The 144,179-nt window shown below is 38.8% G+C and overlaps 3 protein-coding genes and 1 long non-coding RNA gene across 7 annotated transcripts in view; 3 read left to right on the top strand and 1 right to left on the bottom strand.

Annotated features, from left to right (window-relative positions):
• Positions 1-1,478, top strand: part of LOC127420048 (transcription initiation factor TFIID subunit 11-like) — a 4,420-nt gene extending 2,942 nt beyond the window's left edge. The window contains exons 5-6 of the mRNA XM_051661993.1: positions 472-568; positions 658-1,478. Coding sequence (XP_051517953.1) covers positions 472-568; positions 658-788 — 228 coding nt within the window. The 3' untranslated portion in view covers positions 789-1,478. The remainder of the gene's footprint in view (positions 1-471; positions 569-657) is intronic.
• A 38,023-nt stretch (positions 1,479-39,501) lies between these two features.
• LOC127420020 (UHRF1-binding protein 1-like) lies at positions 39,502-86,829 on the bottom strand. Its single transcript, XM_051661929.1, has 21 exons — positions 86,733-86,829; positions 83,156-83,318; positions 82,683-82,721; positions 81,710-81,801; positions 78,045-78,234; positions 74,555-74,695; positions 68,633-68,803; positions 67,765-67,945; positions 66,616-66,702; positions 66,154-66,324; positions 64,123-64,268; positions 59,902-60,043; positions 59,527-59,720; positions 57,847-59,132; positions 52,372-52,547; positions 50,846-50,988; positions 50,617-50,773; positions 49,640-49,905; positions 44,618-44,726; positions 44,410-44,492; positions 39,502-43,571 (listed from the first exon to the last, which is right to left on the bottom strand). The coding sequence occupies exons 1-21, from the start codon at positions 86,774-86,776 to the stop codon at positions 43,461-43,463; spliced, it is 4,092 nt and encodes a 1,363-aa protein (XP_051517889.1). The 5' UTR covers positions 86,777-86,829; the 3' UTR covers positions 39,502-43,460.
• Positions 86,830-87,888: 1,059 nt separating this feature from the next.
• LOC127420051 (uncharacterized) lies at positions 87,889-108,148 on the top strand. 2 transcript variants are annotated; one of them, XR_007893768.1, is made up of 6 exons: positions 87,889-87,984; positions 88,333-89,289; positions 91,041-91,265; positions 91,862-91,974; positions 92,290-92,434; positions 96,125-108,148. It is a non-coding gene; the product is annotated as an uncharacterized LOC127420051 (long non-coding RNA). The 2 variants fall into 2 exon arrangements; XR_007893767.1 differs by lacking the exon at positions 96,125-108,148 and adding an exon at positions 92,514-93,197.
• A 13,222-nt stretch (positions 108,149-121,370) lies between these two features.
• LOC127420040 (alpha-1,3-mannosyl-glycoprotein 4-beta-N-acetylglucosaminyltransferase C-like) lies at positions 121,371-136,665 on the top strand. Of its 3 annotated transcripts, XM_051661980.1 has the most exons (5): positions 121,371-121,839; positions 125,980-126,088; positions 132,649-132,876; positions 134,130-134,229; positions 134,904-136,665. In XM_051661980.1, exons 2-5 carry the CDS (start codon positions 125,993-125,995, stop codon positions 136,049-136,051), a joined length of 1,572 nt encoding a protein of 523 aa, XP_051517940.1. In that variant the 5' UTR covers positions 121,371-121,839; positions 125,980-125,992; the 3' UTR covers positions 136,052-136,665. The 3 variants fall into 3 exon arrangements, with proteins under 3 accessions (XP_051517940.1, XP_051517942.1, XP_051517941.1); XM_051661982.1 differs by lacking the exon at positions 132,649-132,876; XM_051661981.1 differs by lacking the exons at positions 121,371-121,839; positions 125,980-126,088 and adding an exon at positions 131,835-131,961.
• The last annotated feature ends 7,514 nt before the right edge of the window (positions 136,666-144,179 follow it).

The raw sequence follows: 144,179 nt of genomic DNA, 5'->3' as shown, positions 1-144,179 counted from the left end.
TAAACATCCAAACATAACAATGTAACAGTCAGTCATAATTTTGTATCATAAATAAGGCTGTTTTGATCATTTTTATGATTCTCTTCTCATTTTTTGAGCCGCAACTTCTACATTCTGTAAACTCCTTTTGTGTTGCACGGCACACAAAATACCAATTTAACGATAAATCATTGATGAGTAACAGATTACAGGATTTTTACATTTAATTTTAAAATTCAGCCTGGACAAAGCAATGGAATGCTCCGAAATGAGTTGAATATGGCATCAGATTGACATTTTATATACCAACCAACAGCTGCGTTTTGTTGGTACAGGCAAAAATTCCCCTCACTGATGTTTCATCAAGAAAGTGTATTTGCAAATCACAAATTCCTAAAGGAATGTGTACAATATTGCAGTTGGAATTTCTATCATGTGAAATTTGAAAAGGTTGAGAGATGAAAGTTCCTCCCCCCCCCCCCTGTTTTCCAGCTAATTCAGTCCATCACGGGATCATCCGTCTCTCAAAATGTGGTCATCGCCATGTCAGGAATCTCAAAGGTGTTTGCTGGGGAGATTGTTGAGGAAGGTCAGTAAAACACAGTGGAATATCATTAAACTTGTATGGGTAGTTGTTTGTGTCTATTGATTTACTCTCCGATGTTTTTTGTGTTGCAGCTCTTGATGTGTGTGAGAAGTGGGGAGACACGCCACCTCTGCAGCCCAAACACATGAGAGAAGCCGTGAGGAGACTGAAGAGCCGAGAGCAAACCCCCAACACTAAACACAAACACATTCTCTTCCACTGAAAGTGACCCCTCTTAGATCTTTCTTCCCTTTGGAAAACACACTGTTGATCAGCAAAGTTGTGGGAAAAACTCAGACAACCCATCTGGCCCATTTGGACCTCTCATTATGCCTACAGTCTCTACTCTGGAGCAAGCAACAGACTTAAAATATTTGGACTGACTACATCTCCATTTGTTTTTATTGAAATGTTTTGTAATATTTGATTTACCTTGAAAACTGTGCAGAGCCATGTTGTGTGTGTGAAAATTATGAAAATGAAATCTTTTGACTAAACTTGAAGTTCTTTTTATTAGTGATGAGTCTTGCAGAAACATGTCCTGAAGTATATGGGTCATTTGCACAATGCAGTGCTTTTTCAGTTTTGAAAAGGTTTGTTTCATCATTAAAGGGACAATCGTTTATAAGTCGTACAGGCCAAGCTAAAGGAATGAAAAATCCATCCTGTTAGGTATATTTCCACCCCTTAGGATCATTAAGGTGACTGGGTGGACATTCATTGGTTAAAAGTAGCCAATACATGGCCTGCGTATGAAAGCTAACATATTTGTACATGTATACTGATGATTTTATTTGTTAAATGTACTGAAATTTTAAAATTCTATTAATTTTTTCTCTATAACTTTCCATGACATGTTGTGCTCGACAACATGACTGACATAATAAAATAAAGGAAAACTTAAAGTTACACACTTCAAATAACTCCAACATAATTTTGCTGAATGGCTGATGTCACCTCCAGTGTCATTTCATAACATAGATTTTAAATTAAAGGTCACATGTCATGACATAACAGGGTAGACAGACAAAAAACCTCCACTATCAATGTTAAAATTGCACTTTTACCACAACTTAACCATTAATCGCATACATCGGGTCTTTAGAGTCCCGGGACCTCATTCCACCCTCTGTACCTCATCCATTTTTGGAGTTGTGTATAAGTAATGTGGCACACAAAAAATGCCAAATTGCAACTTTTATATATATAGAGAGAGAGAGAGAGAGAGAGAGAGTTTAAGTCAGAAATGTACATACACTTGAAGTCAATAAAACTCATTTTTTAACCACTCCACAGATTTAATATTAGCAAACTAGTTTTGGCAAGTCGTTTAGGACATCTTCTTTGTGCATGACACGAGTAATTTTTCCAACAATAGTTTACATACAGATTGTTTCACTTTTAGTTGACTATATCACAATTCCAGTGGGTCAGAAGTTTACATACACTAAGTTAACTACCTTTAAGCAGTTTGGAAAATTCCATAAAATGAAGTCAAGCCTTAGGGGTGTCAAACTCTGTTCCTGGAGGGCCACAGTCCAGCAGAGTTTAGCTCCAGCCCTAATTAAACACACCTGAAGCAGCTAATCATGGTCTTCAGGAGTGCTTGAAGATAACAAGGAAGCATTTTGGAGCAGGGCTGGAACTAAACTCTGCAGGGCTGTGGCCCTCCAGGTATTGAGTTTGACACCCCAATTAGCTTCTGATCGGGGGTGTGCTGAATTGGAGGTGTACATGTGGATGTATTTTAAGGCATATTTTCAAACTCAGTTCCATGGGAAATCAAAAGAAATCAGCCAAGACCTCAGTAAAAAATGTGTGGACCTCCACAAGTCTGGTTCATCCTTGGGAGCAATTTCCAAACACCTGAAGGTACCACATTCATCTGTACAAACAATAGTACACAAGTATAAACACCATGGGACCACGCAGCCATCATACCTCTCAGGGAGGAGACGCATTCTTTCTCCTAGAGATGAACATAGTTTGGTGCGAAAAGTGCAAATCAATCCCAGAACAACAGCAAAGGACCTTGTGAAGATGCTGGAGGAAACAGGTAGACCAGTATGCATATCCACAGTAAAACAAGTCTTATATCGACATAACCTGAAAGGCTGCTCAGCAAGGAAGAAGCCACTGCTCCAAAACCGCCATAAAAAAGCCAGACAAAGATCTTACTTTTTGGAGAAATCCCCTCTGGTCTGATGAAACAAAAATTGAACTGTTTGGCCATAATGACCATCGTTATGTTTGGAGTTAAAAGGGTGAGGCTTGCAAGCCGAAGAACACCATCCCAACCGTGAAGCATGGGGGTGGCAGCATCATGTTGTGGGGGTGCTTTGCTGCAGGAGGGACTGGTGCACTTCACAAAACAGGTAGAATCCTGAGGAAGGAAAATTATGTGGATATATTGAAGCAATATCTCAAGACATCAGCCAGGAAGTTAAAGCTTGGTCTCAAATGGGTCTTCCAAATGGACAATGACCCAAAGAATACCTCCAAATTTGTGGCAAAATGGCTTAAGGATAACAAAGTCAAGGTACTGGAGTGGCCATCACAAAGCCCTGACCTCAATCCAGAAGTAAATTTGTGGGCAGAACTGAAAAAGCGTGTGTGAGCAAGGAGGCCTACAAACCTGACTCAGTTACAGCAGTTCTGTCTGGATGAATGGGCCAAAATTCCAGCAACTTATTGTGAGGAGCTTGTGGAAGGCTACCCAAAATGTTTGACCCAAGTTAAACAATTTAAAGGCAATGCTACCAAATACTAACAAGGTGTATGTAAACTTTTGACCCACTGGGAATGTGATGGAAAAAAATAAAAACTGAAATAATTATCTCTACTATTATTCTTACATTTAACATTCTTAAAATAAATTAGTGATCCTAACGGACCGAAGACAGCGTTTTAGATGACAGGAATTATGCAAATCTGACTTTAAATGTATTTGGCTAAGGTGTATGTAAACTTCTGACTTCAACTGTGTATATATATATATATATATAATGGTTTAAATACCAAAAGTGTAAAGGGTAAGAGTGACGTTTTTTTTTTTTTTTTTTTTTTGCACTTCCACACATTATTTCGTATCTATTTAAGTTTACCATCACAGGATATTTATTACTTTGTGTATTAAGAGAAATTAGTACTATATTCATACAAATAAACACCATGTCACATTGACTTCGGGCAACAATGAACCATCAACAATGGTGAATTATCAGCATTTTATATTCATATACACAAATGTTACAGTATGTGCTTACTCAAGGTGGCACTGATGTTTCAATGATTGACTTGATTTACATTTGACGTAGAAACATTGAAGTAAACTTATAGCAAGTACAACACATGAACAGTACAATATGACTATTGTCATTTTGGTGTACTACTGAAATAATGCAAGTTGTTCATCTATTTAGACTCAATTTCCATAAAAATAAACATAAGATACACACATTACATACGTGTAGATTATTTGTTATGTGTAGCTTAATGTGTTTGACAGCCAGTTGCATCTCTGTCACGCTAATAGGAAGGATGAGATGAGAGTGTGTGGATCCAAATGCAGAAGTATTTTATGCTACTCCGATGACAAAACAATGATGAAAATAAGAGCACTTAGCAAAAAGGAAACACAACAGCAGTTTGCTGGCTAACCTAGTGTGTAACATTCATACACTAACGTGCTAACGAACCAAAGACCAAGGGAAACATGAGTGCTATATATGCACACATGGGTAATGACAAAACATAGAACACCTGGGAACAGAGGAGTCTGATGAGGGCAGTGCATCATGGGAAATGTAGTCCATGAACAAGGGGAAAACTTAGTCACTGAAACTTAACCAAGCAGACCAGGAAGGACCCAGAGAATTATGAGGCCAAGGAGGAACAGGGAATTGAGTTCCAGGAGGGGGATCCGGAGGCAGAGCAAGTGGAGCCACTGGAGGATCAGGGATTTGAGACTCGAGAGGAGCTGTTGGAGCAGGGATTTGGGTCTCAAAATGGAGTGGGAGGAGTCTCAAGTGAAGTGGCCAGAGCCGCTGGAAGAGGAATCATAGGAGGAGCACACGGAACCACTGGAGGAATAGTCTCCGGGGGAGCAGGCGGAGTCACCATGGTCAGGAGCGCTGGCAGTGACTGGGAAACGGCCTCCATGGTCATGGGGACTAGCATTGACAGGGGAACAGCCCTTGTGGCTGTGAGTACTGGCAGCGCCAGGGGAACGACCTCCGTGGTCGTGGGCAGCGCCAGGGGAGTAGGAGCCCTTCTTCTCATCTTCCACTTCCGGACGGCCGTGAGCACAGCTGTGGGAAGCTCGAGGAAGTAAGTCTCCAGGGGCACCAAGGCTGGGGAGAAAGTGGTCTCTTTCATTGACCACTGGAGCCATAGTTGCCCCCCCCAAAAAAAAAATCCCTCTAGGGCTGGAGCTGGCTCTGGGATGGATGAGGCTTCAAGAACTAGCTCATTGGCCGTGTAAGGCCTGGAGGGAGGAGCCGAGAGCAGAAGGTCTGTCCTTACAATTGGAGATAAAAATCCTGAAGAGACAGACAAGTCCAAAGGGACAAGTCTCCTCACCTGGTCATTGAGTCCCAACCAGAACATAGTTCTGAGGGATCTCTCACACCAGTTCAAATGTGTGGCCAGACTCCAGAATCTAAGGCAGTACTCAGCTGCAGAAGTGGACCCTTCTCTTAATCAGTTCTGCTGGATCCATAATTTGATTGGTTCTTTCTATCATGCTAATGGGAAGGATAAGATGATAGAGTGTGGATTCAAATGCAGAAGTATTTATTATGCTACTCAAAAGAAGATGAAGAAACAATGATGAAAATAAAGCACTAAGCAAAAAGGAAACAAAATGCAACCGCAGTTTGCTAGCTAACCTAGTGTGTAACATTCAAACACTGACGGGATAACAAACAAACAAGAACTGACAAAGATTAAGAGAAACATGAGGGCTATATGTACACAAATGGGTAATGACAAAACATAGAACACCTGGGAACAAAGATGGGGAACAGATGAGTGTGATGAGGGCAGTGCATCATGGGAAATGCAGTCCATGAACAAGGGGAAAACTAAACAGTCAGGAAAAAAACACAAGGCAGTTCGTGACATCTCATGAAATTTCAGTTTTAAAATAATGAATCCTGTTCTTGATTTGTCCTGATTTGTTGCATCATTTATTTAATTTATGAAAAATAAATAATCAAAATATATTTTATTTTATTGTTCTCTAATTGTCTTGAAAACATTTTTAAAATGTTACACTATCTGGGCATTTTATACATCCATTTTTGATAGGTATAAGATACAGTACAACTCTGTGAGCCTAACCTGTTTGGAGTAGGTTATTTTCCAGAGTTAGTTCATTTTAGTAAAATGTTAGTTAAATGTTAGTAAGTTTCTGAGGTTGTCAGCTCATGATGTTGGAAAAGGACACTCTTATCAAATGATTTAAGTTAAGGATCAACATTTTGTGTTAGACTGGGATATTTTGTTGTTTGAACACTGGGAGGTGCTCTATATTTGTTTTTCTTCTTTGGTAACTTATTAGAGGGGTCATGACATACTCTTTATATATATATATATATATATATATATATATATATATATATATATATATATATATATATATATATATAAAGAGTATATATACATACATACATCTTTCCTGTATGTAGGTATAGCTTTTTGCACCAAAACAGTCATTATTTAGTCATATATAATAATTTTCCACCCTGTCTGTAGCCCTCTGTCTGAAGCGCTCAGTTTTAAGCTGTCTGGCCCTTTAAGACTTCAATACAAATGCCCACTTTTATGATTGGCTAATATCATAAACACCTTCCAGTACAATATTTGAAATGCAGTCCGAAGAAAATGAACAAACTCCACAAGACCACAGCATTTATAAAACTAAATTTCATGATTCACATATAACCCACATCCAATACATTTAATCTGAATGGATCAAACTGTTCACTTAAGCACAGCATAAACTATCAAACAGCCATGACATGAAATATGAATGAATTAAATATGAATGAAACTGTTTACTTAAGGATTTGCGGTCCAGTAATGTTTTAACTGCCCCATCCTTCAATAACAGTTCCTTTGCAAAGCATGAATCATATTGTGACTGGTTCACAAGCAATCCACACTGATATGAGCCGAAAACACATACAATCCACAATTAAATGTTCAGAATATGCAAACATAATATAATCCACAGTGATGTTTTGATTTTACTGCATGCTTCGGGTTTTTCCACTTTTCTTCTGTTTCAATTGCGTGTATTTTGCCACGCGCCCCCATTTTCTCTCTTTTTTCTTTTCCTGCTTGTCTACATCTCGCGTCTCGACTGCGTGCAATCGTTTTCTCCACTGTGTTTTACATGGATTATTGCATCAATCTCAAACATCTGCTGATCAGGAACCACATCGAACCACATCGATCTCAAACCCTCGCCGCTCAAGAACAACCATAACAACAGCAACAACAACAAACAATTGCGGTAAGTCATGCCATCCGCTCATGTTATTTCTTCCTGCATTGCATGCCACATGTTTACTATAGCTTCTTCTGTCAGCAGTGAGGGATTCACATGTGATAAATGTAAGGAATTAGTCAGGCTGACGGAGAAGGTTAACTAACACTAGTGTAGGTCAGTGAGAAAGAGAAGCCAGTAGATACTGTTTTGGATATGGGTAGTACAGCGAGTAACACACACACTTTGGTTCCGGTTCTAGAGCCCCCGTAGCAGGGCATTTGGGTGATGTCTCGGCAGCATACTCACTCAGCAAAGCGACACCACTATCCCATCCCTGTTAGGGTTTCCAATCGATTCTCCCCACTCATTGATGCACCCACTGAGAATCATGTTGAAAGAGCCTTAATAATTGGTGATTCTATTGTACGGAATGTGGAAATAGAGACTCCAGCCACAATTGTTAAATGCATTTCCGGGGCTCGAGCTGTAGATTTACTAAAATTGTTATTCATGTCGGCACTAACGATGTCCAGCTTCACCAGTCGGAGATCACTAAAGGTAATGTTAAAGTGGTGTATGAACTTGCAAAAACAATGTCAGACACTGTAATATGTTCTGGCCCCCTCCATTCTTGTCGTGGTGATGAAGTTTATAGTAGATTAGAGTCACTGAACGGCTGGATGTGGTGTCCGGAGAATAGCATAGGGTTTATAGACAACTGGAAGAGTGTTTGGGGTAGACCTGACCTGCTAAAGAGAGACGGACTCCATCCCTCCAGGGAAGATGCCACTTTCCTCTCTAGTAATTTGGCTCATAGTCTTAATAGTGATAGTATTTTACTAATTGGGGCCCCGGTCAGGAGGCAGACAAACTGGTTAATCCGAACATCTGCTAGCTGCCTTGAGACATCACACAGGTCACATAAACTACAACACATAGAGACTGTATCACCTAGATATCATATAGAGACTGTGTCTGTTCCCCCGAACTACCAAACACAAACCCCTCACTAAATTAATTAGAAAAAATGTGATTAAGGTCAAACTTGGAAAACAAACAAAAAAAAACAATAGAAGATAAACATCATATAAAGCTAGGGCTACTAAACATTAGATCTTTTTATACCAAAACACTAATTGTAAATGAAATGATTACAGATCATAGTTTGGATGGGCTCTGTTTGACTGAAACCTGGCTTAAACCGGATGAATAAATTAGTTTAAATGAATCTACTCCCTCAGGTTATCGTTATAAACATGAGCCTCGTCTGAAGGGTCGAGGAGGACGTGTTGCTACAATTTACAGTGAAGTTTTTGGTGTTACTCAGAGGACAGGATATAAGTTTAAGTCTTTTGACCTAATAATGCTTAATGTGACACTGTCAGATAAAAAATCTCTGTCACCTTTTGCCCTTGCTACAGTATATAGATCATCAGGCCATACGATTTCCTTGGTGAATTTGCAAATTTTCTATCAGATCTAGTAGTTAAAGTAGATAGTGGCTTGTTGTGCATGACACCACAGAGACTCACAGCATGTGGAGGCTCATGCTACTCCCGCGATCCATGCACAACTTACCACGTGCCCCATTGAGAGCAAGAACCACTAATCGCGAGCACAAGGAGGTTACCCCATGTGACTCTACCCTCCCTAGAAACCGGGCCAATTTGGTTGCTTAGGAGACCTGGCTGGAGTACCTCAGCACACCCTGGATCCGAACTCGTGACTCCAGGGGTGGTTTTCAGCCACAATACTCGCTGAGCTACCCAGGCCCCCTCAGAACCTCTTCTTAATATTATTAACTCCTCGCTATGTCGACATGTCCCAAGAAACTTTAAAATAGCAGTTATCAAACCGCTTATTAAGAGGCCACAGCTTGATCCTGGAGAATTGGCTAATTACAGACTGATTTCAAATCTACAAGTTATGTCGAAAATACTAGAAAAGGTAGTGTCCTCCCAGCTATGTTCGTTTCTAAAGAGAAATGGTATATGAAAAATTTCAGTAAGGATTATGGCCCCATCACAGTACAGAGACTGCACTCATCAGAGTTACAAATGACTTGCTCTTATCATCTGATCATGGCTGCATTTTTCTTCTAGTGATTTTAAATCGTAGTGCTGCCTTCAACACGACAGATCACAACATTGTCTTGAATAGGCTAGAGAATTATTTTGGCATTAGTGGACTTGCATTAGCATGGTTTAGGTCCTATTTATCAGACTGCTAACACTTTGTATGTTTAAATGAGGAATTGTCAAATCAAACAAAATTTAAGGATGTAGTGCCACAAGGATCAGTTTTAGGGCCTCTGCTTTTCTCCTTATAAATGCTTCCCCTGTGAGATATTATCAGGAATCATGGAATAAGTTTCCACTGTTATGCCGAAGATACTCAACTTTATATTTCTTCTGAACCCAACGAAAATTAAAAATTCTCCAAATTAGCAGAGTTTATCAATGAAATCAAAGATTGGATGGCCAGAAATTTCCTTCTACTCAATTTCGACAAAACAGAGGTACAAATTTTTGGACCAAAAACCTCAAAAAGTAAGCCGCTAAAATATAATTTGACTCTCGATGGATGTACTGTTACGTCATCTTCTATAGCAAAGAACTTGGGTGTTATATTTGATACCAATATGTCCTTTGGAAATCAAATTACCAATGTTTGTAGAACAGCATTCTTCCACCTCAGAAATATTACTAAGTTACGAAACATGCTCTCTGTTGCTGATGCCAAAAAACTAATTCATTCGTTCATGACATTAAGACTAGGTTATTGTAATGCATTTCTGGGAGCAGGGGCATACTGGCCATACGGAGAACAGGGACTTTTCCCGGTGGGCTGGCCACGAAAGTTCCAAACGGGTGGTGATAAGCTGAAACGGGCTGCCACGTTATGCTGAACAAGACGTGACTAGCTGAAGAGGGCCGTAAAACGGCGCCACAATATGCCGAAGGGGGCTGCGATATGCAGAAAAGGACAGCGACAATGACATACCCCAACACTCAACAACTTTTGGGCCGGTTTCTATGTAAAATCCAGAGCCAATTTCTCTTCGCCCATGACTGGGAGGATGTCTAGAAAGTTCAATAAATAAACAATTATAAATAAACAATTGATTAAAAATGCAGCTGATAGCGTGCTGACTAGAACCAAGAAATATGATAATATTAGCCCAATTTCATCATCGCTACATTGGCTACCTGTTAAATTTCATATTAATTCATATCCCAAGGTTACCAGATCTGGCCAGATCCAGCTCCGTTCCTGCTTGGTGTCAGACTCCACTGCTATGTGTCTCTGAGTGATGACTAAATGCAGCCGGTGCTTGCCAGACATCACTTCATTCTTTTACGATGGACTTCAGAGGATGAACTGATGCCAACTCCAACTGTAAGACATTGGATACTTCATATGCCACTGCCTGAACCTTGGACTTAGGATGGACCCCACTGAACCTCACCGAAATGACCTGCCCGTTGAACTGCGATGCAACTCACTGATCTCTGCCTGCATCACCTTTGTCTACTGATGGACTACACTCTTGAAGTGGAATACATAGGCTATCAATTAATTGTCAACAAAAGTCAACATCAGCCAACTAGCAAAGGACAATGATAATCTATGTGAACTTCTGCAGTTAATCCAAGATGGACTTCAAAGACATTAGTCATTAATCTTACAGTTCATAAAAAATCTTTTTTTTTAAACACTGGACCTTAACACTTACTTAGTTTACTAATCTTAAACCATGACCTGCACTGCACATAAATAACTAATATTGGCATTTTATTCATGCTGGTTAGCCAGAGGGGAACTGGCCCCCACAGTAAGCCTTGTTTTCCCATGGTTATTTTCTCCATTAACCAACATCTTATGGAGTTTTGTGTTCCTTGCCACAGTCGCCTTCAGCTTGCTCCAAGGGGTTCTACACCGATCAGCCTTAGCATTCTGAGATTATATTCTTCTCACCGCAATTGTACAGAGCATTATCTATTACCGTAGACTTTGTCAGCTCGAACCAGTCTGTCCATTCTCTGTTGACCTCTCTCAACAACAAGGCATTTCCATCCGAAGAACTGCCCCTCACTGGGTGTTTTTTTGTTTTTGGCACCATTCTGAGTAAATTCTAGAGACTGCTGTGCATAATTATCCCAGGAGATCAGTAGTTACAAAAATACTCAAAAAAGCCCATCTGGCACCAACAATCATGCCACTGTCCAAATCACTGAGATCACATTTTTGTCCCCATTCTGATGGTTGATGTGAACATTAACTGAAGCTCCTGACCAATATCTGCATGATTTTATGCACTGCACTGCCACCTCACGATACGTTGATTAGATAATCACATGGATATTGCTGCCAGATGGGCTGGTTTGAGTATTCCTGTAACTGCTGATCTCCTGGGATTTTCACACACAACAGTCTCTAGAATTTACTCAGAATGGTACCAAAAACAAAAAACATCCAGTGAGTGGCAGTTCTGCGGATGGAAACGCCTCGTTGATGAGAAAGGTAGTTCGAGCTGACAAAGTCTACGGTAACTCAGGTTGTGGCTGATCGGTGTAAATACAATTATTATTTAATAATTAATCATTTTCTGTTAATGCATGATTTCCTGTAAAGCTGCTTTGAAACGATGTGTGTTGTGAAAAGCGCTATACAAATAAAAATGACTTGACTTGATGTTGGGTGCTTCAACAGGCCAAAGCAGAAACGCTGGTCTTCACATCTCACATCTTCCATGTTTGTTTAACACAGAACGGCATGTGTTTCTCCCAGTCAGTGGCAGCAGCAGAATGAGATGTATTTTAAATAGTGGTGCTTGCGGCGCACATTGCCAGAAACGCATCAAAACGATCAAAGATGTCAAACTAATTCATGTTTACAAAATACTAACAATTAAAAATAGCACAGATAGGTGCAAAAACGGTTCAGGAAAATTTTAGAGTTGACTTGCGTTTTTTGTGTTTTAAACTTGATATTATGTCTTTTAAAAGTGGTGCGAGATGTATGATAATGGTCAAAGCTGTTCACAGATAGGCACATGAAGGTGTCCTGTGTAAGTTGCTTAAGATGAATCTCCCGTGACAGGCCCATATTTCTCCTCTTCACCTGTGTGACTGACTGAGCACCAGTGGGCGGGGCCAAGGATGCAATGATGAAAAATAGGCGCTGATGTCTTGCTGAAGAGGCAGTCATATGCAGATGAATTTGATCCTTGTGATGTCACAAGTTCCACAAATTCCAAACGAGCTGTTTAATGATGCTGAAATAGAAAGTAAAGTGACACAAGTTTTCCAGTAAATGGGAGTTCATATTCTTTATTAATCTTTATTTATCTGCATTGCAATTCAGACTTGTGCCAAGCACTGACGATGTCTTGGTGGAGGTCTTTGGCCGATGCTTCTTATTCTCTTTTCAGCGTCATGCATAAATCGAGATCCCCGTGTAATGTATGGGCATGCACACTGTCTATCATCCTGTTTACACAGCCCTCTTTTGCAGCACTAGGCTCAAATACAGGCCTTTACTGCAGTGACTCTACTACTAATGCCGCTTTACAAACAAATGCAACCGAATACCACTAATATTTGGGAATATTACTTACAACTGTACATACAACCATAATTAATGAACAACACTTTGGTGCAGTAGGTATGTTGATGCTTGATGCTACTTTTTTGCTTATGATTTGAGAATAGGAACTGGCTAAATCTTTTACATTTAGAATTTTATGATAATAAACATAAAATGTTCAAAATGTTCAAAATGGGGGAAAATAGTGTCCGTGGGGAAATGGAATCCTCGTGGTGAAAGGGGACATAGTGTAGGATGGGGAGTGTTATTATTATTATATTGCAAAAACAAGTACAATTGCCAACAGGGACTAAAAACGAAATGTTTTTGTTATTTTGGTTCATTCTGAGCAAAAACTGTATTTTTTAGTTACGGTTCAGAAGTTCTGCAGCCTCCTTTCCAAAAGGTTACCGATTAGAACAAAATAAAAAAACGGTTAATAATGTTCTTTTTTTAAATGACAATACTCTGCCCTTAGGGGTGGGTGAAATACCAGTTGTAGTGTTGCCAGATCTCGCAAGAGAAACAAGCAACCTGGTCTGGAAAAACAAGCCCAAAATAAGTCACTTGATTCACCAAAATAAGTGAAAATAAGCAGTTAATTTTTTCCTTGTGTGGTGGATTTATTGGCATGCAAATCATAACAAGCAGTGGTAACACTTTCCAATAAGGTTCCATTTGTTAACATGAACTAACAATGAACAATACTTATTAAGCATTTATTAATGTTTGTTAATGTTAATTTTAACATATACTAGAACATTTTTAAAATCAAAAGTTGTATAAGTTAACATTAGTTAATACACTATGAACTAACAATGAACAATTGTATTTTTATTAACTAACATTAACAAAGGATAATAAATGCTGTAACAAATATATTGTTAATTGTTTATTCATGATAACTAATGCATTTAATAATGTTAACAAATGGAACTTTATTGTAAAGTGATACCAAAACTAAATGTACTGACTGTGTTACCAAAACTAAATTGGAGAGAATAATGAAAATGAAATAGAAATAAAAACTAAATAAAAAAAAATGAAAACTATTACAAACTTGATCATATTACTGATCTTACATCAAACAATTCAAACAGTCTTATCTCTGAATAATTTCCATGTAAAATATCACATTTAAACACCAGTTAAATGGAGTTCAATTGATAAGTTCTGTCTTTGTGTGCCTGACAGTGATGTAATTTTCAGCTGTGCTGCAGGTCATGGATCATTAACACAGCTCACAAGCATTTAAAAAGGAGTGGGTAAGAGACAGAAAGAGTGTTACACTGAGGAACTGGCGTGTCTCCTTGTTTATGGATGCCAGTATTCGTACACAAGTGTATGTGTTTTCAAATCTAACATGTGTCTCTCATGTTGAGCTGTGCTGGGTCAGTTCTGAGATTTGGTCTTGGGCCTCGGACAGGCCGCAAGCGCTGCAGTTTTGTTAACCTGGGGACACACCTGCCCATGGCCCAAGTGGAACCCCAGATACCGAACTTCCACCCACCCAATTGTGCACTTCTTCAGAATGGCCGTGAGCCCCGCCCGTCGCAGCGACCTCAGGACAGCTCTAAGATGTTGCATGTGCCGCCGGCAGTCATTACTATAGATAATTATATAATCTAAATATGTGGCGGCATATGCTTTATTGGGTCTGAGAATTTTGTCCATGAGATGCTGAAATGTGGCCGGGGCCCTGAACAAACTGAACGGAAGTGTCACAAATTGGTGTAAGCCTAACAGTGTGCAAAAAGCCGTTTTTTCTCTCAGGAGATTAGAGTTAAAGGGATCTGCCAATAACCCTTTATTAAGTCCAGTGTCAAATAAAATTGAGCCGCGCCCAACCATTCGAGCAATTCGGTATGCATAAAATTAGGACACCGCATTCATTTTGCGACAGTCTACACAGAACTGACCGTCCCATCGCTCTTAGTTACCAGAACCACTGGGCTGGTCCAATCTCTGTGCGACACTTCTATAACACCCATATTAAGCATCGCCTTTAATTCTTCCTTAATTACCTTTTTTTGTGTTCAGGAAGGCGATAGGGGTGGCTACGAACCACCAATCCTGTGGGGGTCTCGATGTGGTGTTCTATGAGGTTCGTGTGACCAGGGAGAGGCGAAAACATGTCCACAAATTCTGATTGCAACTTGGCCACGTCTGTGAGCTGTGATAGTGAGAGGTGGTCTGCACACGGGACCGGGGTGAATTAATTTGGTTTGAGAGTCACCTCTGGCCCGAGCTCCACCCTCTCGGGGACTACCATCGCTAAGGCCACAGGGACTGCCTCCCTCCATGATTTTAGGAGGTTAAGATGGTAAAACCGCCCCATCCGTTCGCTTAACCTCATAATCGAGATCTTCAACTCGCCGTGTGACCTCAAAGGGCCCTTGCCACTTGGTGAGTAATTTAGAGCTTGAGGTCGGCAGTAATACAAGCACTTTATCTCCCGGTGTGAATTCCTGTAGACGAGTGCCCCTGCCATACAGCCGGCTTTGACGTTCCTGAGCTTGGAACAAATTCTCCTGTGTTAATCGACCCAAAGTGTGGAGTTTTGCTCTAAGATCAAGAATGTACTAATTTTCATTTTTTCTGTTTGAAGGTCCCTCCTCCCAAGCTTCCCGTATGACGTAGAGCACACCGCGTGGCCGACACCCATACAGTAGCTCGAATGGGGAAAAGCCTGTGGAGGCTTGCGGGACCTCTAGCACTGCAAATAACAGGGGTTCGAGCCACTTCTCCCAATTCCTAGCGTCCTCGTGTATGAAGTTACAAATCATATTTTTTAAGGTTTTATTAAATAGTTCCACCACCCCATCTGTTTGTGGGTGATAAACACTGGTGCTAATCAATTTAATACCTAACAATTTGTATAGTTTGCGTAGTGTTCGTGACATAAAGGTAGTGCCTTGATCAGTGAGGATTTCTTTTGGAATCCCCACTCGGGAGATTATTCTGAAGAGTGTCTCCGCAACACTACGTGCTGAGATGTTGCACAGGTGTACTGCTTCTGGATATCGCATTGCATATTCCACCAGAACTAATACAAAGCGATGCCCTAGTGCGGTCTGTTCTAATGGCCCGACGAGGTCCATGCCAGTTCTCTCGAAGGGGACCTCGATCAGCAGCAATTCACCAACTGGCATTCATGGCACGCCGCACACCACTTGCGTATGTCCCCGTGAATGCCCGGCCAAAAAAACGGGCCATTATTCGGTTCAGCGTTTTCTCGTGACCTAAATGGCCAGCCATTGGATTATAGTGAGCCACCTGGAAGAGGGTTTCCCGACAGCTCTTCTGTACTAATAACTGGGTTGTATTTTCTTTTGTTTGAGTGTCCTGCATCACTAATACAACCGATCTTTAATAATCGTAAAATATGGGTTTGTGAGTGCGACACCAGGCTGGAGCTGTTGACCATTGATGACTCTCACTTGGTCAAACATATGTTTGAGGGACTCATCATGTGACTGCTTCAGAGTGAAATCCCCCCCCAGGGAACCCCCCTGAGGATGGGAATTCTCTCTCTTGGTTCATCTTGATGCAGAGCAGACATAGACAGCCCTGGCACCACCTCTCCAGCCATAGCATCGCACATCACACACCGAGATAACATTTTACAGGACCCATCCACAAATATTTCCCTTAGTAAATTCTTAAAATTGGGCCAATTTGTTCCCAAAATCAGTGGATAGGTGAGGCGGGAATTAACCACGGCCTCTAGTATCTTAATGGTAACCATCGGATACATGTGAATATCCCCATGCACACACCGCACCCTCACCCATTTATTTGTGCCCAGTGTCCTGTCTTGCACCAAGCATTGGTAAATAGAGGTTTGAGAACAGCCTGAATCCACCAAAGCTTGGTATGTATCCCCTTTTAAACTCACCAGTATACGATATGTCCCTGCCCGATCGGGGGCAGCCCACGGGTGTCAGGGATCCGATCGAGCAATTCGTCAATCCGAGGCATAGGGTACACATCAAATTTGGACACCGCGTTCACTTTGCGATAGTCTACACAGAACTGGACCATCCCATCACTCTTAGTTACCAGAACCACCGGGCTGGTTCAATCGCTGTGCGACTCTTCTATTATGCCCATATCAAGCATCGCCTCTAATTCTTCCTTAATTACCTTTTTTTGTGTTCAGGAAGGCGATAGGGGTGGCTATGAACCACCACTCCCTTGGTGGTCTCAATGTGGTGCTCTATGAGGTTCGTGCGACCATCGAGAGGCAAGAACACGTCCGCAAATTACGATTACAACTTGGCCATGTCTGTGAGCTGTGATGGTGAGAGGTGGTCTCCACATGGGACCGGGGTGAATGAATTTGGTTTGAGAGTCACCTCCGGCCTAAGCTCCGCCCTCTCGTGGACTACCGTTGCTAAGGCCACAGGGACTTCCTCCCTCCATGATTTTAGGAGGTTAAGATGGTAAACTTGACGTGCTCCACCCCATCCGTTCGCTTAACCTCAAAATCGAGCTCTCTGACTCGCTGTGTGACCTCAAAGGGCCCTTGCCACTTGGTGAGTAATTTAGAGCTTGAGGTGGGCAGTAATACTAGTACTTTATCTCCCGGTGTGAATCCCTGTCATACAGTCAGCACACTCCGCACCCTCACCTGTTTATCTGTGCCCAATGTCCTCTCTTGCACCAAGCGTTGGTGAATAGAGGTTTGAGAACAGCCTGAATCCACCAAAGCTTGGTATGTATCCCCTTTTAAACTCACCGGTATACGATATGTCCCTGCCCGATTGGGGGTGGCCCGCAGAGTGTCAGGTATCCGGACCAGTGTCGCCACCTCCATCGCTAAGCACTGATCCTGGAAGTGTCCAGCTTCCCTGCAGCCCTGCAGCCCCAACACTCATGGGGGTGGTCCCATCAACCTGGGGAGGATAGCGGGGAGAGATAGGAGAAGTGGGAGACAGACATACGGAAGGACCCCTTAGATTGGGAAAGGGGTTTGGGTGGGGCTCCTCCCCACCTCCAGGGAGTCAGAACAGGACGGAAAGGGGAGGGGTGGGGGGGGGGGATTGAGAAGCAGGGGAGAGAGAGAGAGAGAGAGAAGGAAGAGCTTCTGGGAGGCAGCAAACCAGAAGCTGCCATGTAGTCCTCGGCCCACTGGTCGGGAGGCCACTTCCACACTTCAGCGATCTTTTCAAAGAGGTCGAGGAAGGCATCAGGATCATCACCTGGCCCCATTCTGATGAGAGTCACCAGCGATGTGGGATCCGGGGTCGCAGCTGCAGCCCCCTCTCAGTCCGTCAGGCTCCTGAACACCTGTCGGTCCTCCACTTGAGCCTGAAGCAGGAGTTGGAAATGCTGCTCCTCCTCCTGGCGTAACTCCATGAGGGCCTGATGTTGTGTTTGTTGGATGCTGGCGAGGGACTTTATGACTTCGCCCAGTGGTGAAGACTCCATGACGACGTTGTCCTCCAAGAATTCCCGGGTTTCGGCACCACTGTAGAAGGTTTGATGTCTGGGCAATGAAGGAGTCAGGAGGCAGTGAACTGTCAATGTGAGTATTTTTTATTACTCTTCAGTGTTGCTCATAAAACATAAACAAAAAGGGACTCAGTGGCCAAGTAGTCACACACACAACTGAGTAAAGGATTCTATCGAGCACACACAGCTACAGTCTCTCTCTCTGGTCTCTCTCCTACTCTGACGCCTTGTGCGCCTTTTTATGTCTCCCTCCGCCATCACTACAAAAAGAAACAGGTGTTAGAGATAATGACAACCCAGGTGACAAGTCTTACCATGCTCTCTCTCCCGCAGACAGACACACGACCACGCCCCCATCACCACAGGAGGTGATTTTAATTGTGTATGTAATAATGGTTGTTCTTGGAGGAGGGAAAGGAGGAAGGTGACGGATCCAACTCAAAAAGGTATTTTATTTTCACAATTTACAGAAAATGTCACAATCGACTCTGTGGGATGCACGGACACACACACACTCATGCAGGCTCGGCTCTCTCCCTCTCTCTGGGGTTTTGGGCAGCCTTTTATCTCCCCACCTCTAACTGTGAACATAGAAATCACAATTAGCAGCAATTCATCTCAGGTGAAAACCCTTACCGCTTCCTCTCTCCCCAGATGAACGCTCAGCCACGCCCTCGCCTCCACAGTGTACTTGATGGAAACTTAAAGATAAATCCTCACCCCAGGTCAAAACAAACTGTAAATCTTCACATACTGTTGGGAGTGCCTGTAAGGATATAGGTTTGGTGGATATCTGGAGGGAGTTGCACCCTAGAAGTAGGGATTATAAATTTTACAGTCATCCCCATAATTCGTACTCAAGGCTGGATTATTTTTTATACCTTCTAAGTGTCTACATTGTGTAAATACCTGGCGGATTGGTCCTATCGTGCTGTCTGATCATGGCCCAGTATACTTATATATTGCTATCCGTATCAGGTTTTACCTGATGATAACTTCATAAACTCATAAGTTTTATACACAGCAATTAGTGTAAACATTATTTCCATGAGCGAGATAGTGCCTGTCGAAGCATGCATGATGACACAGAGGCAGAAGTATATTTAGTGCACTGGTAATACACTGCGGTCTTGTCTAAGACCATATGCCAAGACCTAGATCCAGACCAAGACCGCCTTTTCAAGACCACAAGATCAAGACTCCAAATCTGGCTTACAGCAGGTGTCGGCAATCTCAGGCACACAGAAGGGTAAACTTTAGCATGTGAGCAACAAGACAGAGGATATTATATGTTGGTATTTTTATTTAGTTATTTCAGAAGCATTGTTTAGACTAATATGTTTAAAAGTAATTGTTAGGCAGAATGACAACATTTTGAATGTACTGATAAAAGATGCAATCAAAGTGACGGAGGCTGTCGTTCTGCCTAAAATCTCATTTTCAGTTCTACGGAAGAAAGAAATTTACAATGTTTTGGAAAACATGAGGGTGAGCGTATGATGACAGAATCTTCATATTTGGGTGAACGTTTCCTTTGATGTTTCAACATTCACAGTAGGCTTACAAAGTCTTACAGCAGAAAGAGGAAGTTGGACTCTATTTTTCAGTTAGGAGTGTTTTTGTTTATCTCTAACTAAATACGACAGCGAACTGATACTAAGTGAGACATTCACAAAAGTGTTTCCATAACCACACAAATAATTAATAATAATAAATACACAATTAATAATTATCACTGCTTGAAGTGGGTGGGTATTCACCGGTACACAGTAGCCTACCTGCACTTCTCTAATTTAGTCTACAGAGTATCAGTGTTGTGTCGAACTCTTGTTTCCCCATCGGGATCTGTTTCCCCCCAGCAGATCTGTATGGGGAGAACAGTATCTGATGATAACATTCTCTGCTGTCAGAATGTGTTCCCCCATGCACAAACCTAAGCCTAACCCTTCCTTACACTACCCTACTGTACCCTACATACCCCACATACCCTAACCTACACAACACTTCCCTACCTACCCTAACCATAACCCCATACCCTATCGGGGCTAGGGGGGAACAGATTCCGACAGGGAACACAATTTGATACAACACCGGAGGTTTATCTTGCATACCACCACTTCTCAGTGTCTCCTGGTACAAATTAATTTATTTACTTAATGTAAGTCAGTGATTCAGTTTGGCTTGCCAATCACATTTATCTGACCCTCTGTCTGATTTTGATCAAATCACATCACAGAAACATCCAAGGTGAGCACATTTTATTGCATCTGATTCAAAATGTTTTGATGCAAATTGCTTAGCTGCTTGGTGCATTAAAATCTACAGACTTACAAAAATACGTCACAGCTTTTACAGAAGTGGTATCAGTTCATATGCACAACCTTTTTCAACAAAAGGTAAATTGATGATGAAAACCGAACCTTAAAAGAATACACAGAAAAGTTTGCTTTCATTCTCCATCCAAGTGTTTTATGAGCATGTCTCATCTATTCAGTGTCTGTAGTGCTTGTTAAAAGTGATAAAGTAAACCACATTGAACCTGCATACATGTATATATTCTGATCATGTTTGGTTCTATATACAGATGTATGTCACCGTTCTCAATCCCGAACATCATCAAATCAGCTTGATTATTACTAATTACTAATTTGATTAAAACTCAGTTACTAATGATTATCTGCACAAGTATCTGGCTCCTGCACAAATTCACCAAATGTGCAGGACAAGTAACGGCTAATTTGTTTTCAGTTTTACATTTATTTTATGTAAAAAGGCAGTTCTGCATTAGATTTTCATTGTTTTCTTATGTGGGTTGATATTGTCAAAGATACAGACTTAGCAGATCTAAATGTTCTTTCTCAGTTTTCATAAACAATAACTCTACATTGTATAGAATATACAGATATTCTAAACACTACCTACCCAACCAATAACACATTATAACACACATGGGCACATTATGGCACATTTACACACCCCTAGAAACATATGCACACACATTTGTGGATCAAACCATTATATACATTTCTGTATAATTTTTCTTAAACTTCTGTGTATTTTCTGTATGTTTTGTGTATAGATCTCAAATGATTTATTGTCCTGCAGTTGTACATTAGTTGTATTGTTCACATTTTCTGTTACTGAATGGATGAGCATTGTTTGAATATTCATTTATTTCAGGGTCTTGAGCATAAAATGATCTCTCTGATGAAAAAAGAGCTAAAGAGGTTCAAGAGACTACTGAGTCCAGATTCCCCAGCATGTACTGAGAGAGAGGAGGATGATGAAGGTCAGAGCAAAGTCAGAGAGGGGCTTCTGGAGATCACACTGCAAGTCCTGAGGAAGATGGACCAGACACACCTTGCTAACACACTGCAGACCAGTAAGAGCTCTGAATCATGCCCAAGACTCTCACTCAAATGTTCACACACTTCCTGATTGTTCAGACCAAACTGAAGAAACAGAAATGTTATGGGAAATGTGAAGTAGATCCTGAGAGGGCTAAAAAGAGTATTCTGTCACTGGGAAAGCTGGCTTTTAAACAACTGGAAAAGGGGAACCTGATCATCTATGAGGAGGACCTGAGAGAGTGTGGCATTGATGTCACAGAAGCATCAGTGTACTCAGGAGTTTTTACCCAAATCTTCAGAGAGGAGTTTGGACTGTACCTGGGGAAGGTCTACAGCTTTGTTCATCTGAGTGTTCAGGAGTTTCTCGCTGCTTTATATCTGTTTCTTTCCTTTGTTCAACAAACAACAGTACTTGGTATGTTTAGATCAACTATGATTGATTCACTGAAAAGTGAAGTGGACAGAGCCTTACAGAGTGCGAACGGACACCTGGACCTTTTCCTCAGATTCCTTCTTGGTCTCTCACTGTAGTCCAATCAGGCAATCTTACGAGTTCTCTTGAAACAGACAAGAAGCAGCTCTGACAGCTAACAGGAAATAGTTGAGTACATTAAGATGAAGATCAAGGAGAATACCTCTCCAGAGAAATCCATCAATCTGTTCCACTGTCTAAATGAACTGAATCATTTTCTAGTGCAGGAAGCCCAAACATACCTGAGCAGAACAGGTGGCACTCTGTTCTGCTCTGGCCTCAGCTCTCAGCTCAATCTCCTCAAGTCTGAGAGGACTAAATCTGAGTGAAAATAACCTGCAGGATTCAGGGATGAAGCTGCTCTCTGCTGGACTTAAGAATCCTCACTGTAAACTGTAGACATTACAGTAAGACATTGCTGAAAGCAATTTTTTTATTCAATATATATATATTTTTTGTAATAAGGTAGGGTAGAAAAGGAAAGGAAAGTAATATCTAGACCATATTGAGCACTGAAGTGAACTGAATGAATGAATGAATGAAGGTCAACGGTCAGTTTGCACGCTCCAGCTTGTGGACCTTAGTCAGAGCCATACTTTATTTTTGAAATGAATAAAAGGGAGGCTGTGAGAGATAGTAGTCTGTTCAATGGGTTGTACTGTTGTTTAAATTGGTGTTGATTGTTCAGCTGACAAAATGATGAAAAAACAGCTTACCAATACATTTTTGTCAACAAAACTCCAGAAAACATGAGTTGTAAAAATTAGATGTGATCTAAAACCTTTACAGTGCAGGTCATTGTACAGACTGCAAGTCTAGTCCTCAAGGCATTGTTTTCATCCATGAAATGCAATGTGGAACCTACCCTGACTAAGGGCTGATTTATACTTCTGCTTCGAATTTACACTGTAGGCCAGCTACGGTGTTAATGGTGTAGTTTAACAACTCAACCCGAATTAAGTTGGTTTCTCTTGAAATATAACGTAGAAGTGTATGTTAAGTACATCCATTTGACTTTGCACTGAAATATATTTTCCCCCTCTTTTATTGTGACAACCATGGTTGGAAAGATTATATTTAAAATGTATTGCACTGCAGATTATAAAATACATACTGTAAAATGTAATTTGTAACATATTGTCGTTCGATTACTCAAGGCCATGATTACTCATTCTAAAATATAACATATTCAGCATTGGCAGATTTTTTTTTTACTTGTTTTGACTATTCCTTTTTTAAACTTTTACTAAAAGCAAATAACAATGGACATATCAGTCAAGACACTAGTAACTCATCACATGATTTTGCCCACTGAGTTTATGAGTGTGTTAATGTGTGTGAGGCTTATTTCTTTAGGAATTATTGACAAGTTCAGAATTACCTAGAGCCCGAACGGAATTCAGCGCTCGAGCCCTCCACATACAACACAGCCCGCCAAATCTGTTTACCATTTTTCCAAGGAATATATGAGCAAGTGAACTCATCAAACACACATATTTTGTTGAACACGGGTTATTTAACAATGTCTAGACTGCTTTTTTTTTGGTGGTTCCAGCTATATGCAAACAAATACATTTTGTCATGTGTTGTAAACACACTTGTAGAGCTAGAGCGGAAAGCAAGATTTTCAGTGAATGGCTACTGAAATTAAAATCCTTACAAAGCTATTATATGGTTTCCTGGTCTTATGGACTACTTTTATGGTACTTTTTGTCCTTTTTAGAGCTTGACAGCTGCAGATAATACAGACTGATCTCAGAGTGAAACTGGAAACAGTAGGTTGACATTTCTTTAGCTAAAATCGGTCTACACTTACCGAAATTCAAAACACTGCCCCCAGTGGCCAAATCAGTCATTGTTGTTGGGAATATGGGCACATGTGAGCTCCATTTTCCTGGGTAAAATATCCATGGAGGGGAACCAAAAGCTTCAGGTAGTTTTTTTTTTATTTTTTACATACAGTACAGTGGCAAGAAAAAGTGTGTGAATCCTTTGGAATTACCTTCATTTATGTATAAATTTGTATTAAAATCTGGTTATCTAAGCTGCAATAATGAACAAACACAATCTGTTTTAACTGCTGTAATAACACTAATTGTATTGTTTTTGTACATATTGAATACATCATTCAAACATTCACAGTTTAAGCAAACCTGGCACCCAATTAATGAAATGAGATTGGAGGTGTGGGTTAGAGCTACTTTGACTTATAAAAAGCACTCAAACATTTTGAGTTGGCTATTCACAAGAAGCATCTGATGACATGGACTATGCCTCGCAAAAGAGATCTCAGAAGACCTACGATCAAGAATTGTTGCTTTGCATAAAGATGGAAAGGGTTACAAAGTTATCACAAAGAGCTTAGAATGCTCAGTGAGATAAAAAAAAAGAACCCAAGAGTGACAGCTAAAGACTTGAAGGAATCATTGGAACTGATTAACATCTCGGTTCATGAGTCAACTATACGTAAAACATTAAACAGGCATGGTGTCCATGGCAGCACACCAAGAAGGAAGCCACTGCTTTCTAACAAAAACACTTCTGCATGCCTGAAGTTTGTCAAAGACCACCTTGACACTCCACAATGCTACTGAGAAAATGTTTTGTAGACTGATGAAACTAAGGAAACTTGAATTGTTTTGGAAGAACAAATAGCACTACATATGGCATAAAAAGGGCATGCATACCAACATGAAAACATCATCCCAATGGTGAAGTACGGTGGAGGGATCATGATTTGTGGCTGCTTTGCTGCATCGGGCCTCGACCGCTTGCAGTCATTGAGGGAAAAATAAATTCTCAAGTTTATCAAGATATCCTACAGGATAATGTCAGGGTGGCTGTGCACCAGCTGAAGCTCAGTAGAAGTTGGGTGATGCAGCAGGACAATGACCCTAAACATCGAAGTAAATTCACAACAGAATGGTTTAAAAAAAGAAAACCCACCTTTTGAGTGGCCCAGTCAGAGCCTAGACCTTAACCCAATAGAGATGCTGTGGAATGACCTCAAGAGAGTCAATCACACCAGACATCCTTGGAATTTGGCTGAGCTGAAGCAGTTCTGTAAGAAAGAATGGCCCAAAATTCCTTCTGAAGTACATTGTGCAGGTCTAATCTGCAGCTACCGGAAACGCTTGTTTGAGGTTATTGCTGCCAAAGGAGGATTGACCAGTTATTAAATCCAAGGGTTCACTTACATTTTCCATAGCACTGTGAATGATTAATGGGATGTGTTCAATAAAGACATGAAAGATTATAATTGTTTGGTGTTGTTAGCTTAATCACATTGTGTTTATCTATACTTGTGACCAGGGATGGGAAGGTTACTTTTGAAATGTATTCCACTACAGATTACAGAATACATGCTGTAAAATGTAATTTGTAACGTAAATCAAATGCACAATTCAACTGTTGCAGGGTGGTATCAAATTCTTTGTTTAATACAATAATTTTTTTACTTTTTATTATTCAATATTAACCTTTTCGTATGTGAGTATCTCCTGTACTGACGTATCCCCCAACTTGAGTTCTTTAATGCGTGCTGTAATAAAAAAGAAAAAAAATCACATCACAAAAATTCACAGCAGATGCACTGAAGAACAGATTATATTACAGCAGGTGCATGAAGGTCAGAGTATATATTATCAAACATATAATGCGGTTTTTAGATTTTTATAATGAACGATTATGATGCGATCGCGAATGCGCTTGTTGGCTATGCGCACTGCCATATGGTTTACATGCAATGCAGCATGGGATTCTGAGTTTGTGATAAAAACAAAGAAGGTTCTAAAATCCTAGCCCTTCCACTTTCCCTGCACCGGAAGTGGTTTGAATAAGTGGAAGACATAATGGAAGAAGTCTTGAATGGACTGACTAGTTTGTATATTCTTTGTTTGACGTCAGAAAACATGACCGCATCGCTGCATCAAAACAGTGTGCTCCGACAGTAACGGCTTTAAACTTTTATTTAGTGATTGTTTGTATGTTTGTAATAGTGCCCGACCGATTTATCGGTCGATATTAGCCTTTCACAGATATATTGGTGTCGCCGTATATGTTTTCCGATATGCTCAGATATGAAAACCTTTTTTTTTCAGAACATATAATGCAGAAAACAATGCTTGGGATGATTTAGAATTGGTGTCATAACATAGTTTGTCTAGCAGAGTGTGCTCCGACTCCATTGTTTACAGAGCTGAGCTGGTTCTGTAGACGGTGCGGAGTTAAGCGGTGTCTTCACGGTAAGTTGCTAACTAGAAAAGGTCTGTTTTCATTCCAACTCAAAAATGAACTATATCGGCCACCATATAGGTAATCTATGAATTGTCCCCCTCTAAAATCGGTATCGGTCTTAAAAATCCCATATCGGTCGGGCTCTAGTTTGTAACATATAAAATTAAAGATATTGTGATGTTGAAAAGACTATTTGAGCAGCTGGTTGATTATGACAACCACTTCAATCCCTCATTTGTTGGTAAACAGCAGCACGAATGCAGATCACACCGGTTTGATTGTACGTGTGTGAGCCCAGCCTGGTGTTATCACACCGGGTTGGTTGCATGTGTGAAAGGGTTAATAATATTGCAATATTGCAAACACCTTGATAACATGATATTTTGATGGGTCTCTCTTTCACTTTCAATCTGTGTTGTCCTTGAGAGGCAATTCTGTAGATAGACAGCAACCAATAACACAACAAAATAACATGAAACAATACAAAAAGTATGAGCTATTTGTAAAAGTGCACAAACAGTTGCCGGAACTACTTTTCCAGGATCTCTGTTTGAAAGGGGCTTAAGTCTGAGCCAATCCGCATCTGTCTATTCTCAACTGTCTTTCGAACAATAGGATGATTCTGATGACCACTCTGACCAGAGTTTAACCCCCCCCCCCCCCCCCCCCCAGTTGTTGATTCAAAAATAATTATCATGACCCAGTGGACAAGGTGACAGTTGTCTGACCATTTCTCACATAATGTATTACAAAAGAGGTGACTTGCAAGCATCCTTCCAAGGCAGAAAAACAAGACAGACTTTCTTTGGAATGAGACCTTTGAACTCTCCCTTTAAACGACGGACCCAGAATAACTCGCTTCATTTCACTTTCAAATACACAGACTTTACTTTACTTTCTTTTACTTACAGTATTTCACACACAAAATACAAAAAGAATCTATGTCTCCCATGCCAAAGTGTATAAAACATCTCACACCAGGTTTAACCTGATTATAACCCAGAAAATTCTTATAATGACTCATAGTTACGCCTGTTGCAATTATTAAATAATTGTCTAACCGCAATTATTGTGCACTTTAAATTGTCCAGTTCCTGAAAAGCGCTTGAAGATTAACTGCTTCTGTACCTGACTTAAAGCACTATGACGTACGCACCGTCTGCGGAGGTTCATGCCAAATTCCCACGAAAATATAAAGGAGGTGCTGGGCGGATTACTTGTGAATTATAATCAGGTACTGATTACAAATTACATGACAAAAAATGCAATCAGTAATGTAATATCATAGATTACATTTTAGTGGTAATTTTATCTGATTACTTTTGGATTACTTACAACCTAATTCTATTTTATTTTATGTCACATGCATTTAAGTAGGATCATCATTTTAACATAAAAGTACAAAGATTAAGAAAATGTATTCCATTCTTTATTACTAACAAAAAGAGCTCCTTATGACATTTTTAAAAAGTGCATTAAAAATTACATAAATGAAATCAACATTTAATCTTAATAGCAATGACAGTGCATGGCCAAAGTTTATAATTCAAAATACTGAGACATCAAGTTAATTTAATTGCATAAAACAATAGCAGCATTATGAACATTAATGACCATAAATCAACATAAATGATTATAAAATGAACGAAAATTAATGACCATAAAATCAACACCAACGACGTTGCCTAGGTCAAAGCTTTCATCTAAAAACACTAAAACACTTTTAACCCTTAATGCTTACTGATAGTCCATCACCTATTGCAAAATTGAGGTGCAAGATATTATCTTTTGAACAGCAAGAATATTCTAAAAGAGCAGAATATTTTAAAATAGCAGAGTTCCACCGAGTCACACAATGAACAATTGTGTCAAGTTTTATGTCAAGTTTCATGCAGTGGACTCCACTGCATCATCAGCAACAGTAGAGCGATGGGCTTTGTTCCATATTGTTGCATATTTTAAAGCTGAACTACTGTGTACCCTGCAAGCAGGACCCTTAGAGATGGCATCCACTAGATCCTTTGAAGCAATTAAGTTCAATGTGGAATACATTGAACTTATGTATGTGGAACTTATGTGGAATACATTGAACATTTATATATATAAATGTTGCAGTTAATGAACCCTGGTCTCTTTTGAAAGAAGACCACTAAGGAGATGCTGTCCAAACGTCAGAATTAATTAGACATAAAGAAATGAGTAGAAAAGCTCAAACTGACTAAATTATTTACAAATAATATTTGCATTAAAATATATATGACACAGTTCTTGTCAAAACTTGTCACAAGTCTTCCCATGTTCTTGTTCTAATCTGAGGGTGATAACAACTACTTTGTGTTATATGGATCATTTTCCAAGACAATGTCAAGTGAATTTTCAAAAAGGCTACTTCAAAAGCTAGCCAGAGAACCACATTCATTCAACTCATTCATAATATACACACATTCATTGTCTGTCTTATGCCTGATAATATGCTGAAAACTGCTCCGTTGATGTTTTTCCATTCACAGTTACGAATGACATTATGAATCACGTACTGTACATGACATATTTTCCATTCAAAATGACGAACTTCATCCAAAAGGTTATTAGTTTGCATTTTGGAAATTACTGTCGGTTGGTACGACATTTCAATCATACAATCGTGGGAAAATATTGCATGTTTAGTTAGACACTTACATCTTACATGGCAGCAATGGCCATTTCACATTGCAAGCCTAAGCAAGGCGTGAGCGGAGCATATTTTTTTCGCCGTCCATGTTAACAGGTGAGGACATTCACACTGGACGCATCAGCTACGCGTCAGAGCGTCGTGTGAGTTGCATTTTATTTGTAAAGTGTTTTTAACAACACACATCATTTCAAAGAAGCTTTACAGAAAATGATGCTTTAACAGAAAAAGAAGCAATGTCTTCGAGTCATAATAGTACGGTTTAATAAAAAACATGGTTGTAAATTGTGCCTCAAAATAAATTATAAAATAAATAAGTAAGTAAATTATATTTATATTTAGACCCCCAGTGAACAAGCTAAAGGCGACTGTGGCAAGGAAGGAACACAAAACTCTATAAGATGTTGGTTAATAGAGAAAAATAACCCTGGGGGAATCCAGGCACACTGTGGGGACCAGTTACCCTCTGGAACAGCACATAATGCCAATATAAGTCATTTATGTGTAGTACAAGTCATAATTTAAAATGAGTAAACTAAGTAAGTGTTAGGGACCAATGTTTAAACAAAAATATTTTGTATGAACTGTAAGATTAATGACTAAAGTCTTTGAAGTCCAATTAACTGATTCTGTCCTTTGTTATTTAGCTGATGAAGGTTTTAATTGGTAATTAATTTATTATCTATGTATTCCATTTTAAGAGTGTAGTCCATCCTTTGACCAAGGTGATGCAGGCAGAGGTCAGTGAGGTGCACTGAAGTTCGACTCTAGGCTTGTGGCAGATTAATTTCCGGTGAAGTCCATCTTAAATCCAAGTTTCAGGCAGTGTCCAGTGAAGTATCCCATATCTGATGGTTGGTGCTGACATCAGTTCATCCTCTGTGAAGTCCATTATAGTAGACTTAAGTGATATCTGGCTGGCACTGGCTGCAGTTAGTCGTACTCACTCAGCAACACGTTGTAGTGGGAGTTGGACCATCAGGCAGGACTGAAGCTGGATCAGGCAGGCTCTGGTAACCTCAGGATATTTATCCCGAGGTTAAGACAGGGAAACAAAAAGAATAATATTAGAGTAGATGCCATTCACTTTACAACAGGATTATAGAATATGAGAAGTGTTTTTGAGTTCCGGCAGACCTAACTAATGCAGCATAATTATGAGTGATGGATAAATTAGGTGTATGCCTGGCTGAAAAGATGAGTCTTTAGTCTAGACTTAAACTGAGAGAGTGTGTCTGAGTCCCACATCATGTTAGGAAGACTATTCCATAGTTTAGGAGCCAAATAGGAAAAGGATCTACCTCCTTTTGTGGAGTTTGATATCCTATATATAATTAACAGGCCAGAATTTTGCGATCATAGTGAATGTGATGGAATATAGCATGGTAGAAGGTCACTTAAGCACTGAGGCGCTAAACCATTCAAAGCTTTGAAGTAGTTAACAGAATTTTAAAATTAATTCGTAATTTGGATTGTTCTAGTCAGCACTCTAGCTGCTGCATTTTGAACCAATTGAAGTTTATTTATGAAACCTGCAAGTCATCCTCCTAGTAATGCATTATAAAAATCTAGTCTTGAGGTCATGAACGCATTAATGAGTTTTTCAGCATTAGAAACAGAGAGCATGTGTCGTAACTTCGTAATATTTCTGAGATAGAAGAATTCTGTTCTACAAACATTGGAAATGTGACAGCACATGTTGATTGCTATCAACTATAACACTCAAGTTCTTTGCTGTAGAAGACAATGTGACAGTACATCCATCGAGAGTCAAATGGTTTTTGGTCCAATAATTAGTACCTCTGTTTTGTCGAATTGAGTAGAAGGAAATATCTAGCCATCCAATCTTTGATATCATCGACGATATCATTGGGTATCTTATATTTAGATACATACTTAATTTAGCACTCCATACTTAATTTTAAAGTGACAGCACACTGTTGATGGACAACATAATTGTAATTTGACACAAAATGTACAGATTGCACAGAATAAGCATATACAGTATTTGTAGTCTAGTGTGTGTTTTATATGAAACACTTGTCAGATGTAAAATGACACAAAAACAAAATGAAATTATTTTAATTATATAGCTTAGGCAGAAGTATGCTTTTATCATTTAAAACTACAGTTTACTACAAGCTATAGGCTTAAACAAACAAAATAAAACTGCCTTTTATATACTTCTATACAGAGATCAGGTCTAAATGTTTAACAGCAATGCCCATATACACAACTGTGTGTGCTGCCAAATGTAAACAATGCATACAACTGCACTTGAGGTCGGTAAATTCAGACCTTACCTCAGTCTGTTATTGACCATGGATGACACAAGATTGATTTTGGACAAACGAAAGGCTCATGCCCCTCAATTTACATTTTATACGGATTACTTAACAAAGGAAAAGGCATACAGTGGGATGTAGTTGCTTTAGCTGTTGGTGATGGTCAGTTCACTTGTTTCCTTTGGAATTGTGTCCTTATTCTTATGAAGAAAGTATTCAACAGTTTTGGTTGATGTTTGAACCAAGATATAATGCTATTCAATGGTTGCAGACATATTTCTGACTGTAAAGCGAGTGATCGATCCAAATGAGTGATTGTGTCCTGTGTTGTACAAACATTTGGCTCGTCCCCTCCCCTTCAGGAACAAAACTAGTTTCTCTACTGAATTATGTTTGTAAGGATCAGAGCTTATTGTGTTCGCTGCCACTAAATGAAATAATTATCCAAGACTACATTAGGTTATTATGTAAATAAGATTTAATGACTATCAAGTTTGTAATACTTATCAATCTCCCACTCCTGATAACCATTTTATAATTATGATCATTAATAAAAGGAAAATACTCAACGTAATTACATAGAAATCACTTTTTTTTCTTCTGTATAGAGTATCTGATAGAGTATAGATCATTGATGCTGTAAAAGCTTCCAGTGTGAAAGCCTCGCGAGTCTGCAGCTGTAGCTACGATATAGTTGCGATGACGCTCTGCTCACATCTTGCAATGTGAAACGGCGTAACATTCTTAATCTGAACTGCTGACCATTCTTTCAAACCATTGTGTAATTGCTGCAACAACTTAATGACAATAAGACAGCAGTGCATAATAGACTGCAGCAGAACAGCAACAAGGATATCTTTTACCTCAATGTATATTGTGGTTACAGCCCTGCAATTAATAATAATCGTGAAAGCCCTAAAACGGACAATTAATCGTTACAATCATGAGAGCCCTAAAACAGACAATGAACATCGCAAGCGTCATAATCACAATTATTTGTTTGACAATTAATCGTCAGCCAAATTTTATAATCGTGACAACCCTACTCGTAGTCATGTATTGCCGATATTGTAAAACCAATGAATCAACCATTATCCAAGTAACATTACAAATCGTGATTTATTAAATTAAGTTCTGATGGTTTTCTCTGTTGCAGATCATTTCCATTCATTTTGTGTTGAAGCTCATTCACTAACCCGTTTTTATGTATCGTTTTTTCTCATTTCTAAAGGTTGTTACATTGCACAAACATACCGTACACACAGATACACCCAGACCCAAATACAGAACTGTAAACAGTACCATAAATGTCAGTTTAATAGAATGTTGATTTGTCTTTTGTTCTCTGGCTGTGGTCTCACAGCAAATAAAAAAGATATTAATCAATGGTCATTGTACTCTGTATGTTTGTTTAATTAATTAATCATTGTAACATTGATACACAAACACAGATACAGAAAGACTCAAACTCACATTAATAATTAGCAGAAACAATATAAGAAAATTCAATTGAATAGATTATTGTTTCAAATTTTCTTCACAGAGGAAAAAAAAACTGTTCGGTAGTGGTTTTATACTCTGTTTGTTTGAGTGAATAAATAAATGTTGAATGTATATAGTGCTTCTCTGATACTACACTCAAAGCACTTTACACAGTGAACAGGGGACTCTCCTCAACCACCACCAGTGTGCAGCATCCACCAGCTGTTGGTGGAGAGGAGAGAGTAGAATGATGTAGCCAATTAATGGATGGGGATTATTAGGAGGTCATGATGGATAAGGGCCAATGGGGGGAATTTGGCCAGGACACCAGGGTTACACCCCTACTCTTTAGAAGAAGTGGCCTGGGATTTTTAATGACCACTGAGAGTCAGGACCTCAGTTTAACATCTCATCTGAAAGACAGTATAGTGTCCCATCACACTACTGCAGCATTAGGACATAAAGCACAGGGTGAGCACCCTCTGCTGGCCTCACAAACACCTCTTCCAACAGCAACCATGGTTTTCCCCAACAGGTCTCCCATCCAGGTACTGACCAGGCTCAACCCTGCTTAGCTTCAGTGGGTAACCAGTCTAGAGCTACAGGATGATAGGGCTGCTGAATTGCTCTTACTGTATTTTCTCTTCAGGCTGTATAACTGCAGTATTGGAGAGGAAGGTTGTGCATCCAACATCCAAAGTTGCTTATAATAAACGGATATGGCAACACTGTGTAAGTGTGAGGTGTTTTTCTCCTTCTCTCTGCAAAGTGTCTGACTGCAGTATTGGAGAGGAAGGTTGTGCAGCTCTGGCTTCAGCTCTGAGAACAAACCCCTCACACCTGAAAGAACTCAGTCTGAACTCAAACCAGGAGACTCAGGAGTGAAGCTGCTCTCTGATTTACTGAAGCATGCATGCTGTAAAACTGGAGAAACTACTGTGAGTTATTGATTTATGTATTTAAGTATAATTTTTATTTTAAATTTGCATAATTATAGTGTTATTTATATGGTAAAAGTAATTAGAAAATGACATAGAAAGGTTTTGACCTTGGTCTATAAATATCATTGTGACACGATCTCTGTTTATGATGCCTGTGGCAAGTGTATTAATATCTCTGTCCAATTGTTTACAGCATACAATATGACCTTGACTACAGCAATCATCTACAAAAGCCACAACTAACCAGCCTGACAAAAAACAACTGACCTCACAACATTATTTTATTTTCTCCAATCACTCCATCTCATCAAATTAGGCAGCGCAGAACAGTCAGCTATGAATGCAGAAATAACAACAGAAGAAATACTTGATGCCACTACAACTTTCTCTAGTGGTACGTACAGCTCATGGCCGACTCATTCCTCTAAAGCTGTAGATGTTTCATCACTCATCAATAATCATTAACTCCCACAATCAATGTATGCTACAACTATCTCTTTAACTGTTTTAAATACACTGCCTGGCCAAAAAAAAAAAAAATAAAATAAAATACATTACAGTTTGGATTTAAATAAGCAGATACTTAAGAGCCTATGATTGGATAATTATTGCAGTGATTAATATGTTTCAGCTGGCAACAATTCTTTTAACCCAAACTGATGCAGTGTGTTGCTTCTCATTTCTTAAACAACCATGTCGGAAGACGTATCCTGTGATTGGGGAAAAGATGTTACTGTGTTTCAGAAGGGGCAAATTATTGGCCTGCATCAAGCAAAGAAAACAACTAAGGAGATTGCTGAAATCACTGGAATTGGGCTAAGAACTGTCCAACGCATTATTAAAACCTGGAATGATAGTGGTGAACCGTCAGCTTCGTGGAAGGAATGTGGTCAGAAAGAAATCTTGAATGATCGTGATCGGAGATCACTAAAACGCTTGAAGTCACATTATAAAAAATCGACAGTAGAACTCACGGCTGTGTTTAATAGTGAAAGTAAGATTAAGAGACGAGAACTTACAGGATTGGGACTAAACAGCTGTGTGGCCACAAGAAAGCCATTTGTTAGTAAGGCAAATTGGAAAAAGCAACTTCAATTTGCTAGGGAGCATAAAGATTGGACTGTGGAGCAATGGAAAAAGGTCATGTGGTCTGATAAATCCAGATTTACCCTATTCCAAAGCGATGGGCACATCAGGGTAAGGTAGGGAAGCGCATGAAGTGATTCACCCGTCATGCACAGTGCCCACTGTACAAGTCTCTGGAGGCAGTGTCATGATCTGGGGTTGCTTCAGTTGGTCAGGTCTAGGCTCAGCAACGTTATGCAGAAATAAAATAAAGTCAGCTGACTACCTGAATGTACTGAATGACCAGGTGGGCATATTCCAGGACAACAATGACAAGTTTCATCAGGCTCAAATTGTGAAAGAGTGGTTCAGGGAGCATGAGGAATCATTTTCACCCATGAATTGGCCACCACAGAGTCCTGACCTTAACCCCATTGAAAGTTTTTGGGATGTGCTGGAGAAGACTTTACGGAGTGGTTCGACTCTCCCGTCATCAATACAAGGTCTCGGCCAAAAATTAATGCAACTCTGGACAGAAATAAATGTAGTGACGTTGCGTAAGGTTGTCAAAATAATGCCACAACTAATGTGAGCCGTAATCAAAGCTAAAGGCAGTCCAACTAAATATTAGAGTATGCAACTTTTTTTTTGGCCAGACAGTGTACAAAAGCGTAGCCTGGAAACAAGACCCATAATCTTACTGTCCCATAGTAGGGATGTCACGTTGGTTGACTTGTCGATTAGTGAAGTTGACTAGTTTATAATATTGTTTTTCTTATATATATTTATAGTGGTGGTGCTGTAATTAGCATGCTGATAGTCTGCTGTGCTTTAGTTTGTTAGTTTGCACACTCTGGGAAAAGTTGCATCTTAAATGCATCCCATTCAGTGCACCATTGCTACAAACATACCATTTCAGACAGACGTTTTTGGCTGTTGCATCGCACCTTGCACTGTTTTTTAAGCATTTCACCATGAGAGTTGCATTTTTAAGACTACGTATCAAGTTAAGAATAGGTCCAGAGTAGGTACATTTTTTGCACTCGGTCTAGCTGTTTTTGAACACAAGAATGAGTCTTATGTAAACACCTCCTAAGAAATGTGTCTGACTGGGATCATGTGAACCTCAAACCAACCTTATACAGGACTTTCTTAAGACTGATTAGTCAACGTATTATTCAGGGAGCCCGCCGACTTGTGGACTTAGAAACATGTTGATTTGCACATCACTATCTCAAAGCCCTTCTGAACTCAGATCTTAAAGTTCTTACAAATGCATAAAAACAATCATACACCCCTAACTGTTTTTTATATACAGTTGTGCTCAAAAGTTTGCATACCCTGGCAGAAGTTGTGAAATTTTGGCATTGATTTTGAAAATATGACTGATCATGCAAAAAAACTGTCTTTTAAGGATAGTGATCATATGAAGCCATTTATTATCACATAGTTGTTTGGCTCCTTTTTAAATCATAATGATAACAGAAATCACCCAAATGGCCCTGATCAAAAGTTTACATACCTCTTGAATGTCTGGCCTTGTTACAGACACACAAGGTGACACACACAGGTTTAAATGGCCATTAAAGGTTAATTTCCCACACCTGTGGCTTTTTAAATTGCAATTAGTGTCTGTGTATAAATAGTCAATGAGTTTGTTAGCTCTCACGTGGATGCACTGAGCAGGCTAGATACTGAGCCATGGGGAGCAGAAAAGAACTGTCAAAAGACCTGTGTAACAAGGTAATGGAACTTCATAAAGATGGAAAAGGATATAAAAATATATCCAAAGCCTTGAAAATACCAGTCAGTACTGTTAAATCACTTATTAAGAAGTGGAAAATTCGGGGATCTCTTGATACCAAGCCAAGGTCAGGTAGACCAAGAAAGATTTCAGCCACAACTGCCAGAAGAATTGTTGGGGATACAAAGAAAAACCCACAGGTAACCTCAGGAGAAATACAGGCTGTTCTAGAAAAAGACGGTGTGGTTGTTTCAAGGAGCACAATACGACAATACTTGAACAAAAATGAGCTCCATGGTCGAGTTGCCAGAAAGAGGCCAATGCCACAAAAAAGCCTGAATACAATATGCCCGACAACACCTTGACATGCCTCACAGCTTCTGGCACACTGTAATTTGGAGTGACGAGACCAAAATAGAGCTTTATGGTCACAACCATAAGCGCTATGTTTGGAGAGGGGTCAGCAAGTATTGTGCTCCTTGAAACAACCACACGTCTTTTTCCAGAGCAGCCTGTATTTCTCCTGAGGTTACCTGTTATCGTTCTCAAACTATAACTCCAGAAATTGTAGATAGATTTTCAGCCATTTTATCTGCTTCATCTGATAACTGGGCTCATGATGCCAGGACAAACGATCAGTTAAAAGATTTCAATTATTTGTGTGAGTCAATATTAGACTTGGTTGCCCCTGTCAAAACAAGAACTAGGTCAGAAGTAAATAAATCCCCTTGGATAAATGATGATATTAGCATTTTAAGGAGAAAGTCTTGGAGGCCAGAACGTGCAGTGAAGGATCTCTTGGTGCTGTACAATATGACAGGTAAAGCTGCTAGAACTGTGCACTTTTTTACAATAATAACTACTAACTGCCATAAGACTAGGATTTTATTTAAGACAATGAATAATTTGATCAACTCTGTGTCTAGTGCTGCTTGTTGTCCAATAGTTTATAGTGTGTTTTTATCTTTCTTTCTTTTTTTTTTTTTTGTTTTGTTAATAAGGTCTCTAACATAAGGGCATCAGTTATTCCTCCATTACCACATGTGGAAAACTTGATTTGTAGGGAGAGTCTTTTGGATTCTTTCTTATTGATTTCAAAGCAGGATCTTTATAAAATTGTACATCAGTTAAAAACATCAAGTTGGCATAAAGATGTTGTTCCTTTAAGACTTTTCAAGGAAGTTTTTGGGACTTTAAGCCCTTCTTTGTTGTCTATAGTAAATAGCTTGCTTGTGTTAGGATGTATCCCAGAGGAGTTAAAGACTGCGATAGTTCAACGGCTTCTGAAGATACCCTCATTAGACCCTTCAGTTACAAATATAAATAGACCAATTTCAAAATTACCTTTCATCTCTAAAATAATAGAGAAAGCAGTAGCTAAGCAACTGTTGAAGGTAGTGATGGATAATATTTTTGAGAAATTTCAATCAGGTTTTAAAGAAAATCACAGTACAGAAACTGCCCTTCTTAGGGTTACCAATGACTTATTGATAGTGGAGTATGCTGGAGAGTGCTCCATTTAAGTGTTAACTGCAGTGTTTGATACAACTGATCATTCAGTTTTAATTGATACATTGAAGAGATGGGTGGGAATATCTGGGGTGGCTTTAGACTGGTTTGTTTCCTACTTGATGAATAGGAAATTGGTAGTTTCTATTGGAGATGAGATGTCCTCAACTTCAAAAATGAATTGTGGTGTTCCATAAGGATCCCTGTTAGGGCCAATATTGTTTTCACTATATATGCTACTGCTTGGTTGTGTGAAATTGGATGACATGTAATTTCCTTCAGTTAAATACTGATAAAACAGAGGTTGTTATAATCAGCCATGATTCTAAAAAAGTTAGATTGAGTCAGCACTTAATCAGATTGTCTCAAATAATCAGCAAGTGGTGAGAAATTTGGGAGTTCATTTTGATACTAATTTAAATTTTTAATACCATGTCAGGAAGTTAGTTCAATCTTGTTTTTATCAGTTAAGGAACATTTCCAAGGTGAGACATGTCTTCAAGGATACAGAGAAGCTCATACATACTTTTACATTGTCTCGTCTTGATTATTGTAATGCCCTTTTTTCAGGGTTAAATCAATGCCTTTTAGCACGGCCCACAGCTACAATCAGTGCAAAATGCTGCAGCTAGACTTTTGACACGAACAAGGTCTTTTAATCATATTACTCCAGATTTAGCTTCTTTGCATTGGGTACCAATTCATCTTAGGGTTGATTATAAGATTTTATTAATTACATATAAGGCATTACATTGGTTGGCGCCTGAATATTTAGCAGAACTTTTAAGACCTTATTAAACAGTTAGACCTCTTAGATCTTCTTGTCATGAACTGCTGGCTGTTCCAAGATCCAGATGCAAAACAAAAGTTGATAGAACGTTTGTAGTGAAGGCCCCACAATTATGGAACAGCCTGCTCTGGGATATTAGATCTGCTGAATCTGTGTCTGTTTTAAAGTCTCATTTAAAAACTCAATTTATAGACTTGCTTTTATTACTATGTGAACGTGTTGCGTTGTACTGCATGTGTTACTTTTACTATGTGAATATGTTGGATTTTACTGTGTTTATGTTTTGTGAAGCACCTTGTGCTTACTCGCTAAAAGGTACTACATAAATACAATTCTTATTAAGTAGACAGTTGGATTTACTACAATTTGAATTTGTAACCAGAAAGACAAATTTCTTCAGTCATCATAAATGTTGTTCTTTACAAACACCATTTACGGTTTTTCCCAATTGGCAAGACATTTCTTGAAACAGAGGCTCCATGTTCAGAACATGTTATTTTAAGATGACAAATAAAAGCCATCAAATACACAAATCCTCTGAACATCCATCACTCACTAATAAGATTTTTTTAAAACAACACTCTAATGCAGTTTTCTCAGTTAAATAAAAAGTGCATTGAAAATTCTTCATTTATACAGTGCCAATGAAGTGTTGCATTCATTGTAGGCTGTAATGTACATGTTGTGTTTGAAATCAAGCTCCTCACTCTTGGATCTGCATGTCTCTGTGGAATTTGCTTTCGTTTCATCAGAGCGAGCAACTGACAGAAGATATACAGTTTATACAGAAGATATACAAATTTAAGAAACATTTAATTAATCATCATTGGTAATGAAATATCTGCACATTGTTATGGTTCACAGAACCAACAAAATATCAGTTTTATTATTTTATTTTTTTTGTTCCATAACATTAATCGTGGTGATATAAAATGTGAAATCTTATTACTTTAATGAAGAGGTCAGGGGACAAACTAAATCCTTGAATTTCAACCACATGAGGTCAAAGGTCAAAATACAGTGACAGTTATAGGGACAACATTCACCCGAGGCCAAGGGACAAATGCACAGGCCATTCTTTCTGTGCTTGAGAACATTTGCATACAACATCATCTGAAACCTTTATGTGTAACAAACAAGTGACCTAAACATTCATCATACAGATTATTTGCTTTAACTGTACACAAAGAAATAAAAGTAAACTTAGTACCAACTACACAGCTACAAACCATCATAACAATTAGTAAAAAAATTATTACAGTAAAAGTAGTAATAACCCTAAAAATGTCAAAGTTATTTATATTTAAAAGTGGAAGGCTTGAATGAGAAAAGTGTAACATGCTTTTCCACGAAATCAAATAAATGCAGAGTTACTAAACACAGTCTGTGACCTTGATGATGCTGCACTTGTGAAAGATTTCAAGTAAAGCATGCATTAAACACCTACAATTTTATTTATTTTTTTCCATGCACTGAAGTTGTTCTACAGACTACATCTACAGAAAACGTATCTACACTTTAGTCAATTGCAACCATCAGTTTTCCAAGTTTTCTGGAAGACATCTCAATACACTAATACAGAGAATATTTAGTGTACAAAAATGCTACACATTTAACAGGAGGCAAACTCATGAGTGGTGAAAAAGGTGAAAAAGTCATAGCAGATGTCCCAGATGTATAATTTATGTTGATTTTTTTGTTGTATTCAAAGCTTTGTATAAAGTGTTTAAGCTTAAAGTAACCCTTTCAAGTGATTTTAATAAAGAACATTTTAGAAATTTTACACATCAATTTGGGAAAATTAGCTTCAGAAAAGGTGACTTTAGCTGAAAGGCGAGTAGTTTGCATCACTGATTTAATTTTCACTCCAGTAGAATGCAGTCTCATGTTGTTAAACTTCTCACAGTAACCAATAAATCAATAATTATGGGTTACATTTAGACACCTTGGCTCTTAACTAATTCAACACAAATATCTGAAAACAGAAAGGGGTTGTTGATATCAAACAGGCCTAGAGAACATACATTCTTCCAGCTGTTGACTTTAATTTAAAATGGCTGTTTAAATGAATATTTACCATACTAATAACTTGTAACTTAAGTCAAGTAAATCGCCTCTATACTTATTAGTAATAAGTATAGAGGCAATTATTTAGACTCATAATACTGCTTTTACCACAAAAATTCAGTGAGACTTGCGATACACAAGTACATGCCTGAAATGTGTTGAAATGCTGTACACTTTAGCACCTGTACCATACAATTTCTTTAGTACAAGTTAAAACATTTTTCATATTACCCTGTCATCTCAACTCCTTAAAATCTTTAATATGGGAGAAATACATCATCACCTCTTTGTACATGTTCAAAAAGGTTCAAGTAAACATGTATTTAAATTACTATGGTTGTCCAATCATACAGATTATTTAAGCATCTTTAAGTGATTTAATTGTAACAGACTGTAACCAAAAAAAATCTAAATGTTTTAAAAAATGTTTTTCTATTCTGTATAGCAACACTGTACAGTATGACAAATGTGTTCCTACTTTAGTGGAAAAGGTGGTAATCTCAATACCATGACTGACACGATGACTTTGTTAACAAAAGTACTGTCTGCTGTACAAGGAACCTCATATAAAGCTCGATTTGTGATACAGTGCATTTAAGTGAAAATGCTTAAAGTGCTTAGCTTGTCCCTTGAATGACTCAAACATCAGCAATCCTCTAGACCAGAGGTTGGCAACCTTTTTGACATTGAGTGACATTTTTAACGGGAAGTATTTTATTTTTTATGTCATAATTTTTTCAAAATCATGACACTTTATTTCCAGGTTTTAATGTGTAATTTATAATTTGTTAATGTTTTGTGTTTTTGCTCTTTTCCCTTAAAAATGTAGTTTTGAGAGTCACCTTCATTGTGGTTTAAGGAGGGTGCATAAGCACTGATAGCAGTGTCTTCTTATTTACATCAAGTTTTACTCTGACAGGAAAAAGCAACAAATAAGAGATGTAGGTTTTCATCCGCTGAACCGAACCGCGCGACCGAAGCAAAGTGGATGCATTTACTCGCGCAATTCACCGAAAGTGATGCGCAAACAGCTTCCATGCACTGCACTCAGTTGTTGACTATGCAGTCTCATCACACTATAATAGTGTTTAGCTTCCCATTATAATTACATAAAACACACTGCGTGATCAAGAGGAAAGATTACATCAAGAGGTAGATTGGCATGCAGGTGCGAGTGACTTCATAGAAATAAAGGTTGCCGACCCCTGCTCTATGCTTTACATTGATGCAGCTAAATAGCAGCCTATAAAAAACTCACTGTAAAGTACACTATTCAAATGAACTACCTGAATACATTTGACAAAACTCTACAGCTCTGTTCTGAAACCTAGTACACTGCCTTGCTGTCTACTAGGGATGTTGATGATTAAACAATGATCAATAAGTTGTTGGTAATAATTTAATCGACTAAGCTAATCAATTGTTAATTAATTTCAGTACAAATGCATTCAACAATCATACAAGCACATGGCAAAAACACATGTTGCTAAGCTAAGAACACGTTACTCTAACTTGATTTGCACTTACAGTTTGGTGTTAGCTAATTGAGCTAATTACATGATACTCTAGCTTGAATAACGCTAACAGTTGATTTCAATATTTTGATGGTAGCATGTTGCTAAGCTAACTACATGATACTCTAACTTGATTTGTGCTTACAGTTTGATGTTAACATGTTGCTGAGCTAACTACATGATATCCTAGCTTGACTAACCCTTATAGTTGATTTCAATAGTTTGACGGTAGCATGTTGCTAAGCTAACAACACGTTACTCAAACTTGATTTGTGCTTACAGTTTGATGTTAGCATGTTGCTGAGCTAATGACCAGATAATGTAGCACTATTAGCTCTTAAATTTATTTCAATTGTTTATATATACAGTATATATATTGCTTATTAGAGTACTGTGCTGTTAGCATGTTGCTAAGCTAACATCACTATATTCTTATAAGAACAAAAAAGATACATAGCACACAAAAATATTGTGTAAATTAGTCCATTTGAATTAGATTTTTCTCAATATTTTTCAGTTTTAAATTAAATATAATTATATTGATAATCAGCATTTCTCTCTACTCCGCCCACCAACATGGAGGAATATTTTCAATGAGCTTATTACAATGCATTTTTGTCCATGAAAGGTACATACAATGTTGCCTTATAATTTGGCCTGAACAAGGTACCTTAGAAGGCTGCATAATTTGGCTGCCTAACTTTTGGACCAGACCAAACAACAGCAATGTACGACGCCTTAAAATGCTTTCTAGGGAGGCAGCTTACTAGGTTTTGGAACAGAGCTTACATCTACCAGCGCTTCACATGTGTGATACCAAAGGGAGAGTCACTAGGACACACGTATAAAATCTCAAAGATTTACACAGTCCTGTGGTAAAACTAACAATTACTGATCATGTGTGAGAAGCACGCCGACCAAAAGTGAGGAAACTGTGCTGGAGAGAGGGGTCTCTGGCAGTGAAAGAGTTTATCAGTCTTTGTTTACATCAGTCATCCTCCAGTTGTGAAGTTAATGCATTGGTGTGGTTCAGTCACAAACAGAAAAATGTCACTATGCAGGAAGACTCAATAGAGGGCACTCAGACAGAAGAGAGATTAAAGGAAGAGAAAAGAACTTTGTCAGAGAAGGCAAATTTATTTTCTCTTCTAGTTTATCTAGAAGGTGAAAACATGTTATTCTTGTAACTAGACCTTGTTTGAAGTCTAGTTACTTTTCCTTTCAAGCTCATAAGGTGAAGGAAGGGTTGTGTTTCCTGACTTCCTGTAGGAGGCGCTCTCGGTCAGACAGAGCTTTCTCAAGAGCTAATTGGACATCAGTGAGCCTGGACTCCAGAGACTGCACAAACAGAGAAACAGGTACACATAACATTGTCAGATATTTGTTCAATTAAAAAAATATGAAACATACTAATGTGGTTAAAAGGTGAAGTTGCAATAATACGACTCGATCCATGAAAACTAAAAAATGTTTAGACTTAAGACGTGTAATTAATATATCAAATGCTACAGTGGACATTTGAGTGTGTTCTGCTGTCCTTGAAAGAAATAGTAGCTGAGCTCTGGAAAATTGCACTTAACACAGCCCTAACAACAAAAAAAGTAATTTTTGTTTTAGAGTTTCAAACCCTATTTTAGAACTCCTAATATTAAAAACCATCAACCTCTGCTGGTTATCAGCATACAATGCAAAAAAATAATTTTCTTACTGAGAATTTGTCTTGTTGTCCATTAAAAATATCTAAACATCCTTAAAACAAGATAGATTTACTTCAGAAGCAAAATAACATGAGATAGTTTGTCTGTTTTTAGAGAAATCTACCAAAATTATTGCCAGTGGGGTAGAAAAAAAAAAACTTGATTTAAAGGGAAAATAACTATTTTTCTTACTCCATTGGAAATAATTTTTTTTCTGGTTTTAAGCATTAACCCCACTAAATTGTGTTAAATTTATCTGAAAACAAGACTTAATATCTTATGTCATTCTGCTTCTCAAGGATTTTTTTTTTCTTGTTTAAAGGCTGTTTAGATATTTTTACTGAAAAAGAATACGAAAGTACTCAGTAAGACAATGATTATTTGCAGTGTACCAGCGTCCAAAATGCTACCTGCACAAAAGCATTTCATGTGAAGTTAAGCCAGTCATATTTGTGTCTACTAATTTTCTAATGTATTACCTTCTTCCCTTGAGTTCCAGAGCAGGATTGGCCAGTTGTCTTTCTGTCCACTTCTTTCTCAATCCCTGATTGGCTTTGAGCAGCTGCATGTGTAATAGTGAGGCAAGAGTGAGACAGAGGAAGCAAACAGTTAACAGTTCATAGATATCTTGTAATCGGAATTGTTATCGACACTTAAAGAATCTCTGAAGGATCAGGAAGGACTCACGTCTCAAGCCGAGGATTCCATCATCTAAACGCTCCAGCACAATGCCATCTAGAGAGAAGAGCACAGGAACTGGCCGAGGAGCAGTCGGGTAGACATGAGGACCATCATCCTGACAAGAGAGAGAGAGAGCGTGTTTCTAACATCTAAATATTACACCAAAACTTACACTGGCGGGAATTCACCAAGAATGACTTGTGCCCGGTAAAAGCGGCAGTTATTTGCACGTGCTGTCTGTGCTGGTTTAGCACTCGATTCACTAAAGAAATTATGCAGATCACGCGACAGCACAAATGTGGCAACAAAATATTGCTGAACGCAGTTTGCATGTGCAATTTGGATCTTGCGGACTGAGCACTATATAGTGGAGGACGCAGGAGACCACTGTTATCTGACACAATTTGGCATCACCGACTACTGTGATCCAGAGACCTGAATCATCTACATGCCGAAAGCACACTTGTCTACACTGCGCATCTGGATATATGGCAGATTATAATGCTCTTCTCCATCATTTGCTCATTATTTGATGAATTACTGCTGATATGATTGATAAATGTACACAAACATCTCTTTTAAATAACATTCATTTTACCACCTGCTTTCATCTGGTGGTAATAGCGTGATGTACACTCACTGAGCACTTTATTAAGAACACTATGGTCCTAATAAAGTGCCAAACATTGTATTCTGCTGTTATAGCCCATCCGCCTCAAGGTTCGACGAGTTGTGCATTCTGAGATGCAATTCTGCTTTTGTACAGAGTGGTTATCCTAGTTACCGTAGCCTTTCTGACAGCTCGAACCAGTCTGGCCATTCTCCGTTGACCTCTCTCATCAACAAGGCGTTTCCGCCCACAGAACTGCCACTCACCTGATGTGTTTTGTTTTTGGCACCATTCTGAGTAAACTCTAGAGCAGCAGTCGGCAACCTATGGCACACATTGGCATCCAGCATTGGCACATGGAGGGGTAATCACTGGCACGCCAGCAACAGTGAGAGGAGTAGACTATTTTATTTTGATGAAATTATGCACCTGCATTCCAATCTACATCTTGATGCAATTCTTCCTCATGATCACACAGCATGTTTTCATGGGCTGAATGGGAGACTAAACAAAGAGTTAAAATGTGACGAGACTGCATTATACCCAACGGACTCGTACAGCGCACGCAAGCCATTCACACATCACAAGCAGCGCTTCACGTTCAGTTAATCACGCAAGTAAACGCGCCCGCTCTGCTTCGGTCAGGCTGCGCGGCTGACAGCCTACATTACGCGTTTCATTTGTTTCTTTCTGCTTTCAGAACAACACGTGATGTAATAAGGAAAACACCACTATTAATCCTTGAGATTTCCAACCCAGCATCAGGTACACCCTCCTTAAATCATGGTCACACTCAAAATTATATTAAAATGATTAAAAGAGAAAACATAAAAATCTGAGTCTAATCAAAATATAGATTAAACCTAGAAATAAAGTTTTAGGATTTTGCAAGTGTGATTCACCGAAAATGGCTAAATAGTTGATCAGCTTGTGATGTGCGAATGGTGCAACATCAGCACAGCCATTAACTAGGAAAATAAAAAATGGTACTCCATGTCAAAACGGTTGCCGACCCCTGCTCTAGAGACTGTTGTGAATGAAAATCCCAGGACATCAATAGTTACAGAAATACTCAAACCAGCCCATCTGGCACCAACAATCATGCCACGGTCCAAATCACTGAGATCACATTTTTTCCCCATTCTGATGGTTGATGTGAACATTAACTGAAGCTCCTGACCTGTATCTGAATGATTTTATGCATTGCACTGCTGCCACATCATTGGTTGATTAGATGATTGCATGAATAAGTAGGTGTATCTAATAAAGTTCTCAGTGAGTATAAATCGTGCCAGGCAATTTTTGTTAACGAAGCGCAATCTACTGTATAATAAGCCTAATTTACATAGAAAGGAGGCATGTATGGGCGGAAAGGAATGACAATGACTAAATTCAAATACTCAAGACGCAGCGGAATTTCAGCCCTGATTGCACCTACAGTACATAAACTAGATTGTGGGTGGTTATTGAATAAGACAGGTTTTTGTGCTGTAATACCACATACAAAAGTGGTGCAACTGTGTTTAGTGAATTCGCCCCAGTTGGCTGAGGCTGTCTTCAAGAACTTTAACACTATGCTTGGCTTGCAGGTGTTTTTTTTTTTATTAACAATTCTTAATTCTTTTAAATCAGTTTGTATGCAATGACTGTATTCCTGTAGACATCTCAATACTAGCAATGTAGAAAGCTTTGTTGATTATAATGGGAGTGATCTAATTCGTTACATCAGGCCACACAATTACAGTGTGGACACACTGTCATCCACACAATGTAGGCCTAGTTGCATTACAAACAATTTATTCATTTGGCAGATGCTTTTATCCAGAGCAAATTACAGTGCATTAAAGGAATAGTTTACCCAAAAATGAAAATTCTCTCATCATTTACTCAGCCTCATGCCATCCCAGATGTGCATGACTTTCTTTATTAGCTGAACACAAAGATTTTTAGAAGAATATTTCTGCTCTGTTGGTACTTACAGTGCAAGTGGATGGTGACCAGACCCTTTGAAGCTCCAAAAATCACAAAGGCAGCATAAAAGTAATCCATATGACTCCACTGGTTACTTATTACCAGTGGTAACTTATTTTCCACCCTGGATGTACACACTGCCACAGACACACTAGGCTCTACTTTAACAACCTGTCTAGACAGCATCTGTCATCTCTCCTCTAGGCCAGCACGTATGACACCGCCCAGACCCTGGCTCTCTGACGTTCTTCGTGAACATCAGACTGACCTCAGGGCAGCTGAGAGGAGACGGCGGAAATCTAAAGATCCAGCAGATCTGGTTAAGTATCAGTCTCTGCTTGCATCTTTTTCAGATAACGCTAAATCTGCAAAAACTTCCTATTACCAGGAAAGATCAATAGCAGCACAGACACTCGCAGCTTATTTAGAAAATTCAACACACTCCTGTCCTCCCCTCCACCACCTGACACCTCACTGACAGCAGATGTCTTCACCACATTTTTTACTAAAAAGGTTACAGCCATCAGCAATACATTCTCAGCACCACACCCTCTCAAACACCTGCCTCCTGTATGCAGCTCTTCTATCTCCATGTTCTCTCCTCTGACTGACACTGAGGTCTCTAAACTCCTCCTCTCCAACCACCCCACCACCTGTCCCCTTGACCCCATTCCTTCCCACCTTCTCCAAGCCATCTCTCCGTCCATCCTACCTGCACTCACACACATAATTAACACATCTCTACTTACAGGCATTTTTCCCACTACATTTAATCAGGCTCGAGTAACCCCGCTGCTTAAAAAAACCTGCACTTAACCGCACACAAGAGAAAACTACAGACCAGTCTCTCTCATCCCATTCATGGCAAAAACACTTGAAAGGGCAGTTTTCAATCAAATCTCTGCCTGTCTCTCACAGAACAAGTTGCTGGATGACAATCAGTCAGGCTTCAAAAGTGGACATTCCACCAAGACTGCCCTGCTGTCTGTTGCTGAGTCGCTGAGACAGGCGAGAGCTGGATCCAGATCATTACTGGGGTACCTCAGGGCTCAGTGCTTGGGCCACTTCTCTTCTCTATATACACATCATCACTGGGACCCATCATTCAGGGACATGGGTTCTTTTACCACTGCTATGCCGATGACACACAGCTCTACTTGTCTTTCCAGCCCAATGAAACCATGGTGACTGCTCGAATCTCTGCCTGTTTAGCAGAAATCTTGGCCTGGATGAAGGAACATCGCCCGCAACTTAACCCAGTGAAGACTGAGCTCCTCGTCTTTCCAGCCAACCCTTCTGTTGAACACAACATTCCCGCTCAGCCGGGTTCAACTACAGTAACGCCTTCCAAAACGGTCAGAAATCTAGGGGTAACCATCGATAACCAACTCAATTTCACAGACCACATCTCAAAGACAGCACGATCATGTAGATTTTCACTCTACAATATCAGGAAAATAAGACCCTTCTCTGAACATGCCACACAACTTCTTTTTCAGTCACTTGTCATAACTAGACTCACTGTAACGCTCTCATTGCAGGCCTCCCTTCATGCACAATTAGGCCCCCGCAAACGATCCAGAATGCAGCAGCACGTCTGGTTTTTAATGAAAAAAAGAGAGCGCCTGTTACACCACTCCTTGTCTATCTTCACTGGCTGCCGGTTGATGCACGTATCAAATTCAAGGCTCTGACGCTGGCATACAGAACAGTCACTGGGTCTGCTCCAGCAAACCTAAAATCATTTCTGCAGAGCTACATTCCCACCAAAAGCCTGCGGTCGGCTAATGAGCAGCACCTTGTTGTACCAACACAAAGAGGAACCAAAACACTTTCCTGGACATTTGTAAGTCGCTTTGGATAAAAACATCTGCCAAATGAATAAATGTAAATGTAAATCCATATCTTCTTAAGTGATCTAATCACTTTGGGTGAGAAACAGATCAGTATTTAAGTCATTATTTTTTTTTTTTACTATAAATCTCCACTTTCACTTTGAATTCCAGAATTTGAAAGAATGTGAAAGTGGAGATTTAGAGTAAAAAAGGACTTAAATACTGATCTGTTTCTCACCCACTTTCTTACCCAATATATCCCCTCTGAAGACATGTATATAACCACTAGAGTTTTATGGATTAATTTTATGCTGCCTTTATGTGATTTTTGGAGCTTGAAAGTTCTGGTCACCATTGACTTGCATTGTATGGACTTACAGAGCTGAAATATTCTTCTAAAAATCTTTGATTGTGTTCTGCAGAAGAGAGAAAGTCATACACGTCTGGGATTGTATGAGGGTGAGTAAATGATGAGACATTTATTCCTCCCTGCGAGTTAAACCCATATCCTTGGTGTTCCTAGCGCCATACTCTACCAGTTGGGCTACAGGATCCGATTAGGCTACCATTAGCTCTGAACTGGATGAGAGTGTCCCTGTCCCTCACTCTCACCTTTAGTATAATGGTAGTGTCCCGCACCCAAAGTCTCATTGGCTGTGTGTCTGCACCAAGTTCATCCTCCAGGAAGGGGCCTAGAGTACTTAAGGTAGAAGCCAGGAGCTCAGCTCTGCACCCTGTCAAACACATCTCTATGAACCCCACACTTTCAGACAGAGGGGAGTGTCTGCCTGCACGTGGCCCCATCTCCAATCTGACTGCTGCTGTCGGGGGGCCGGAGAGAGATTCAGGTGATAAAGCACTGGGAGAGGTACAGCCAACTGTGGGGAGGGAGGAAATATTTCAATTTAAGAAATTCTGAGAGAATGTTTTGTTAAAGCTGTGTTTTGGAAGAAGTAACATACAGTCTGTTTGTGCTTAAAAACATGATAACAGCAGATTTACAATCTGAGAAAATGAGTGATGAGTATGTGGGATGGTTGCAAAGACAGATGACCATATGTTTAAAGTAGCAGATTGTATGCTGTGTGTCACATATTAATAATTAAATTAGGTGGTTGTAAAGACACATAACCAGTTTATATACTGTTAAAGAAAAAGCTGACATCCATTTTAATAAGTAATGCTTTGCGACTGGTCCTCATCATCTCATCAGGGTTTATTTTGAGATAATGACCATCTGACTGTCCATCATCCTGCTTAATACATGGCTACTGACCAAACAATAAATAAAAAGGCATGAAATATTGACTTGGGTTGAAATTATTTGAATATGAGAACAAAGAGTGCAGAGTACTACAAAAGACAGGAAAACAATACAGTGTAGGAAATCGGTTGTCTGAGACTTTAGCGCTAACAGGAAGATGATTTCTGTTTGTCTGATTATCTTTATACCATGAATATCATGGGTGTGTATCACCTTTCCCCAAACAGATAAATCTTTCACATTAGCATTGATACACTGATATTTACTGTGTAGTTGAAATGGACAGCTGCTGACTGTAGTTTACTTTCAAGTTAAGCGTCCTAACCTTGCGTTAGTGTCAGTCCTACCAGCAGGTCTGTGACTTTATGGTTTCCAAGTTGTTTAGGCACAAGCTCCTGGGCTTCCAGCGCTACAACGATATCTTCGCCGCGCATCTCCGTCAGGCACCCCATCTGGCTCAGGCACAAAACTAACACAGACACCTGAAAACAACAACAGAACATCAATCAAAGGTCAGACATATACCCAGCTAACCTAGGCTAGATAAAACTCACCATGTCTTGAGCAGTGTCTTCAGTGCTATGGGACAGAGAGCTGCCGAGATCTGCTGATGACCCTCCTTCTGTGCCCGGTGCAGGACTAACGCTGCATGAGTGAACACCTGTACCATTAAGACGCAAAGACTCCACACCAGACTCTGAAACATAGATGGATGGGTAAGGATTTTGATAATAATTGTGCAGCATGTAATATATTTTAACCATTTTAGACCATTTATAACACAATAAAATCTCCTCATTTTAAAAACCCAACACCAAACAGAAAGCTTCCAGTAAAGACAGCTTTGTTGATTATAACGAGAGCAAACTATTTCTGTCCGGCTCATCCAATCATATATTACAATTTTGAGTCGGGATGTCTTTTTACCATTTCTTTGAGAACGAGAATGAATGGGAGTACTGTTACTCACTGACACCAATACCTGTTTTTTTTGTTGTTTTTTTCTGTATTCTATATCAACTGTTTATTTAAATTTTAGCATCAAAATGATGTCTAAATAAATAAATTCATAAAAAAATTTAATGAAATGAAAATAGAACAATTAAACCGCAAAAGACTGCTATTTCTTTAATCAATATGTAGTCTGTAAGTGCTGCGCACTACAAAGTGAATTAGCGCTCTGCTCACCGTCATATGCTACAAACAGAGTGCACAATGCTCATGATGGTGTTTTCCATTTATGAGACAAGGAGTTCTAAATGGTATGAACAGCTGGTGTTGACACATTCAAGCGCTAACATTTGAAGCACGCAGTACATGCAAACTATATATTTATCTTAATCGCAGCTTTTGCGGACTTAATAATCACACTAGGAAATAATTTGATTTTAATTTCTGCACAGAATGTTTAGGGAATGACATTCGTATGTCAGATGGTATAAATTTTTGGTATCTAAGCATTTTTACGAGCACAAGAACATGAGCGTGGCATTGAACCTGATTCTGATACCAGTATTGGTATAGGGATACCGTAGTTTTAAGTGTTACATAATGTGAAGCAGCTGTATTTAATTCACTGGGTTATAAAGAAAGATCTATTATTACATTGTTTTACAAAGCTCTTTGGAGTACTCCATTCTTATTGGTCAATGGCACCATCAAGCGGTCTGATATTTCTGAATAACAATCACACATCTGGGAATTAAGTCATATTAGACTGGTCATCTGGGTCATCTTTCCTGCTTCTCGTCTTACTCAGGGATCTTTAGAAGTTAGCTAATAAAATAATTTAGACTCAAATAAACATTTCATGTACATTTATTTGGTGAGTACTCTTGTAATAAGCAGGATAATGAGCAGTCAGACACCAACAGAACCCCGATGCACAATGGAGGTAGAATTCAGCTATTTCTAGAGACTTTGCAATTTCTTTCTTTTTACATAATAACATAATTTCACTCCGATTACCTTGTCAGGGTTTATTTTTGCGACAATGACCGGGTGACTGTACATTAACACATACTTATGCAATATATTGATTTTTGGGGTGGAATTTTATAGCAAGTCCATGAAGATGTACCAGACTCCATAAGGATGACAAAGTTTTCACTGATGTCGCTGTCAACGGATAAGCCATCGTCTGCCAAGCTCCCCTCTAGAATGGCACTGTCACAGGAATTTTGGGAAGACGACTGTTTCATGGACTGAAGCCGCAGATTCCCCATGATGGAGGGACTGGACTCTTCTGGCCGTGAGCTTTGCAGAGGATAACAGAGGATCATGATTAATTAACAGGGGAGAAAAAAAAAAAAAAGATGAATTTAAACAACTCAGGTGTAAAGAGCTTTGACCATTATTTGTTATGCAACGTATTAAAGGGTTAGGTCACCCAAAAAAATCTGTAAATCTTTATTCACATCACCATGTCAATATGACTTACTTTCTTCCGCAGGAAAAAAAGTTTAGCAGAATGTCTGTGGTGCTAAATAAAAAGTTCATGAGGAATGATGTTGTCAAGCTGCAAAACTGACAAAAAGCACCATAAATGTATCATAAAACTAGTCCATATGACCAGATCATGATAGTACTCACTATGCATTTTTGGAGCTTGACAGTGTCTGTGCCCATTCCCTTTTGTTGTATTGAAAAGGCCCACTTGGGACATACAGATAAACTTCTTACACTTTTTTTGTGTTTCACAGAATTTTTTTTTTTTTTTTTAATTAAACAGGTTTGGAACAACATGAAGGTGGGAAACTTGGTGTGTAGTTTCAAATAAAGCCAGATGTGCTCCCCTTTTGCAAATAAAGCCATTCACTAGAATAGCCACAAGCAGTCTCAGCTCTTCTCAATTATGTACTGTGTGCACTGCATGTGAGCTCATTCAAAAGATGGCCAGTTTTTTCCAAAAACAAATAAGACATTGTTGTAAGCACAACCACAAGATAACGGTCTCTGATCAACTGGTAATTTCTCCCGCTTAGACTGCTTCAGACCATGGTCAGGTGATAAGAGGTATTTTTTCCATCCTACTATGAACTATGACATTGTCCTACTATCTCTTTCCTAAATCATTTACAACTTGCTATAGATAGAATTACAAACACACCTAAAGCTAAACTAAGTTTAAGCTATAGCTAAAACAGATCGTCTACTGTTCTATTAATTTGTATTCACTCAAACCACTAACTGCTTATTACATGGCTCACTGGTTGTGATTGGTAAGTAACCGCAGGCGCTTTGCTGCATAGTTGTGCTAGATGTCTCTCATATCACTGCTCATATCTCTTTCTTCTCACATACAGTGAGAAGTAATTTTAATTATTTTAATTTCATACAAATATTTTAATTGACTAATTAAAATATTCTAACTCAAATACATATTTTATGTCAATTTATTTATTTGATGTTGTTATCCTGATGTTACAAGACCTGATCACACAGTTAGGGTTTATTTTGTCAATTACTGCCTGAATATTGGGGTTGATAATCAAGAAACAGTTCTTATTCTGAAAAAAATTAAATAAAATAAAAATAACAGAACCAAATTCTTTTCATGACTTTTAGTTTCATAAATGGTTCTCAAACATTCATTCTTCCTCCAATGTGGACAAAACATTATTCTAAAATACTCTGACAGTGTTTCTTAAGCTATCAATCTGCAACACTACTTATTCTACAGCGCAAAACATACAGCGACACCTCTCAAATGAATGACTCTCATCAGCCGGTTCTTTTTAGTGAATAAAAAACTAATTAATAAGTAGGGCTGAAAAGATTAGTCGACTTTATTGTCAACGTCGACAATAAAAAATTGTCAACAAAAATTTTCGTTGCCGAACAGTCGTTTGATCTCATTTAACGGAACATCAAATCACATTAACACTAATGATGACACGCAAGAGCAGCACTGCAGTTCATGCCTGACTGAGGAGAGGAAGAATTATACAGCTCACAGTCCAGATGCACTCTAAACTTTCCAAACAGCTTCAGGTGATGTAGATCACAAAGTATGAGGGAATTATAATGCAAAAAAATAAAATGAGTAAATACAGAAGCACACTTGTTATGGAATAAGTGGAGCTGGAGTTCCGCTGAAGCAAAACTTGCATGTCGAACGTCTTTAAAGGAAACACCCCGGCATTACATCTTAAATGCAGTTATATTCCATGCGTTATAGTTTTATTAAAGTTCAAATAATATGGAAGCAGGTCATGTAAATAACTACAATCTCCAAAACTGACATTTCTCTGTGCGGTCAGTGCCTCTTCTATGAGTTGCGCGAATGTCCCAATCTAAGGGGGAGAGATTGAAACTGCACCCGGTTGATGCACACTCTGTCACGGGGACACTCATCCCTCGAGTATGCACGCTTAATGCAGTTAGATTATAACATGATGGCTCACGCCTTATTGAATCATAATATATGTGTCACTGTGTGTTTCTTATCGTGAAGAAAATTGGCAATACGCAGCTTTATTAAGAAGAGAGAGTTTTTTTTTTTTTTTGTGAGTTACATTTACATTTATGCATTTGGCAGACGCTTTTATCCAAAGCGACTTACAGTGCCCTGATTACAGGGACAATCCCCCTGGAGCAACCTGGAGTTAAGTGCCTTGCTCAAGGACACAATGGTGGTGGCTGTGGGGATTGAACCAACAACCTTCTGCTTACCAGTTCAGTGCTTTAGTCCACTACACCACCACCACTCCTAAAAGATGTTAAAGATGGATTGAAGTGAACAGAAAGGTGAGAGAGGGTAGTCTTCACCCCATTATACACTGCAACAAAATACGTTTTTGATTTGTTTTGGCTATATATAATATAAATATTAGATATAAATATCTATAACTCCTTTAAAACAACATACATTTTCTTTAGCAGCTATACTGCAGTTATCTGAGAATGTTGAATAAAATATAAAAAATAAAAATATTTTAAAATATCTAAAAATCCTTTAAAACAAGATGCATTCATTTGAGAAGCAGCATATAAGATATTTAAACTTGCTTTTAGAAAATAGATTTTGTATATAAGTATATTTTGTCTTTACTGCACTCGCATAAGTATAACCAAGTGAAGAAATACACTTGTATACAAAAAACACTTATATTTAAGATACATTCTCTTAAAGCAAGTCTAAATATGTATATGTTGCTTCTCAAGTAAATGTATCTGGTTTTAAGGATTTTTAGACCATTTTAAATGGAAAACAAGACAAAAATACTTGATAACAATAGGATTTTTTTATTCTTTACTGAATTTAACTTGAAAGTATTTTTTTCCCCATTTCATTCAGTGAATGTAATTTAGAGGTATTTTGATGATTTTGTCCTTTTTACTGTTAGTAAGCACGTTTAATACAACCTTTTAAGTCAGGGCACAAGCTGAATAATCAGTTTAATAATCATTAATTGGTGCAATAAATCGCAGAATAGTCGATTAATCGTTCTAATAATTGTTAGATTAATGGATTATCAAAATAATCGTTAGTTGCAGCCCTACTAATAAGTCATTTATGTAATCATGTTGGACTTAAAATGAACCAAGAATTGTAAGGCTTGTGAGATTAATTACTGGACTAGCCTAATTACTGGATGGTTGTTGATAAGACTATGTGTAGTTAAATATACACTTTATGTGTTTTGTTATAATAAGTGTTTTTTTTAAATAAATTAATTAATAAAAACACACCTTTGGCAAGAATCTGTTCTTTTAAAATATCACATTTTTAACAGGCTGCTGAGGGCAGTAAATCCAGCAAAATTGCATTTCCAAATATTTCTTCCTCAAAAGTGCTAAAAAATATTTTTTATGATACCGTTAAGGAACCAGAATTGATAAATTTCTTAAAGGTGGAGTATGTAACATTTATGTTAAAATAGTTCTACTATCCCAGTTTATTTTTCGTTGACAAATAAAAGTAAGCCATTCATGGGTTTACCTCCCCCAGAAGGCACTATCAAAACAATGATGTTTGTATTTTGAGCGGCCTGCTCAGCTCCACCCATCCCTTTGTAGCTCAGCCTATAGCATGAGTTTGGGGTGTGGCTACTTGTTCAGCCAGGAGAATATGAACGTCAATGGCAGACTGTAACGGGGTTCAGGAAAGGAGGAGGGGGGAACCGGATTAACAATCAACAAGACTTTAATTATAACATAAAACACTGAACTGGAACATAACAACAGACGTCGACGACACACACACAGCTCCATTTGTGTGCATCTCTCTCTCTCTCTGGCATCCCCAGCTCCTCCTCTTATCTCTCTCCCACTGATTGGGCTACTCGGCACCAGGCGTGCACCCTCACAGCCTGGCCACACCCTCCTCCTCATCACATACCCCCACCTTCCAATTCAGGCCGAGGAAAGCTCCGGATTGACTTACTCCCCCCCTCCCTTCCTGGAGGGGAGTCGTCGCCCTTTCGGCCATGTCCTCGCCGGCTGGTTTTCCCCGCCTCCTGGGTACCTGGGTAGGACGAGGGGAGGGGAGAGGAAAAGAGGGCGGGAGAGACAGAGAGAGAGAAAAGAAAAAAAATTCTGCCATTTGGTCCTCGGCCAGCTGGGCAGCGGTCCTCAGCAACGGCGGGTGATGGAACTGGACCTCGCCTCTTGGGGGACAGCAGCAAGCCCCCCCGCCTCCTGGCAGACGTCAGTGGCTGCTCCACCTCTAGCGACCGGCAGCGGCTTCACTTCCTGGCGGATGATAGCGAGCTCCCCCACCCCCTGGCGGATGGCAGTGGCTCCTTCGTCTCCTGGTGGATGGCAGTGGGCTCCTCTGCCTTTGGGTGAACCACTCCAGTGCCACTGTATCATACCTTCTCGGCATCTCTGACGGCGCGTCTTCCTCCAGTCCTGGGTTTCAGCACCAGTGTAACGGGGTTCAGGAAAGGAGGCGGCGGGAATCGGATCAACAAGACTTTAATTATAACATAAAACACTGAACTGGAACATAACAACAGACGTCGACAGCACACACACAGTGTGTCTCTCTCCCTCTGGCATCCCGGCTCCTCTTATCTCTCTCCTGCTGATTGGGCTACTCAGTGGCAGGCGTGCACCCTCACAGCCCTGCCACGCCCTCCTCCTCGTCACACAGATGTATACACAGGAAAATAAATGTAGCATTTATGACGTTAAATGTTTATCACCTTTTATTTAGTATGGCTTATTTGTAAATAGGGAATCAGAGAGTGCGAAAGGGCGTGATGAGTCTAAGGGGTGTTGGCAAAGGTTGTTTAAAAACATACTTTATTTTTGTAATTCCGTTTGGTGCCACTAGTAGCACAGAAATTACATACTTCACCTCTTAATTCCTTGTTAGATTCCCATCCCTACTGACAATACATTATACAAATGTACATTAGTAAAGGCTTTCTCTATTAGAATGCTAATTTAATTTGGTTGTTTTTGAAACAGCTGACAACTTTCAAATCTGAACTAGATATTACCTATTTTTTTTTTCAAACATAGATCAAATACAATTTTAACTAGGTTAGATCAAGACTTGAGTAGAAAAGATCACAGCAATGCAGATGTTCTCAATAGTTCTTACTTGTTTTGAGGTGAGAAGAGCTTAGTCATAGCAGATCCTCTGCTCAGGAGACTGAAGGCATCTTTCGTGATGGAAAGTGCCCCCTTGGTGAGATCAAGGGAGGCACTGAATGCATCTTTCGTGACACCTTTAGTGGCATTCAGGGCACTGGACAGCTCCCCCTCCAGGCTGAAAGTGGAGCCTTGTCGGGGCAGTCCCATAGGGATCCCTGGGGAAAGAGGAGGTGACTGGGCCAGAGCAACAGTATGACCTTCATCATCTTGCCCCATTGGTTTATCCATTACCTCAACAGCTTCACAAGCCTCCTCCACCGATCCCTCCTGCTCTACATCCTCCTCCTGATCTATCGTGGAGATTGCCACATTTTCACCCAGCTCACTTTCCTCCAGCAGGTCAGACTCACTGGGGTGGTGTGTTGGCGAGAGATCAGAGTCTGTCAGGCTGGGAGTGTCCGTGTTCTCTGGAGATCGGGCTTCCTCTTCGGGCTCGCATACTGCAGGAGGAAGCAGCAGAGCGAGCTCTATTGCCTCCACCAGGACTGAGACACACACTGAAGGAAGATCCTCTCGTTTATGTTCCGAACGCCCCAAACTCTGGAAGTCCTTGCTCAAATTTCCAGCTAGTTTGGCAAGGTAGTCCTTCATCCTCAATAGTGCAACAAACTGGTAGTGGTTGAGCCACATTTTGACTGGAGTGATAGACTGGGCCAAGATATGGATGGAGGCCATGGGAGAGTTGACTAGTCCTTTGGTCTGGTCGACTTCATCAGATATATCATTGATACTTTGCAAAGAAGCTGGAAGGGTGTGTTTGATAGAACTTGTTGGGGACTTTGAGTCTCTGTCTATACTCGAACAATGAGAGTCTTTTTTGAAGGCAGAAGGGTGGCACATCCACAAAGACATGGCAAAGGGCTCCACGAAGGGAAGGGCTTTCCCCCTGAGCCCTCGACGAGCCCCCTCAAAGCCTAGAGTCACTCGGGACAGACTGGTAGACCAGACGTCCTGAGAGCGAGAAGGGCGTAGAGAGAGTTCACTTTCCAGAGTGTGTTGAAGGAATGCGGATGGCAGGGGATGTAGGATGCTCTGGTCGCGAGGGAAAGGTTGGCACTCCATGGGCTGGAAGAAAGGACAACCAGAGAAGCTGTTGTAGGTGCTGTTAAGGTCAGTGCAGGAACCGTGAGGAGAGTGGCGAGTGTTGCTGATGACGATTTGAGGAAGACTGATGCTCAGTGACTGAGGGCGGTCTGGGTGGTCCAGAATGGAGGATTCCAGAGGAATGATGAGCTAAAGAAATACAGAAACAGGTCACCTAAAAAAACAGATCTGAATTTTTTTCACTGGGTTTTTAAGATGCAAAGTCAGGTTAAAAAGAATTTCAAATGTGTCTCAAGACACCTGCGTTCTGTTTTATTCATTGCCCTGTGTCTAGATTTTTATTAGCACAAGAGCGCATTCTGTCTGAACAGCACTTTTACTGTTTAAAACAAACTTTCTTGTGGAAGTGTAAAAATGACATTTACTGTATGTTTCCCAATGTTCTAAACCCAGCAACCAACTTTAGAAAGCTTGAAATGTTGGTATTTGTTGGGGCAGTGTGAACAAGTCTTCAGAAGATAAAAAAACCATATTGCCTATGACATTAAATCCATTTCAAAGCATGTCAGATCTTACAGTTTACCTTTAGTTGTCTAGCATCCAAGCGAATATCGATGTGTTCTTCACTCTTGCTGCTGTCCTGGAGGTGGTAAAAGGCTTTTACCTGATCCAGTGTCCTGTGTAGACCCTTTGAGAATAGAGTCATCCACAATACACTCGGAGCATCAAGACAAAATTGTAGACCATTCAGCTGGGCATAAAGATTAGAGCAGGGTACTAAAGAGAGAAAATGATAATGGGAGTCAAACAAAGACAAGAATAAATCAAACTCTTTCCCACCAAGACAGATCAGCAAATATATTTCATACTGTGATACAATGATGTGAGTCTGTTTCCATTAATGATATTGATTAAACCATAATTAAAATGCTATCCATCAAAACCACAGCTAACACACCAGGAAGTCCAGGGTTATCAGGGAAGTAGTACTCTGTGAACTGAAGGTGGATTGCTGGAGTGTTGTCTGGGAGATTTAGGGATTTGCGGTTACAAAAGAGGAGAGATTGCGTTTTCTTGCTGTGACGCCCCCCGGTGGACACCTAAGGTAAAAGATAAAATATTAGTTAAAAAAAAAAAAAAAAAAAAAAAGAGCAGATTCATAGTGATGAATTAACTTAAGCTGGTTTTTCATAGTACACCAAACTCTTATTTTGAAGGATCAAGGAAAATTCAGTGTCTCATAATATAACCCCTTTAACAGTAAACACTTTAATCATATCATAAACAAATCATAAATATGTTTGCACAATTAATCAAAATAAAATCTTTATATATCCTATTGTGCTTATGAAATCGCAAAAGGCTGTGATTTAATTAAATAAACAGTCTGCATGTGCAGTGCATTTCAAAGTGAATGTATGAAGCCGCCACTCATGCACTGACAACGCATCATGAGCAGCTCACGTGCTCTTTGTGTGTAGATTGCAGACAGCAGGGTGCTCATTAACCTTGAAGTGCACAGCACATAGAGACCATATATTTATATAATTAAATAACATCCTCTTGTGGTTTAATAAGCACATGTAGTATCGGAGTAGCCCGGCAGATGGAAATTAAGAAGAATTAAAACAGAATTTCACCAAGATGGCCTAGAGCACCAGAAATCCCTCAGAGCCATAAAACTAAGAGCTGACAAAATGGCTTCCTAAAGTCTGGCATGGCCCAGCTAAACGAGATGAAACACATCTGGCCAATAAAACGAACAAAAGAGACTTGTCCAGACAGCACATACTTGAAAACACTCATGTTAATAAATTGTTCGCATGACTGGAAGACTGATCTTCTAGAGAGTACCCCCACTGCTTCAAGGTCAGAGGTGATGGGCAATAAAAGACACAGAGTTAAACAAAGATCCTCCTGAATTACAATGAACAACACAACGCTAGTTCTATGACTCTTTATTTTGGACAAAAAACAATTTTCTAGGCTCCAAATTAGTCATGAGACATCCTCTGTGATCAGTATTCTGCAAACAGCAGCTAAAAAAAAATTCCCTTTTTTTCATTCATTTAGTAACATGAACACTTAAAAAATTTGACTTCCTTGTATCACATGACTATCGTCATTGTTCAAGACACAGAGATTGAACAGACTGGATCTGAACTGCTGAACTTTTCTTTAGGAGGACAAACTAATGCTCATAACTTCAAATGTAGAAATAACTTTTCAATACAAGCATATCTCAGGACGTCTCATCTTAGTCCAGGAACAATTCCCACAGTCACAGTACTTCGCTGAGTTAACTCTCAAAATGTACACAATACCTAGCTTTGCTAGATCATTCTGAAAATGACTTTATGACCTGTGATCACTTTTATAACTGACAAATCGATGATTATAATCTTTACTCGTGTTATTCGTGTCATTTTTACTAAGAATGGTAACTATTCAGGATAAAACACCTCATGTTTACTATTGTTGGAATTACATTCATTTCAGGAATGTTTGTGTTAATTAATTTTTGATACATTCAGTTGTATCCAAGATATAAAATGCATGGTTAAAATGTGTACTATTTAGAGCGGGAATGTTTAAGGATCCTTCACACAAACGGAAAAGGACAGACAAGTTGACCATGTGACTCTGAAAAGACGCCTCTGATTGGCTTAGAGCCTCTTTGGGGTGTGAACAAACCGAATGGGTTAAAAAGGCCAGCTTGAGCAACCCCCTCAAGAGTTTGAGTACTGAGTTTGAGTTCTGAGTTCTTCTCTTGCTCCTCTGCTCCACTTCCTCTTCAGCTCCCCGCTCTTGTCCTCGTTGCTTAAGGCTCGCTCCGGCGCCCAAGTTCCATGCCATGTAGAAGTCCAAGAAGGTTCAGAGTAAAGCTCCATGGAAGTCCTTCTCTTCTCTGTGCTACGACACACACATGATGGTCCTCCCTGCAGAAGGCCTCGCTTCAAAGCCCTCATCATCCAAATGCAACAGACAACAACTATCCACGATCTTAACAGATGTCCAAAACATCAACAGAACCACCCAAACTTTCTACAAAGAGCCAAAGAACCAAGCAATGCAAGGAAACGCAATGACACGCAAGTACATCTCCAGACTTTGCTGAAAGTGCTGGTGTCTCTCTAATATAATTCGGGTTACCCGATTGCAAATCGAGTTAGACTGAATTAAATATTAATGATTCTCAAGGCATTGTCTACAGACTCCATAAAGTTCCTTTTATCTGTATAGATCATTTACATCCCAGTCATATTTCTCTTTCACTTTACTCACCAACCTGTTTCATGTTTGCATGTGTTAGATTAGTTTCTATGTTTAGATTAGCAATAAAGTCTTGTTTGTATTCAAAGATAATTTGACTATGGTATTTTGATAAATAATCTTGTCATTTGACTTTATCAAAGTTCCAGTCCTAAAGCTATACCTAAAATATTTGTGATATTATTTTCAATAAGCCATGAGAATAATATTACTCCAATAATTGAATTAATCATAATTCCCTTATTAAAGCTAATTCCTTACAATAGAAATTGTGAGCAAATACAACAATGTATTACGATTTTATTCAGACAAATAATTTAATTATTTGTCCTTTATCTTATAATGGTCGTCGAACATGACTAATTCCATTATAAATAGACATACGGACAGTTTAATTTAATTCCTAACACACATACCGTTCCCCTACACACATTAAAGGAATAGTTCACCCAAAAATGAAAATTCTCTCATCATTTACTCATGCCATCCCAGATGTGTATGGCTTTCTTTCTTCTGCAGAACACAAATTATGATTTTTATGAGAATATCTCAGCTCTGCAGATCCTCATAATGCAAGTGAATCGGTGCCAACATTTTTACGCCCCAAAAATCACATAAAAGCAGCATACAAGTTATCCATAAGACTCTAGTAGTTAAATCCATATCTTCAGAAGTGATATGTTAGGTGTGGGTGAGAAACAGATCAATATTTAAGTTCATTTTTGCAAGAAATTCTTCTCCCTGCCCAGTAGGGGGTGTATGCAAGAAGAATGTGAATCACCAAAAACACAAGAAGAAGAATGTGAAAGTTAAAGTGGAGATTGTCTGAGCAGGGAGAATTTATAATAAACATTGCCTTAATTATTGATCTGTTTCTCACCCACATATATCGTATCGCTTCTGAAGACATTGATTTAACCACTGGAGTATATATGGATTACTTTTATGCTGATTTACGTGACTTTTTGGAGCTTCAAAATTTAGGCACCCATTCACTTGCATTGTATGGACCTACAGAGCGGAGATTTTCTTCTAAAAATTTTCATTTGTGTTCAGCAGAAGAAAAAGTCATACACATCGGGATGGCATGAGAGTGAGTAAATGATGAGAGAATTTTCATTTTTGGGTGAAATATCCCTTTAAGCCATACAGCAAACTGCTTACACAGAGGTGGGTAGTATTAATAAATAGTAATAATAATATATCAATAAAATTAACATTATATTTAAGCAATATCTTACAAGCAAAAATGCTGTTGTACTGAATAAAAGTGTTCATCAATGCTTTCATTACTACTGTGAAGCAATTAATTTGATTAAAATTCAATGGTAATTTTTTTAATTGGTTTAAAATTCTATGAAATAATTTTATTAAAGTTCTATTGATGGTAAAATTTCATTAAACTTTAAAAAATGTAATTCAGAAAAAATAAAATGGAAAACATGGAATTTGGAAAAAGATTTCATAGGGCCTTATTTTTTATTTCCCAAAATGTAGCAAATTAATAGTAAATGATTTGAATACCACAAATGGAAGTGTGGAAATTATGCAATACATTTTTTATTTTTTTTTAATTAACAAATAAAACATTTATCTTAATCTTACATTTTCTTGCGCACTTAAATCAGCTTCATGGGGTGCATCCTGAGATGTTTTGTAAACAGTATTAAAGGAGTTCCCATTTATGCTTGGCACTAAAATTATAATTTTATTTTTGTAAAAAAACAAAAAAAAACATGTAGGCACAATTTACATTTGTCTACAAAACTTTCAGTCATTGTATTTTAAGTTTTTAGTCTAAAAGGTTTTAGATCAGTATAGTGTATTTTTTACTTGCTCAAGTGTATAAAAACCCTGGTCAAGTATATACACCGTATGCCATTGTGTGTGTTGATCTTTCTCACACCTGATGAATGTCCAGGTCGTCCACACAGATCACCATACAGCTGGAGCGAAGTCTCTTCAGAGGAGTTCCTGTGGACAGAACGGCTGCTGAACTTCGCCGGGAGGTCTGACCATGTTCAGGACTGAAACTGGATAGGGGTTCCCCGTCTACTTAAAACCATAGAAGAAGGTAAGTCATACAAGTCCGAAATAACATAAGGGTGAGTAAATTATGAAAGAATTCTCATTTTTGGGTAAACTATCCATTAACAGTTTTGTGTTTAGACTGAAAAATTGTAAGAACTGGGCCACCCAAAAGAAACTACTCTGATCCAGGCTTGTTTTGTTGATCACATCTGTTTGTCTTTTGTGTGCTGACAAAACCGATGTCCATCCATGGAATCAAAGCTTATCAGAAAAGCAACCTTGTTGAAATACATTTTGAAGTCATCATGAAATAGCATTAGCAACCCATTTTATTTCTGTAAATACGTATTTCCAAGTGAAACAGTCATTGATTTTATCCATCAGGAATGGACTGGATCGTGAAAAGTGGACATATTAGATAGGCTGCATCACATACAAAAGTAGCCTAAAATAATGCTTATATAGCTGTTTGGCTAATGGCTTTTCGGCTGGTACATTGGAGTGGTGGTGGTGTAGTGGACTAAAGCACTGAACTGGTAAGCGGAAGGTTGTTGGTTCAATCCCCACAGCCACCACCATTGTGTCCTTGAGCAAGGCACTTAACTCCAGGTTGCTCCAGGTGGATTGTCCCTGTAATCAGGGCACTGTAAGTTGCTTTGGATAAAAGCGTCTGCCAAATGCATAAATGTAAATGGTGAAAAGTGGGGTCAAAAGACTATTTCCAGAAAGACAAGAAATATATAAACTTACTTGGTCAAAATAGCGCATCATTTTTAATAAGAGCCACATTTTCTATGTTGCTGTGTTTTAGTGCTGTGTCACTTCCCTAATGTTTTAGAGGTTATGTGTATATCACTTAAATAATGTGCATTCAAATAAGTTATACTTTCTGTACAACTGTAAACTAACTTATGTCGAGGTTAATTATGATGATCAAATGGTCTCCCTTCTTTACTTTAAACACCCATAATAATGTGTTACAAACGTGACAGTATGGACACTTCATATCAGATCATATGGATATCAATGGAAGAATCACAAACCTCCACCACTAGATCTTTTACCATAATGATTCAGATAGATCGCTTACCATTTCTTTGATCTGTGACATGTTTCAAGCTTCTGCATCTATAGCCAACATTTGGGAAGGGACATTTTGACAAACTTTGTGATCTGAGCTGTAATATTATAAACATTGAATCATCTCATATGTACATATACAGCCGATAGAGGGTGCCGCACGCTCACACAGCACTGACTGAAGCGGTCAATGCAGACTACGTTTTAAAACGCAGCCTTTTATGGCTTAGTAATTTTGCAAATTCATATGGCAATTTCAATCTTAATTCAATTCATCATGCAACCTTGATGGATTTAATTCCAGTGTCTCAGAGGTCAAAGTCTGCAGGTTTCAAAGTGTTTTGGATGGTTTTTCGTGCTGCTTTTACAACTGTCATGTCCATAACAGAGAGATGTCATGTCCGTTACACTGGTTTTCCCCCCATTTATGTGTACGAAAATTAATTAAATAAAAAATTCCAACCCTTCTACATCCTGTGGCTATTATTATTTCTGGAGTGTGCATTTCAATTACATAATTTTTACAAAGCGTGTGGTCTCCCAAAAACTCAATTTGTCAATTTTTCCAATCTAAGCTACAAAAAAGAAAAAGAAAGAGTTGTCTAGACTGAAAATGTTCTGATGTCTGGGCTCTATCTGCAGGGTTTATGTACATACAAATGGTTCGATATACTGGCAATGACTATATGTTAAATTTCACATTTTGACTGCAAATATCACATCCGTAATGCTGGAATTTCCCTATTAAGAATAAAGTAAATTGGGTTTTTAAATATAAACGGTCAATCTGAATTACATTTTGAAGAGGGATTTATTGTTGGTTTACCCTTGGCTCTTTTGGCTGGAGAGTCTTTGGCAGATGCAGGTGATTCTGAATGTGGTCCAGGGATGCCCAGATCCTCCACTCTCCTCTGGAACTCTTGAAGCAGTTTGGCCGCCCACTGAGCACGAGAATCCATTGCCCCACAGTGACGTTCCCAGTGCCGACAGCCATCACCTGCACAGCACAACAGTATACATCACTAAACAGCTGAAATCACCTTCACAGTTGTCTATCACCCTACAGCCAACCATTTACAGAATACAATAATTGTGCTTCTTTAAAATGAATAAACTAACTGAATAACAGGAAAGATCCGTGCTCTATAGAAGAAATTAATATGGCATGCGGCATGACCATAAAGCTTCAGCTACTAAAGCCCATGTTAAAACTTCTGACATGTAAAACTATAAACCGGAGGACATGTATTTTGAACAATGTCCTCTTTTGAACTGTGTTGTCACTCACCTGGTCTGTGGACAGGGTAGTAGTCACAGCCCAGCTTCCGTAAGGTCAGCTGCATTGCACCCTGCGTGCCTGGAGGCAGAGCCTCATCTGTGTGTGAGATCAGATCACATAGAAATGTCATTTTTATAATGGATAGTTAACCCAAAACGTACAATTCTGTCATCACTTTCTCCTCCTCAAGTCATTCAGAACATTTACGATTGTTTTGTTCCGTGGAACAAAAAAGGAGATCATTTGCAGAATGCCCAAGCTGCTCTTTTCCATAGAACAAAAGTGCATGGGGATAGAGGCTTCATGCTACAAATGGAAAAAAGCACCATAAACATTGTCACTAAGACTTGTGCACTATAGTCTAAGTCTTCTGAACCCATATGATAGTTGTGTGTGAGTTTAAAGGTTATGATTTTTTTTTTTCAACATTACAGTACTTCATCCTATCCCAGGTTAATATGCAAAAACGATATTATTCTAAATACAACTAACTATAATTATAAATACAGCTGCAAGCCACAATTATCGGGGTCCAAGCACATGTCCTTGACCAAAATGCTGCGGACACCATGGATGTTGTTTCTTGATACTATCAAACAATTGCTCTGTTTGTTTGAGTGTCCCGAATAGCATGCCCAGCAACATTGACTGAACCACTGCGTGATTTTGGGGCTGGACTATCTGTGTTCAGGAAGCCTGTTTGAAAACAATCATAATATTTGCAATTCCATTTGGTGACACCAGTTGCGCAGAAATTACCCACTTCACCTTTAAGTCTCTCCATCTGTCCATTTAAATTATGATGATGACAATGATGAATATTAAATAAAATGCTCACTTGACCTTGCAAGGAGAAGAAACAGTGCACAAATGTGCCAGGTTTGAATGTGTGCAGGGCGATTGAGATTTGAGAGCTTGAGAGGAAGGCAAGATTTTTAGTAAATAAAACTTATATTTCAGCCATTTTCTTACACAAACAGCCCCAGTCCCCATCCACATTCATTGTATGGAAAAGAGCAGGGTGAACATTCCTGAGACATTTCCTTTTGTGTTCTACAGAAGAAGAAAAGACTACCCAGTTTAGAACTCATGAGGGTGAGTACATAATGACAATTTTAATTTTTGGGTCATATAAGTGAGGTACTGTAAGTTCATTACTGGTATCTGTAGAGCTGTCATTGCAAATATGCAGGTCAAGACGAGAGATGAAGGTGTGGTAGGACGATTCTTTGAAATCATGGAGGTCAAAATACTGAGCCGGTGTGCTTGCGGTCCCGATCGCTTGAGGCGGAGGAGGTTCAGTTGACAGAAAGTGGATCCCAGGAGAAGGTGGGGCTGTCTGACACAAATACAATGAGACATACATAAACAGTAACGGCCGGCAATTGACAGAGAATGGGATTTAATGTGTTATAAAGAGGATTTAACTGCAGGGCTTGTTATTTATTTTGTTGAGTTGCTTTGTAATGACAAATGTGTTCAACGGTCACAAAGAGCTGAAAACATCAGGATGTTTGCTCAAAAGCTGAGCCACGCAGCAATAGCAGCCACAGTGTAGGGAATGCCCCAGAATCCTTTGTGAAAAAAACCCTTTCCCAATCTGACAAAGAGAGAATGATCACAGATCAGACAACAAGAGGAAACCCTTGTTGAAAGGGGGGTAAAATTGTATTCACAGTAGGAGAAAAAAAAAAAAAAAAGCCTTTTTATTGATAAAATGCAGAGATGACAGGCCAGGAAATGTTGCAAGCTGGATTTAAACTTGCATTGTCCGCCCACCAGGGCTCAAAGAGTCTTAACAGATTTTGGAGTTTGCAATTTGAACTGCCCTGCGTTTACAAAGTGTTTTTTTTTCCCGACACATAAACGCCCAATTAAATGGTTTGAGAAAAAAAAAAAAAAAAAAACTTCATTTAAATTTAAAACAAAATTGGATAAATCACACACTGTAAACAGCTAAAATCTTAAAGTCAGCTTAATTATCATAGCGTTATTTGGGACAGATTTAAAGCGGAGAATCTGGTACCTGTAATGTTTCAGCAGCCATGCTCTTCCTCTGTTGAGCGGATTTCTCCATGGCCTCACTCAAAGACTTGGCATAGTGTATGATGGCCTTGAGCTGAGAGTCTGTCAGCACCCACAGCAGATCATCCAGTATAAACAGCAGCTTAGAGGCCAACACATTACAGTCCTTCACCTGAGATGAGGAGCAGATAGAAACAGCTCAAAACACATTCCCATATTTACATTAATTCTGATGCTTTTGAGAGAGGTGATCTTTTTTGTCTATGCTTTGACTGCACTAACACATTATCTCACATATCAAAGCATCAAGATCGTTATGTCAACTGAATGAAACTGCACTACAGAATTGCCTGTCTGCACTTGAGCTCCAGTGAAGTTCATATCAAATGAACTATGAATAAAATAAAAATCAATGCCTGTCTCAAGCTTTCTTTTGACATCTAAATTAGATGTCAAAAGGTGATAGAAAAAGTTCTTTTTTTGTTATTAACAATTTTTATTGATTCCATACAACAAATTAAATAGACATAACAGAAAATGCAGAATCAAATTATACGAAAATATAACCCTTCCCCCGAACATCCCGCCCACCTGACACAAACACGCACCCCAGTGGTCAAATGCTAAATTGACAATGACACACAAATAAACAATAAATCAGCAGAAAATATTTAGAAACATAAAAAAACAAAAAACAAAGTATACTTTCAAAAAACAATAAGGCTGCACACACACATTTAAATCTACAAATCTCTCTCCACTGCCCCTCCCCGAGAGCCTTCTAAAAAGGCTAAATAGCTGCCCCATTGTTTTATTATATAAACCCAGGTTGACGTTTTTTAGAATCCTAGCCCACACTCCCTCCTCCTAGACCAAGTTTAAATCTTTCTCCCATAATCTCTTGAGAAATTGAAGCTCCATCCCCCAGACTCTGAATTAGCAGGGAGCAACACACTGATGCCTCATGACCTTTTCCAAAAGCAGTAATCACCACTCCCAGAGCTTTAGGAGGGTGTATGCTACTCCTAAAAATAGTACATAGCAGGTGGCGCAGCTGTAAATACCTAAAGAATTGAGACCTGGGAATCCCAAAATGTTGAACCATATTTTCAAAGGATCTCAACAATCCACTCTCATATAGTAGGTCACCGAGTGTAGTAACACCCCTCACAATCCACTCTGTCCAGCAGAAAGGGGATCAATACATAATTTTGGGTTCAGCCATATGCTCGAAGCAACATTTATTTAAATGTCTGAATTAAATACTCTGGACACTTTTGTCCATACCACGTGCAAATGCGAAATAACAGGGTATAACTTAACTTCTCCGGTTAGTTTGACAGAAAGGCTTTGCAATGGTGAAATAGGGGCAAGAACTTCCTGTTCGATACAAAACCAGGGAAGGGCTCTCTCAGGTGGAAGTGACCAATAAGCCAAATGTCTGAGACCGAATGCATAATAATAAAACCAAATCTTGGGTAGGCCTAGCCCACCTTTGTCAATTGGCCTATGTAACTTACTGAAATGTAATCCGGGACATTTACCTTTCCAAATGAAGGACTTCACTATGCAATCAAATTACTTGAAATAAGAGAGGGGGACATCGATAGGGAGAGATTGTAGCAGGTAGTTGAATTCTGGAATACAATTCATTTCAATAACATTAATCTTCCCAGTCATAGATAACTGTAATGAAGCCCACCTGCCCACATTGCTCGAAAACCTTTTTATTAAAGGGTCAAAATGAACTCAAATCACACAAATTTGCTGGGAATAAAATACTCAAATACTTAATGCCCCGTTTGGGCCACTGGAAGGCGCCTGGCTGAAAAGCCGTTACCGGGCAGTATGGTGTCAGAGCCAAAGCTTCGGATTTAGACCAATTCACTCTGTATCCTGGAATTTAGAAAAGGAATTAATAATTCTGTGGAGGCAAGGCATAGATCTAGTAGGGTCAGAGACAAATAATAAAATATCATCTGCTTAAAGCAAAAGCTTTTGCGCCACACCTCCCGCCACCACCCCTGGAAAATCATCCTCCCTTCTTATCGCGGCTGCTAATGGTTCCAGGGCAAGACAGAACAATATCTATACAGAATAAAATAATCTGAAATTAATCCATTTGTTTGAACCGCTGCTACAGGGTGTCTATAAAGTAACTTAATCCACCCAATAAAAGTATTCCCGAACCCGTACATTTCCAAAATGTTAAGAAGTTAATCCCATTCTACCATATCAAATGCCTTTTCGGCAGCGTCAAGTGAGACGGCAGTGACCGGAGCCTGATAGTTTGCCACTGCCCACATGACATTAATGAACTGCCTAATGTTATCAGAAGAGTTACGGCCCCGAATAAACCCCACCTGATCTATATGTACAAGAGATGTCATAACTTTACTTAATCGATTAGCCAAACTTTTTGACAATATTTTAATGTCTAGCTGGATCAGGGAAATTGGACTGTAACTCTTACACTCGCATGGATCTTTGTCCTTTTTAAGAATCAGACTGATCCGTCATGGTTGGCGGAAGCTTTCCATTTTTTAATGATTCTGTATAAACTTATAGCAAAAGTGAAGCCAGTTCTGTAGCATAAGATCTAAAAAATTTAGCAGCATAGCTGTCTGGCCCTGGAGTCTTGCCTGTAGGCAAGGCCTTAATTACCTCGCCAAGCTCCTCCAAGGTTATCTCAGAATTGAGAATTTTTTTGCTCAGTCATCAAAAAATATATTCTAGAGTAAATCTTATGGACTGATGAAAAAATTTATAGTCCCTCCCAGATGGGTTCAAAAGTCTCCAAATATCTGTAAGACCAAAATATTTACACATCCTGTGAAGCGTCAATGCTGCTCTAGGGGGCCTGCACACATTTGCTTCACTATGATCAAGGACTGAGTCCATCAAAAGATTAAAGTCTCCTCCCAATATTATATCATGAGGGGTGCCAGCAGCTTGCAACATCCCTTAAAGATCTATAAAAAAGCCCTGATCATCAACGTTAGGGGCATAAATATTGGCCAAAATAAGACTTTGTCCCTGAATATCAGCTAAAACAATAATGACTCTTCCTAATTTATCCTTAATTTGTTTGAGACCTTTGAATTGTAGATATTTACTTATCAGTGCAATGACTCCCATGGTCTTACTCAAGCCAGCACTATAGAAAACCTGCTCACCCCATATCTTCCCAAATTTTTCAGCTTCCTGCAGAGAAAGATGCATTTCTTGAAGAAACACTACATCATATTTCTTACGCTTATAAGAAATATAAGAAAAAATAAATATTGTGTCAAAAACAAATTAACACCACATTCCAACATTACTGCAACAATCAAAACCCAAACATCCCCAGAACAAAACAAACAGAAAAAATATAAAACGTGTGCATTAACCACGCACATGACAGCGCCAACTGGCGTCCGTCCCTCCAAACTCAAATAGTCCATGCAAGCCTACGAGAACCCCCGCGACAACCTTGCCGTCGGATTGCTCAAGTCCGGTGTTTCCATATACATTTTGTGAGACAGAATTAAACAGCAAAGGATAATCTATAAAACAAACTCCAGCCAATAGGCAGAATAAGCACAAAGAGCATGTAGATTCATCCATAAAACTGTCCTGAAGGTGTGATACTCTACAAAATAAACTCCAGCCAATAGGCGGAACCAGCACAAAAAGAGCGCACAGATCCCTCAAACAGTCAAGCGAATGTTCAGTGAGCCGGTCCACTCAGGCTTGCAAGAAGAGTACAACAAGATGACTTACTCCATCAACTTTATGAAGGACATCGCTTGCTATGGGCATGTGAATGTTTTACGGCCATCCCTAGCATCTATTCTCAATTTGGCCAGGAATATCAGTGCAAAAGCGACCTTCCGTTGATGTAAAAGTTTCTTGCATCCCTTGAATAAATCGCGTTTCTCTCGTCGAATTCGCAAAGTCTGGGAACAAGAAAATGCTGTGGTTCTTCCAAGAAAGCCTCCCTTTACTCCTTGCCTCGCGTAACACAAGATCTTTATCGGATGATCTCAGAAATTCGGCCAGAATTGGGGCCTGTCTCCCTCGGCAGATCGGTGAGCAGGGACCCTGTGAGCTCGCTCGATTTCCAGCTTATGGCCTGCTATGTCTAGCAGATTCGGAAAGAGTTCATCCAGGAATTTCACCATATCCTGTCCCTCTTCTCCTTCAGAGACTCCGATGATACGGACGTTATTCAGCCGGCTATGGTTTTCCATGTCCTCAAACTTCTCCCAGACATGCTCCAAATCCACCTTGGTCGCTAGCAGATTAGCAGATAATTCCCTCTTCAATGACTCCAGGTAATCCATCCATTTCTCGACATTCCCCACTCTTGTAACCACATCAGAGAATTTCGCCTCCATGGCAGTAATTGATCGACGTATCACAGGAAGATCCTCCAAGTCAGCAAAGACCTTCGTCAGCACTGCCGACATGTTCAGCATCTCCCGCCGCATTTCCCACACCTACCCGTCTAAGTCGACTCCCAGGCTTGCGGCCTGCTCGGAGGCATCAGCTTGAGCACGTAAGTGATTTTTAATGTCTCCAGAGCCAGAGGATTTTGAATTCTTTGACATATTGTCCTCCTAGGACTGTTATGGAACAGAGTTTATCGAATCTCACCAGTTTATGTCATTAAAAGTATTAAAACTAGCGAAGTGCGCAGAGCTCGACGTTCACACGTCGATCCTCGCATGGCACTACGTGACTCTCACGAGTCTCTTGACTCACTAAGGTTTTCTTAAAGGAACAGTCCACCCAAAACGTAAAAAAATATTCATAATTATTTACTCCATAAAACATAAAAAGTAGTCCATACATCTCGTATACTATATTCCAACAACTTTGTGTGAAAAACATACCAAAAGTTAGTAACTAAAAATCTTTGCTGCGGCTGTAAAATCTCATTCTCCATTCCACATATTAAAATTGGCAGACAAGAACCAATGAGGTTTGGTGTCAACAGTATTGGGTAAATTACTCCATAAAAGTTATCCACTACAATATACTAATTACTTATCTAAAATTTATATCAGATTACTATACTCACACTGAATAAGTAATCACCTTACTATGTACTTTCTGAAACATTTATCACTGAAAAGTTTTTGTTTTTCCGCTCAATGAATCCATTGTCGCATGCAAATCATGCACTCAACCAACATGTTTCTCCATTACAATGACTCGTTAGGGGGTGCGTGGCCTTCAGCTGTCAAAGAAATGCAAACAAATGGTCATATGAATATAATTCATGTTTTAAATGCAGTCTACATACATTTTAATATTTTTTAAATGTGCAACCCAAGTAATGTACTAAAAAGCAATTAATTAATTAATCGTTAATTGTAATCAGAGTACAAAAATTTTAAATGTCATAAATGACAACTTTTGACTGTAAAAGTAATTAAATTACAGTTACAAATGACTTTGTAACCAGATTACACCCAACACTGGGTATCAATGACTTCAAACGTGGTGTGACACGTTTAAAGGTGCCAATGTTTAATTTCAACAAAAGCACGAATGAGATTTGTGAGCTAAGAGTTTAAAATTTCTGCCTGTTCCTAGACAAAGCTATCAAATGACCAAAGACAACTTGAAATAGAGCACAAAAGAGGTGATGACCATTTTTATGGTGCTTCGATGATTCTCTTTTTGTCTTTTTTGGAACTTTGGACAGTCGTGGTCAATATAAATTTTCATGGTATAGAAAAGAGTTGCATGAATATTATTCAAAACATCTCCTTTTGTGTTTTAGAGAAGCAAGAAAATCATATAGGTTTGGAACAACAGGGTGAGTACGGGTGTGTCAGAGTGAAAAACACTTATTTATATAGGAAAATTCACACTTATTTTTCAGTGATGCCACTGGGCTCAAGGGATTTGTGGATAAACAAAACAGTACCCTGCGTTTGAGAGCGATGCGTATACGTCCTTGATTGGTAATGAGACGCAGTGGTGTGCTGCCCAAATCCTGCTCTTCACTCTTTATTGCATCTGCCTCTATGCGCAGGCTCTGCCAGTTGATCTCCTTGAACGTGAGGACCTGAAGGAAACCAGAGATAGTATCAGGAGGAGACAAGACTCGCTGAAAAATGAATGGTAGAAATTGCAACATACAACATGGTGGTTATAAATTGGCAAAAGGATTGTCTGTATTTTAGTTTGTTTGTTTTTTGTTGCTCTAGAATGCTCATACTGCTTAGTATTACTGCACAAACCTGAACAATCTTTTTTTTACCTAGCCTGATTTCAGCAAAAGATCGGGCAGATTCGTCTTTGTGAAGGATGCATGAATCAAGCCATGTACAAGGTTATCCGAAGAAAACTTTCTGCTCTGACAATGTTCCCCAACTCTGAGGATTGGTTTTTCCAGCAGGACAATACTCCATGCCACACAGCCAGGTCAATTAAGGTGTGGATGGAGGATCACCGGATCAAGACCCTGTCATGGCCAGCCAAATCTCCAGACCTGAACCCCATTGAAAACCTCTGGAATGTGATCAAGAGGAAGATGGATGGCCACAAGCCATCAAACAAAGCTGAGCTGCTTGAATATTTGCACCAGGAGTGGCATAAAGTCACCCAACAGCAATGTGAAAGACTGGTAGAGAGCATGCCAAGATGCATGAAAGCTGTGATTGAAAATCAGGGTTATTCCACCAAATATTGATTTATGAACTCTTCCTAAGTTAAAACATTAGTATTGTGTTGTTTAAAAATTAATATGAACTTGTTTTCTTTGCATTATTCGAAGTCTGAAAACACTGAATATTTTTTGTTGTTTTGACATTGTCATTTTCTGCAAAAAAATGCTCTAAATGACAATATTTTTATTTGGAATTTGGGAGAAATATTGTCAGTATTTTATAGAATAAAACAAAAATTTTCATTTTACTCAAACACATACCTATAAATAGTAAATCCAGAGAAACTGATAATTTTGCAATGGTCTCGTAATTTTTTCCAGAGCTGTACATTTCTTTGTTTATTACAAGACAAATGAGTACTATACTCATACAAATAAACACTGCAGTATATCACGTTGATTTTCTGTGCAACATACATTTTATACATGCTCTTTCTTAATAAAGATGATGCTGACGTTTCAGTGATTGGCTTGATTTACATTTGACATTGCTATTTGACGAAAAAGCAACGTGGAAGTAAACTATAGCAAGTGTAACACATGAACAGTATGATTTGGCTATTGTCATTTTGGTGTACCACTGAAATTATGTAAGTTGTGTGTCTATATAGACTCAAAGTGCTTGAGAAAATACATATGTGTAGCTTATGTGTTATGTGTAGCTCAATATGTGTTTGACAGTCAGTTGCGTCTCATGATATTTCAGTGTGGTAGTAATGAACCCTATTTTAGATTTGTTGCATCTTTGATATATGAAAAATAAAACATCAAAATATATCAGAATACATTCTATTTTATTATTTTCTAATTGTCTTGAAAATGTTTTGAAAATGTGACACAATCTGGGCATTTTGTAGATCCATTTGTGATAGATATAAATGCCGGTTCTCTGAAGACCCGAGTTTGTAATAATGTTTGCGAAACATTGCATTTAAAACAAATATTGTTTACGTCTTGTGGCTATACTTTTGAAATAGTAAGTATTTTAACATTTACGGATTGGAACCATTCACTTCAATTGTAAATGCCTCACTGGAACCCAGAATTGTTTTATTTTTTTAAAGAAAAGGAAGTCAAAATACATTTTTGTGGTAATCAATATTATGCCACAAATGCTGTCGATTGAGCTTAACTTGTATTGAACCCGGAATATTCCTTTAGGGTTAAAAGGAGATAAAAGCTATACTTGCCGGACTAGAAAATAGCTGCCTGGGGCGTTACCAAGATTGGACAATTATTTATTTTTTTAAATAACTTTAATAACTTCATTCAAATCTATCATTATTTGTTATAATTGCCGTAATCTTTATTGCAATAATGTTAAATGGCATTAAATTACTGTGTTAATTGTTGGTAAGACTTTAGAAAGGCTGCATTATCCCCACAACAGTAGTCTAAAACAATACCTAAATAGCTATTTGGCTGTTGGTTATTATTAACCAATAGCCTGCAAGACCTAGTCATTTTAGAGGCAGTTATTACATTAAGAGTTAACAAATACGGTCTTTTTTTTCTTCTTTTCTTTGGAATAACAAGCACTGATGAACTGTGCACATAAGAGCAGTAACATGTATTAAGAAAATAAACAGGGTCAGTTTTTATTTAACGTTGTCTTTTACACACAGAGATACAATCTGAGCATTCTTCTTTAAACATCATATCAACCTCCTCTGCTTCAGTAGGCAGCATAACCCTGATGGCCACATGTGAGCAGAGCTTTATATTAGAGAGCATGAGAGGTCATCTTTGATTGTAATGCTCATCCATCTTACATCTGAGTACATTACAGCCTGAGAGAGAATGATTTAGAAGAAGATCTCAATACCCTGTCCATATATCAAAATGACTGGGCTGATTTAAGTATCTAAAACTGGTCTGGAAAACAAATACTGTAAATAGGGGATTTCTCATGATCATGTACAAATGTGAGCAGAGAAAAGCAAGAGAAAGAGGAACAAGAAAAGGAGGTGTAAAAACACATTGATCTGTCCCCTTTTGGATTACCTAAGTCTTCTTTTTATTCATTTGTTGCATGTCAATATGATTTACTACATTTCAGGCTAGAAAAGACGAAATGGATAGTATAATACTGACAGGTGTTTTAACCTGGGTTTCACCTTGGGGATAATCCATTTAAATGCCAGCAAAACCAGATCCAGGAGTTTTACGTGTCTTTAGCTAAATGCGGCAAAAGTTCAGTGTTGTGGAACCATGGGTGCCTCCACTAACCGGAGTCAAATGTGACAAACTGAGTCTCAGCATTCTGAGCAGTCCATCATGAAGATTAGGAGTGGGAGTCTTAAGACACCTTTAGGCATGATTCAATTTGATTTCAATTCTGGGAGTCACAATCAGATTCCAAAACAACTCTTAATACATCCAAATTTTTCCGCATAAACATAGGGGTGCAAATCTTTGGTGAGTTAAGGTGGCTCATTGTCAAAATGTATGTTAAGATTTCACATCAAAACGTACTATGTCCGCTATGATCCACCAATAGAATAGAATATCTTAGGAGGCTCTGCGGCTTTCATTCAGTGTAAATGAAATGCCTCATCAGAGTGACCTTATACTTTGTCCAATCTGATCGAGTCTTGTTTTCTGTGGCTGTGTGTGAGAATGATCAACTTTTGAGTGTGTAAAACTCTTTGTGAAACTGTGATTCCTGTGTAAAGAACTGTAAAGTGTTCTTGGTCTAGAGCACTGATTAGCTGTTTTCTTTAAGATGTTGCAAAATAAAGCTTACCTCTCCTCTCTTGGGATGGGTAATACGTGTGTAGCGCAGGTCGCTCTTTTGCCATTTGGGACTGAGGCTGCAGCCCTGGAGCTGCCAGAGTTCAAAGGAGGCATGAAACGCTCGCGCTTGCACTTTAATAGTGATGGAGTTGATGATCACAGACATTCCCTCCACAACCTTCTCAGCAAAGCCATACTCACTGCAGGGAAACATACCACAAACATCTGTTGGACAGACTTCTATAACTGGATCAGATGTTCATGCTGTCAATATGGTTTGGTATTCCAGGCCAATGTTAAATCTATAAACTAGATTGGTACATTTTCTGAAGGAAATTTTCTGTTTTCTGGATGGTTGCCAATGCATTGCTAATGGGTTGCTTTTGTGCTGCTAAGACGTTGTGGGTGGTTGTTAAGTTGTTTTTAAAGCATGCAGGGTGGTAGCCGGGGCATAGCCAGTCAGTTGCTAAGGTGTCCTGAGTGGTTTTTTAGGGTGTTACTAAGCTGTATCTTAAGACCAGGCTTCTGGTAACACGGGTGACAGTGACCGATGTGGGCGAGGTGAGCGACAAATCAAAGTTGAAACAAGTTTAAATTTATGATAATGACGAGCAACATACGTTAGTGACTACCAATGGGAGTGAAGTGAGTGGAATGTTACTGGAGCTGAGTGCAGTCAAGACAGAGGAGAAGATGAAGAAGTTTTATATGATTTGTCTGTAACCACATACATTTTATAATAATAAAAGATGCATGAAAAGCATGTTAGAAATTGTCTGCATTCCGAGCGAGTTTGATTTATGCATTGACAAATCGTTCATCTTGTTAATGATATGATGCATTGAGCACTGCTGCAATTAATGTAACAACACTCTACCCTGCAGAGTGTTGAATTTTAGAGGCAAGAACTCAGAATCCTTATCAAATTAGAATGACGTGTCGGATATTGTCGGCATTCTGAGCGAGTTTGATTCATACATTGATAGATTGGTGATCTTTTTCATCATATGATGCACTGAGCACAATCTGAAGGAGAACTATATGGCCATCTATGGCCATATCTGCGCTAATATTTTTTTTAGATTGTAAATGAGTTTGAGTTGCGTTCGCTGCATTTACACCTCTCATCCACACTAGAACCACGTTATCCTCCACCCAAAACTATGACTTATAAACGATCTCCAGAACTGCATACTTTGGAAAACAATGACGTTAGGAAACTGAAAACGGAGTTTTAAAACGAAAACAAATTTGTGTGGGCTTGGCCTAAATGTAATTGCGCACAAGCAACGCAGTAATTCATAAGGTGGTCTTGCCGCCTGTTTGGGCATTTGAAAACTACTGTACATTTGAGAAACATTGAAAGAAGAGTCAGCAGCTGAAGCTATGGAAGCTCTTTGCAGGAGTGACTTCATCTGAAACCCTACAATATAACACCAATTACATTTGTAGATGGCGCTTGGCACTCTGCCCATGTTCACGTCATCGCAGGCATATAAACTGGACCACAGCACCATTTCGCTAGATTTTTCTCTTCAGGGTCGCGACTGCATTGGATTAAAACCCTCAACAGAGAGTGGATTATTTTCTTCTCTCTGTTTTTGCTCAGACGATCACCATATCCTTTGAACACTTCCGTGTTCCTTATTCATTGCACTGTGTATTTCTTTCAGTGATAAAAAGAAACTAAAAGAGCCTTTTTCTTAACATCATCGTTACAAAGATGGCGTTTCTAAAATGTTTTCCCCCATTCAAGCGGGCATGAGTGCTGCTTTTCTCTGCCTGGGGCAAGCTCATGTGGAAGTGGTGCTCGGTGTGACTGACTGCGTCCACTGCGAGTGCATTAAACTCGAGACACTTTGCTCTTGGCTCACTCCTAAGGCCGACGCCGCTGCCCTCTCCTCTCTCCTGCTCCTTCTGCGGCTCCCAAGGGACCATAGCAGGAGCGCACGAGGACGGGATATAGAACGCAGAGATAATGAGGAGGATTTGCAGCCGGCTCAGGCCTTATGTGCTTCCTCTTCTCCATATCGAGAACATTCGCCTGTTCAGTTTGCTGCTTGACAATCTATGCCCCACCACTGATGCGCATGGTGTGATCAAGTTTGGCGGTGATGACGAAGATGGACACGCTATATTGCTCGAGACCTCTGATTGTGAGACCTGTTCAAACTCAGTCAATGAGCTCACTGGTATTTCCCCCTTCGGGATGGAAAACAGTGCAAGAACTTCCTCCGAGGCGGAGTTGATGGAGCTTATCAGCCACATGGTCGAGATACTTCAGCTTGAATGGCCCACGCTTGATGTGGCCAAGCATTCTCAACTTGAAGAACGTTTTTTACCGAACCGGTGCGATTTGAGTCCCGCTGCCTGGTGCCATTCTTTCCCGAGCTGCACGACCAGCTGGATACTCAGCAAGAACGCATTACTTTTTGGACCGGGCTTATCAAAAGCCGTTGTCAAGCCGAGAGAGGGTTATGTGCTCAAAGTGCTGGACCCGCCTTCAGGGCTCAGGTTGTTACCTTGCAAACGCTCCCTCCTCCTCCTCCCTTTGAGTTGGAAGAGGCTAAGAGCCTGCACATGCTCTGCCCTGTGCAGACATTACGCATGTACGTTGACAAAATGGGTCAATTCAGGCTGTCTGAACAGCTCTTCTTCAGCTTTGGGGACCATTCAAAGGGTTTGGCCTTCTCTAAGCAAAGAATTTCTCACTGGGTTGTGGATGCCATTGCACTTGCTTACGTTTTGCAAGGCATACAGTGTCCCACTGTTGTTAAAGCTCATTCCACCAGGAGCATGGCCTCCTCATGGGCGTCGGCTAAGGGCATGTCCTTGGAGGACATCTGTATGATTGCAGGCAGGTTCTATAACTTGGACGTTTCCTCCCTCTCTTCCCTGATTTTGACTACAAAGGATGGTTGATACATCAGTGTTTCAATATCCTGTTGGTTAGTGTCATTGCTTGTATAATTGCCTGGTCTTTTGAGTCTTTTACCTCTTCCCAGTATGTTGTGAGGGGAACTATGTTTCACTACCCTGTTGGCTAGAGTCATTGTATTAAGTTGCCAAACTGTGACCTTTTCTGGCTTCTATTCCTTCCCACCGTGTGCGAAGGAGAGCTTTTGGACATTGTTTCACTACCTGGTCAAGTGTTATTGTCATATTATTCTTCCTATTTTTCCAAATGAAGGGGTGATTATGACAATGCCTTTTCACTACCCTGTTGGCTATTGGGCATTGCCCTAGTAACAATACATTATGGTATACAATTCCCATAGTGTCAGCTACTGACGCAGTGCCAAAGTGACCGACTTGAAAGGCAATGTCTCGGTTACAGCTGTAACTTGGTTCCCTGTAAGGAGGGAACGAGATGCTGCGTACACTTGCCACACTACTGATTTCTCACTGTTAAGGGAGAGAATGAGAGCTCCTCCTCCTTCCTTCAGTTAAAAAATACAGGTAAAATGGCACTGTGCTCCAGTTTATATGCCCATGATGATGGACGCATAGAGGCCAAGCGCCATCCGCCAATAAAATTGCTGTAATATTATAGGGATTCAAAGATCGTCACTTTTCTGAGGAGCTCCCATCGAGTCAGCTACTGATGCAGCATCTCGTTTAATCCTTTCAGGGAATCAAGGTTACAGATATAACTGAGACGATACCAACTCTGACCTTTGACCTGCAGTAATGGCAATTGGGGAAGGGCCATTGGGGGGCCGGGGTTCCTCACAAGTCATCATCTCAACTTCCACTTTGTCCAGGAACTTCAAACAAAGAAGAAACAGAATTCAGGCCATAGAACAAGAACTTCTGTGGTACTATAAACCACTAGTTTTGTGCTATTTCACTGCTGAAACCAGATCAATTGCGGCAAAGATTAACTAGTATTCTTCTTCTTACAGAGAAAAACAATATCAAATATCAAAATATCTGCAGCCCCAGAATACTCTGTGAGAGCAACTTTTATTTCATGTTAAATAAAAACAAAAGACAGAATTTAATTGTATCAAGGCTTCATTGGGCCCACCTTAAGTGACACTGTGAGTATGTGTTTAAAGCTGAAGTATATAACTTTGTGTTAAAATACTTTCTCCTATCCCAGCTTAATATGCAGAAATTATTAGTAAGACATTCATAGGTGAATTTTCTGAAAAACTGTACACAATGTGTTTCTGTTCTGCTATGAAAATTGCTCTGTTTGTTTTGCGCGACCAACTTAGACCCACCCCAAAGTTACTCAACCAAAAGCGGGACTTGGGGGCGGGACTATATCTTTGTTTGACTAATGGCAGACATGGCACGCATTCAGAAAGCCGTTTTAAAAATAACGTTTATTTTTGCAATTCCGTTTGATGGTGCAGAAATTACATTCTTAGGGAACCCCCACTATCTCAGTGCAATGTGACGTCTTCCTCGGATGCCACTTCATTATTTACATCAGCTTCGCAGGGAATTTACGTTATATCCTTTTTTGATGTGGAGAACACGGCTTACTAACCGAGCAGCATGGATATGGGAGTAAAGAAAGCAGATAACACAGCGCATGTAAACGCAAATGCCACTTTTATGTCTAATGCAGCTTTCTCTCAATAAATGGCTTTCTGGTGTCAATGATAATGAGCTTCTTGACAGAAGAGATTCTCACCAAACATATGGGGTTGGTCTTCAACTTTGTCCATTGTATCTGATGGGGAGAGAATAAAGCAGAAACCAAAGACACATTTAACAGCACTCTTTGAAACTTTGGACTCATGCCTGGACTGCATAAAAAAGACACTTCAGGACAATCAGATAAATCCTCAATCATTTGGGCCATTAAGAAACATGGCCCAGGGAGAGGCCCTAATCATCCAATAAAAGAAATTATCACATCAGCTACTTGTTACTTCATCTCTTTAGTTATCTAAATTATCTTGAAATGATGTTTCAGGGTTTCTTTGGAAAAAAATTTCTTTACATTACAGAACTGTATAAAAGCTATAGAGCACTCAAGGTTGAATTATTGCGAATAAGATCATGCTTCCAGCTTTTGCCAAGTCACAGAAGTAATGTAATTTGTTATAATAGACTCCCTCTGTTTGAAAAAATTATAATTCCTCCAGACTCTTTCAATCTTACCCGGATAGCAGCTTTGTTGCAGTAAACACGGGTGACGGCCAGCCAGGTGGGCAGATCCAGCATGTTCTGCAGGACCTCCTCATCCAGCTCCAGGTTGGACAGCTGACCCTCTCCCTTCAGTGTGCTCAGGTTGATCTTATCTGGGGAGAGGTTCTTAGTGAACCTACCCATAGAAAAGCAAGTACTCTTCAGTTAGTCTATATTTTCTTTTTAAATTACATTAAATAGTTTGAAATTGCATGACAAACGTATTTATTCAGACATGCCCTCCACAAATTGTAAGTGTCACCATGAGCAATTTAACCACAATGTCAATAATTTAGGTTTAAGGGAGTGCATAAAGGTCTATGTAGACAAAGCATGATTTTATCGTGCAATGAAAACATTGCATTTCTATGGAACCCTGGAGATTGGGTAAAAACATGTCTTTCTTCGCTCAGGTGAAAAAAACTCACAGATGAACAGAATAACACATAATCTTTTGGGTGGTAATGGCATTCAAAAAAGGCATTCCAGATAGACTCATTTTGATTTCATTCATAATATTCATTTTCTGTGCTGTTCTTTATCTGTCTTGGTCTCTGTCTCATTTACATCTCATTCCGCTCTCACTCACTTTAATGCAGCTATATTTTAAGGTAATGAGGTCTGAGTTTAAACTGCTATCCTAACCCTCACTACAAAGACAGTCATTGACTAAAGGCGGGTAATAAGATTACAACAGGCCTGCTGTAAGACATGCTTTCAGCTCATGGGAGCATTTCTAACCCCTGTCCTTAAAACCTGCTGTGATCACAGACACAACCACACTGAATAATACATCTAATATTAACTGCACAGCGCTGTGTTCCGTTTGCCTTTATGCTTTCTAAGATGAAAATAGAAGATTCAAATGCAGTGAACAGTGTGGCAGTCTGGCAGCTTCAAAGGACTCAAAAGTTTTTTTATGCATTTGAAAGAGTAATCTCCATCTGTTCAAAGACTTCAAAGATTAATCCAGACTTTAGAAGACCAATGAGTGAAAATTAACAAGGACCCTGCTATACAATATCACCATGACACTTGGGTCCCATTATGACATGTTGCAATTATATTTATCTGTTTATGTTTCATCTACCCATCTGTTTGTTCATCCATCTGTCTAGCTGTCTGTCCATTTATCCATCTGTCCATGTCCTATATTCATGTTCCATCATCCATCCATCCATCTTCTATTTACCTACCCATGTTCTATCCATCCATCCATCTATCGGTCTATATTCTGTTTAGCCATTCATGTTCAACCATCCAACCATCCATCCTTCTCCCTGTTTGTGTCTTTCATTCTAACCATCCATCCTCCAGTTATCCATTCATCTGTCTCTGTCTGTCCGTCTATCCATTCCTCCAATACTGCAGTCTATTATACCACACTTGAATGGGTAAGAGGGCTGAATCATCTCATCTTTACACTCCATTATCTTTTCCCCATGTCTTCCGCTCCTCTGGTTTGCACTTCCATCTCCCTAAGAGGAATGTTCCTTCATAACGTACAGTGTGAAAACTCAACATATCAGGCTGACAACCAAGGAAAAGTGTCTCTCTTGAATTCAGCATTCTGTGAAGAGACGATAGTTAGACATCACGCAAGTCTAGCTAGCTACCTCTCAAATACCTCTCTCCCTCCAACTCTGTAAGCCTGAAAATAATGGGGAAAAAAGCACCTTAAAAATAGTCCAAATGACTTGTACGCACTGGCTTTCAAAAGCCGTACAATAGCTTTGTGTGACAACTAGGCAAAAATGCAATAGTGCCATTCACTGATATGAACAAACATCACCTTTCGTGTTCCACAGAAGACAGAAAGTCATTTGTGTTTGGAACGACATGTAAAAAATTACAGGATTATTCCTTTAATCTTATTCGATAGTCTTGGCCATTCAGTCACTCTTCTCCAGCACAGATTAAACTGCAGATCAACAGTTGTGGCAACAACAACATAAAGATGACTGCAGCGGGGTCTCATGAGAACAGGTCTGGGAGTTTATGTGTAAACACTGCCAAACAAGCCCCACTGAGGCCGACGATGACATGAAGACTGGCAGACACAGTCAACAGAGGAAAGCAGAGCTGGCAGAGCTTCACCCGTGACTATGAACAGCAGGACCAAGCATGTGCTTTGACACCCACTGCCAGACTGCTGGGCAATCTAAGCCAACACACTGGAGCCAAGGGAGAGGACTAAGTAGTCATTTTAGCAGGGACATTTATCCAAAGCGACATACATATTAAAAGGTGCACTCAGAGATTCCTGAGAAACACTGTTGATATTCGAACTCAACTGCCAAAACAAACACACCTCTCCCTTCATTGCTCCTTTGGAAGCTCCAACCCCCAAATGTATGCACGCGAGACGGTTTTACGCACACCAAGTCCAGACACTCACATCTCTCCTGCTACTAAATCTAACATCACAACAACAGCATATATGCGTTCTGTGAAACATAGCAAAATTTATTTTACCCACCTATCGAGAAGAAAAAGAGCAACTTCTACATCCGTCTTCAAGCCTTTTACCTCTCGGAGGTCTCTCTCCACAGATAAAAAGCATCGCCGATGTTGACGCGGCTCCTAGCTCTCGACTTATCATAATCCTTCTTTTTTAGTTTATATTCGTCTGACCTTTTTCTCTTGGTCTGTTTCTCAGCCATTTGTCCTCCTTGGAGTTTAGAACGTTTGCATCAGCCAGATTTGCTGTCGCTCTTCTAATGAATTTCCCTCTCGCTCTGCCCCCACCCCCCATCCTGTGCACGCGCAAGAACCACCCCCTGTTGCTGACTGGCTGGTGTAGTGTTGTGTGGATCGGTCTGTTCCACTTTGTTTTTGGCCCATTTATAGAGCCAGGGCTGTGTACAAATGCTAGATTTTTTCAGCCCATCCACAGAACGGACAACTAGCAGAATGTGAGGAGATATTTGCAGAATTTGACAAAAAGTGTAATGGATTAGAATTACTGAGTGCACCTTTCCAATATTAAATAAAAAGTGCTTTGATCAAAGGCACAGTGGTGATTCCATGAATAAACCCTTGCCGGTTTCAAATCCACAACCTGTAAGCTACGAACCCAGGTTATAAACCACTACACCACACAAACCACCTATCTATTTGGGGTGAGTCCTATATTACCAACTCTAAATAATGTGTTAGGAGTCTTCAAAGCTTATTGAAATAAAAAGGCAAGTTTAACCATACTGTAACACCCTCTGTTACAGGAGCAGTGTGTGTGTGTGTGTGTGTGTGTGTGTGTGTGAGGGAGGGAGAGGGAGAGATCAGGTGAATTGTGTTATTTCAGCAAAACCCAAGCACAGCAGTGATGCTGCATGCTGCAATCCATTAGCTTGTCAGCTAACAGGACACAATTCAGCATCTATATTCGTGTACAATATATCAACTAAAGGTCCTGCCGTGACAAACTGATTAAATGTAAATAGCCTGAGGTGTGTGGTTTATTTATTAGCTGTATCATTGTGTGTCACGCGTGATAAAACCCAGTAATCTGTGGCTAACAGTGACAGAGCTGAATGAAAACATGACTTACCGGGACAAATGCTTCAGGATCTGCTTTTTAATGATTCCTGCCATCCCGTCAGACTCGTTACCTCTCCAACATCTTAGAAATCATGCACCGACACACACACACACACACACACACACACACACACACACACACACACACACACACACACACACACACACACACACACACACACTTCATGTCAAAATAAAAGACTAGGCTGCAGGTGAAATTCGGAAATCAAATCAACATTCATTTACCAAATGTACAGCATGCAGCCGTAAATAATTATTGAATAACTGAGTGATGAGTGACTAAGTATGAATGAATGAATGAATCGAGTATGCCCAAAAGGACAGTCAATCCATAAAACAGGGAGTCACCAAATAATTCATGTTATAAGAGAAACATTTCTTTCAGGTGAAAATCAGAGGAAATGGCTTGCCTTTCGACGAGACCTCAGAGATAAGAGGTTTTATTATTATTATTATTATTATTATTATTATTATTATTATTAAATAAGTGGTTTATTTAGAGTAAACTGAAGTTACCTGCCTTGCTTAAGGGCACAGTGTTGATTTTATGGATCCGCAATGAATATGTAATGTTGGTTTAATAAAATTAATTTACATTTGAAGGTTCGAGTCCTGTCTGCAACATGATCTCTTTCCTCTTCGTCACCAATAATTTTCTTCTCTCCACTGTGTCTGTATTATACAACAAAAACCACCCAAAAGAGCGAAGAAAATGAATTTTGTTTAATGTTTGATTACGCAATCGTAATCGTGACGTATAGTCTTGTATTGAAGTCTTGATTGTTTCATATATAGCTTAATATATTTAAATATTTCGCACAATCTAAGACTTTAAGAATAACTGAGACACATCCTCTTGATTAAGTTCATTATCTTGAAAAAATAAATCAAAAATAAATCAAAGAATTTTATGTTACCAAAAAAAATGCAATTCCCCAAAAAACATGGTACTATGTAAAAACAATACAAATAAAAATAAATAAAATATATATATGTTATTATTATTATTATTATTATTATTATTATTATCATCATCATTATTATTTTGTCGTTTTAAAAGTGTAAAACAACTTAAACAAGATAAAGTCATATACTTGAAAGATATTTCAGAACGTCTGATAAGCTTTTATTTTGAAATTTGAAAAGTTGTTTTGAGCAGAAGTTTCTGGCTTCAGGGATCAACTGATGATTTCTAAAAATACTTTTCAATGTTTTTTACTGTTTAGGAATTGACACAGGAGGTATGTTATCTTTTACTGTCTTGCTTGCCCCATGTTTGTGCGAAAAGCTGTTTTATTTGCCCATGTTTTGAAAAATGTTTTACAATAAAAACAAATGGACAAACTAGAATGGCAATAAATAAAATATGAAAGTTTTCAGCACATTTTATGATTGTCTTTAGATCAAATTAAATAAACAGATGTAGTTTTCTTCATCTGTGACTGACATTTATTATGACTGATTGTTATTGTAAATATAACTGGACACAAACCAGAAGACATCATGGGACGAGCAAACAATTGGATAATTTCATAACATTGGCAAGTGATTGAGTTGATTAAGACTGTGTCCTTTTTCTTTGTTGACAGATACTTGAGGAAGCCACAATGCCTTATTTTGGCTCAGAGGAGACAGTGAAGTAACTGAAGAGAACTCTGTCCAATCCCAATGTCCAAGCAGACCGCCTCTGATACAAAAATTACATCACCAAAATCATGTCTGTAGAATAGATTGATCATCTTTCTTTTTTTCACGAATGACTGATGATTTTTCAGGATGACACAAAGATAAGGCTTTTGAACAATCATCTAATCTAAAGCATTGTTATCATAACTGCATTATGTCCCATTTGTCCAGCAACTTTTAAAGACCAGCTGAACTTGACTGTCATCAAGTTAATTTAAAGTAAAATTAATTTTTGCATCATAATGAAATTTACATTTTCTGAACAAGCTTAGCAAATGTGATCCGAGGTAAAGAGGGTTAGATTTAAAATATTTGAGATGACTTTTTTTGTCTACAGAATAGGGTAAGTCTAATTTAAGTTTGTGTGAAGAAAAGGCAATTATATAGGCCTAACAATATCATTTTTTCATTTAGTAATTAATTTTTTTTAATTTAATGCTTTATTCGTTTGGTAGTTTATTTAATTTAATACAGGGAATTTTGCCTGCATTTTTTCAAAAGTAAGCAAAATAATAATTTTTATAGATTTGGGCAATGTTAGTGTTCCAAAAAAGCTCACTGATGCTTTTCTCCTAGTATTGTGCATTTATTTTTAATTTTAAACATCTTTGTGCACAGAAATGATAAGTTTTTTGCATTGTGGGCTAATTCCATGACTGCAGTCTATTATTTTGAATGGTGTGGAAAAGCAACTTTAATAAATAAACGGATGGCTACCGCGATTATATTAATCTCAAAGAGTGGCCATTCATTTGTTCTCCCTGCACTTGTAGATGACAGGTGCATGATACGAGATATTTGTGTTGGCACTCCTGGAAGTGTTATGACGCAGATGTGTTTGCAGCAGCGGATCTGTGCAGGTATGCCGTTAAGACCAATCCATAATAGTGCGAGTAATGTTTCACATGCAATAAATTGGCTTTCAAGGATGTTTACCTTGTCATCATGATTAACACAGGCTAACGATTGGGGTAAATTCTGTCATGTGACACTATATTTTTGCGCTAATGCCAATTTTCTTGACATAAAGTGTTTCCAAACCCGCTAGAGTTAAACGGAAAAATATTATGTCGACACTTGTGAAATTTTAGCGATGATTTCAGTTTTTGATGCGCTACACTTTTTGTTGCAAAAAAAAAAAAACCCTTGGATGGAAACGTAGTTATTGATGGCAAAATGGCATTGGTTTTCCTGTAAGAAGTAACTGAACATGACTTGCCATTTTAAAAAAAAATTCTGGATGCAATTATCCAACCTAGTGTCACAGAATTACTAAAGTTTTATGTATCGCTTTCACGTTTTGCTGCATTTTCCTGGTAAAATTAACACTAGAGGCGCTACAACAACTTTGCGTTTTATTCACTTTCACACAAATCATGGGTATAATGCCTGATTATGACTTTATAAACATTATTTTTCACTCTGTTACTCATTGTGGCACTTCATACATTTTAACGCTTGTATTACAGACCCACCTACATTTACACACGTATTCCAATGTGATTAGCTACCGCGGTAGCTCAACCGATAGGACCGAGGCTCTAGCCCAGCCAAACACGCATGCTGACGCGTGAGACGAACGTGTCATAGAAGCAACACGAAATGACGTGGTTGCTTCAGAAAATGTGCTTTTCATGTCATTTTTTATTTTAGAACACAATTGGTTAGGTTTAGGTGTTTGTTTAAGTTAGGATGGCATGAGATCTACTTTTTAATAATCCCATTATAGTAAGCTCTACCATGTATTGTAGATAGTGATGTCACAATACCATAATTTCAGTACTCAGTACATGTGCACCAGTGAAATTTGACAATTCTCGATATCAAGACTAATACTAACTAATTTGTAAATTAGGTAAACATTGTTTTAAGTTCTGAACTAATTATTCAGGACAAGAAAACAACAGTAATAAAATAATAATACAAAAAACAAATCAAGAGAAATGCGTTCAGAAATTAGTTTACCATAAATCTTAATTGATAACAGGTTTTCAATGCATGATTATAATACATTAATAGTTTTAAAGCTACTAAAGTTATCTAGCCTAGAGCAATAAATAGTCTTGATTTTTGGTTTGATTAATATTGAAGACATACCTAGATGGGCAGGTCTATCACGCTTGTATTTACTTTAGACATAATTGATTGTGTTTGAATTAATACCTTGCGCCAAGACAAGTAAAACTGGTATCCGTGAGCGCTCTTACCACACACACACACATTAGCACGCACAGAGAAAGAAGGCATCTGTCAGTCACACGTAGGATGGCAAGGGGATGGGTCCTTTATATTCATGAGGAAAGCGATACCTGATTGGTCGAAGAAAATATAACCCAACCCTACCCATAAACCTAATGCTATCAGGTATCGTTTTCCTCATAAATATGAATGAGCCTTCATCTGCCATTCTGCATTTAGGAAATAAAACATGATCAGTGTTCATGATTGACAGTGTTCATTTAAAACTATTCCTTTAAAACAAACATTAGACATAAATGGAAATCATTTACAATTATTATTTAAATGTTTGTGAAAAGTTTGAAAATAAATCATAAAGAGATTTTTTTTTTTTTTTTTTTTTTTAAGGTAATTTGTTTATTTGTTTTCGTAGGTATATGACACATGGTCTGGAAGTTTTGCCTTTATTTATGGACATGGAGAAAGCCAGTGCCACATTTGATCTTGTTCAGAAGAAGCTGGTGTGTTTGTACATGTGTACTTATGCCAGCTGCAAGCCTGACCTGGCACTACTGGCCATCAACGCTCTCCGTAAAGACTGTGCTGATCTAAACCCTCTGGTGCGAGGGTTGGCCCTTAGGAACATGTGCAACTTCAGGTTGCTATGTGAATTAATATGTAATTCTGGAATATACAATTAATGTGGAAAACCCTTAACATTACCTTCATTAAGAATAACATATGAACTTACTAACCACAATACAACAATATTTCGCTAACAGAAGATGCAATGTGGTCTAAAGGTGAAATCATTATTATAAATCAGTTAGGTATGAACATTCATATATTACTTGGTGAGCTCATTAAATTGATTTTGGAGCAACAGGGTGCTGACTTTCAGGCTTGTTTTTTTTTTATTGATACATATTTTTTTGGTTGTGCACCAGGATTTAAACAATGTTTGGAAGTGCGTTCTTTTTTTATTTTTGACATCATTATTATAAACAGATATTTCCAGCTGTAAAATCTAATTGGAAGAGCCGTGTTCAAAGCCTTTGCAAAATAGCCTATATTCGCACACCTGTGACTGGACATCAGTTGAATTGTATATTAATGAATGTGAAAAGTTAGTGAAAAGTTGCTGTATTCATGCGAAACAGTGCTGTTGCACAGTCTACAGTGGTAAATTGCTTTAATACATTCTAAGATGTCTTAATGTCCTGATCCGCTTCTTTGTATTTACTTGTTTTTCAGGATGCCAGGAATAACAGAGTACATAGAGCAGCCTATTGTTGCTGGTCAGCGTGATAAGACCAGTTGCGTAAGGTTGTGCCATAATGAGTCATTAAATCGAAATGGATAAACAGGTACCCATTTAATCTATCCAGTGTAGTGTTCTCTTGAACAACAAGTTCACAATGTTCTCTTGATGGCCCACATTACTGGCTAAAGCAGCAACTATTTAATCTCAAGTGAGGCAATACCAGGAAGCTTGTATTTGCTTATCACCATAGTGATGTACAGTAGTTTGGACACTGGAATTTCCCAAAATGTGCAGTTTGCACACAGTCTCAGTGGCTTTAAATAGCCTTACTGTACTAATGTAGTGTACTTCTCTTGGGATGAAAAGTGTCTGCCAAATGGATCATTTCCAATAAATGTATTTGATGTGTGCCTTGTAGATGCCAGTCTAGTGAATGAGCTGCATGCTCTTCTGAGGGACCCAGACCCTGTTGTGGTGAATTGTCTGTGTGTCCTGGAGGAAATTCTCAAAGATGAGGGCAGTGTGGTTATTAACAAACCCATCGCTCATCACCTTCTCAACAGGTGTGTCATTAAGGTTGTAACATGTGGTTGCTCTAAATTCTTATGACTGAAAATTTTCATGCTACTATTTTCCATGCAGGAAAAGCTCCAAAATGGACAAAGAAGTACCATAAAAGTAGTTCATATGACTTCCAAGTCTTCTGAAGCCAAATGAGAGCTTTATGTGAGAAACAGATCAAAATTTAAGTCATCCATCACTGATAATCTTTACTTTATCACCCATAATTTTCATTTCTGGGTGAACTATTTCTTTAAACGTGTCGTTTGACCATCTACAGTACATTAAAAGATAACAATACTTCTGTTAGCGAAAGACCTATACAGTATATTACCCAACATGATGATAATAGAATTAATTAATTATTAAAAATACTGATTTGAGAAGTGTTTAAAAAAACTTCCAACATATTGTGTGAAATCTATGTTCATTTAATTTCAACAATAATGTGTATATCTTATTTGCTGTTAATAAATTGTATTATTTAAATGGGTGTTTCTTCAACTTTTGGCACTTTGAATACTTTGGACTTCTAGAAAGTTAAGTCTGGTTAAAACATTTGACACAGTTTTTTAGACTACTAACAATGTCCAACAGTGCATGTACATGCATCATTGGAGATTTATGTCCTTTTTGTCATTTTATCTGAAAGTCATGCCAAATTCCCAGCACAGTGTCATTTCCAGCATTTTTCAAATTCTGTATTGTGTTACGTAGAATTCGTGGTGGAAATGACAGTGATAAAAATTGAAACAAAATGTCTGACTCCTTTGTCTTGTGAAAGCTGATTTCATACCTAACTTTTTATGTATCCTATATGCACACAAGTAAATAATATTTGTACACATTTTGTATAATTTGACACCATTGCAGCTTGAATGGAAATGCACACAACAGAAATATTCTGCTCACAGGTGATATTTACCATGAGTTTTCTTCAAACATAACTTGTCCCATAGTATTTCATCTCAAGCATGCTCTTCACTGACTTGGTTAACAAGTACACTAACTTTTGAAAAATACTTTTTTAGGACAAAATTGTTTGGTGTGGTGGAAATGACAGTCATGGGACAGCTTTGAAAAATGTATATAAATAATTTTCACACAACACATATTGAAATGGTTTAATTCACTCTTTGTTTAGATTATCGTAGTTTTATTAAACGTAATAATTTGTATTTTTATTATTGATTTTCATAGTTTAATGTGGAAAGGTTTGGATCTGAGAAAAGTCTAAAACAATCAAATCTGTACATAAAAGGAATTTTAAAAGTACCAAAAAATTATGAAGGCCTGATAATATGTTTCTAATCCAGTTTTAAACTGACTGTCATAAAAAAATTAAATAAAAAAAAAAAAAGTGGAAATCTGTTAGTTTTAATGAAATTGCCCAAAAATGAAGAAACGCCCATATAGTGGCCATTGGTAACCTGCTCTATAGATATCAGCATTGAAAAAACTGTATCAGTTGACCAATAACTTCAATAGTAACTAAATAATATGAAGGTAATGTGTATTGAAGATAATATTGGTAACACTTTACAATAAGGTTTCATTTGTTAGCTTTAGTTAACAGCATTAGTTAACAATGAACAATATGTTTACAGCAATTACTAATCTCGGTTATTGTTAGTTACCAATTTTTTCAAAAGTCCCAAAGTTGTATTTGTTTTTGTGTGAAAGCTGTATACCTCAAAAGTTGTATTTGTTAACATTAGTTAATGCACTATGAAGTAACATTTTAACAAATGAAACCTGATTGTAAAGTGTTACCATAATATACCATAATACGATAATGTGTGTAATAATTTCAGTGTTATATACTTTATCTCATCCCAGCTTAATATGCAGGTATAACTATAAGTAAGCCATTTGTAGGAAGCTCCCCCCCAAAGTATAAACACTGGGGGGCAGATTCACTATGAATTAATTGCACCTGGTAAAAGCACCTTTTTTTTTCACGTGCTATCTGCACTGGTTTAGTGCCCGAACCTGTGATCCAGACACCTGAATCATCTCTTAAACATACTGAAAGTGCGCTTAACACTGTGCTTACACTGTACATCTGGATAGATGCCAACTTATAATGCTCTTCTCCATTATTTGATCATTATTTGATGAATTACTGCTGATATGATCAGTTGAAAATCTTCACAAACATCTCTTTTAAATAAAATTAATTTTACTGCCTTGTTTGATTTGCATTAATAGAGCTGTTCAGGTTGTAGTCCAAAAACCCGGAAGAGAATTCGCCATTGGTTCCCTTGGGATTTCCCTATGGGTTTTTATAATGGTGTTTTTGAACTCATGAGGAAAATAAGGTCTTGACGATACGCAGATGTTTTGTTCTACAACATAAATTATAAACAGTAATACCTCAAAGCCGTATTGAATTACATACTTTTTTTTAAACCCTTCTGTTATGTTTAAAAATAATAACATCAGTGATGTTCGGGTCAAAAACGACCCGTATAGAGTTTTTATTAATAGATTTTCAGTAGATGGACTGCACACTGATTTATAAATTAAAACTGGCATAGGCTTACCTACATGTTTTCACACTGAACACTAGCTTATATAGTAGCATTTTAATTAGAAAGAGCACCACCTATTTGTAAGTTGTGGTACTACATATGTACAGAAGATAAACGGTAAATCCTTAGTTTTACTGTAAGGATTTACAGTACTTAAAATAAACTGATAATAATAATCTTTGCTGATTTCTATAAAGTAAAAATTACAATAATGTTTATATTATTACTGAGTATTTTCTGAATTGAAGCAGCGTGTGCTTGTTTAAAAACTCTTAACCCAAAAGCCTTTTAACCAAATTTAAGATTAAGTCTAGTTTTTCACTGGTTTCATTCTTAAATGGGTCAAAAATGACCCGAAAATAACAGGAAGGTTAAAAAACTCATGGCGACTTCTAAATTCACGTTTGAGGTATTACTACATTTTGTAATTTGTTTTAAAACAAAACATCCATGTATCGCCAAATCTTTACCACAGCTGTATTTTATTCATAAATTCTGTAGAAAAACCCCATTATAAAAACCCATAGGAAAATCCAGAGGGAACCCATGGCAAATTAGACTTCCGGGTTCGCCTGGAAGTCTCTATAGCATGATCTAAATTGCTGCAGGCAATTTTTGTGAATGAAGCGCAATCTAAAATGAGCCTAATTTACATAGAAAGGAGGCATGTTTGCGTGGAAAGGAATGACAATGACCAATTTAAATACTCAAGATGCAGCTCAATTTCAGTGCTTATTGCGCCTGCTAAAATAGATTGCAGGTGCTTAGTGAACAAGATGCAGGTTTTTGGAGAAGTTTAAATATAGGGAGCCCCTAACCTAACACTTTACCTAACCCTAACCATGTGTGGAAGTGACGCCCCCTTTCGGAGTTGCAGCAAAAATGGCGCAACTGTCTAGTGAATCTGCCTGTATCTCTGTGGCAGCCCGACACAGTAATATTTGTTTCAACCAGTGGCCTGAGTTTGGGGCAGGGCTATATGTTTGACATTATCTGTTTGAGTTCAAGAAACCTATCTGAAAACATTTAGTATGTTTACAAATACATTTGCTGATGTTAATGATTGGTGATTGCACATTTGAACTATTAACTATGCTAGGAAGATATTTGAATAAGCTGCACTAATCTTGTTATTTGTTTGTTTAATTTCATTATCAGAATGAAGGACCTGGACAGCTGGACTCAGAGCGGAGTTGTTTGACATCCTTAGCCTAATGGACGGTTTCTCCAAAGCGCTCATGCTCATGTCGCAGTTGCATGCTCCGCCTCTTACTTCATTTAGCAGCTGCCCACCCTGTTGTGCAGGCTGACACCCTTCTGCACTCCAACGCCCTCCTGTTGGCTACATGTGGTGCTGTGTCACACGAACTTCGATTTGCCGGACTGTGTCACGTACAGTAGGTCATGCGAAGTCAGCCAGGCCTTTTTGCGGATACTCTGAACCGAGTGACAGTTGAAGTCAGAAGTTTACATACACTTAGGTTGAAGTCATTAAAACTCATTTTTTAACCACTCCACAGATTTAATATTAGCAAACTATAGTTTTGGCAAGCATTTAGGACATCTACTTTGTGCATGACACGAGTAATTTTGACAACAATTGTTTACAGACAGATTGTTTCACTTTTAATTGACTATATCACAATTCCAGTGGGTCAGAAGTTTACATACACTAAGTTAACTGTGCCTTTAAGCAGCTTGGACAATTCCAGAAAATTATGTTAAGCCTTTAGGCAATTAGCCAATTAGCTTCTGATAGGAGGTGTACTGAATTGGAGGTGTACCTGTGGATGTATTTTCAGGCCTACCTTCAAACTCGGTGCCTCTTTGCTTGACATAATGGGAAAATCAAAAGAAATTAGCCAAGACCTCAGAAAAAAATTTGTGGACCCCCACAAGTCTGGTTCATCCTTCGGAGCAATTTCCAAATGCCTGAAGGTACCACGTTCATCTGTACAAACAAAAGTATGCAAGTATAAACACCATGGGATCACGCAACCATCATACTGCTCAGGAAGGAGACACATTCTGTCTGCTAGAGATGAATGTAGTTTGGTGCAAAAAGTGCAAATCAATCCCAGAACAACAGTAACGGATCTTGTGAAGATGCTGGAGGAAACAGGTAGACAAGTATCTATATCCACAGTAAAACGAGTCCTATATTGACATAACCTGAAAGGCTGCTCAGCAAGGAAGAAGCCACTGCTCCAAAACTGCCATAAAAAAGCCAGACTACAGTTTGTAAGTGCACATGGGGACAACGATCTTACTTTTAGGAGAAATGTCCTCTCGTCTGATGAAACAAAAATTGAACTGTTTGGCCATAATGACCATCGTTATGTTTGGAGGAAAAAGGGTGGGGCTTGCAAACCGAAGAACGCCATCCCAACTATGAAGCATGGGGGTGGCAGCATCATGTTGTGGGGGTGCTTTGCTGCAGGAGGGACTGGTACACTTCACAAAATAGATGGCATCATGAGGAAGGAAAATTATATGGATATATTGAAGCAACAACTCAAGACATCAGCCAGGAAGTTAAAGCTCGGTCGCAAATGGGTCTTCCAAATGGACAATGGCAAAATGGCTTAAGGACAATAAAGTCAAGGTATTGGAGTGGCCATCACAAAGCCCTGACCTCAATCCAATAGAACATTTTGGGCAGAACTGAAAAAGCGTGTGCAAGCAAGGAGGCCTACAAACCTGACTCAGTTACACCAGTTCTGTCTGGAGGAATGGGCCAAAATTCCAGCAACCTATTGTGAAAAGCTTGTGGAAGGCAATCCAAAACTTTTGACCAAGTTAAACAATTTAAAGGCAATGTTACCAAATACTAACAAAGTGTATGTAAACTTCTGACCCACTGGGAATGTGATGAAAGAAATAAAAACTGAAATAAATCATTCTCTCTACTATAATTCTGACATTTCACATTCTTAAAATAAATTAGTGATCCTAACTGACCTAAGACAGGGAATGTTTTCTACGATTAAATGACAGGAATTGTGAAAAATTGAGTTTAAATGTATTTGGCTAAGGTGTATGTGAACTTCTAACTTCAACTGTACATAAAATTTCACAAGATGGAAATCCTGGTGGAGCTGTTAAATTATGAAAGTGTGTCTTTGGCTTTGGAAGAATTGAGGAGTTACTGCACCGATGTGTTTCCTGAGCTGGCCCAGACAGCCATTGCTATAGGTAGCACATTTCACAAGATGCTGTTTGTTTTTATTACACAGTTTTAACAATGATTAAACACTGCGGCTTACTATATGTTACATGTTGAAGACCCCATGACTTTTGTGGCTTATAAGGTCACAGTACAATCCATAAGAAATCTCAGAATGAACGGGTGTAACGTCATTTAGAACAAAATCTAGCCAAAACTGAGGTGTTTTTGAGTTTGTATTTTCTGTGGTTCGTAACAGCTCGCCAATGCGAACTTTCAGGAAAACTTCGTACTGGATGCTAAACACCTTCTTTGTGCCATTGTTCTACTTCAGCGGTAGGTGTGATCTGGAGCTCAGTTAACATGAACACACCGATGTGCAGAGTTATTAGCAAGCTGGTGCAAACTTACCTACATCTGTATGATCGTTTGCATAGAGACATTTTCCAAGAACATGTGTCATCATAAATTACAATAGCAGAGTGTAAACAGCAAATGTTACGTCCACGTATAGCATGTTAGCACATTAGTGCCAATAATGCAAAATGTAAACATGACAAATTGCACATTATCTACTGCATATATTCCTTTTAATCATCGAGTGGTTAAACGGCTTCTCATGTGTGTTCTACTCATAGAATGAGGCATATATTCATTGATAACACATTTTAATGTCACATTTGTTAAGGTTTTACATGTAGTCTTATGTTTAAATATACCTCTAAACATCTCCCACAGCGGTGTGGCCGGTGTCTGACTGTTCGCAAACTGTATGTCATTGCTCAGCTGTTTCGAACTTCTTTTTGGCTCTGAGCGAAGAACGAAGAAAACTTCTTCGTGAAGGCGTGGTCACCCATACCTTCGCACAGCGAAATTTCACAGGCGCAATACATTAATCTCAAAGGGAATTCACGCATGATGTCGTGAATTTCGCACGATGGACTTCGGTTGATGGACTTTCTTCTGTGTTAGCATCTTTACTACTCCAGCCATTGTGAGAACTTGGCAGTCCTATACTGTAGATGTACAGTTTTTCTCCTTCAGGAAAATGGACAAAAATATTAATGACTCATCTTTTAAAAATTAGAAATAAAAAAATAGATTTTTGTCCAATCAAATGCACACTATAAGGAGAATGTCCCACCCCCTAATCACACTTGCAGGGTTCATGGCTGTGACGTAACTGAAGCATATTGGCTATTTTAAAGAAAAAGGATGAGACCTTCGATATATCCCATCCAGTTTCAATTGGGAATATGTCACATTTCACAGGCTCTTTAGGAGATATTTATGCTCAGTTTTCATAGCTAATGTCACTCTGGAGGGGAAGTGGTCGTGTGTCTGTCAGTGGGGAGAGAGGAAGCGGTAAGAGCCATTACCTGGTGATTATTGACTCTAAACACCTGTGTCTCATTTCAGTGACGGCGGATATGGGCTTTAAAAGGCCGGCAGATCACCAGACCGGGAGAGAGAGTCAGAGATGCACACACACACACACACCCAGACCGAAGCTGTATGCTGAAAAGCTATATGAATAATATAATTATTGAGTTTATGTTGACTGTTATAATTGCAGCAGTGTGTGAAAATTGAAATTCTTGCTGGAAAGCCTATGTTGAGCTAAGCCTTGAGAATAAAAGAATACCCACATGAACTGTGATGCTGGCTCCTGTTCCCTTTTTGCAACCCACTCTGAGAACTCTTACACTGGTTCCGAAACCCGGAAATTGAGAAGAAGATTGGCTGCCATGGACACCTCACCGCTGGGCGAAGTCATCTGTGCCTTGGCTAGCATCCAGGAGACTCACCACCAAGCTCTCCTCGCCCAGGAGCGGTGCTTCCAGGAACTCGTTCAAGCGCAGGCAGAGGATCGGCAGGCCTTACGGAGCTGGCTAGCTCCAGGCGGGTCCTCCACCGCAGCCCCGGAAGCAGCGATGAAGCCGCACATTGTGCTCACTAAGATGGGGACCTAGAATGATCCAGAGGCATTCATGAACAGTCGGCCACCGCCTCCGACTGGCCGCGACTACAATGGGCCCTGCACCTGCTGCCGAGTTGGGTGCTAGTCGAGGAAGGCCGTGACGTGGAGAATGTCATCGATCTGATGGTGCTGGAGCAGTTGACCACTCATCTGCCCTGAGGAACCGCAGAATGTGTCCAGTGCCATCGTCCCACGTCAATGGATGATGCCATCCAGCTGGCTGAAGCCCACATGGCAGCCTATCCGGAAGCTGGCGAGCAGGAGTCCACAATTCTCTCTCTCTCTTGCTGCCCCTCCTCTTCTTGTCCCTCCCTCTCCTCCCTCTCGCCCCATACCCACTCCTCGGAGGGCTGCTTCCGAGGGCTGCACTATTCGCCGGTCCCCCCTGCCCCTCTCTGTCACCACTCACAGGATGATGTCTCCACCACGACGAGTGCAGCCGGGAAGTCTGGGCCAGTCTGCTGGATTTGCAGGGAGCTGGGACATGCCTAAGACTGGTGTCCTGTGATGGAGATGGGGACGTAGGTCCGGGTCCCCGACACACCACAGACCGCCCCTGGTTGAGCAGGGACGTACCATACACCGGTAAGAATTAAGGGGTGTACATACCAAGCACTGGTGGATTCTGGCTGTAATCAAACCTCGATTCACCACGGCTTGGTTCATGATGGGGCTTTAGGTGCAAAACACAAGGTGGTGGTGAGGTGTGTGCATTGTGATGTTCACGAGTATCCGGTAGTGACAGCCATTACTCAATTCCGGGGGGAAAAGCATAGAGTGGAGGCTGTTATTAATTCGCGCCTCACCCATCACTGATTTTGGGTACCAATTGGCCGGGTTTAAAAATTTATTAAAAGCATTATGTGTGGATGGGTCCTGTGAACCAAAATTTCAGTGTGTGATGTGTGACGTGATGGCTGGGGAGGCGGAGCCGGGGCCATCTATGGCTGCTCAGCGTTAGAGTGACGCAGGAGGGGAATCCTCCGGCATTTGCGCCCTTAGGGAATTCCCAGAGGGGGATTTCCCTCTAGAGCAGTGAGTGATGAAAAAATTAAGCATGCCTTTGACCAAGTGAGAGTGATCGATGGCCAGCAGCTCCAGCTTAACGTTGCACTCACATATCCATATTTTTCAATCATCAGGGACCCGTTGTATCAAGTGATGCAGGACACTTAAACCCATGAAAATACAACCCAGTTATTAGTCCCGAAGAGCCATCGGGAAATACTTTTCCAGGTGGCTCACTATAATCCTATGGTGGGTCACTTAGGACAAGAAAGGACACTGCACCGGTTAATGGCCCGCTTTTATTGGCCAGCCATTCGCGGCGATGTGCACAGATGGTGTGCGGCATGCCGAAAATGTCAGGAGGTGGGCTGATGGGCTGGTCGAATGATTTAATCGAACCCTAAAAAATATGATTTGTAAATTCGTATGCAAGGATGATAGAAACTGGGACAAATGACTGGAACCCGTGGGGTGCTTGACGTCATACAGGAGGCATGGGAGGAGCGACCTTCCCAAAGCAAAAATTAAATTCAGTATGTCCTTGACCTTTGAGCAAAGCTACACACGCTGGGCCGGTTGTCACAGGGAAATTTGCTCCAAGCTCAAGAGAGACAAAGCCGGCTCTATAATAAGGGTGCCCAGCTATGCAAATTTGCACCGGGAGACAAAGTCCTTGTATTATTTCCCACTTCGAGCTCTAAATTAGTGGCAAGGACCCTTTGAGGTTGCACGGTGAGTTGGGGATCTCTATTATGAGGTCAAACGAACAGATAGAGGCGGAGCACGTCAAATTTACCAACTCAACCTCCTTTGTTTATGGAGAGAGGTGGTCCCCGTGTCCATGACGACAGTAGTTCCAGAGAGAGCAGAGCTCAGGCCAGAGGTGAAGTTCAAAGCCGATTCATTCACCCCAGTCCCTTGTGGAGACCACCTCTCACCGTCCCAGCTCGCGGAGGTGGCAAAGTTGCAAAAGGAATTTGCGAACGTGTTCTCCCCTCTTCCCGGTCGTACGGACCTCATACAACACCATATCGAGACTCCGCCAGGAGTAGTAGTACGTAGTCGGCCGTACCGTTCTGAGAGCGACGGGTCAGTCTGGTTCTGTGTAGATTATCAAAAAGTCCAATTTTATTCGACACTGGATTTAACAAAGGGGTATTGGCAGATCCCCTTAACTCCATTATCCTGAGAAAAAACTGCGTTTTCCACACTGTTTGGATTACACCAATCCGTTCGGTTTGTTTGGGGCTCCTGCCACATTCCAGTGCCTCATGTATAAGATTCTTCGGCTGCACGCCGCATATGCCGCTGCCTATTTAGATGATATTATTATATACAGTAACGATTGGCAGAGGCATATGCAGCATCTGAGAGCCGTCCTGAGGTCACTGAGGTGGGCGGGGCACATGGCAAACCCAAAAAAGTGTACAATTGGATGGTTGGAAGTATGGTATCTGGGCTTCCACTTAAGTCATGGGCAGGTACGGCCCCAAGTTGATAAGACCGTAGCGATAGCGGCCTGCCCACGACCCAAGACCAAGAAGGAGGTGAGACAGTTTATGGGGCTGGCTGGCTACTACTGAAGGTTTGTGCCTAGTTTCTCTGATATCACCAGCCCCTTCACTGATCTCACTAAAAAGGGGGTGCCAGATCCAGTCCAGTAAACGGAGTTATACCAACAGGCTTTTACGAGAGTGAAATCTGCACTCTGTGGTGGGCCGCTTTTACATGCTTCAAATTCTCTCTCCCCTTCATTTTACAGATGGATGCATCTCAGAGAGGGGGTGGGGGGCCGTGCTCTCACAGGAGGTAGAGGGGGTGGAGCAGCCCGTGCTGTACATTAGTCGTAAGCTTTCTTTGAGGGACACTAAGTACAGTACGAGTGCCTGGCCATCAAATGGGCTGTCCTAACCCTATTACCTGCTGGAGCCTTCAACCTCTGCTCGGATCACTCCCCGCTTCAGTGGCTTCACTGCATGAAGGATGCCAATGCGCAGATCACTCATTGGTACCTGGCACTTCAGCTGTTCAAATTTAAGGTGATCCACAGGCATGGTTGTGGCTGATTTCCTCTCCAGGAATTGGGGGGGGGGGGTTCTCACAGTGTTCACAGCCGTTGGACCAGACAAAATCTACTACCAATTTTTAAATAATCTACTGTACCTCGCACTACTCTAACTATGCTTCTTAAAAATCTTTAACTCCATCTGGATATCAGGAAATATTCCACCCGCTTGGAAGGAAGCAGAAATTATACCCATTCCAAAGACAGGGAAACACCATAACGATGCCAACAACTATTGACCTATATAGCCATGACCAGCTGCTTATGCAAAACAATGTGTAAATATTTGTATGAACATAAAAAGATTCAACAACTAAGACATAAACTGAACAAATTTCACAGACATTTGACTAACAGAAATGGAATAATGTGTCCCTGAACAAAGTGGGGGTCAAAATCAAAAGTAACAGTTAGTATCTGGTGTGGCCACCAGCTGCATTAAGTACTGCAGTGCATCTCCTCCTCATGGACTGCACCAGATTTGCCAGTTCTTGAGATGTTACCCCACTCTTCCACCAAGACACTTGCAAGTTCCTGGACATTTCTGGGGGGAATGGCCTTAGCCCTCACCCTCCGATCCAACAGGTCCCAGACGTGCTCAATGGGATTGAGATCTGGGCTCTTCGCTGGTCATGGCAGAACACTGACATTCCTGTCTTGCAGGAAATCATGTACAGAACAAGCAATATGGCTGGTGGCATTGTCATGCTGGAGGGTCATGTCAGGATGAGCCTGCAGGAAGGGTACCACATGAGGGAGGAGGATGTCTTCCCTGTAACACACAGCATTGAGATTGCCTGCAATGACAACAAGCTCAGTTCGATGATGCTGTGAAACACCGCCCCAGACCATGATGGACCCTCCACCTCCAAATCGATCCCGCTTCAGAGTACAGGCCTCGGTGTAACGCTCATTCCTTCAATGATAAACGCGAGTTCGACCATCACCCTTGGTGAGACAAAACCGTGACTCGTCAGTGAAGAGCACTTTTTGCCAGTCCTGTCTGGTCCAGCAAAGGTGAGTTTTTGCCCATAGGTGATGTTGTTGCCAAATATGTCTGGTAAGGACCTGCCTTACAACAGGCCTACAAGCCCTCAGTCCAGCCTCTCTCAGCCTATTGTGGACAGTCTGAGCACTGATGGAGGGATTGTGCATTCCTGGTGTAACTCGGGCAGTTGTTGTTGCCATCCTGTACCTGTCCCGTAGGTGTGATATTCGGATGTACCGATCCTGTGCAGGTGTTGTTACACATGGTCTGCCACTGTGAGGACGATCAGCTGTCCTTCCTGTCTCATTGTAGTGCTGTCTTAGGCATCTCACAGTACGGATATTGCAATTTTTTGCCCTGGCCAGATCTGCAGTCCTCATGCCTCCATGCAGCATGCCTAAGGCATGTTCATGCAGATGAGCAGGGACCCTGGGCATCTTTCTTTTGGTGTTTTTCAGAGACAGTAGAAAGGTCTTTTTAGTGTCCTAAGTTTTTATAACTGTGACATTAATTGCCTACCATCTGTAAGCTGTTGGTATCTTAATGACCGTTCCACAGGTGCATGTTCATTAATTGTTTATTGTTCATTGAACAAGCATGGAAAACATTCTTTAACCCTTTCCAGCTGGAGCGTTCAAATTTGGGAACAATTATTCCCATGGTTCCTGTCTCAATATCTTCGCCGTCCAATCACCGATTTTATTTCTGAAAACTGCCAGATACTCATGACAATATAAGCTAAAAGCACAATTGGTTAAGGGATTACTGGGCATGAATAATAAATGTATCATCATCAGCGTCATCCTCCATTTGCCTGAGCGGAGCTAGAGAGGATACGCCGGGAGATTACCTGCAGTGTTGGACTTACTGCTTCAAATTGAAAACTGAGGCGATCTTTTGAGGTAAGACAAGTTATTTAACATGTGTTGTCAATATTGTCTATTAAAAGTCAAAACATTTTAGTTACAAAGCATTTTTTTTGTAGGAGTAACGCTAGTTATGTCTGGAAAAAATGACATGACCGTCGCCGTTTATCAGACAGGCAGCTGGCCTCTATTTTTAAGCAAATTTCTGTGAAACTTGCTAAATAAACATTAGCTAGCAATACTATGTACATTTTTAGCTAAATATCAATAGATAGATAGAAATTTTGATTTTGTATGTTTTGCTGTGCAATTCGTGTGTAATTCTAATGTTCAAATTAAATAAAGTGTGTGTTTTATTGAACACATAAAATTTGTATTTAAGTTTTTGTGTTTGTGTGTGGCACAGAATGGAATTTTCAGATTTTTTTTCAGGCTTTAAAGGGTTAAACCCTTTACAATAAAGATCTGTAAAGTTATTTGGATTTTTACAAAATTATCTTTAAAATACAGTGTCCTGAAAAAGGGACGTTTCTTTTTTTGCTGAGTTCACGTGATGCTTTTATTAAGAAAGAACGTGTTGTAGCAGTCTTTTTTTATTTATTTGGAGAAAGCCTACGACACAATATGGAAGTATGGCATTTTAAAGGATTTGTATCAGTTTAGTTTTAGAGGACGTTTACCAGTTTATATTGAGAGATTTTTATCAAACAGACTTTTTAGAGTCAAGGTAGATAACACCTTGTCTGACCTACATAGACAAAAACTTGGAGTTCCTCAAAGAAGGATTTTATCAGTAACTCTTTTTAGTATTAAAATAAATAACATTACAAAAGTAAGTGGTTCAGCTATTCAATGTAGCTTATACATTCAGCCACAACATTAAAACCACCTGCCTAATATTGTGTAGGTCCCCCTCGTGCTGCCAAAACAGTGCCAACCCGCATCTCAGAATAGCATTCTGAGATGCTATTCTTCTCACCACAATTGTACAGTGCAGTAATCTGAGTTACCGTAGACTTTGTCAGTTCAAACCAGTCTGGCCATTATCTGTTGACCTCTCTCATCAACAAGGCATTACTGTCCACAGAACTGCTGCTCACTGTATGTTTTTATTTTGGCACCATTCTGAGTAAATTCTAGAGACTGTTGTGCATGAAAATCCCAGAAGATCAACATTTACAGAAATACTCAACCCAGCCCATCTGGCACCAAAAAGAGATGTTTTAAAGCCATGAACATTTTAAAGGTTTTATCTAAGACAGAATGGGGTGCAGACACCTCAATCCTCCCAAATCTATATAGAACCCTGATTCGCTCAAAGCTGGACTATGGAAGTATAGTCTATGGCTCAGCCAGAAAATCATACATTTGACTTTTGGATACTATACAACACCAAGGTATATGACTGGCTTTGGGAGCTTTCAGAATGTCATCATGTGGAGGCTAATGAGCTTTCTTTGGAAAACAGACACCTGAAGCTGGCTTTACAGTATGCAATCAAGCTTAACAAAAATAATGAAAATCCGGCCTATCTGGCTGTGTTTTCACCTCAACTTTCAATAATGTATGGAAAGTAAAAGTTACATCTGCCCACTTGGTCTACATATTAAACCTCATCTGGAGAATTTAAAAGTGGATTTAAACATTTTGAAATGAACTCACTTTTGCAAAATTCCTCCATGGGACCTCAGAAAACAAGAAACAAAGAGTCAAAAACTCATCCAAATGATTATCACCAACAACTTTTGGATATAAGACAAATGTTCCCATTACATATTCCGCTTTATACAGATGGATCTAAATCTGAAAATTATGTGTCTGCGGCTTTTGCATCAAATCAACTACATCAGGGTATACATATTGCTGACAAAAGCTCAGTTTTGAGTACAGAGGCCCTGATTCAAAATTATGTTTTGAAACACTAGAATATATTAAAAGACAAGTCAAGTCATTTTTATATGTATAGCGCCTTTCACAACACACGTCGTTTCAAAGCCTCTCAAAGGAGGTAGATCCTTTTCATATTTGGCTCCTAAACTATGGAATAGTCTCCCTAACACTGTTCGGGATGCAGACACACTCACTCAGTTTAAGTCTAGACTAAAGACTCATCTATTTAGCCAGGCATACACCTAATTTATCCCTCAACTCACAATTAGGCTGCTTTAGTTAGGTCTGCCAGAACCAGAAACCAGAAACATTAATCATGATCTATAACTCTGCAATAAATTGAATGGCATCTATACTAATATTATTTGTTTCCCTGTCTCAACCTCGGGACTCCTATCCTGAGGTCACCAGAACCGGCTGGATCCAGCTCCATTCCCACTTCGTGTTGGACTCCACTGCTAAGTGTCGCTGCGTGATGATGACTAATAGCAGCTGGTGCCAGCCAAACATTACTTCAGTCTATTACGTTGGACTTCAGAGAATGAACTGATGCCAACTCCAACCATAAGACATGGGATACTTCATATGCCATTGCCTGAACCTTGGATTTAGGATAGACCTCACCGAAATTACCGGCCAGGTTGAACTGCGATGCACCTAACTGATCTCTGCCTGCATCACCTTTGTCTATTGATGGACTACACTCTTGAAATGGAATACATAGACTATCAATTAATTGCCAACAAATCCCTTCATCAGCCAACTAACAAGGACAATTGGATCTATGTGAACGTCTGCAGTTAATACAGGATGGACTTCAAAGACATTAGTCATTAATCTTACAGTTCATACAAAGTTTTTGTTTAAACACTGGCCCTTAACACTTACTTAATCATTTTAAACCATGACTTGCACTATACATAAGTAATATTGGCATTATTTTCATGATGTTAGCCCCACAGAGAGCCTGGTTTCTCCCAAGGTTATTTTTCTCCATTAACCAACATCTTATGGAGTTTTGTGTTCCTTGCCACAGTTGCCTTCGGCTTGCTCACTGGGGTTCTAAATACAATTATTATTTCATTTTTATATACAATTTACAATCATCTTTAATCAAACTACACAATGATCACTAAGACTTTATAGATATTACAGTTTTATTTTCTGTTAATGCTTGATCTTCTGTAAAGCTGCTCTGAAACGATGTGTGTTGTGAAAAGCGCTATACAAATAAAAATGACTTGACTTCTGGTCATCCAGAAAGTTTTTTTATAAGGCAGTTAAAATAGTTATATATATATATATATATATATATATATATATATATATATATATATATATATATATATATATATATATATATTGTGGAAGTGCCCATTCATTTTCTCACTTTCCTTTGGAACGAGCTTTCGAGTGGCGTCCCGTCCCGTAGCAGTACCCTTTGAGGGAGCAAAAATGTCGCTTTTAATTCACCCTGGAGCATCGGCAAAAGACTCTATAAAAATGCTGTCCACAACACCTCTATGCATAATAACAGGAACATTGCTTAAAGCAGGCAATTTAAAGTGTGATAATAGCTAAAATTCACGTTTACTGTTGAAAGCTTTAAATAATGAGGACGATTTAAAACGCAACTTTTCAAAGTTTACTCGCTGATCGTAACTACACGCAATGCACCCACGGAGCTATAAAATACCTGGAGAGAGCTATCTGTTAGCATCCCCATTCATCTCTATGACTGTACTCAGCTAGCGCACAGTTCCCAGAAAGCTGGCGAAACGGAGGCTGCCATTTTTGCTGATGTGCGCTCAGTTCCTAGATCGGGTGTCACGTGACTAATCACTCGTCAATGGGAGTAGATAGGGAAAAATATAAATCAATTTCACGCTTTTAAGAGCCCTTCAAAAACAATCCGTCACCGGATGACTATGTGCTATAATGTAATGAAATAATTTAAATTGAAATGGTTGAAATGAAACGGCTACTTTTGAATGGCTGCCTATGGAGAAACATGCTTTTTGCTATTGGGTGGTGTAGTTCCAGCATCTACCAGCAGGTGCTAAAAGGGACCTGCTAAACAGCTCATTCCTGACCCCCCTGAATGCACCGCGCGCTGTTAGCACGCTTAAACATTACAATATTGCAACTTTTAATTCATCACTTTAAAATAACCACAGCAAAAATATATTAAACTTACTAGTTTGTTGTTGGACTACTAGGGGAGCATCCTGTCCCATTTGTAGAATGTGTGTCTTTCTAGGACTTCAGTCTGCTTGTTTGACTAGTATACAGTCAGTCTTTTAAATGCTGCCAAACAGTCGATTTAAGTCGCTTTTTTGATGGATATGAATCTGGTAGACCGAATTCCTCTGTTATGTTTTGGAATTCGTGTGTTTAAGCTTCAGTTTCACGTGAATTGAAAGTTCATGTTCAGTCAACTACACCTGGCCATTAAAACACCACATGGCCAACGTCCGTAACCATAGCAACAGCTCCAGTACCCACACAGGCACAAGAGTTTTCACATTTAGGCTTACAAAATCTTACGAAAATCTAATTTATATGATATATTCATAGATATGTTTTTATGAATGTTGAAAATGTTTGGATTTATTATTATATATATTGAATATGAATTGTGGTCTATTTGAAACACCATTCTGACACTATAAGTTGAGTGTCTGACTTTATGTAATGCACATCCCTAATTAACCTAAAAAAAATAGTAGGAATTCAGTTCCAGAGCCCAATATGATTGGTTGTTCAAGTGTACTTTCATTGGTCTTAGTTGTTTTAAATGTGCATGTCTTGTATTTTTTATCTTAACCCTGATGAAGGCCTACATGCTGAAAATATGCATTGAACAAGCACTACACGGACGCCTTTAACAGTTGCACACTGTCACCATGTCAACAACCACGCCTCCCGCTGAAAGCATTTAAAACGCTCCTCCCGTGAATATGGATGTGGAAAATGGGCCCCATGGGAGTTGTAGGCCCCTGTGCTTCAGCCCGTATAAACCGGAGCGTTAAGGCGCCTCTGCACGTGGAGGATCAATAGCATATTAGGCAGGTGGTCATAATCCCAGATAGCAGACCAACACTGAATCAATGTTAATGCACCAACCAAACTATCCTTGAATCAACACTGAAATTTAGCATTGATTTTTCATCAGGTTTGCACCCTGAAATAATGTTATTTCAACGATGAAAAATAGATCAAGATGGACATAAAATCAATATTGTTTCAACTTAAATTAAATCACTTATTTAACATCTAATCAACATTGAAACAATATCAAATCAATCTTGCTTTAAGAACAGCAGGATTCTATGCCAGTAAATCATGTCAATTTTGACTCTTTTCAATCAGAGACCATGTAGGGATGCAATTAACATGGTTTTGAACCAAAAAGTCACTAACTCAAAGTAAATACAACGTCCTTCAATTTACATACAAATGTATTTATTTATGCCTCCACACCATTTGAACAGGAAATAACATCACATTTAGGAAAAAAGAGAGGTTCTAAAAATGGCATTTCATGGTGACTTTAAAATGTATAGAGCTTAAAATAATTTATGTACAGATTAAGATAAACTGCATGACAGTGACTTAAAACAATTAGATGGAATTGTTCATTCAGAATTCATAAAGCAGTATTTAACTGCCAGGAGAAGAGCCTGGAAAACCATGACAACATAACAAATGCAACCTGCATCTGCAAAATGAAAGTAAATGCAAATGGAAACTCACCAACAAAGACAGAAACACCACAGTACTACAGACTAAAACATTAACACTGTTCAGGATTTTACAGGAGCTTTTCAAGGACTGAAGCCTTATACTCATCTTTAAATATATATTCTGATAAACTCAGGGGTTTCCACCACGAGTAATGCCCCCAAGACATTCAGGGGCATAACAGAGCCATTTTTGCACAGTCACAGCAAAGACAAATTCCGAGGCCTCCTTTTTATCAGCTTTCACCTGTTGTTGTAAGGCATCTAAAGAATAAAAAACAAACAGGAAGTTAGAACTGCACAATTGTTCTAAAACTTTTGACCGGTAGTAGTGCATAATTGACAGAAGGTGGGTCCTAAATATTTGGAAATGTGACTAATTATGTGTTACAAATGTACCACAAAATTAAGTGCAACTTGAAATTTGATAAAATGTTAATGTTGAAGTTAAAACCCGCTGAATTTAAATTTAAGACTATTTAATGACTTAATATAGACATTTTCCTTTCAAGCACCTGCAGACACAGTGGAGGACTGAATGGAAAAGCAAGGTGAAAAGATCAAAATAGTTTGAGAGTAAAAAAAAAAAAATAAATAATAATAAAAAAAAAAAGGTGGATAACTACCTAGAATTAAAATAATAAAATAAGAAATTGCCTAATAAATAGGCTAATGTATTCTCTCAAATATTTCCAATGTACTGTTATTACCACTAAATCTGTTATTACCTAATTACAACTATTTCAGGTGGTTTTACCACTATTGCTGTAATTTCCACCATTCCTGCTGGGCGCTGTATTCTACCTCTAGCTGGATGGCTGATACATAAGGTCTCAAGCCTCCCAAGCCCTCCAGGGACTTCCTTAGGTCCTATCGACTTTGAAGCACTTTAAATTGACTGAGCGTCCCTGGCAACTCAACCCCCTAATAGGACTTGGATTCACGTCCCTAGCTACTACAGTTCTTTAGATATGGCACTTGGTATGGGGCCCAAATAGTGTGTCGGTGGCACTAGAAGGAAGGTCATAGGGTCACCAAAATTGACAGGATTAACCCTGTATGCAACATTAAAGTTGACACAACTTTGCAATCCACCAAATAGATTTTGAGATATACCACTCTGGACCTAACTGCTGACAGACTGACATGGTGATATATAGGTTCCAGTTTCCCAGCAGACCAAAAATTGTTGCAAATAACCTTTATGGGATGGGAAATATTTTAAGAAATAGCCAAAACTGAAATCACACTGTAATTGCCCTTTTAACATTTTTCTCCATTTCTCTACTGACAGTAACTTACCAAACATGGCACATCTTGAGCCTTGTGTCTCTGAATGCCGTTTTTCATTTTTGCTCATCTTTCAGTTTCTTCCCTGCCCAGTTCATCCGAGAGGCCAGCTCGTTGGTTAGAGTACAGGTCAGCATCCTTCTAATACGCGCATCAACTGATGCTCCTCCCACAATAGCAAAACGGCCAACCTAGAAGGGTTTCGGGGGACATATTTGCACAGAACATGGATAGGTTACAAAAAATGCCATGTGGCTACATGGGAAAATATTTTTCCTGCTAGACAACATTGAAAAACAATATTTGCCTAGTAGATATGTGTGTGTTCAATGTAAACCTTGCTTTTCTAAAAAAACCTAAAGATTTAAATTACCATCACACGTCTGGCATCTTCACTCTGAAGAATCCGCTCAGCTTCTTCTAACTCGGTAAAGTCTTTTAGAGGGAGCAAGAGAGGTAATGGGGAGAGATTGGTAGCTGCCGTCTTATGAAACCCTGGACTTCTAGACCGAGTTCTTTCACTTCGGACACTAGTTCAGCCAGTGTTTCGGTCAGTTTAGAATAAGCAGTGTCTTGAAAGGGAAAGCAGTTTGAAAAAAGGAACACTATGTCAACAACTGCTGATACACAGCCTTAAATTTTCATAACCCTTAGTGCAGTGTTTCTTAACTCCAGTCCTCAGGCCCCCCTCCCAGAATGTTTTAGATATCTCCCTATTTAACACACTAACAAGCTGATGAGTTGAATCAGGTGTTTATATCAGTGAGACATCTAAAACATTCTGGGAGTGGGGGCCTGAGAACTGGTGTTGAGAAACACTGCCTTAGTGCATTCTACTTTTTACTGTTCCAGCTTAATTTAAAAAACAAATCAAAAACATCTTACTTCCCTTTACAAAAAAACAGACTGTATTAACTTTCAGATGTTATGATATATGTTTTGTAAATTCCTTAATTACTTGCCTTTTATTATCTGCCTTGATTCAGGAGATTCCATTCCCTGACCTTTAATTAAAAAACAAAGAAAAAATGAACTAATATTCAACACCTGTCACAGGTACCAACTGGCAGAAATTCATTCTTACCATATGTGAGCGAACCTAGGAAATGTCCCTCTGATGGGCCTACAAAAAGGGAAAAATGAAAGGGGGGGTGGGGAACATTGCCATTAGTTTTTTTTTTTTTTTTTATATCATGTTTTGAATCAAACATTGGTTGTAATTTTGGTGACGTATTGACTCAAGGTGTGTCAAAGATGTACTATAATACAAAAGAAACGAATCCATAAAATTGGTTAACATAAAAATTACATAAAATCAGACAATGCAAGGTTTTCCCTGTTTATCAAACTCAAAGTAGGGGTGGAGCTAAATCCAAATATGGTAGATAGCAAAGCACTGATAATGCCAATAACAACTATGTGTGGTTATTGACACCACACACCTCCTGTTGCCAGACAACTACATGACTATATAAAAAAATAATGAAGCGGAAATACATCAACAATGTCTGTGAAAAGAGTCTCTATGTTCTTTTTAACTTATCATTAAAGGCACTCTGGCTTTCATACAGTGGATCTAAATACAACAACAAATAATGGTTTTAGAATATGCTGCTTGTGTATGTGTATTCAACATTGTCTTTGCAATTAATTATTACCATTATATATACTGTAGTGTTCTCCCATGCTGTGTGAAGGTGCTACTGAAAAGAAGCACACAGAGCTGATGACAAGAACACAAGTACTTTGGAAAAAGTCATATATAATTGTATTTTACAAAAGGCATGAGAGCTGGTTAATTAAGCAAAATAAAAAATCTGATACCCTTCATTGACCCTTATGCCTCGTACACAATTTCAGACTCTGCAGTGGCAAGACCATTAGAAGCTGTTGTTTTTAAACAAGAAGTGGTTGTTGCCATAGCAGCTTACACAATGTATGTATAATGATCATTATGTTTCACAAATGGTAAAATACCATATAAACTTTATATATTTCATGTATGCTGCAGCTGCAATAGCTTGTAAAGCTACTCATAGCTTGATGGCTAACTTAGATTTGTCCAACGTTTTCTGCATATTGCGAACCTTGGTGGCTATTTGTTGCCATGCTGCACGTGACATTCATTTTTAGAGTTACAGATCAGTGTGTGAACCAGAAGTGTTAACCAGAATCCATGTAACACTTACCATATAAATCTTATTACACTGATATACATACTATTTCTTCCATGTTGTGGCATCTCACCGAAGGGCCTGCAATCAACTTGCTCATCTGCTAAAAGGAAAAATATTAAGTGACATGAGGTGAAGTAATAATGAAGTATTTATCTGCCTTATTGTTTATAATATTTGTTTAAACAAGTCAAATTGGTCTATAAAGCACATTTAAAAACAACAACAGTTGACCAAAGTGCTGTACAATCAAAATAGCAGAAACCATAAAACACCACATTAAAACACAAGTGTCACTTTAGCTACAAACTGCTGCCAGAAAAAAACAAAGACTTCTCATCAGATGAGTGTAACAAATATGAAATACATGTATACCATATCCTCTATGTGGTTGCATGGCAGCAGCATTTCGTTCTGTGTTATACGTTGATAAATCTGTTAACAGAAGATTGGTAATAATCACTGTAAAACGCATTTGGATGTTATCACTAACAGCCTAGAGTGCTCTTGCTGTGTCATTAAAAGTTGAATAAATACCCTCTGTCATTCCATGAAGTACCATGGTTTGCATTACTGGAGATGGCACTACCTGGCTCTTTTACTGAAACAAAAGATGTGTTTGATCATTTAAGTGAATTAGTCAAACCCCATGTTCATAAGGTCATTCACACTCAACTTCTCAGTGGCTAGCCATTGGTGGAAATTCCAGGATGCTTACATAAAATGTAGCACTCCTTGGTAAAGGAACCCAAAAGTAGCAGTGCTTGCAGTGACTGAATAGATAGTGATCTATACATTTTTACATAAAGAACATATGCACTATATTAATTTTTTTGTATTTATTTTTTTGCCATTTCCACTTAGTAGTAGTAGTAATAGCTTTAAACTTCATTATCAAGTTCATTGTTTTAGATATCGGTGTTAAGTGCCCTACCAGCAGGTAAAAGTTGATGAAGACAGGGCTCGAGGTGATGCGCATCTTTCTCCAGGCTGAGGGCAGCTTTCACATCAGGAGAATGAAGAGGGCCACATTGGGCACCAGCAGCAGAGAGTCCCAGAACTTAAAGTCATCACAGGGAAAAAACACATGTGAAAATTAAAACAACTGATTACTTTAGTCAAGGCAGTCAAGACTGTTGCTTGCCCATTTACTGGAGCTGACAACATCCTAGAAGTCAGGCAAAAGTGCAGTAGAACAGATAGCTGTGGCTTTTGACTGTGGCAAACACCAAAGTGACAAAGTGAAAATAAACATTTGTTATGCTTTAAAGAGGACCTATTATGCAAAATCCACTTTTTCAGCTTTTTTTAACATAATTATGTGTCCCAAGTGTGTATAGACAACGACAAAACTTCAGACGCATTCTGGGGACACCTGAGACTTATATTACATCGAGTCAAAATGGACATAATAGGTCCCCTTTAAAATAAACAAGCACAAATGAAAGTGTTGCTTAAACATACACAGCACTCATTAAAACGAATTTAGGATTTTAGGAACAATCTCATCCTGAAATTACAATAGTTAGCCTACCATTTCTTGAGGATTTCCCCATTCCACTGCTGAAGGTGGCTGCACCAACAATTCCTGGTCCTTCTGTTGCAAAGGAAGGAGTTGTTAATTATTGGTGCCAGTCAACTAAAGCCTGGGACAGACAATGACACTATAGCCCCTGATTACTGTCAGGTTTATTATTATATTATTATTGTCAGGATTATTGTTATTTGTGTAGAAGGAAACATATAATATTATGTTGAACATCTAATTGAGGATGTTGATAAAATGCTGAAAATGTATTTAGAGTTTTTAGACTCAGCCACTACATTACATTTAGTGGTTCCATGTGGGTTATTCTACCAATACATGAGACATCCAAAATTAATATCAAACATATCCTATGTCACACCATGGTGCAGCATTTTAAAACTACATTTGTTTCCTATATTGCAGAGTAAGTAGATCTGAATAAACAGATCACAATAACCATAAGGGAAAAATAAATTAACAAACAGGATGCCTGGTATCGCAATTCTTGGAGCCTGAGGGAATTTTTTCTTTTTAATCCGAGTGCCTTCATCCTCTGAGTCAACATCCTGACTATACACAAGTTTTGGTATGAAACAAAGAATCAGATACCATGATGAGCAGAATTCTAAGAAAAAACGCATCACCTTCTTTATTATTTGTCAATTTAAATAACATTACTTTGACTTTCGTCTTGGTTGACCATCAAACTCCTCCTCTAACTGCATATCAGTTGTGTCACAGTTGTCTTTTAAGTATCTCTGCAGGTTTCTTTGGGCTTCTTCATAAGTATCTGAAAGCACACTTACAAAGTATATCCTACTATTACTACTTCTTGAAATACTTCAACCCCTTGTACTACTACTACTACTACTTCTAGTACTACTAATACTTCTTTAAGTAATACTTTGAGTACTACAAGTACAACTACTACTACTGGCAGTACTACTTCAACTCCCTTAAGTATTTAAATGACTACTTTGAATACTACTTGGATTATTATTGCCATTGATATTTCTGGCACTAATATTACTGCAACAACTACTACAACTTCAACCAATGAGCACTGTTCTAGCAATGATCTAGTATTTTCATCCTAACAACCGCACAGAAACACCCTAGTAACAACCTAGCAATCACCTAGAAACACCCTGCCAACTGCCTTGAATTACTCTAATTAGGCACTACAACAGTTGTTTGAGCTTCTTCAAGTACTGCTTCAAATACTTGAACAAATGCTTCTACTACTTCAGGTACTGTTTCCATTATTTGAGCTTCAACTATTTAAATACTGCTTCAGCAGTTGTTTACTTACCACGACTTATTGAACATCTTACCAGCTCATAAAAAATCCATCCGTCACCTGGCTGGAGGCAATTTTTTACTGCAGCATGAATTTTTGATCTGTCTTTGTTAGTAGATGGTGGCCGTGATAATGTCACCGTGAAGCCAGTTGTGGGGGACTATTTCAGTGCCACCATTTTTAAACTGAACAATGCACCATCTTGTTTTCCATTTTGATACCTTGAGAAAAAAAGCAAAGATAGTAAATAAAAACAAAGATAGAGGATCAAATCCAAGAAAATATGGTTTATGTTAAAAGAAAAATGTCCACAATGGTAAATTTCCCACATTAATCCCACTAAGGCCAATAAGCACAAATGACAAAACTACCACTACCTTTATTTTTTATCCACTGTCTTTGCTAACAGGACAGCAACAATAAACCTCTACCTCACTTCATATGAAGCACAGGCATGGCAATGAAGCCATTTTTATCAGGGTAGAGAACATATTTATTTAGAATGTGTGCCAGTCTGCTTGCATCAAGATTGTCATGCATCTGCCAGACCTTGTAACACCCTATGAATGAAAACATGAAAGGATATGAAAAGTATGACTCCTGATGTCTGAAGTTTTGATATAGTACAAATATTTGTTCTTCCACCTTAATTATATTCTTAACAAGAGCAATTGCATCTCCTACCTGTATGCAGTTATCTCCTTCCTCTGTGGATAATGTATATTTATATGTGGTAACTTTTCTATATTGTTCAGCTGAGCTAAACTGAGAAGGTAATGGGCCTTAGTGACACCTAAACAGCAAAGGTGCATATAGTCAAATGGGAACATTGAGACCATTTTTACTATGCCACTTAAAGGAGAAAGCTTCTGTCCTAAGTGATGTTCATCATCAAGCATCGTATCAAAGTCTGCATCAGTCCGTGGTTTTACATTTGTTTCAGGGTATGTCATCTTGTTTTTCCACTCCCCTACTTGGCAGCATTTGTCGCACCCAGAATAACCATTGTGAGCCTTAGTATTCTTCACGAAGGCACGAGCAGGTGCATCACACACAAATGAAGAGACAATAACTTGAAACTTTCTACCATTGTAAATGATACCATTAGTCAGAAAGTGTGTCATATCTTTAACAAAAGTGCTTAAGTATTCAAACACGCTTTTTGGCTTGCTATTCCCAAAAAACAGACCAACAATGAATGGGGACTTTCTGTAATCACAATTGACTAAAGCTGGAATTGGCCAAAACTGAACCTTGGAGCTTCTAAAAAGAGGAAGCCCCATCAATACTGAATTGAAGCTTTAGTGTATGTTAATTTGTTGACAAGGTCAAACATTTCAGACGGGACAGCAGTCTCTTTGTCAAGCCAAAGTGGTAGTATTCCCCTCCCTCCATTTTGGTAGTAGGCACATCAAATTGACTCCTAAGGACCTCCTTGCATCTTTTGGGAGTTGGAGGTGAAAAACCCTCAGAATATTCAGAAGCGCTGTAAATACAACAAATGACACTGAGAAAGTTGTGGCCCAATATCTCAAACTCCATACAAGAAAATCATGTTTTGGAGTATCATTGCCATCACTATCGCAGTCATCTGACTCACTAGCTGCTGATATGTGAGGACTCTCAACTGGAAAAGAATATAAACCTGTGCAATTAGTGATCTGGGATCCTGGCATTTCAGAAACTGGACCAGCAAACTCTGAGTCATCAGAAATGGGACTACCAGACTCCTTGGCAACCAAACCAGAATGCTCACTCAAAATAGGATCTTCAACAACATCTCGTTTCTATCTGACAGTCTCCTGAAACTTAAGCAAGATGTCAGACTCTGTTGCTTGTACTATTTTTCTCAAGTGTCACCTCTTAGACCAACCAGCGGACATTGTTCTGCAAATGGTGCGTTGTTAGTACAAAAAAATGGGAGGCTTACTACAAACAAAACCTTGTGTCTGGAGGAGAAATCCGCTTTGGAGTTGCGGGACACTGTAGGAAAAAAAAAAAAGAAAGGGGTGGGAATCATTAAAATAAATACATATTCACCACCTGAACACAGTGTGATTTTCTTGGGAACACCCACACCAAAAAGGAAAACAATCATAATAATAATAATAATAATAAAGTAAATAATAAATAAGGACCTACGCCGTAGTCTGACGTGCACCTCTACAAAAATGTAACCAAATGTAACTAGGTGTCGCGTATCCGCGGTCCGCAACAGTTGTGATTGGTCCATTGTGTAACCACAGACCTTCTCCAGGATGATAAAATATATATATATATATATATATGCAGTAGTTTCACATTCATTAGGAATGAATGTAATAGCATTTTATGAAAGCTTTTAATGAAAGTGCTGAGGCTTATTACATACAAACGGGTTGAACAGTCAAGCTCAAAAACCATAAATGAATCTAGCGAGCTAAAAACGTTCATAATACATTTATCCATTTAACAACAATGTCAGTCAAAACGTGACAGATATATTTAATAGAGCTTCCAATAAATGTTAATTAACTCAAGTTTGAACAAAAGTTGCGATCTATGCACCGCTTCCCCAAGCACCAAGGTAAACAGACGTCTTCTTCTGTTGCTGCGCTTTGCCAACTAGCGGCGACGCAGAACTATAAATCCAAACAGATGCGGAGGCTACGGCGTAGGTCCGACGCAAAAGTGCCTTTATGCCTCCTCTCCGTCTCTGTCGTCCTTTTGTCTGTTTCGCGCGCAGAGTCTGTTATGCCACGTTCAAGAGCACTGGAAAATTGGAAAATGTCTTCCCAGCACAGAGCCTGAAAGTGGTTCCGATGAATTCCCGCTCAATTTACTTGAGTGACAAAATATCCGTTTATTGTGAAACAGCAACGAGAAACACAGTTATAAATCACAGAAATAATAAAACAAACATGGGCGTTAATTAATCACGATTAATTGATCCATCCAAATTTTTCACAAATTTTAACAAATAATTTACCTCAGAAAGCAACATTTCCTTTGCCACCCTAACTAGCTGAGGAGGCCAGCCGGCCGTTAAATCTGTTTATCGTTTGAACAGAAACAAGTAATACACTCCTATTTAAATTAATCACCAAAATGGGTGTACATTTAGGCTAATTAAGTTACCTACCATAATTTTGACGAATTTTAACTGACAAACTACCTCAGAAAATACTTCAGACAACATTTTAATTAATACTTACCTGGAGGGTGAGCCAGTTGAGTGGCTCTTCCGTTGGAGAAAGCGTAACTGTCAACTTGGATCACGTGTGCCTTGATAACCAATCACAATGTGGCCTTGACGTCACTGAATTGCAGTCAGAGGTGTACAACAGTTAATCAACCAAAAATCAACATTGATTCAATGTCACCTTGCTATCTGGGAATGTTTTGGCTCATCAGTGTAAATGGACACAAAAGTCAGCTTGAGATTTGGCATAATGCAGTTTATTAACAGTTTAAGGCAACATTTCAATACTTCTTTGTCTGATAGAATGTATAATATCATAAACCATTAAAACCAAATCGAAGCTAAAAAGACATGTTTATGTTTTATAGAATATAATGACCATAAAAATAATAATAATAGTGTTGTTATTATTGTTGAGACAAAAATAAAATAACTAGTAAACTAATCTATGCACAAACATGGTTCTCTGTTAATGTGTTGATTAGATTCCTAGAAGTCCTACAGGAAAGACCTGACATGATAGATCATGAGTAACCTCCTCATCTGGGTACGGTTGCACCAGCTGTGCGTAAGTTCTCACGTAAGTTGGGACGTAAAGTTCACACTAAGGGCTTAGTAACCACTAGTTAGTTTGTAACTAAGTCAGTGCTTAATTTGGTTGCACCACCTGTTCTTAAGGCAACACTTAACTAGTAGGTCGTAAGCTCTCCGTAAAGTAATGCGTAGTCAAATAATATGACGTTTTTCCTATATTTATCCAATAAGAAGCCTTCAAATTTGTACAAAGAAGCCATCAGCTGCAATTTGATCTTGTTATGTTGATGTTCAAACCTTGTTTGCTCAGCTGTAATAAATTACATCCCCATTAAAATACAATACATAATAAAAGTAGATTTAATAAATAGTATATTTGCCCTGTGTAAATAACAAGAATTGTGTCTAAATAAATGAGGGTGATAAATAAATACTAATACAACAGGCTGGAAAAATAGACATTTATTCATTTTAATATCTTATATATTTCGTTTATGTTGAAACTTGACACCGGACGACGCATCCTGAAAATGGCACCGTTTGATCGGTTTCAAGGTAAAGAGCTGTTTAAAAGTAATTTTTTTTTTCTCTCTCGTAAATGTAAACTAGTGTAAATGCCAACACCATCATATATGTTGAAAGGATTGATGCCTGTCAGCCAAAACATGAGCTCATTGATGTAATTAAATAAGTCTGCTTTTTTATTCCATCCGTTACTCCTGGTTGGAGGCTTGCGTAAATATTTAGTTTATACGTAGTCCTACCTAAGTTTGACGGTGCAACGCTCAAATATTTAGTAGTGCGTAAGTTATTTAGTGCCCATTGTAATGTACGTAAAGCTGGTGCAACCGGCCCCTGTTTGACAAGGAAAAAGCTTCATAACCACAATACATTAACTACACTTATATGACTAGAAATTTCAGTCAACCTTTGACTGTTATATTCGAACATAAAATTAAGCGTTCATATTCGCATTGAAATGAGATATGATTCCGCACCATCAGGGTCACCGCATTTAAAAACGCACTAAATAAGGTGTCAAAGACGAAGAGCGACTGAAGGACACAAGGAAGTGTGACCTAAACTCGCGTGAAGGCATACAGTGGAAAGGGACTTTTACTGCTGCATGTTTATAGGTTTATAAGTGATATAGCTGAAGGTAAGTGGGCTTAATCATTTATTGAACTCCCTCAAATAAATTGAAACCGAAATTTGGTGTTACTATTTTACATAATGGTTTGTTTATGTGCATGTGATTCAAAACCAAGTAAACTACTCAACTAAATAGTATTTTGAGGCACTTTGTGACAGCATGGGCACCTTCCGAAATGTTGCTACTATTTTTGAGCATCATAGAGTTGCGAACGTTCGAAAAATAACGTTTGTCATCAATTGCGCCGAACGCTCGAATCGAATTTTGGGCACCGTTGCGCGCATTGCAAACGCTTAAGCCGAACGTTCGGAAAGAGCCAATGATGCCCAGAAATACTGTCTAGGTTGCAGCGCATTAAGTTTTGAGAACCTGTATTTTACTGTGGTGGTTATCTATGTCTTGCTGCTGTTTTTGTATTGTTTTTGTATGGTTGTACACTGGAAGCTTCTGTCACCAAGACAAATTCCTTGTATGTGTAAGCTTACTTGGCAATAAAGCTCATTCTGGTTCTGGTTTATATGACATGGGTGCTTTTATTAATGCTGAACACTACTGCATATTTTTTGAACTGAAAAATTGTACGTGCACAAGCAATTTGGTTAACTTTGTGGTTAAATTTTAATCTTCATTGGCTACATTTCTTGTACGAGCTTAGACTTTTAGTCATACACCTGTTTCTTTCGTGTATAGACTAGGCCTATGTCTATTTATGAAAAGCAAGTGCCCAAAGTCATTTGAGATGTAAATTAGGTTACTTTTAAGGAAGTGCCAGTGAAAGCCAGGCAGGCAGTCCTTTGTAATTTTTATCTTCTTATCTTATCTTGTTGCATAGTGAGGATGTCTTCAAAAATAATGCCATAAATAGCTTTCATTTATCACTTAATGTCATACAAAGTCCAGTAAACGCACACACACACACACACACACACAAAGCTAAATCAATATTCAGTGTGACCACCTTTGCCTTTAAAACAGCACCAATTCTCCTAGGTACACCTGGATACAGTTTTTCTTAGTTATTGGCAGATAGGATGTTCTGAGCTTCTTGGAGAAATCACCACAGTTCTTCTATCTATTTAGACTGCCTCAATTGCTTCTGTCTCTTTATGTAATCTCAGACTGACACGATGTTCAGTGTTGGGCTTTGTGGGGGCCATGACATTTGTTGCAGGGCTCCCTGTTCTTCTATTCTAATCTTTTCTATTTGCAAAAGTAATGTTTGGGAGTGTAACATTTATATTTCCTATTGAAACACTAAAGCTGAAGATATAAATAACCATCTGAAGACAAATGCTTTTGTGAAGCAGCTTATGTGCCTTAGACTTTTGCACAGTACTTTATGTACTAAAACCAGTTTGCCTGGTTAAAAATGACCATCATTGTCTTTCGGTGTTCAGGTAACATGGTGTGCTTTCATCCACCGCAACTAGAGTAGATAATGGCAAAAGCATGGAGACCAAGTTCACCTTTGCCTATGAGGAAGTATAGTTTTATGAGCCAGTAATCACAGCAGTTCTGAAACTGTATATCTTGATAAAACCCTTTTGAGCTAATCATTCAACAGTTAATCATTATCATTTTTAGTCAAAGGCTAGTTATTTGTTTATATAATTTTTTCTTTTTCTTATTATAAACCTTGCAGAGATAATATAGTAGTTTTGCATAACGTTGAATATCACATTATTGCTCTAAATCTGGGTTTTCTCAAACCAGTCAGCACTCCCCCCGGTTCTTCGGCTTGTTACAATTACAGAAAACTCTTTGGTGCTAAATAGAACCCTTTCAAGGTTTTTTGTTTTCATCACCCCTCTAGTTCCCTGCTCCTATAAAACATTATAGCCTCAATCACGGTTTTACATTAAATATTGTGGTGGAATGATCCGCCCCTCTAGCTCGTCATCATCGCCCCGCCTCTTAGGGCCGCCCTTCAGCCAGGCTCATTACGGGAGTTGGGCAGGAGAGCGAGAAGAGGTGCATAATTAATAAGCCTCGTTTAGTCAGCGGTGAATGAAGCACACCTGATGGGAATAATGCTTCATCACCGCTGTCTTTAAAACACAGAGCACACCTTATCTCGGGGAGCCTGCTTCAAATCTCCATGTGTGCACACACTGGCATCCTCGCATGCCCAGGACCTGGGAGGGTTCAGAGCTGGACGAGGTAGACACGCTGCCAGACCTGTTCCTCAGACCCCCGGACGCGTTAATGAGTCGCCGGGGTTAACTGCTCACGTTGCCGCCAACGGGCTAGATGCTGGTCTGCCTTCCCCTCACGCTTGCCGTGGGCCTGGGAAGACAGACCGCCACCAGTGACGCTGCCGTCCCTCGCACCGTGGACCTTGGAGGGGAGCGTGAGTGGCAGACTGACCCAATATCAACAAAAAAATAAATGAAAGCATGGAACGTGTCAATTAAAGGGATAATTCACCCAAAAATGAGAATTCTCTCATCATTTACTCACCCTCATGCCATCCCGGATGTGTATGAATTTTAGAAGAATATCTCAACTCTGTGAACTAAATGGGTACCAAAATTTTGAAGGTCCAAAAACTACATAAAGACAGCTTGAAAGTAATCCAAAAGACTTGGTGGTTAAATCAATGTCTTCAGAAGCAATATTATAGGTGTGGGTGACAAAAAGGTCAATATTTAAGTCCTTTTTAGCTATAAATTCTCCTCCCTGCCCAGTAGGTGGTGATTGCACAAAGAATGTGAATTGCCAAAAACAAAAGGAGGGTAAAATGTATGTGGGAAATGATCATTAAAAAAAAAACTGACCTAAATATTCATCTGTTTCTCACCCACATCTGTCATATCACTTCTGAAGACATGGATCCACTGGAGTCATGTGGATTATTTTTATGCTGGCTTTATATGTTTTTGGACCTTCAAAACGTTGATCACCATTCACTTCCATTGTATGGACCTACAGAGCTCTAAATATTGTTTATTTAAAATGCCGCTTTATACTTCTGACTCTTGGGTAATCAGTCAAACAGTTTTTTTTTAAATATTATTCGGATGAATCCGATATACGTTTTGAAGTCATTATTCGTGCCTTTCCAAATAAGGTATTCAGCTTCTGGCACATCCCTAATATGAAGTACATTAATGAATCATGGGGGTAAAAAAAAGCTTGATCTTTGATAAAAACTTAAAAATAAATATAATGTATTGACCAAGAACAATGAATATGTGAAAAGGAATAATAAACTATAACTTCCAAAAATAAATTTCTGTGTTCAAAACAAGTTAAGCTCCTTAGACAGCATCTGTGACATGCTGTTAATCGCCACAGACATGTCTCTCTGTTTGTAAAAACAACCAGCTAACATTGCGGAGATTTAAAATATTCAGCCTGTTTAAAGTTTTAACTGTGGATTACTTGTTCTGTACAAAAAATCTTATTTGATCTGTAAATTTGTCTAAATTGTACTTTAAGAGGTGGGACTATACTTTTTAAGGTGGATTAACTTCTGGTTACGCAATCAGATATAGGCAAATCCCTGCCAATAAACATTCCCTTTCTGGTATCCTTGCACATATGATAAAATGCCGGGTTTACTGGCTTATGGCAGTTTACTGGTTATGAGTTCTGTCAAACTATAGTCTTATGTTGAGACGTATAGTATAGTGTTCAAATCTGGCTACTTTCAAAACAGTGTGTATTTTAATGTTTATACCAGTGCAATATCTTGCACAAATGCTCTTGAAAGAGCATGACTTGGATTAACATACCTGAACACACCTTTAACACACAAAGGTGGATGTGGCTTTTTGGTATGAAGTATAAGTGTGCAATGCAGCACTACAAAAATTAAGAAAGAAATAATAAATAATTGAATGCCTACATATACAGTATCTTTTAACATATCTACATGTGTTCATACTCCCCTTGCAAACTTTTCTAGTTTCAGAAGGACTAACCTTGGGGGAAACCAGGCTTACTGTACTGCACCTTTCTACTGTTCAATGTTAATATGTCAGCTGGTTCATAATTGTCCATTAATTATTCAAACATTAATAATCCAAACTATATTACAGATTATCAAATTTATTAGAAAAAGTACTTAAAACCAAGTAATGATGTGTTTACTGTTAGTGGAATTGAAGTTAGAGCATTAATATCCTAATGTTTTGGTCACAGAAAAAGGTGGGGGATGAGATTCCATTTGAAAAAAGCCATCCAGTTAGCAGCTGTTCTTTTCATTTTGGCCAGTATCTACATCTACATGCGGAGAACACAAACAGGAAAGGTAAACGAAGCCCACTTTCCCTTTCTTTACTGAATTTACTGTTAGAATGATTCCAAACCTTACAGTTGACATGTTAATACAGTTTATAATTTCTTAGAAACATCAGGTATGTTACCATCTGTGTTGGGTGTAATCTAATTGCTTTTTTAGACAAAGTAGTGTAATCCATTACATTACAATTCTTGTAATCAGATTACAGTTACTAACTTTCAGTTTAGTTAATTACGTTTAAGTACATGACTTGGGTGACACGTATATCTAAAATGATATTTATGTAGGATACATTTCAAATTTGAATTCTGTTAATGTGTACTGTACATCTGTTTGTGTTTCTGTGACTGTTGAAAGCCACTTGTTCCCTAACGAGTCATTGTAAGGCAGAAACGTGTGATGCTCTGTATGACCTGCAAGTGACAATAAATGAGGAAATATAGACATTATTTTGAACTGAGTATTTTAATTATTTTTTCAATTTAGTAATCAGTAAAGTAATCTGATTAAATTTGAGAAATAGAAATTTGCAGTGGATTACCTTTTTGAGTAACTTGCCGTACACTGGTTTTCAGTCATGCCTTCATGCTGTTTTTAGTCTGACAATGTTGTAAACAATACATCGTTAAGTAGAAAAATGCGTGTGTTTGACCACAATCACATTTCCATAGCAGTTCTTTCCTTTCCTTTGCATGGGTTCATTTAATAAATTACATCCTAAAACATTGTTAATTATAATTTTTTTGGTCCCACTTTATATTAGGTGTCATTAACTACTATGTACTAACATTAAAATAAATACTTATTGTGTAACTATATGCTGTTCTGCAAAATTATCAGAAGATTCACATTTGCTGCTACTGAGGTTGAAGTATGGGTAGGTTTAGGGTTTAGGGTCAGGGTTGGTCTTGGGTTAGGGCTAAGGTCAACAGTGTAACTACAGATGCAATTAAATGGAGGTACTTTAAAACACAATGCAACAACACATAAATACATAAGTATATTTTATCAAATGCTTACGTACATAGTACTTAATGACACCTAATATAAAATGGGTCCATAAAAAAAATAAAAAAAAGATTATATCCCAACAGATACCCATTACAGTTTAAAGTTTTTGTAATATGGTGTATATTAAAGAGAAGCAAATTTGAATTAAGCACATATTTGAAAACCACAATGGCCCCAATAATTATTAGACAATTGTGACAGGGCAGAGGTCGGGGCTGAGTGTACCTCAATGGAAAGGAGGAGGCGAGAACCGGCTTGATAATATAAATAATAGTTTAAAACGAAAATGAACCAAAAAGACAAACACACACAGGTGTCGGACAGCTGTCCGTAACTCACTCTCTGTCGCACTGCCGTCTCCGGTTGGCCTTATCCCTCTCGGGCTTAATCAGCCTAATTCGGGGCCGGGTGTGCGGAATCACAACCTGGCCAGCCCTCCGCCCTGCCACATTCCTCCCTCGTTCTTTTTTTTTTTTTAAATGCTTGATTGATTCAATGCCACAAGAACAAGAGGTATTACATATCCACATAATCAAATTAACATTAGCTGCCAGAGAGAGAGAAAAAAATAAAAAATAAAGGAAGAAAATTACATACATTTCAATGCTTTCAGAGCATTACATGTTTTCAGTGCTTTTTTGTTTTTTGTTTGTTCCAAGAGATTTACATATAATATAAAGTCATTTATAAAATGTGCAAAATTTGGTTTACATTGAGCCCACTTCTTTTTATGTATATGGAATTTTCCTAACAAAATAAACAAATGTATAATATGTTGTTCTTTACAATTCAAATTTTCTTTTTCTGTATAAAAAAGTACATAAAATATACAAATTTCTATCATACACTCCATTTTTCTGTTAATATAAAATTCCAAATCCTTCCAAAATAATCTTGAGTAAAGACAATGAAAAAAAAGATGCAAAATAGTTTCTTTATCTTGACCACAAAAATCACAGGAATACGAAATATTAAGCTTAAATCTTTCCAAAACATGCTTAGCAGGATAAATTCTATGAAGTATTTTGTAAGACACTTCCTTAACTTTGTTATTGACACAAAACTTATTTGGCAGTTTCCTTACTTTAACCCAAGAGATATTACCGAATAAAGAAGACCATAAAAATCTTGCTGCCGGTAAGGACACAGAACAAAGAGCATTCCTTATAATCTTATTGCTACACTGTTGTTTTAAAACATCAACATTTTCAATGAAAATGTTTCCACAAAGATTAACCATGCTGATTTCTTCTGAGTTACAGTTTTTCAAAAGTAACATCACACTCTTTGGAATTGCGTCAAAAACAATAGCAAATTCTCTTGGTTTAACTGGTAATTGAAATTTCTGTAAAATTCAGTATATGACAACAGGTACCCATGGGAATTAACTAACTGTCTTATTAAAAGAATACCTTCCTTGAACCAAGTATGATAGAATAAAGATTTGTTTTTAAATAATATGTCCTTGTTATTCCATATGAAATAGTTGTGGGGTGAAAAATTGTGCTTATACACCAATTTCCATGCTAATAGGGCTTGTCTGTGAAAACTGGCCAATTTAACAGGAATTTTCTCAACAGAAAAATTACATTTCAACAAAGTCTATGCCTCCAAGAGTATTAAATATATAATTAGGAAATGCATTCCAAGGACTTTCTCTATTCTTCATAAACTCTATCAACCATTTCATTTTAAAAGTGTCATTGAGAGTATTATAATCTAAGACCTCCAGTCCCCCTTGCTCTTTAGGATTACAAATTACCTCCTTTTTTTCAAATAATGTGTTTTTTTCCTTCAAATAAAGTTATAAAGAATCTGATCTAAATCTTTAATAGTCTTGGGAGGCACCTCTAACGATAATGACGTATAGACAGATCTAGATATACCTTCCGCCTTTGACAATAATACCCTCCCAAATAATGAGATGTCCCTCATTAACCACAAATTAAATTTCTTTTTAGTTTTCTCAATAATTGTTTCAAAATTTAATTGACTCCTTTGTTTTTCATTTTTACAAATTATTATACCTAAATATGTTAATTTATGTTTAACTGGAATGTTCTCTATTTCTGAAGAGGAGCAATCTTTGAGGGGAAATAATACAGATTTATCTATATTCATTTTTAGGCCTGAAACACCAGTGAATTCCTCAATATATCTAATTATTTTTGGTACTTCAAATTTGTTTTTCAAAAACACTGCAGTGTCATCAGTGAACTGGCTAAGTTTAAATTGTACACCTAAAGCTGTGATACCATTAAATTGATTTCTTTTTATATGCGATGCTAAAACCTGAGTGACTAACAAAAATAAAAAAGGAGAGAGAGGGCATCCTTGCCTAATGCCACGATGAATATCAAATCTTTGTGAGATACCATGAGCAAGTTTGACAGAACTATTACATCCACTATACAATGTTTTAACTGCTTTCAAAAACATATCTCCAAAACCAAACAATTTAATAACTTTGAAAATAAAATCATGAATCACCGTATCAAATGCTTTATAGAAATCAATAAATAAAATAAAACTGTCATCCTCAATAAGGTGATTATAATCAATCATATCTAAGACTAGTCTAATATTATTCCTGATATGACGGCCTTGCATAAACCCAGACTGTTCTATATCAATTATTTTGTCTAAACCTTGCTTCAGTCTTCTAGCAAAAATCATTGCAAACAATTTACTGTCATTATTTAATAAACTAATAGGCCTCCAATTTTCAATGAATAACTTGTCTTTATTAGGTTTGGGAATCAGTGTTATAACTCAATTCACCATTTTGTATAGCTTCTACAAATACTAATAATAAAAAAGGTGAAAGTTCTTTGGAAAAAGTCTTATAAAAATCACCAGTTAGCCCGTCGTTGCCTGGGGATTTGTTATTCTTTAATAAGTTTATGCACTCTCTCAACTCTTCAATGTCTATTTCTTTATCACAAATATTCTGAAAGTTCTGGTCTATTTTTTTGGTATCACTCACCAAGCTATTTAAAAAAGTATCAATGTTGGAAGTAGCTGATATGAGAGAATACAAATTACTAAAAAACTGAGCAACATATTTCGAAATAACTGAGGAATTATCTACTAATTTGTTGTTAATCATTAATTTTGAAATTGAGGCAAAATCACATTTTCTTTTTTCGAGGCCAAAAAAATATTTTGTATTTTTCCCCCTTTTTCTAACCATTTAAGTCTAGTTCTAATAAATGCTCCTCTTGCTTTATCCTCATAGATCTTATCTAATTCAATTGGCAATAAATCCAATTTTTGTAACTCACAATTAGTCAAAGATTCCTTTTTCTTTTTACACAAATTAAAAATATCTCCAATAATTGATTTTTCCTTAATATTTTTATTTTTTGTTTCCAGTGTTCCTTGATTAATAAATGCCGTTCTAATATCAAACTTCATTAATTCCCAGTTCTTTCCATATGAAATCTGCAATTGTTCTATATTTTTTAATAATATCTTTAATTTTTTCCTTTAAACATTCATTTTCAAGCAGTTTGTTATTTAATTTCCAATAGCTGCTATGTTTTTTGACTGATTGTTCTTGTACCACATTTATTTTTATAAATACTCCTTTATGATCCGTCATTATGCAAGGTTCTATCAATATAGAGGTTACATTATTTGTTAAATCATTAGACACTAACCCATAGTCGATACGAGAATGAAGAGATGAGTCCTTATTACTCCATGTATATTCTTCCCTGTCTGGATTCTTACATCGCCACACATCAGTAAGACCCAATCTTAAACATACATTATCCAGTTCACTAGAAGGGCCCGGTCTAGTTTTAGGAGGCCATCTATCAATGGTTTCATCAAACACAGTATTGAAATCTCCTCCCCAAATAACTTTAGCTGAAGGATATAGGGAAATGAAATGCTGAATCCTAGATTCAATATTTGAAAAAAATATATCATTGTTCACTTTATTATTAGTGGCATAACAACTGACTACTACAAATTGTTCGTTATCCTTATCTAACACAAGCAATATCCATCTACCACAATCATCTTTTTCGAAATTTAGTATTTGCCCTGTAAAGGCAAATACTAAAAAAAGCGGTTGCTGCCAAATGACAACCAAATCTCTTTTCCCCACTGATTTTTCCAAAACACAGCATCTGAGGAACATGCGTTCGTTTCCTGAATTAAACAAAAATCTACACTTTTCCCTTTGCAATACAAAAATAAAACTTTTCTCTTCAGGAGATCACGAATACCTCTGGCATTGATAGAAAATAAAGAAAGAGACATAACGTTCAACGATTACTTAAAGAACCACAAGAGTAAATATAATCCTAAACTTTAAACTTTACATAATGGGATTCTCACAAATGTTAGGCAAAAATTTTCACAGTTGCAAACATTAAGGAAAGAAAAGATTAAAGAGCCCCTTCCTATAACCACCAGATTTAGAACCCAAAAGCATACATTTCTTCTTTTCTTTCCCAAACAAAGATCAACCTATCTTACAAGATACCGGCAATTGCAGACTGCAACAAGACGATCATAAGTCTAAGTAGTTCCGTTGCCTTCTTCAAGACGAATCTCTTTACCATCAACGAAGGCCCTCGCTCCACTGAAGTATGCATTTTTGCCTTCTTTCCTTGCTTTCTCCAAAGTCGGCCAAAGACGATTCCTTGCTTCTATGTCAAAAGCAGTCAAGTCCTCCTTAAATCGCAGCCCCTTGGTGGTCAGATGCTCATTGTTTTTTGAATTTTTCCAGATTAAATCTCTGGCTGTACGGGAAACGAATCTCATGATCACCGGTCTTGGTTTCACTCTTCTGCCATCATCCGAAGTTTTAAGCCTACCCAGCCGGTGTGCCACATCTAAACCGTCTGCTACCACAGGTTTGTCCGCGTCCGAAACCACCGCTTTGCATACTTCCATGACTCTCATTTTCACGTTTTCATTAGTTTGTTCGGACAGTCCATACAAACGCAGGCACCATCTGCGGCTGTAACGTTCCTGGTCATGAATTTTCGTGTTCATTTCCTTGACCATTTTTTCCAGGAAAGCATTTGCATTTTTTAGCATTTCGTTTTCTTTCTGCAGAACCATTACATCATCATGCACTGAGGTAAGAGATTTGCCCAAAGCTTCAATGTTGGAAGAATTCTCTTTAACCATTCTTTCAAGCTGGTCGGATTGCTCGTTGATTTTCTCCAAGAGAATTCGGATGATATTCTCCTGCACATCACTCAAAGAAAGTTCACTTTGTTTGGCAGAGGAGTCAACGACATTTTTATGTTTTTTGGGAGGTTGATTTTTGTTTGGCGTGTTCGGACAAGAATCGCAACTTCCTCCGCTTTTTACTTTTAAAGTATTGACCTCCATCTCTGCGCCAAGATCCTCAGCCATTTTTCTGAATTGTACAGTGAAACTGATGCTGATTTCGTAATTTAATATTGTCTTGTTGCACTACCAACGTCAATATTTATTCAAATTCGGCAACTATAAGCAATCTATCAGTAGTAGCTAGCAACTTTATGGAATATACATGTCCATTTGTGAGAAATACCCGATTTGTTTCTCAGCTTAGAGAACCACGACTTTCCACGGTGCCATCTTGGAACTCATATAAGTCTGGAAAAAGCGTCTCCTCCCTCGTTCTCTCAGGCCGGGGAGTCCCCGGCATGACGTACCCCCCCCCTTTCCCTGGGGGGAGGCATGCCCTTCCGGTCCCGTCTGCCGGCAGGTCATCCCCGTCTTCCTGGAACTGGGTGGGGACAAGGGGAGGGAAACAACAACAACAAAAAAACACGGTACATACATACCATAATGGTGATGATACCAACTTAATATAATAATATTTAATAAGAGAGGGAAAGGCCAACGCGGAGCGGCAGCGGGAGAGAGTAAAGAGAAAGAGAAAAATAAATAAATAATAATAATTTACTTGCCGGTTCTCTGATACGCCGTAGCCTGGTCCTCGGCTACTCCTCCACCCTCTGGTGGACGACAGCCACGCCTCCCGGGCGGATCGGAGGCAGTCCTCCGGCCCCTGGCGGATGGAACGCCCGGCCGTGTTTTCGGTGGATGGTAGGGGTCTCCCCCACCCCTGGCAGCGGTCCTCCCGCTCCAGGCGTTCGGCCAGGAGCCCCTCCCCACTTGCGGTCGGCGGTCTCAGACCCCGCCGCGTTTTAGCGGCTGGTAGGAGTCTCCTCAGCCCCTGGCAGTGGCCTCTCCTCCCCTCGCGGTTGGCAGCCGAGCTCCTCCGTCCCCCGGCGGATGGCCGCGGCTGCTCCATTGGGGTGGATGGTAGAGGCGAGGACTCTACAACGGCGCATCCCTCCTCCTTCCCGGGTTTCGGCATCAGTGTAACACTTCAATGGAAAGGAGGAGGCGAGAACCAGCTTGATAATATAAATAATAGTTTAATACGAAACTGAACCAAAAAGGCAAACACACACACACACACACACACACACACACAGTTGTCTGACAGCTGTCCATAACTCAATCTCTGTCGCACTGCCGTCTCCAGTTGGCCGTATCCCTCTCGGGCATAATCAGCCTAATTTGGGGCTGGGTGTGAGGAATCACGACCTCCACCCTGCCACAACAATAAAATATCAAACCAAGTGGCATTTATTTAAAAGATAGCAATATCATACTTTTCAAGCAAAACATAAATTATAAACCAATATAAATATGGTTAATATATAAAATTAATATAAAGAAAAGTATTTGGAGACTTCCTGGTGTCAAATGTGATGATATTGTGATGAACTACACCTCCAAAAATTGCTTTGGGACCAGCTGGTTAAAAGTTATTGCTAAAATTGCTCAGAAAAGTGAATGAAGTTCTGCCAAAAGGTTTTGCATCATTTGCAGATGCCACTTGGTTTGATTATTTTGTAATCTAATTCACTGACATTTATGCATTCAGTGAGGGATACTGTACTATTCTGTCCTACATTTAAAAACAGTTAAGAATAACATTTATGTAAAATACAATATAAGGTTTGTTCTTTTTTTCTTTTTCTTTTTTTCTTTTTTCTCTTCATTGACCTAGGTCTGGGATGCTGAGACTTGGTCTGAAGATTTCAAGGGCAATTACCTGCAATTCAATGTTTCCATTATAGTGCTGGCAGGAGTCCCTCAGCAGACCAAGAGTGAGTTTAATGTATTTACAATGCAATAGATCTAGAAGATAATGCATCATTAAAGGAATTTATCATATAGAATTATATCCTCATTTGTATTAGATGTATTTCATCTGTGAAGATGATCTTTTTTTAAGTGCACCCAAAGTTGAAAATTGTGTAATTCAATTCATTAACTCCTGTCATTCCAAACACATGACATTCTTTCTTCAGTGTAACACAAAAAGAGATGTTTTGAAGAATTTCTGAGCTGCTATTTTCCATAAAACTAAAGTGTGTAGTGACCAGCGCTGTCAAGTTCCAAAATTTAAAAAAGAACCATGAAAAATAACATAAAAGAAGCCCATATGACATATTTCCATACTGTATAAGTACTATTGCCCATTCAAATGTACTGTAGCATGTTAACACGCATTGTGCCAGGTTTTACATCATTGACACCCAGCGTCATTGGTTCTCACATGTTGCATGAACAATCGTGAGGCACCAAGTTTGAATATGTGGAAGTGCAAGTGAGATTTGAGAGCTGCAGCTTAAATTTCAGTCTGTTCCTCACAAAAAGTTATCATATAGTTTCAGAAGACTTGGAATATAGCACACAAGCAACTTTTATGGTACAACTCAGTGCTAAAAGCCAGAAAACAACTCTAAAGTCATGTCCCTGTGGTTTCATCATTTTACAGAGTTCCTTACAGTGGGACTTTCTTCTGTGAAGAGGGAAAAGGGCAATTACCTTCAGAACACTCTTCAATCAATCTTCTCTCAATCCTCGGAGGAGGAGCTGGCTGAAATGGTTGTAGTGGTCCTTCTCGCTGACTTTGACATGTACTGGATCAAGCAGACCCTACTGATAATTAATAATGAATTCTTCTCCCAGCTGTCCAAGGGTCAATTGCTGGTTATCCATGCCATCCAAGAGTACTATCCCCCCCTAACTAGTTTGAAGAGGAACTTCAACGACGCTCCAGACCGCGTAACCTTCCGTTCGAAGCAGAATGTGGACTATGCCTTCTTGCTCCATTTCAGCAGTAACCTCTCCCAATATTACATCATGTTGGAAGACGACGTGAGCTGCTCAAAGAACTTCCTCTCCAGATTACGCAAACACATACGTTCGATTTCAACCACAAAGTGGGTCACACTAGAGTTCTCCAAACTGGGCTACATTGGAAAACTTTATCAATCCCGGGACCTACCCACTCTGTCCCGTTTCCTTTATAATTTCTACCAAGAAATGCCGTGCGACTTCTTGTTGTCGCATTTCCGCACCTTGATGATGCAGGATAAAGTCATTCGTTTACGCCCATCTTTGTTTCAGCATATGGGCACTTACTCATCTTTTAAGGGGACGTACAATAACCTAAAGGACGAGGACTTTGTAGAAGAAGGTTCTGATAATCCTCCAGCAGACATTAGTACAAACATTGAGTTTTTTACGACCTACACACCCGACAAGGCTTATAGCCAAGGCTCAGACTATTTCTGGGGCAAGTCCCCCATTGGCACGGGTAACTTCTTCTTAGTTGCCTTTCACGAACCAGTTCTCATCTACCGTGTCCGAATAAAAACAGGAATGGATGGAAAAGATGAGCTTGCCTCTGCTATTGTGGAACTTGGAAAAACTCTGGTGAAGACAGAGTCCATGGTGGAGTGCTCAGAGTTTCACACATTGGGTTCTCTTGAAAAAGGACAGTTTGATCTGGCCACTGTCCAGAAACTAGTGAACACAACTGTGTCTTGTGTACGAATACGAGTCACAGCCGACCAATCAGACTGGGCTATCATACACTTCATCCAGATCTGGACTGTTAACGATGACAAAACAACTTGAAAAACCTGTGATTTTGTACCACAACATTAACTAGTTTGTCAAGACAAACTTTAATATTGGCTTGACAAAAAGGTTTAACAGACCTTACAGTAAGACAGACAGATATACAGATAGACAGATAGATAGAAACAGATTAAAGGCCGTATGTGTGTTTGTTTTCATTTAAAAAAAAAATGTACTGTTTGAATTAATGAGCATTTTGTTGGCCCGTCTGAGCATTCCATCAATGCAAGTCTATGGGATTTGGGGGAATTTTGATCACCTGTTCGGGAAAACCGTAAGTCTGACCATTTAGGAAAGACATAGAATACTAAGTCAGAACAATCTAAAGGCCTGTGCCAAGTTTGGTGGATGTAGCTTGAAAGCTGTAAGAGTTACTCTTGTTAAGTTTTGTCTTTGTTTAGGGATTTTGTAAAAACACCAAATCAAGCCAACATAATGAATGCCTTAAAGGAATAGTTCACCAATAAAATACAATCCTGTCATCATTTACTCAGCCTCATGCTGTTTTAATCCTGTATGATTTTCTTTCTCCCATTTAGACTTGGAAGGAAATGTTTAATGTTACTTGAATTATTTTTTTATTTTAGTGCATTTCTTGTGGAAGTCTTTGTTTGGAAAATGTTAATAAAAAATTATATTGTTACATATTGTTTTGTTTTCTTTCCTAAGATTGAAAGAAATGCATTTTGACAAGAAAATAAGTATATATAGTGTCAAATTTCAGCACTTTAAAAATCTGTGATTAATCATGATTAACTACACAAATTATGCGATTAATTGCGATTACAAATTTTAATCAACCGACAGGACTAATAATTAGTAAAATTTAGATTTTCATAATGTACCTAGTTTCAAGGTCCCATGTATAATTAACAGCACTGGCTGAGAGAGAATTTATTTTATATGTAAGCAAAAGGGACATTATATCTGAAATATACCCATATGAATCAGTATCGAATCGGAATCAAATAGAATCGAGAGCTTGTGAATCGGAATCGAATTGGGAAATCTGTATCAATACCCAGCCATAGTAGTTAGAGGCAATTGTAACGCTTGAAAAAATTAATCATAAAAACTTCTGTATCTTAATAGCACACCTCAAAGGAAATATGTTACTGCTTTAATAGGCTACTTATTAATCTGATCAAACAGTTTCATGTAAATGGATATTTTGATAAAGTAATGGTCATTACGCATGTTAAACATTCAGTCTTTCAGTTCAGTCATGAAATTGCCCCTCACCTTATAGTCATCTACAGTAGCTATCAGGGACATTTTAAGAATCTATCATTCATGTTAATTGTCATCCAACAGCCTAGTGATAAAGTAGATAGCAGTTTAAATCAAAGGCATCAAAGCAAAAGAAAAATACTAGGCATCCAAACGAAAATCACATTTATACCTCAAAATCAGCGATACAATCATACTTTTCTTCCAAAAAAACCTTTTTCAGCCTTTACTGTGCACTGCCGGATATCTGTCATCATTCTATCCTTTGTTAGTTATTGAAGATCTATTATAAAGTAATAGAAGACATTTAGTGTGTTACAATTGTCCTGTTACAATTTCTGCTGGTCTAACCCAACTTTTATAAAAAGCCCCGTGGTTTACTCTCGATAAAAGTGTCAATTAAAAAATGCAAAACATTGTAAGAAACAGTAGAGGTGTTTCTAAAAAATGTCAGAATGGGACGTTTAATGCCATCTAGCAAAAGCAAATGTGAGACGAGCTTGTAAAGAGGATTAGTCAAAACATTTGTAGGGAACATACTGCCCTCTGGGGTTGAGGACTTTGAAGTACAGTTTTCTACTAATATGGCACGATGTATCTATGAGGGGGAAATACAGATATAATCACCATAACATAATTAAAGATGAAGTGTGCTAAAATACTTATCCTATCCCAGTTTAATATGCAGAGACAACTGTAAGTAGCCAATCTTAGGATAATTTTCTTGAAAACTGTGAACACTGTGTCTCTGTGGTGCTAGTAAAATTTGTACTGAGCGTCCCTTATCATAAGACACAACAATATTGATTTGATCAATGGCATAATTTGGGGGTGGGACCATGTGTTGTTTGATCAGAGGAAGACAGGGGACGTATTTAGAAAGCTGTTTTGAAAACAGTGTTTATTTTTGCAATTTCGTTCGGTGGCGCTAGTGGCAGAGAAATTACACACTTCAGTTTCAATATATATATTTAAACTGAAAATTTATTTTGCAAATTGAATGGAATAGAAGAACAGGGAGACCTGCAACAGATGGCATGGTCCCCACAGAGACCCCCAGTTTGGGATTACAAGAAGAGACAGAAGCAATTCAGACAGCTGAAATAGAAGAACTGTGGCAAATTCTCCAAGAAGCTCAGAACATCCTATCTGCCAATAACCAAGAAAAACTGTGTCCAGATGTACCTAGGAGAATTGGTTCTGTTTTAAAGGCAAAGATGGTCACACCAAATATTGATTTAGCTTTTTTATGTTTACTGGACTTTATATGACGTTAATTGATAAATGAAAACTATTTATGGCATTATTTTTGAAGACATCCTCACTATGCAAAAAGTGCCTAAACCTTTTGCACAGTACTGTATATATATATATATATATATATATATATATATATATATATATATATATATATATATATATACACACACAGGGTTGGGAGGGTTACTTTTGAAATGTATTCCACTACAGATTACAGAATACATGCTGTAAAATGTAATTTGTAACGTATTCCGTTAGATTACTCAAGGTCAGTAACGTATTCTAAATACTTTGGATTACTTCTTCAGCACTGGTAGATTTTTTCACTCTGCCAGTACAGTAAGACAAAATACACATGTTAAAAATACATTCTCTGAAAAACCTAAATATCTTATGCAGTGTTGTTTCTAAAACAAGATAAATCAAATTGATCTTGTTTTAAGGATTTTTAGATATTTTTACAGGAAAACAATACGAAAATGATTATCAAGAATATGATTTTTGCCCTAATATCAAAGGTCTTACTAGAAAAAAAGAAATTATGATCCAACGTGAATTTTCTTGACAAAAAAATATGATGGTGCCTGGTAACATGTGCATGTAAAATGGCTAGAAATAGCATTTTAGCTTAGCATAAAGCTGACAATTTACACAAGGTTTATTTCTATTTCTTCTGCTTCAAACTTACTTCAGACTTACTTTTCTGTCCGCTCGTATGAATGTAACACATCATAAGAAAGTGTTTCACCGCTGTTCAAATGCACTTTGGATCACATCATTTATATGTATAAATGTTTTCCATCTGAAAGGACTAAATATTAAATGAAACAAATGACAATAAAATGCAAAGTAATCTCTTCAGTAATCAAAATACTTTTTGAATGTAACTATTCTAATTACCAATGATTTAAATTGTAAATGTAGTGGAATACAGTTACTTATGTTTTGTAAATACGTAATCCTGTTACATGTATTCCGTTACTCCCCAACCCTGTATATATATATATATATATATATATATATATATATAAATATATGAACTTGTCAGAATTTCGGGTAGTGGAGCAAGATCATAATTTTTTATGTGCACTATATATTTTTCATTAGGCTCACTGTCATGTGCAGTTATATTTATGTTCATAGCAAAAGCATTTATAACAAAGTGACGTTGCATTTACTGTAATATGTTTGCAGCAATAACTTCAGCAAGTGCATTTGGAAATCATTTAGGAATGTGTTCATAAAGCTAACTTATAAGACTAAACCTCAAAGTACGAACAGGGACACAGCACTAATGCTAAGACTCTAAGTACTAAGTCTCATATAGAGATATAAAGAAAGTTTTAGATAAAACAGTTCTGCAGCTCTGGTGGCTGAACAGCTCATTTACATAAGCTTACTGTATATGCATGTCGCACAATTACATAACATTGCACACCAATATTGTTCCTGTCCTGCTTTGATTTGATGTCACTGTTTTAAGATCAATGAACATGATAGAAAACCTCTTATGATAAGAATGTGTGTTCGTTGTCAGTTTGTCCATTGTTTTGCATTGATGTTTTGCTGCATTTAAGTTGTATATATTGCATTATATATGTCTTCACAGTGTTTCCTCAGGTATCTTTTTATTCGTTCCAAAAAAATGTAACTATAATTTTAAATCTAATTGTGTTGTAATTGTTTTGTATGTTAAAATCGTTTCTTTAATCCAAGATTCAGCTATACAGTAAATAAGCTCTTTGAGGTTGATTTCCCTGAAAAGTGTAAAAACTGTAACTCTACTGCACTATCAAAACATTGCTTGACCCTGACTATTCAACCAATAGTGGTAATTTGGGGCAGAATTATCTGTCTGGCTGACCAATAGCAGGTGGGGGGAGTGTTCAGAAAACCTGTTTATTTTTACAATTTCATTTAGCTGCACAGATTTCAAGGTAGTACAGAAATTGCACACTTCACTTTTAAGTGTGATTCTAGTTGTAATCCTAATTTTATAACAATCTTAAATTGTGAGAAGTTACATTCTACATTTTACATTTTATTCTAGTCATTTAATTGGTCAACTGTAATTAAGTAGACATGTTTTATCCAAATTGTCACATGACCTCATCACATTGTATGTGAATGGCATCCAGTTATCATCTTGTAATAGTAATAATAAAATAATAAAAAATCATATTTTCCATTTTTTATTCAGTTTTGTGTAAACTTTTCCTTTTGACAGTCTGATCAAATATGTAAGGAATAATGTACAGTCAGCCAGTTGTTACTGCAAAATATACTCCAACAGGGTGATCAGGACTTGTCAGATCATATTAGATCACCCTGGAGGGGTTTATTTTGTGATAACAGCCGGCTGACAGTACATTATCTAACTTTTACATGGCTACTAACCAAATAAGCAAATAAAATAGCTGAACAGCTGAATTCCACCTCTGATTTGTGTCTGTTGGTTGTGTTGGTGTTTATTTAGTAAATAATGACCATCTGGTTACTCATTATCCAGCTTATTATAAGACTACTTGCCAAATAAATGAACATGAAACATTGATTTGAGTTAACATTATTTTATTTGCATACTTGTAGAGATTGCACAGTGATACGAGAAGTAGGAAAGATGAGTCTTAATCCCTGGATGTGTGGTTGTTATTCAGAAATATCAGACCACTAGATGGCGCCATTTACTAATCAGAGTTGAGTATTCCAGAGACCCATGTAATAATAATTGTTATACAACAGTTAGTTCTGGTCCTCAAATGTGATTGGACAAGAGGCGTTACAAGAGTTCTGATAATGGAGTCATATTAGCACTGGGACACTTTACCATTTGTATCACTCAGCTTGAACTCTCGGTGTTCCAAACTAAAGTGTAAGAGCAAAGCAAATGTGTTGCAGCTAGATATGGGGATTTTGACTTATTCCTGTGACATTAAAGATTTCAGCCAACAGGTGGTGACAAAAGACCATCCTTTATGTGTTATGAGAGAGTTGAGGTGACATTGAGAGTCTGCGATGTCAGTCAGTGTGTAAGTTTCATTGACATCATTGGCTTGTTTCTTGCTCTTATAACAAGCGATAGCGAGACAAACAGACACAAATGCAGAGGAACAGTTCAAATAATTTATTTACAATAAATATGAGCAGTCACTGAGTGTGGAATCCTCCGTGTAAGACCAGCTTACATGCAGCACACTGGAAAGCATCCATACTCCTGACACGCAGGCAGAGACAAAGTATCCTCCGTGGAAGATCCGCTGACACGCAGCAAACTGGAAAGCATCCACACTCCCAACACACGGGAAGAGACTAAGTTTCCTCTGTGAAAGATCCGCTGACATGCAGCAAACTGGAAGGCAACCACACACCCGACATGCAGGCAACCAACAGATACATGAGATAGAACCAACTAGGCAGAGAGAGTGAGGTTGGTTCCTTATCAACAAATAACAATCTTGCAAAGATGCTGAGAACACAAAGGGCTTAAGAAGGGAGTGAATTAGAGGATAACAGATGTTGCTCAGCATGCTAATTAGTGGCATGATCAGCGTTCCCCCGGGAACAATCAATGTTCCCAATGAAACATCGATCGTGCATTCCAGCCACGCCTGCGAGACATGAGGGACAAAATAACAAAACAAACAAAACAAACTGACAAACTCACCAGAGCCATGACAGTACCACCCACAACACACACACACCTTGCCAGAGGTGAAACTGATCTGTGAGGGCGTGGTCCAGGATGTTCCGAGCTGGGACCAAACATCTCTCCTCACATCCATAACCCTCCCAGTCAACCAGGTACTTGAACCCTCTGCCCCCCCTCCTGACATCGATCCATTTCCTGACCGTATATGCTGGAGAACCCTCAACAAGACGTGGAGGAGGTGGGATGGGCGTGATTGGGTGTAACTCGTAAAACAGGTCTAATTTGAGAGAATGGAGTGAATACATTTGAGGTGAGGAGGTAGTTTGAGATGGACCGCCACTGGACTAATGACCTTGGCAATGGGAAATGGACCGATAAACTTGGGACTCAGCTTACGTGAGGGAATCGGAGCGGGATGTCCTTAGAGGACAACCAAATCTTCCACCCAAACACGTAAGCTGGGGGCTTAGACCGGTGCCGGTCTGCCGACCTCTTATTGCTTGCACCGGTCCATATGAGGGCTTCTCTGACGGCTTTAGAGGTGCGTCGGCACCTCTGAATGAAGGCGTGGGTGAACGGAACCTGTACGTTGGGTTCTTGTGTGAGGAACAAAGGGGGCTGATAACCAAGGCTGCACTGGAAGGGCAATAACCCAATAGACGATGACTGCAAGGAGTTGTGGGCATACTCGACCCAGACTAAATGATCGCTCCAAGAAGACGGATTATGGGAGGCCTCTCAGCGCTGGGCCTTTTCTAGCTCCTGATTCACCCGCTCTGCTTACCTATTTGTCCTGGGGTGAAACCCAGAGGAAAAACTCACCATAGCCCACAGCTGTCGACAGAATTCTGCCCAAAAAGTCACACAAATTGGAGGCCTCTGTCAGAAACCACATCAACCGGGAGGCCATGAATGCAGAAGACGTGGTTAATTACTGCTTTGCAGTCTCCCTCTATAAAGGTAATTTGGGGAGGGGAATGGAATGAGCTGCCTTCGAGAACCAGTCCACTACAGTCAAAACGACTGTGTTGCCATATGAGGGGGGAGACCAGTTGCAAAATCCATGGCTATGTGCAAACAGGGTCTCGAAGGGACAGACAGCAGTTGGAGGAGCCCGGCTGGGGGTTCACAAGACGTTTTATTAGTCACGCAAATAGGTCAAGTGGCTATGAATCGATGTACGTCCTGCACTAGTGATGGCCACCAGAATCGCTGTCTAATGAGCGTCTGGGTGCGAGTTGCCCCTGGATGACAAGTGATGTTGAATGAGTGACCCTACTGTAGGACGTGCATCCGAACAGATTGTGGAACAAATAACCGGCCTGCTGGGCACGCAGCGGGGGGAACTGTATTTTGTGGCGTAGCACAGACTTTAGCCTCCACCTCCCAGAATACCATGCCCACCATGTGAATGGCAGGTAGAATGGTATCCAGTGGGACAGTGGAGGTCTCGACCTCAAAACAAGGAGTCAGGTTTGACATTTTTAGAGCCCGGTCGATACGACAGGATGAAATTAAATCGCGTAAAAAATAGTGCCTAGTGAGTCTGTCTAGAGTTGAGGCATTTACGAATATACTCTAGGTTCTTATGATCTGTCCAGACCATGAAAGTTACCCTCGAACCCTCTAACCAGTGACGCCACTCGCCCAAGGCCAACCGGACAGCCAACAATTCTCGGTTGCCGATGTCGTAATTTCGTTCAGCTGGTGTTAAGCAGTGCGAAAAATGAACACAGATCTTTCAGTCCGAAGAAGAGCGCTGCAACAGGACTGCTCTGACACCAACCTCAGTTGCATCCACCTCCACCACGAACTGACCTGCAGGGTCGGGAGTTATGAGGATGGGTGTGGTAGAAAATCGCTCCTTTAATTTAGAAAACACAGCCACAGCTCACGGGTACCCACAAAAGCCAATGTGTGTGGAGGTGAGATCCTTCAGAGGTGTGGTGAGTTGGCTGTAATTCCTAATAAACCTCAGATAAAAAT

Source organism: Myxocyprinus asiaticus, chromosome 29 (genome assembly GCF_019703515.2).
Source record: "Myxocyprinus asiaticus isolate MX2 ecotype Aquarium Trade chromosome 29, UBuf_Myxa_2, whole genome shotgun sequence".
NCBI lineage: Eukaryota > Metazoa > Chordata > Actinopteri > Cypriniformes > Catostomidae > Myxocyprinus > Myxocyprinus asiaticus.
This window is presented reverse-complemented; position numbering and strand designations above follow the sequence as displayed.

Excerpts from the sequence above, each read along its gene's own strand:
- LOC127420040 (XM_051661980.1), top strand. The coding sequence starts at position 125,993 with ATGAGATTCCATTTGAAAAAAGCCATCCAGTTAGCAGCTGTTCTTTTC. Across the intron at positions 126,089-132,648 it reads GGAGAACACAAACAGGAAAG|CTTAGAGAACCACGACTTTC; the intron begins GTAAACGAAGCC and ends TTTGTTTCTCAG. Across the intron at positions 134,230-134,903 it reads AGTCCCTCAGCAGACCAAGA|AGTTCCTTACAGTGGGACTT; the intron begins GTGAGTTTAATG and ends ATCATTTTACAG.
- LOC127420020 (XM_051661929.1), bottom strand. The coding sequence starts at position 86,776 with ATGGCAGGAATCATTAAAAAGCAGATCCTGAAGCATTTGTCCCG. Across the intron at positions 52,548-57,846 it reads CTCTTCTCACCTCAAAACAA|CTCACGGCCAGAAGAGTCCA; the intron begins GTAAGAACTATT and ends TCCTCTGCAAAG. Across the intron at positions 44,727-49,639 it reads ACACTACCATTATACTAAAG|GATGATGGTCCTCATGTCTA; the intron begins GTGAGAGTGAGG and ends CTCTCTTGTCAG.